General features: G+C 55.5%; 4 protein-coding genes and 1 long non-coding RNA gene across 14 annotated transcripts; 2 read left to right on the plus strand and 3 right to left on the minus strand.

Moving 5' to 3' along the window:
- Window positions 1-2,013: 2,013 nt before the first annotated feature.
- On the minus strand, window positions 2,014-18,382 carry CEP131 (centrosomal protein 131). Of its 3 annotated transcripts, none has more exons than XM_006064183.3 (26): window positions 18,146-18,382; window positions 15,515-15,703; window positions 14,650-14,759; window positions 14,075-14,189; window positions 13,649-13,776; window positions 13,311-13,427; window positions 12,652-12,807; window positions 11,286-11,403; window positions 10,815-10,931; window positions 10,464-10,614; window positions 9,846-9,940; window positions 9,216-9,398; window positions 8,673-8,849; window positions 8,469-8,594; window positions 8,234-8,359; window positions 7,063-7,179; window positions 6,533-6,635; window positions 5,632-5,833; window positions 5,181-5,288; window positions 4,976-5,093; window positions 4,591-4,665; window positions 3,559-3,701; window positions 3,305-3,482; window positions 3,021-3,217; window positions 2,245-2,305; window positions 2,014-2,166 (listed from the first exon to the last, which is right to left on the minus strand). In XM_006064183.3, the coding sequence occupies exons 2-26, from the start codon at window positions 15,686-15,688 to the stop codon at window positions 2,092-2,094; spliced, it is 3,270 nt and encodes a 1,089-aa protein (XP_006064245.1). In that variant the 5' UTR covers window positions 15,689-15,703; window positions 18,146-18,382; the 3' UTR covers window positions 2,014-2,091. The 3 variants fall into 3 exon arrangements, with proteins under 3 accessions (XP_006064245.1, XP_025135465.1, XP_025135466.1); XM_025279680.2 differs by having other exon boundaries at window positions 18,018-18,293; XM_025279681.2 differs by lacking the exons at window positions 2,014-2,166; window positions 2,245-2,305; window positions 3,021-3,217; window positions 3,305-3,482; window positions 3,559-3,701 and adding an exon at window positions 3,708-3,900 and having other exon boundaries at window positions 18,018-18,150.
- A 6,589-nt stretch (window positions 18,383-24,971) lies between these two features.
- TEPSIN (TEPSIN adaptor related protein complex 4 accessory protein) lies at window positions 24,972-36,297 on the minus strand. Of its 5 annotated transcripts, none has more exons than XM_006064185.3 (13): window positions 36,011-36,297; window positions 34,235-34,307; window positions 33,817-33,908; window positions 33,552-33,645; window positions 31,118-31,185; window positions 30,887-30,965; window positions 30,693-30,764; window positions 29,679-29,882; window positions 28,547-28,724; window positions 28,308-28,421; window positions 28,104-28,182; window positions 27,781-27,915; window positions 24,972-26,830 (listed from the first exon to the last, which is right to left on the minus strand). In XM_006064185.3, exons 1-13 carry the CDS (start codon window positions 36,116-36,118, stop codon window positions 26,270-26,272), a joined length of 1,857 nt encoding a protein of 618 aa, XP_006064247.2. In that variant the 5' UTR covers window positions 36,119-36,297; the 3' UTR covers window positions 24,972-26,269. The 5 variants fall into 5 exon arrangements, with proteins under 5 accessions (XP_006064247.2, XP_044794617.1, XP_044794619.1 ...); XM_044938682.1 differs by having other exon boundaries at window positions 28,308-28,424; XM_044938684.1 differs by lacking the exon at window positions 33,552-33,645 and having other exon boundaries at window positions 28,308-28,424; window positions 33,817-33,906.
- A 44-nt stretch (window positions 36,298-36,341) lies between these two features.
- On the plus strand, window positions 36,342-38,275 carry NDUFAF8 (NADH:ubiquinone oxidoreductase complex assembly factor 8). The gene is made up of 3 exons (XM_006064184.3): window positions 36,342-36,502; window positions 36,666-36,776; window positions 38,029-38,275. The coding sequence occupies exons 1-3, from the start codon at window positions 36,419-36,421 to the stop codon at window positions 38,056-38,058; spliced, it is 225 nt and encodes a 74-aa protein (XP_006064246.1). The 5' UTR covers window positions 36,342-36,418; the 3' UTR covers window positions 38,059-38,275.
- A 2,160-nt stretch (window positions 38,276-40,435) lies between these two features.
- SLC38A10 (solute carrier family 38 member 10) lies at window positions 40,436-81,105 on the minus strand. 4 transcript variants are annotated; one of them, XM_025279687.2, is made up of 16 exons: window positions 80,680-81,105; window positions 77,801-77,918; window positions 72,970-73,015; window positions 72,073-72,166; window positions 71,712-71,855; window positions 70,720-70,844; window positions 68,032-68,134; window positions 67,031-67,213; window positions 64,684-64,795; window positions 63,732-63,838; window positions 52,883-53,039; window positions 47,511-47,678; window positions 46,882-47,334; window positions 46,231-46,350; window positions 43,203-43,373; window positions 40,436-42,566 (listed from the first exon to the last, which is right to left on the minus strand). In XM_025279687.2, exons 1-16 carry the CDS (start codon window positions 80,776-80,778, stop codon window positions 41,521-41,523), a joined length of 3,246 nt encoding a protein of 1,081 aa, XP_025135472.1. In that variant the 5' UTR covers window positions 80,779-81,105; the 3' UTR covers window positions 40,436-41,520. The 4 variants fall into 4 exon arrangements, with proteins under 4 accessions (XP_025135472.1, XP_025135471.1, XP_044794616.1 ...); XM_025279686.2 differs by having other exon boundaries at window positions 43,203-43,370; window positions 52,868-53,039; XM_044938681.1 differs by having other exon boundaries at window positions 43,212-43,373; window positions 52,868-53,039.
- A 13,201-nt stretch (window positions 81,106-94,306) lies between these two features.
- LOC123332370 lies at window positions 94,307-100,246 on the plus strand. The gene is made up of 3 exons (XR_006549161.1): window positions 94,307-94,610; window positions 99,761-99,885; window positions 100,114-100,246. It is a non-coding gene; the product is annotated as an uncharacterized LOC123332370 (long non-coding RNA).
- The last annotated feature ends 37,394 nt before the right edge of the window (window positions 100,247-137,640 follow it).

Raw genomic sequence — 137,640 nt, forward strand, 5'->3', positions numbered from 1 at the left:
AAGATGCTGCTCCTTGGAAGGAAAGTTATGACCAACCTAGATAGTGCATTGAAAAGCAGAGACATTACTTTGCCAACAAAGGTCCATCTAGTCAAGGCTATGGTTTTTCCAGTGGTCATGTATGGATGTGAGAGTTGGACTGTGAAGAAAGCTGAGCTCCAAAGAATTGATGTTTTTGAACTGTGGTGTTGGAGAAGACTCTTGAGAGTCCCTTGGACTGCAAGGAGATCCAACCAGTCCATCCTAAAGGAGATTAGTCCTGGGTGTTCATTGGAACGACTGATGCTAAAGCTGAAACTCCAATACTTTGGCCACCTCATGCGAAGAGTTGACTCATTGGAAAAGACCCTGATGCTGGGAGGGATTGGGGGCAGGAGGAGAAGGGAATGACAGAGGATGAGATGGCTGGATAGCATCACCGACTCGATGGACATGAGTTTGAGTGAACTCCAAGAGTTGGTGATGGACAGGGAGGCCTGGCGTGCTGCGATTCATGGGGTTGCAAAGAGTCGGACACGACTGAGTGACTGAACTGAACTGAACTAAAGAGGTGAGAGAGTGTAAGATGCAGAAATTGGTACAGAAGGGCACCCAGCCTGTTCTCTGAACAGAAAAATGAATGGATGGATGAACAAACAAATGAACAGATGAATGAAAAGCTGTAAATCAGAATGCGGGGAGTCAGGCACCATCTTCCTCATAGGAAAGCCACCACTGTCCGTTTCCTGGCTGCTTCTCTGGCTGTCAAGAAAGCCAGCCCCCTGTCCCACCAACTCTCTCTGAAAGCCACCCCCAAGTGTCTGTCTTCCCTTGTGCTGAAAACCTCGCTTGCAAAAATACTGTAGTTTAGTAATTTACAGCTGTCTCCCCCTAGCAACTCCCAATAACAGCTTCAGCTAAAACTACATTTTGGGGGAGGATTAGAGGACCCAAAAGTATGTCAGAACAGGCTGATTCTCCCAGAGCTGGTCCCTGCCCAGTCCCCAGGGCCCCCAGCATGGAGACCAGCAAGCAGCCAGCTCCCTCTGCCTGTGTGGCCGCTTGTTGGGGAGGGGGCAGGCCCAGCATCTGAAGCCAGGAAGGGCCGGGCCCAGGGCGGCCCTGCTCTTTCACGGCTGCATCTGGCTCCAGCCCCAGGTTCTGCGAGCAATCAGCTCTGGCACGAAGTAAGGAAGCAGCCGTCCTGTGCAGATGAGGAAACTGGGGCCCCGACACCCCAAGGCAGAGACAGGGGTGCCAGGAGGGCCCTCAGGTCAATGCTCCTGTGAGCTCCTTCAGGCCCGTGGGGAGTCTGGCTCTGCCCTTGTGGCTGTCAAGACTGAGAGTGACTGCTGCCAGGACCCATGCCAGTGAGAGCCCAACCCCCAGGACCTTCTGAGAGTGCAGGAGGGGCACCACCTCCACCAGGGCCAGCCCCTGCAACCCCACAAGTGCCAGCTCTCGCCAGTGGCCTGGTCTAGCGCCCTCGGCCAGGGCAGTTGCAGTGACAGAGTGCCTGGCAGGAGGGAGGGGGAGGTGAGTCCCCAGAGGAGCCTCCCTTTTGCTGCCCTCTAGCCCCCTTGCCCAGCCCTTCCAGGATAGGTCTCTACCCTTCTCAGGGCAAGGCTGGTTCAGGGCTCCAGGCTGTCACACCTCCAGGGAGTGTCCTGACTGGGGGAAGGAAGGACAGGGCCTCAGGGAGGCTGGCTGGTTTTCTAGCCATGAAAGCAAGAACAGCAGCCTGTGCGAGGGTTGGGGAGGGGCTCAGAGTGCCTTCCCTATGGGTGGGGGATGCAGCAAGGGGGCACAAGTGTCACAGGGCCCGTCCAGGCCCCGGCCGGAACAGCGGGCCATTCCCTCTGCTTGGGTCGAGGGCCCGAGCTGGGGAACTGCAGGGCCAGGCAGGAAACGTCGGGGTGGGGGCACAGATCGAGAGCAAAGCTGGGCTGGGTATCCCACACCTGGCCTCGAGGAGCCTCCATCCCCACCACTCCAGGCCCCAGACCAGGAGAGACGAGTCAGGGTCACGCAAAGTATTAAAAGACACCTCTTTACTGTTCCCACACAGCCTCAGTGTCCCGCAGGGTAGCCGCAGCCTGTGGCAGCCGGTGGTCACTTGGCACTCGGAAATGGCCGCCTGCACTGCTCCAGCAGCTCCTCCAGGTGGTCAGCCCGCTTCATCGCAGCCTGCAGCACCCGGTGCGCCCTGGTCAGGCCAGGGCCACCCCGCCCCACCCCTCAGGCAGGCCCGCCGCGGGGACCCACCTGGTGCTGCTTCCGGAGGCTGCTCACAGCCTCCTCCTTCTTTGCCAGGGCCATCTTCACCCTGCGGGGGAGCGCATGGGGTGCTTCAGTGCAGTGGCCGAGCCAGACCCCCAGGCCAGCCTGTAGCTGAGCGCGCCAGGGTGGGTGGTGGGAGGTCTCCACCCCCGCCCCACTCCCACCAAAGACCAGGAGGAGCCACTGTCCGTTCCGGCCCATCCCAGTCCTGCTGACTGGGCACTGCGCAGCCTGGAGGAGCTGACAACAGATCTGTGACCCCACAGCTGACCCCACGTGAAGCCACGCCCTTTGGGAAGGGCTCCCTGCTGAGAGGAGGCCAGGAAGCCTCCACCACATGCCTGCCTCAAAGAGCACCCATGGAGCAGGGGTGAGAGACCAGAGACCTGGGAAGGACTAAGGGATCGCTGGTGGGGAGGGGAGGAGGGGGTCAGCCTATTTGCACAGCACCCACTCCACCCGGTCCCAAGGGGCCAAGGGCCAGGGAGCTCCTCTCTGGACACCCATAGGTGGGGCACCTGCCCTGGTTTGGGATGGCCGGCTTCCTCCCAGGCCCTGGGGCCAGCATCACACAGAGAGGACAACCGAGCCTCAAGCAGGGAGCCCCTGGCTGCGGCTGATGGACGCATTCCGCATCAGCGGGAAGGAGGGAGTGCAGCCGTTCACCGTCCTTGGCCCAGCATCCTCTTTGGAGCCACAGGGTCCTGCCTGCCTTCCCCAGCCCTGTGCTCCCCAGGACCCCTGTCAACCCAGGAGCCCACCTCCCATGAACCTCCTCCAGCTCCGCTTGCTTCTCCCGTGTGAGCTGCTCCAGCTCCAGCCGCTGATGGGCCCGCAGCTCAGCCAGCTCGGCCTTGATCTGCCGGTTCTCCTCCTCGGATGTCGCCAGCCGGTCGGCGAACTCCTGGCGAAGGACCTGGGCAAGGCTGCTGCGCTCACCAGTCAGCTGCTCATTCACCTGAGGGACATGGGGGACGACAGGGACAGTGTGAGTGGATGGCGGGGGCTGGGGGCCAGGGCTCAGGTGCCTGATCCACCTGCTCACCGCCTTCACGTCCACCAGCTCCTTTTCCTTCTGTCGAACCAGGCCCTGCAGACGCACGTTCTCCCCTTCGGCCTCCCCGAGGCGCCCCTTTAGTTCCGCACACCGCTCCTGGAGCTTCCGCTCCGACTGCTCCAGCTCTGAGAGCTCCGCCTCATACTTATCCCGGAGGCGCTTGACCCTGTTGGGAGAAGCTGGGTCAGGGGCAGCCCTGTGGCCCATCTCTGGGCCTTGCTCTGGGCTTCTTGGGGCCTCACCGGTTCTCCGCGGCCCGTTCGCTCTCCTCCCTGGCCTGTGTCATGTCAGCCTCCAGCCGGTGGATAACCAGCTCAATCTCCTTGTCCCGGCCTTTCCGGATCTCCTCCTTTAGCTCCCGTTCTCGGTTCAGCAACCATGCTTCCTGCAGGGGAGGCACAGGGGGCCTGGGGGAGCTGGCTGAGGGTGGCGGAGGATGCTGAGGACCTCACCTGTCCTCAGGGGTGAGGGCCATGCCCTGTGATCAGGACCCGGCATGGGACCCAGCAGGGGCCTGAGTGGGAACCGTCAGCACAGCCTAGTTCTTCTCCCACTCAGAGACCGTGTCTTCTGCCAAACTGATCCTGATAAAAGAAGGGACCTCATCTGGCTGCTGAGGGCAGGGTGGGGCACCCACGTGGCCGGGGGCCCCCACCCGGGAATGAGAGCGTCAATGGGGCAGCCTCTTGGAAGGCGACCTGGAAATCCCATCTAGCTGAACACACCACACCCTCTGACTCAGCCAAGTCTGGGAACGTATCCCACATACACGAGAACCCCTCCATGCGTGGCTGTGGGAAGGGGACAGGGTGGTCACTGGGCCACACTCAGGCTTTGTCCCCTAGCTGATGGCTCGTGTGGCCCCTGTGTGCCTCTCCACCACCACCTCCTTTTAGGACAGGAGAGCATGGTGCCACAGCCTATCTGGACATTGGCATGAGAAAATAAGGGGAGACCTGCTCTCAAGTGGGCCCCTCACACTGGTTGCGGGTCAGCCTGTCAACTTTCAGAACAGTCACCTGGGCAAGGGGAGGGTGAGGAACATCCACCACCATCCTCTGGGGTCCACTCCAGCCCCCCAGTCTCTCCCATGCCCAGCTAGAAGTTCACTCAATTATGGCCAGAATCACACCGCCAACCCCAGGCAGCCAGAACCCATACCTGCCCAAGGGTATGGCCCCACCGATGTAGGGCCTACAGGCCTGCTTTGAGTCTGGGCAGGAGGGGAGAGGGAAGGAAGCCCCCACCCTGTCCCGGCCTCACCCGCCTCCCACCTCCTTCTTGGCGGAGTTGGCTTCCCACATCTGTCTCTCCACCTCCAGCTGGTCCTTCAGGGCTTTCAGTTCCATCTGGGGGCAGGCGACAGTGTGACAGCAGCCTTGCCTGGCCGCTCCCCACCCAGAGCTGGGTCTGCCAGGGCCTGGATGGGCCTGAGGTCAAGCTGAGGGTTTGTGGGGAGCTGGCTGGGGAGATCCCTAGTGTGAAACCAGGTTCGGCACAGTGCTTCAAGCAGCTGCTACCCTGGCAGGTGGGACGCTGGTCCCGGCGGTTGCCCTCCTCCACCCCTGGTGGGTGCTTTCCTGCTAGGCAGGCCCAGAGGGATGCGGAGGGGCTGGGGGCGGGGCCTGGTCCGGGGGCGGGGGCGGGGGCGGGGCTGACCTGGTGCCTGCGCTCCTGCTCCTCTTTCCCCTTCTCAAACTCGGCCCTCAGGGCCCGGCCCCCTGCCGAGCTGCTCTCCTCTAGCTGCCGCCTCAGCTCATCCAGCTCTGCCCGCTGCCTGCAGGTGAGCAGGGGTCAGTTCTGGGAGGCTAGATGCGGCTGGGCAGGGCCGGGATGGGCAGGGCTAGGCCCCGCCCCGCAGTACCTGGCGGCCTGCTGGCCCAGCCGCTCCTTCTCCTCCGCAACCTCGTTGTAGAGCCGCCGTCGCTGCTGCTGCAGGGCCCGCTGCTCCTGCTCCAGGTGCTGCTCGAAGCTGTGGACGCAGGACTCATTGGCAGGGGTCGGGGGTGGGGCGGACACAGGAGCACCTCACACCACAGGGGCCCAGGGCAGGCGCAGCCAGGAAAAACTCAGAACCCAGCAGTGGCCCCCGCGCCGTCCATCCCAGCCGCCCCCCAGAGCGCATCCTAGGAACTGAACTGCCCAGTACAGCTACAGCTGTCCTGCCCCTCGGTGTCCTGCACTAACTGCCCCGCCCCCCGCCCCAGATTTCTCTGACCCTGGAGGGAGGCCGCCAGGGAGCAGGTGCTGTTCACTCTGGGAGTCTGTGCACACACCAGGCCTCGCTCCCCCACCAGTGTCCCTGGGACCCCCACCGCTGCTGGGCTCGCTCCCACTCCTGCCGGCCCAGCGCCTCCTTCTCCCGCTCCAGGTGCTCGCGGAGCTCCTCCGCCTGCCGGCCGTAGTGCTGTGCCGCGCGCTCCTCTGCCTGCAGCAGCTCTGTCGCATGCAGACCCTTGAGCTTCTTTACCTCCTGCTTGTGCTTTGCGATCAGCTTCTGGATCTCAGGCTCCAGGCCTGGGGGTTGGAGGGAGTACTATGCTGCGGGACCTCTGTCCACCACTGCACTGCAGGGGCCCCGCCCCGCGCCCGCCTGAACTGTGTGGGACCACTGACCTCTGCCCACTGGGACACCAGGGCTGCGGACCAGCCAGAAGACCCCCTCCAGGGGCTCCAGCCCAAAGCACAACTGAGCCCACCAATGCCCACAGCGCCACTCCCTGCCCACCGCACTGAGGCTCCCCCCTTGGTGCTCTGGCCTACAGAGTCTCCCTGGAAGAAGGGGTCACTGCAGAGGAGGGTGTCGTGGGCAGGAGGGCCAGGGGTGGGCAGGCACAGTTGGGGCTGTCCCACCAGTCCTTTGAGGGTTCTATGAGTGGGAGACAAGCAGCCATCCTCCCCCGACCCAGACCACCCCCCCACCCCACCCCACCCGACTCACTCCCCTGGAAGCTGGAGGAGGCAAGAAGACCCATCAAAGGGAGCCCAGGCCCCCAACCTGGACGGGGCCCTGTGTCAGGATGCTGGTCTGTGGCCAAGCTCGTGTGCCACCAGCCTCCCCTGCTCCTCCCAGCCTCAAACCAGTGGGGCCCATCCCTGGGTCTCACTGCTTCCTAGGAAGTCTCTGTGCCACATGTGCGACTGGACCTACTGTCCTTACTCGAGACCCCATGACTGTCCCGCCCATGTGGTGGCTCCCAGCACGACGGCCCCTACCTTTGACCGTGATCTCCTTGATCTTCCGGGTTTTCTCATTGATCCACTTCTCTCTGCGGACTTTCTCCGTGGCGCTCATGAGTTCTTTGAGTTTCTTAATCTCCTATCAACAAGGAAACAGGAGTCAACAGAGGAGCTGTAGGAAGCGGGAGGATGCAAAGACACCCTGCTCCCGGCTGCCCATGGGTTTCAGGAGGCAGCCTTTCAACAGTGACCGTGGACAAAGCAGGAGGCACCAGGGACTGCAGTCCTTGTCTGATGAAAGCTGGGAGGAGTTAGTGGGGTCCCTCTGACCAAAGACCAGCGCTGTGGTAGGTCCCCGGTCACCACCTCTGAACTATACCTCCTTACCTGTGACACAGGAGGAGTCTCCAAAGTCCCTCAGCCCCCACCCCAGGGTCGGCCACTTGCCAAGCTTTGGGAAAGCAGCTCGGAGGCCAAGGAATGAGGTGCCGGGGGCCGCCTGTCCTGGGGTCCCTCCCACAGGGCCTCCAGGCCTGGGCCAGGTGGTGGGAGGGCAAAGGGCTCACCAGCTCATGCTGCTCCTGCAGCTGGGCCTCCCTGTCCTTGCGCCTCTGGTCCCCCAGCTTCAGCTCAGCCACCAGGGCCTCGCACTTCTCTCCCAGAGCCTTCTTGTCTTCGATCAGCTGCGACCAGGGGTGGAGGTGAGGCTGCTGCCCTGTGAGGCCAGGAGGCCCAGCCTCCCCTCACCCAGGAGGCCCGCACACCAAATCCTGAGCCTTGCTTTGCCCCCTGCTCTGAGGGAGGATCCTGAGTCCTGGGGAGCACACACGTGGACAAGGGCGACAGCTGCCCAAGCCTCGATCCCCTGGGACCTGGCTGGTGTCAGCAGCGCTCGGACAGTGACAGTGCCTTGGCTACAAGGCCCCGACTATGGCCACACCAGGAGCTTTCTGGAACGGGGGTCATTCTGTCAACCCCGTCACCTGGCCTGTGGAGAAGGGCCTGCCCACTGCCTGCCAAGATGTCTCCACGAAGCCCCCAGGACAGCACCCAGCCTCGTTGAGGACTCCAGGCAGACCCCTGATTTGCCGACACCTATGGCCGCCAAGCAGAGTGTAGCTAATGGTCACCGGAGGCCACTTGGTTCCTCTGGGCTCTGTCGTCTCTCCACAGACCCCTCACACAGAGTTTTCCTCAGAAAAGGACCCGACGGGAGCTCAGCTGAGCACAGGGTGGGCGTGAAGCTTCCACCACCGTCAGGGGAGCTCTGGCTGCCCCGCCAGCCCCCACAGACGAGGGGTGGCCTCCCCAGGAGAGTCCAAATGCACAAGAAAGTTCAGAGTCTGTCCTGCTGGGTGTGTCCCCAGGCCCCCAGAGGACCAACTGGTCCTGACTGACCCCACAGGGCTGGACCCCACCTTGGACGTTCTCTGCCCACCCGCTTCTGCTGCCTGCCCACCATGCTGGGTCAAGGAGCATGGCCATGTGTCGGGGGAGGGTTATGGCCGTGGGGAGCATCACTGGGGGGGCGGGGGGGCAGCACTGTGGGGCTGGTGTGTGTTGGACCAGCCCTGGTCTCCACAGAGGGAGCTGCTGTCTGTTTCTACAGAGAGAGAAGGAGGCCCACAGGGGAGGCCTGTGGGTCCAGAAATTTCCACCAAGCCTAAGCTGGTCTGGAACCCAGTCCCGTCCTCCTCCTGACCACCGTGCTGAGCCCCGCCTCCCAGGCAGTGCCACCTGGTCGATGAAGGACAGGTGCCGCTGTATGGTGGCCTCGTAGTGCTCCTTCTGCTGCCGCAGCTGCCGGCCCAGCTCCCTCTCCGTCTCTTTGACCCGCCGGAAGGTGAGGTCTCGCTGCTGTGCCTGTAGCGGGTGCGGGAGAAGAGACGGAGGCGAGGCCCTCAAGGGTCAGGCCAGGGGCTTGCTCCGGCTGGGGCCCTGGGGACAGATGCAGTGCTGATGGGGACGTTACCAGCGCCCTCTGCAGCAGCACCATCGCCTGCTTCTTCTCCTCCACCTCCAGCTGCAGTCGCATCACTGATGTGCTGACCTCAGACGCAGGCTCCAGGCGCCCCAGCCCCTCCTCCGGCATGGGCCCCTGCGAACGTGGCTGTGTCAGGCAGGCCATGGTCACCCGCTAATGGCCTGCTGTCGCCCCCGGAGACCCCTTCCACACCTGAGGGGCTGAGGCTGGCCGGCCCTGCCCAGACTTCTCCATCTCATCCAGGAAGTTCATGATGCTCTGCAGCTTGGCCTCTGAAAGCAGGGTCCCATCCTCAGGGGGGCCAGCAGCTGCACTCAGCTTCCCAAATTTCTCCAGGTTGTCCGCTGTCAGGGAGCTGGCATCGTCCTCCTGCGTAGGAGGGGTGCAGTGTTAGGGGCCGTTTGGACAGTTGAGGACTCTGGGTCGGCCTTCCAGAAGCTGCTCAGGGTCCCCTGGGGTAGAGGAAGGCCTGGTTTGGAGGGAGAGCCTCTCAAGCTCCCCAGACCCTGGCAGGGGGTACCACTGGCAGAGAGGCAGTACTCACCCCACTTCCACCCCTGGGTTCTTCTGAGGGTCCTAACACTTAGTGAGCCCTGGGATAACTGGGGAGATTCAATCAGGTCCCATCTGGCCCTCGTTAGCATCCTTACTAGAGCAGAGAGGAGCCTGGTGGACTTCCCTGGCCCCCAAAGCACCCCTGGGACCTGAATGGGCAGTGCCAGGGCCCGTGGTCACCTCGTCAGTCCAGGCATATTTGTCCTTGTGGTAGGCCCGGGGGCAGGGCAGCGGTTCAGGTTCCTGCTCCAGCAGCTTCAGCGTGTCCAGCAGCTCGTCCAGGGTTGCCTTTGACTTGGCCCTGCTCCCAGCTCGGCCCATGCCCTCCAGGCCCTCACCAGGCACGTCCTGGAGGCTGGCATCCTGCAGTAGATGGGCCGTTAGAGGCAGAGACCACCAGAGAACAGAAGGGTGAAGCTTTCTCCACGTGAGCACGTGCCTGCCCAGCCATGTGGACTAAACTCGACCTGCCCCGCCCCACCTCCAGGAAAACAAAAAGGGTGGCTTGGTGGGAGGGGTCTCCAGAGGCTGGAGGCTTTGGCGAATGCCTAACCTGAGCTTCCAGCTCTTTTCTATGGGCCTGTAGTGGTGCCACCCCAGCATCCATGAATACCCAGAGAGATTCCAGAGCAGCCATTGAGACCCCAGCCTTCTGCTGGATTGACAAGACCCATCCTGGGTGGCCTTTCCTGGTGTGAGTGACCCCACAGCCAGGGAGGGGCAGCAAAGGGGTAGGTGCCAACCACCCCGGCACCGATGCACCCCAGAGCCGAAGGCAGGCAGGCAGGGTGGGAAGGGCTGTGCTGAGACCTGAGGCTTGTCCTCTGAGAGCTGCCGGGCCTCTGGGGACGAGCCGAGGGCAGGCTGGCCGGCGTCCTCCAAGCCTGCGGTGTGGAAGCTGGCCCCTGCACAACAGAACACAGCGTCAGCCCACCAGGGGGCTGCAGACGTGGAGGAGCCCTTGGGAAGAAGCCAGGCACGGGGGAGGCAGGCCTGGGACAGCACACGCCACGGTGGACCTCATGGAGCAGTGGGGACACTAGGGAGCCCTGACCTTCTGGAGTGAGAGGTCACAGAGTTGGTGCAGCTGCTCTGAAAGGACCCTGTGTCCAGGTCCAGAGTAACTGGGACAGGAGTGGAGGAGCAGGGCCTGGTGTCTGCTGAGAGCAGTGCCCCTCATTCATGAGTGGAAGCTGCCAATGGGGCAGTGGCATAGGGCACCAAGAGACGTTGGCAGAGGCTGTACCTTCTTAGCCAGGAGCCTCCCTGAGGGAGAGGGATGGGGAAGGATGGGGAGGTCTGCGCAGGGGGCATCTGCTTTTAGGGATAACTCCGGGGGGAGTCACCATATCGGGGTGCCCACACACAGAGCCGGAGGCAGTGGCAGGTGGGTGGCAGGGCAGCCTCTGGGCTCTCAGCCCTGCTCACCAGTGTTATTGGCCTTGCGGGTCTGCTGAGTGGTGCTCCCCGGCCTCATGGCTGGCTCCTGGGTGGGCTGGGGCTTCTCCGTCTCCCCCATCCCCTTCAGCGGCCCAAGGTCAGCATTGCCTGATTTCTGGGCTCGCTTCTGCTGCAGTTCCTGTCGTGGGGAGCCCCTGTGAGCAGCTGGGGCCAGGGGAAAGGGCCAGCCCTCATCCTCCCCGAATCACACTGCCCAAGGCCCCGTGCCCAGGGACTGGGGGAAGGCGGCAGCGGGGCCCCCAGGAGCACAAGTGGTCTTGGCACAGAGGGTCCTCCCTCAGTGCCAGGCTCCCCACGTGGCTCAGGCCACCCCCTCACTTGGATGGCTGCCCTCCGGGCCTGGCGCGCCTTCTCCTCCCTGGCCTTCCTCCTAGCTGCCTCTTTCTGTTGGTGTTGGTCCAGGAGGGACCCCTCTCCCAGCCGCTGCCGCTGCCCCTGCAGAAGCCAAGCCACAGTGGGTTTGACTGGAGAGATGGGGTGGCCCCATCCTGCCATTTCCCTGCCCCACAGAGGACAAGCCCCCCTCTCTCAGGTGGTCAGCGGCTCCTGCAGATGGAAAATGGCTTTGCCTCCCAGCCAGAAACCCACCCCACGTTTCAGCAGGGGTGACCCGGCACCCAGGTCCTGTGACCGAGCAATTTGGGAGGGAGGAAGCTGACCCCCTAGATGAAGTGGACTCACGGGGCAATTCTAGGTTCAAGCCCACTGGTCAGAAACCCTGCCGTACACAGCAGGACCCCTGGGATTCACGCCCACCCCTCGGGGTGTGGCTCTCACACCCACACTGACCTCTCGCTTGGATGCCAGCAGGCGCTCCAGGCGGGCAGCTCCGGCTCGGCGCCGTTGCACCTGGTGTCGGTACCAGCGCTGGATGGTGACAGCGGCCTGGTTCACCTGGTGGATGAACCTGCCAGACAGCGGGGTCAGGATGGAGGCGGCTGAGTCACAGCCTCCCTCCCCGGGTCTCCAGGAGGCCCGGCGGGCAGAGAAGCGGCGGCGCACGCAGCCCTTCTTCAAGTGCCAGCGTTCCTCAGGGAAATGGAAAAGCTCATCCCCACAGACTATTCATGATCAATAGAAACCGAAAGGAACCCAGAGGCCCACCACCACCTGTGGGCGAACGCTGTGTGCTCCTCACGGTGACACTGCTCAGAGACAAAGAGCAGCAATTCAGAGGCCCTGCAGGCTGAGCACGGGGGCCACAGGCCGGGGCTCCAGGCATGGCCCACCGGGGAAAGCAAACTAGAGGGGACAGGCTGGTGTGGCCAGGGTCTTGGCCAGGAGGGGCTGGGTGAGGGTGCGTGAGGGGATCCTGGGGTAGGGGGTGATGTCGTTCCGACTACACATGCATTGAGTTCATAAACCTGCGCCCTAAGAGGGGCATCCTGTTGCATGTACATTTTACTCAGTAAAGCAGGTTAAACCCAAAGCCTTCATCTGGGTTCTCGGGACCCCTTGTCGATTCACTTGGCAAAGGTGCTAATGGACCATACAGGATGTGAGCGGTCACCGGCCGTGGGACATGCACCCAGAGGGGTGTCCCAGTGGGGACACCCGGGCCCTGCCCAGCTCCTCCCGCTCACCCATTTCCAGGGCCCGGTTCTGAGCTCTGTTGGGACAGCCGTGATGACTGCTCAGCCAGGTGAGGTTCCCAGAGCCCAGGCTCTGACCAAGCATGTCACAGACCTGCAGCCACAGCAGAAGATCCCACTGCGCCCACATCCCGCCCTCCCTGGGGGCCAGATTCCAGGGGCAGCCCCATCAGTGTTCTGACCTTTGCAGTTTTTTATCTTCCTTCTGTTTAATGTTTTTTTACTTGGCAGTTTACTGAAGTGATTATATACTTATAAAACTTACCCATTTGGAATATACAATTCAATGATTTTTAGTAAATTTAGAGAGCTGTATGACCACTGGCATGATCCAGTTCTAGAATGTTTCCACTGATCCTTAAAAGACCCCCTCTGCACTCCTCTGGCCCCAGCCAGCCACTGCTCTACTTTCTGATTCTGCAGATCTGCTTTTGTTGATGCTTTGTATAAAGAGAACTGTACAACATGTGGTCTTTTCAGCCTGCATCATCTTAAAACAATTCTTGAGTGGACATTTCTCTCCCTGGCACCTCAGGCCTCCTCCCAGCCCCGGGGGTGGTCACCTCTCAGCCTCCTCCTCGGTCACCTCCTTCCGTCTGAGCAGGCCGGTGGTACCCCCCGAGTTATTCTGGACCACGTGGTTGCTGCGGGCCACATTCTTCTGCGGCTTCCCGAGGCTGCTGCCCTCGCCCTCATCCGTGGCTGCCTTGATGATGTTGCTGACCGGGAGGGGGAGAAAGATTCACGGCCGCCTAACACGGCCCCCTCTCCTGGCTCCCGGGGGACGGCTCTGTCTGTGGCTCGGGGAGCCGCCTTAGCCTTGTCCCAGGGCCTGAGGACCCCAGGAGCAGGTGAGGTCCTGTTCTGACATGCTGGTCATCCTCAGGGTCACCTACTCCCCCACCAGGGCCCATCTGGTGGCACCCAGGGTTAAAGGGCTCCATACTTAAAACAGCAGGATCCCAGAGCTGGATGGTGACTCAACACCCATAGGCCGTCCCTGACCTGAGCATGCTATGCACTGGACATGAGGGTGAGGGACTAGGGGTGGGGCTGCTCTGCTCAGCCTGCTCAAGGTCCTGCTTGGCTTTGGTCTCAGATGGGGACAGGGGACTTGGGGGGCAGCTGTGGTTTGCTCAGTGGAACCCCAGATCAAGATGAGCCTGGGCTTGCCTGTGCAGCCCAGGTCATGGACTGCGGGAGGCTACAGCCAGGGCCTTACTTGAGGGAGGGAGCCGTGTGGTTGGAGCTCTTGGGGGGCGGTGGCACCTTTTCTGAGGGGGTGTAGTGGTTGTGCACCATGGTGGTGACGCAGTTGCCCACGGCACCCTTGTTGCTCCTGCCGGGAGAGATGGGGGTGGGGGTGGCTTCAGGCTCTGGAAAGGACCCCCGATTCACGCAGTTGGTGACAGGGCTCACTTGTGGCACTGTCCCAGTGTCCCTGCCGGGCCCCCTCCACGGCCACCATGCCCAAAGGTGGGGCCCTTCTCAGGACCCAGGGAAGCTCCATCAGGCTGTTCGGCCAAGTGGAACCCAGGTGTGAGGGTGCAGCCAATGCACCTGTTGTTGGCGGTGAAGTTGGGGGCCAGGGGCACCGTGCACTCTCTCCTCCTCGGGCCCACTGGCACGTCGAGGGCTCCAGGACTCTGGGCATCGGATGGCAAGGTAAAGGCCCTGGGCCGGTCGTCCTGTCGGTGCACACAGGCAACAGTCCATCACCCCGCTGCACGCGCCTCTGACATGGGGCCCCTGCCCTGCCCCCACTGCCTCACCCACACATGGGGAGCTGTGAGATGACCCAGGGGCTGGGACGGTCTTTGCTCCTCCTCACACTGACCACTGTGGTCAAAGCCGGCTAACTAACACTGATGCCCCCTGCCCCCCACCAGCCCATCCTGCAGGGCAGTGAGAACAAAGTCGGAACCAGGCGTCAGCCCCAATGAAACAGCCTGACGGCCTGTCGACTCAGCTCAGCTGCAGCCTCACCAGCACATTCCACGTGGCTCCCTTCTCACTGGAGGCTTTGCTCAGACTGGCTGGCCTTTTTCTCCCACTGGGGCTGCCCTCGAAGAGAGTCAGGAAGTCTGGGGGCTCTGCCGGCCTGAGTCACAGAGAGGATGGCAAGCAAGGTCAGTCACAGGGCCTGGAGAGCCCGGCTCCAGGAATCCAGATGGGAACTCGTCTTACAAGGGGACAGGAGGGGCCAGGTCACTGATGGGATCTCCTACTCCCAAGCTTGCGGCATGAAATATCACTTCTCAGCCCCGCTCTGACAACCACGCCTGGAAGAGACGCTTGCACCCTGTCCTGTGGCCACCATGATAGCCCCAGGGAAAGTGCAACAAAGACAAGGGAGAGGAGCAGGCGGGTGGTGGGGGGTGGGGGGCGGGCAGCCTTGAGATTCACATCTCTGCGCAGGAAATGACAGGCCAAGACTCATCCTGCCTGCCTTGCCCCGCGCTGGCCCCCCTGTCCAGCCGGCGCTCACGCCGGTGAGGCTGGGAGAAGGACTAACCGAGGCAGGAGAGCAGGACAGGAGTACCTGGGGGGTCAGAGGTTACCTGAGGGGGCTGGGCCATGCCTGGTTGGCTTGTGGCTGGTTGACCTGCGTGGCGCTGTTAGATCTGCGAAGGTTGTTAATGGCCCGGGAGCCTCCGGGCCCTGGGTTCTCCTGCAAAAAGGAGGGGAAGCAACTGACCGTGTGGCTGAGGTTTCAGACCCTTGCGAGTCCACTCAGGGCCAGGCCAGGCTTGGACCCAGATTGAGTGAGAGGCTCTCCTGGGTCACACGTAGATAGATGAGCAGGGGGAACAGGTGACAGGTGGGTGGGGGAACACCGTGGGGGCCCTGGGTTTGCCCGGCTGAGGCGGGGCAGGTCCCCGGCCTCTCATGTGAAATGGGAGCGCCTCACCCCTGGCAGGTGGAAGGTCCAAGGGGAGGCACGTGACGCCTGCCCAGGCACCGCAGCAAAGGCTACCCTCCTCCTCATCACCTTCTCACCAATGAGCCTGGCCGTCCACTCCCCATGGCAGCTCTCGTCCCAGAGTTCCTGCTGCCGTCCGGCTACCCACCTGCCACCGACTGCCTGCCCTGCACGGTATGTCCAAGGCCACCAGGAGCTCCTCCTTCCCCACACATCAATCTCACAGAGGAATCACACACTGGAACAGGAGGGATGGAGGACTTGGTGCTGGCAGGATCTAGGCTCTATGTGGGGCCAGGTGACCCTAGCAGCGACCTCTTGGTGAGTCAGCTCCCTAGTCTATAAGCCAGAGTCCTTCCTACCCCCGGATAGCCCCAGGGATAATGGGATAATGGACATGAAGGTGCCTGCTGAGGTGTGCAGCTTACCCAGGAGTCAGACGCCACCCCAAGACAGGGGGCCCTGAATAGCCCCCAGACCTGACACCCAGCTCTAATACTCACCAGCATCTTCCTCCTTGGCTCATTGCCCGTGACCACGGAGATGGAGCGAGTGATGGGCTTGGTGGCGGAAGCACTATTGGGGCGCCGGTTCATGGGTGGAGGGAGGCCTGTCAGACTCAAGTCCACGCCTTCCAGGCTGCCCTCGGGGCCGCTGAGGGCCCTGGAGCCTTTCATGGTGGACAGGTGGCCCTGAGAAGAGAATAAGGGCAGTGAGCAGGCGTCCTCCGAGGGACCAGGTGGTGCGCATGCCCTCTCCAGCTCGGCCGTAAGGGCCTAGGGCCGAGGGTCCGAGTCTGCATGCCACTCAGCTCCCCAGAGGCCTGCCGTGCCCAGCACCCTTGTTGCTCGGTGGCTGTCTCCTTATCAGGAGCAGAAGCAAGTGGCAGAGCAGGATGCTGAGCATTAACAGCAAAAGGAGGTTTTCTGGGGTCAAGATGACCCTCCCTGGAAGGGCACTGCAGGGGGTGACCCTGGGCTGCTGAAAGTCATAGGTGTGAGCCCTCATCCCGTGACAGGTACTCTACCTGCCTGGGCCCCATATTCCTCATCTATAAAATGGGCCTTCAAAAGTGCCTCCTCACAGGTATCATGAGGTTCAGACAAGGCGGCCATGAGGCTGGCCTGTGGTGAGCACCCCACAGGCGATATTCAAACTGGGATTTGTTAAAGCCCTTTAACTTATCTGGCCATGGAACTCTCCCTCTGTCTCCTTAGAACCATCCAGAATACCCACGAGCTCCTGGGAGGCAGCATCTACTCTCGTGTTGAGGTTCCCCTCCTTCCCTCCTAGGGTGGCACTTTCACAGTGTACATTGCTGGCCCTTCCCCATCCGACTGCTCAGCCCTGGGCCTCTTCCCTCTATCCTAGGGGACAGCCTCTGGCCTCCTGGCGTCAAACACCATCTCTGCATGGCCGGTTCCCACAGGCATACCTCTCACCACCCGCTTATCCCCTAGTTCCCAGCTTAGCTGACCATGGAGTACATGGCACCTCAGACCCAAACAGACTCCTGACTGCCACCTCCAGCTGCCCCTCCCCAGTGGGTGTTTTCTGAAACTGGCTCAGACCAAAGATTCAAGTCTCATCCTGACCTCTTCCGCCTCTCACCTCCGTCCCCACCCCCTCAGGCACCTAGCCGGTGCCCCTTTCCCGTCAGTCCCTTCCCTCCACAACCCCCATCTGAGCCTCCATCTCCTCAAACTGAAAAACTACGGCAACTCCTCCTCTGGCCCTGCCTGACCAGCCTAGCCTCTCCCCACAAGGCATCCTTAGCTGATCTTTCTGAGCCAGGTCTCACATCAGGGTGGGAGGACACTCCGGCAGGAGGAATAAAGTCACCAGACCTGGACTGAGAACAACGCCCCTCAGACCTGACCCTGCTTTCTGTGACCTCCTCACTGCCTCCCTTTCACTCCTTCGATCTGCTTGAGACCCTTCCCTGGGATGTCCCGAGGCACCCCCGCCTCCCAGCTCAGAGGACTGCCCGTCCCTGTCACTCCTCACTCCCTCATCCTGCTTCACTTGTCTCCCTTGGCCACCTGCCCACACAGGTTGGTCTGTGCACTGCCTGATGCCCTCGTAAGAATGTAAGGTCCACGAGGGTGGGGACCCTGCAACCCCAGAATCTGGCATGTGGCACGTGCTCAGGTAACCAGAGGGGATGAGCTGGCACCAGGAGGGACCAGAAAGGAATGAGCATGGCCCTCCATGGCATAGAGGACTCTGGTGGGCCAGCGGGCACACACCATCGTCACCCAGGGTCAGCACTGCAGCCTCCTTCAGCCCCAACACCCACAGCAGAGGCTTTGGCCCCTACTCTCCAGAGTGAAGGCAGAGGCTGTCCCTGCCACTCACTAGGCCAGTGTCCTTGGGTATGTGTTTCCGGTAGTGTGAGTGAAATTTAACACCCTCCTCTCTTCCAGGCACCAGCCACACCCAGCCTAACTGGGCCCACTCGAGGGTCTGGCACCCTTGAGCAGCAAGGAGTGTGGGGGGCTCTGGGATGGTAAACAAAACCTCTCCATGGAACCCTCCAGACTAGACCTCATCTTGCATACAGAGGTGTCCCTCCCAGGGTCTGAAGGTGGTGTCCAGAGCCTCCACCTGGACCTCTCAGGATAAGCTGTCCCAGAACCCCAGGAAGCTTCCCTGCAGGCAACTCCCCATGTCCCTGGGGTTTGGCTCAAGGCAGGGAGATCATCCTCCCAGGAAGGCGGTAGGAGCTCACGGGCCCTGGGGCATGAGCCCCTCCTCACCTGTGTGGGGGCGCTGAGGGGCTCTTACCTGCTGCATCTTCCCCCTCGTCTGGGTACCCTAAACTGCACGAGAACCCCCCTCACCTACATGGACCCCTTCACCTGTGTGAGTGCCAGGCCCCCTCAACTGCGCTGGCCTCCCCACCTAGGCGGGCCCAGGACCACCTCACCGGCGCGGGGACGCCCTCACTGGCACGAGCCCCCTCTCACTGGCACGAGGCCCACTCACCGGCACGTTCCACCTCACCTGCACAGCCCGGGATGCCCCTCCCTGCGCGGGCCAGGATCCCCTCATCTGCGTGGGCCAGCCCTTGTGCGCCGGTCCTGGAGATTCTTCACCTGCGGGGGCCACCCCAACTGCACAGGGACCCTCACCTGCGTGAGTCGGGCCTGGAACTCGGGGCCTGAACGACCGAACGGTGAGGGATGCGCGGGGCCCTCCAAGTGGAGACACGGGGAGCCTAGGCTTCGGGCCGACGACCTCGGGACCTCGCGCCCTCGCGCCCCCAGGCCCCGGCGCTGACTACGAGGCCCAGTGACAATGAAGCGGTCGGGAGAGCGGCGGCAGCTAGCAACCAAACAGCCTGGCACCTCCTCCCCGTCCGTCACGGAGGCCCGCCTTTCCTGCCCGCGCCCCTTCTGGATTGGCTCTCCGGCCGCCCACTCCGGACGTCCCGGGAGTTCATTGGGTGGTTCGGCTGTCCTTCGAGAAGTTCAACCGTGGGAGGAGCCGCAGGGAGCTGGGGTGGTGCCTGTGGTGGCGGCGGGCTGCCGATTGGATATGTCCGCGGGAGGCGGGGCCTCGGCTGTGGTGGGGCGGGCCCTAGGCGGAGCCTCTGAGGAGGGGTGGGCGAGGAGGAGAAGGACGGCGCGTGGGAAGGGCCGTGGAGCGCGCAGGGTAGCTCCGCGCTTCTTACCGTGGGCCCAGCCAGCCTTCCGTGCTCCCACTCAGTCCCAGGCCGCGTCGTCCCCCTAGCTCCCATGCCGTCCCGCGGATCCCACGCGGTCCCTGGGCTCTCGCGCGGTACCCGAGCTCCCTCCTTGCCCAGACTCGTCTGGACACCTGGGTCCAGTTACCCTCTGAAAACTCCGTTTTGGGGTCTGGACCCGCGAGTCCCAGGAAGGCCCGCCTGTCAATAGGGGCCCTTCCTCGGGCGACCCTGACACCTACCCTCACCCTTAATGCCTGCTCCCCTCCTTACACCCAAGACCGCGCGGTGGCGGCCTTGTCTTTTTTTTTTTTTTTCCCTGTTCTTCTCCTGTCTTGACAGTACCATCCTCCCCTCCACCGCCTTTTTTTTTTTTTTTTTTTTGCCTCCTTCTCCGAAGTTTTAATCCCCCACCTCCACTCCCCACCGCTCGCCCCCCACCGCCTGGAGGTTGTTTCCTATCGTTTCTCACGTCCAGACCACTGTCCCCCCTGGCAGTTCAGTTCAGTTCAGTTCAGTCATTCAGTCGTGTCCGACTCTTTGCGACCCCATGAATCGCAGCACGCCAGGCCTCCCTGTCCATCACCAACTGCTGGAGTTCACTGAGACTCACATCCATCGAGTCAGTGATGCCATCCAGCCATCTCATCCTCTGTCGTCCCCTTCTCCTCCTGCCCCCAATCCCTCCCATCATCAGAGTCTTTTCCAATGAGTCAACTCTTTGCATGAGGTGGCCTAAGTACTGGAGTTTCAGCTTTAGCATCATTCCTTCCAAAGAAATTCCAAGGCTGATCTCCTTCAGAATGGACTGGTTGGATCTCCTTGCAGTTCAAGGGACCCTCAGGAGTCTTCTCCAACACCACAGTTCAAAAGCATCAATTCTTCGGTGCTCAGCCTTCTTCACAGTCCAACTCTCACACCCATACATGACCACAGGAAAAACCATAGCCTTAACTAGACGGACCCTTGTTGGCAAAGTAATGTCTCTGCTTTTGAATATGCTATCTAGGTTGGTCATAACTTTCCTTCCAAGGAGTAAGCGTCTTTTAATTTCATGGCTGCAGTCACCATCTGCAGTGATTTTGGAGCCCAGAAAAATAAAGTCTGATACTGTTTCCACTGTTTCCCCATCTATTTCCCATGAAATGATGGGACCAGATGCCATGATCTTCGTTTTCTGAATGTTGAGCTTTAAGCCAACTTTTTCCCTCTCCACTTTTACTTTTATCAAGAGGCTTTTTAGTTCCTCTTCACTTTCTGCCATAAGGGTGGTGTCATCTGCATATCTGAGGTTATTGATATTTCTCCCGGCAATCTTGATTCCAGCTTGTGTTTCTTCCAGTCCAGCGTTTCTCATGATGTACTCCGCATATAAGTTAAACAAGCAGGGTGACAATATACAGCCTTGACGTACTCCTTTTCCTATTTGGAACCAGTCTGTTGTCCCGCTGGCAGGAACTCCTCTTTGGCATCCTGCGTGTTTCCTACCTGCACTGTGCGTCCTTCCCAGTGCACAGGTGGACCTGGCACACCCAGCTCAGCGCTACCCGGTAGCCACGCTACGCCCCCAATCTGTGATCCCTTCACCAGGAAAGCCCCCTCTCTTCCATGAAGCTTCTGGTGTCACGAACATTTTCCCCTTCAAAATAACAAATAGCACATTGCTCATTTTTGTCCCATTCTTATAAATCAAATACTCTTTTTACTTCAAAAAATTCTAATTTATATCAATAAAAATCATATTTTGGGGTGTACAGCTGAGTTTTGACGACACAGAGAGCTGTTTAGGTTTCCCTGGTGGCTCAGATGGTAAAGAATCCCCCTGCAATGCGGGAGACCTGGGTTCAATCCCAGGGAAGATCCCTGGAGGAGGAAATGGCAACTTGTATTCTTGCCTGGAGAATCCCCACGGACAGAGGAGCCTGGTCGTCTACAGTCCATGCGGTCGCTGAGTTGGAATTGACTGAGCAACTAAGCACACACACAGAGAGCTGTTTTACCACCACAAACAAGGCACAGAACATCCTCTCCCCTCCCCAAACCATGGGCTGCCTTTTTGTAGCCAAATCCTCCCCACCCCTTGTCCCAGTCACCTCCAACCTGTCGTCTGTCAGTCTATCACTATGGTTTTGCCTTTTCCAGAGTCTTGGAAATGCAGTCCTGTGGTGTGTACCATTTTGAGTCCGGTTTCCTTCACTTAGTCACATGAGCCTTCCCTATTCCTCTTTTGTTCATTGCTAACTAGTATTCCACTGTGTGGGTGAACCATCCTTTATTACGCAGCAACCCAAGGACTTAAGGGTTGTTTCGGGTTTGGGGCAATTATGAATGGAACTGTTGTAAACATTCACTTTTAAACATTTGTATGAACTTAAGTTTTCATGTCACTTGGGTAAATACTTAGGAGGGGACTGCTGAATTGTATGGTAGGTAGGTAGGTGTTTAACTTTCTAAGATACTGCCAAACTTTTCCCGAAGGCAATGCATCTTTTTGTTAATGCTGCATTCTTACCAGCAGCCTGTGAATTCCGTTTGATCCCCCTTGGCCTCACACTTGGTATTACTGGATTTTTAAATTATTTTTAATATAAATATTAATGGGTGTCAGGACTTCCCTGGTGGTCCAATGGTTAAGAATCCTCTTTGCAATGAAGGGGACACAGGTTTGATCCCTAGTCAAGGAAGATCCCACAGGCCTTGGAGCCAACTAAATCCACACACTGCATCAAAAGATCTTGACACAATGAAGAGACCGAATGCTGCAACTAAAATATTCTTAAAAAATACTAAAATAGGTGTATAGTGGTATTCCGCATGGTCTTCAACAGCATTTCCCTAACAATGTTGAGAAACTGTGTGCTTCTCTGTCCGATACCCATATACCTCCTTTGGCAAAGTGTCCATCCACATCTTTCACCCACTTTGTACACTGGGGGTTGTCTTATCATTGAGTTTGGAGTGTTCCTTATATGTTCTTGATATAAATCCTTCCCAAGAGTTGTGATGTGCAAACATCTTCTCCAGTCTGTGGCTTGTCTTTTTGTTCTCATGTCATTCAAAGTAAAGTTCTTCAACTTTGATGATGCCTAGTTTTTTCTATTACAGTTTGTGCTTTTCTCTCTCATAGAAGCCTTTGCCTAATCCAAGGACTGGAGAAGAGAATGGCAACCCACTCCAGTGTTCTTGCCTGGAGAATCCCAGGGACGGGGGAGCCTGGTGGGCTGCCGTCTATGGGGTTGCACAGAGTTGGATACGACTGAAGCGACTTAGCAGTAGCAGCAATCCAAGGACAGAAAATTTTCTGCTAGGTTTTCTTCTGGAAGTTTAACTTCTAGGGTTATGGCTCACTTTAAATACTGTGTAAGATACGAGAAGGGGCCAAGGTTCATTCTTTTCTTCCAGTTGTTTCAATACTATGTGTTGGAAGTCTATCCTTTCTCCACTGAATTACCTTGACACCCGTGGAAAACCACCTGCCCATAGCCCTGTGGCTCTGTTTCTGAATTGTCTGTACTGGCCCACTGATCTGTGTCTAAACTTCCACGCACCCCAGTGCTGACTAGTGCTTCTGGACAGCGTTTTCAAAGTAGGTGCTGTGAGCCCTCTGTGTGCTTTTTCAAAACCTCCTTAGCTATTCTAATTGCTTTGACTTTCATTGTAGCTTTTAGGATCAGTTTGTTTCTATTTACCAAAAAAATAAAATAAAATAAAATCAAGATGGGAATTATGTTAAATCTGTAGATCAATTTGGGAAAAATTGACATCTTAACAGTAAAATTTTCCAATCTATAGTGTTTCTCTCCATTTATGTAGGTCTTCATTGATTTCTTTCATCAGTCTTTTGTGTTTTTCAGCATACAGATCCTATATATATATATATATATATATATATATATATACACTTAGATTTATAGCTAATTATTTCAGGTTTTGGATGCTATCATAAAGTATCTATGTTTGGCCACACTGGGTCTTCGTTGCTGCGTGTGGGCTCTCTCTAGTTGTGGCGGGCAGGGGGTACTCCTCCTTGCATCCTCATGGCGGTGGCTCCGCTTGTTGCGAGCACAGGCTCTAGACGCATGGGCTTTAGCTGCTGTGGCATCGGGCCCTAGAGCACGGGCTCAGTAGTTGTGGCACAGGGGCTTAGTTGCTCCACGGCATGTGGAATCCTCCCATACCAGGGACGTCCCAATAACAGATTTTAAAATGTAAATGTCCAATCATGTATCATTCGTATATGAAAATACAATTCAGTTTTACCCAACAGCCTGTGTTCTTGCCAAACTATTAGTCATAGGATTTTTTTTGTGGAATCTATGTGATTTTCGACATAAATAATCATGCTTTCTGTGGTTAACAGTTTTATTTCTTCCTTTCCTTTGTATTTGTCTTTTCCCTCATTGTTTCACTGAAGTGGCTGGTGCTTCCAGGACAATGCTAAACAAAAGTGGTGAGCGTGGACATTCCCGTCTTGTTCCCAATCTTGGAGGGAAATCATTCAGCCTTTTGACATTAAGTATGGTGTTGCAAAGAGTTGGACACGACTGAACCAACTGTGTACACACACAAGCACCCAGTCCATCCCCTTTACTGGGTGAGAGAAATTGTTATATTTCTAGTTTGGTGAGTTTTTTTTTAAATCATGAATGTTGAAATTTATCTCTTGCTTTTTTCTGTGTAAAATGATAATGTGATTTGTTCTTCTTTAGTGTGTTAATATAGTGAATTGCACTGATTTTCAGATGTTGGACCAGCCTTCCATCCCCAGGAAAAACTCCACTTATTGTGATGTATTATTACTTTTTGTATACTGCTGGATCTGTTTTGCTAATAGTCTGTTGAGGACTTTTTCTTTTTTTTAATCTATGTTCATGAAGGAGATTGGTCTGTAGTTCTCCAAATCAAGTGCACATGGAACATTCACCAAGATAGACTATATCCTGGGCCACTAAACAAACTTAAGCAAAAGCCTGAAATCTTTATAATGAAAGTCTTATATGCTCTCTTACAATATAAAAATTAAAGTACTAATAAAAAACACATTTTAAAATAATCCATCAGGACTTCCCTGGTGGTCCAGGGGTTAAGACTCCGCATTTCCACTGCAGGGGGCATGGGTTTGATCCCTAGTCCAGGAGGTTTCACATTCTGCCTGGTGCTGTGCCCCCCAATAAAAGTCAGACAAAACGGAAGTCTTATGGGAATTTAGAAAATGTTTTGAACTGAATAAGTACTAAAATGTTATCAAAGTTCATAGGATGTAGCTGAAAGTGTCTAGAGGAAAATGTATAGCATTAAAAATGTTTCCATTAGGACTTCCCTGGTGGTACAGTGGATAAGAAACTGCCTGCCAATGCAGGGGACATGGGTGTGATCCCTAATCTGGGAAGATTCCACATGCCACGGAGCAACTAAGCCCATGAATCACAACTACTAGCCTGCGCTCTAGTGCCCGCAAACCGCCGCTCCTGTGCCCACAAGCTGCAGCCACTGACGCTGGTGTGCCGAGAGCCTGTGCTCCACCACAAAAGAGGCCACCCCAATGAGAGGCCCGTGAGCTGCGATGGAGAGCAGCTCCCACGCTCCGCCACTAGAGAAGGCCTGCACGCAGCAAGGAAGACCTGCTGCAACCAAAAATAAAATAAAAAAATTTAAATGCTTATATTAAAAAAGAAAAAAGTCTTAAATCAATAAGCTTTCACCTTTAAAAAGCTAGAAAAAGAAAAAAAATCCACAGCAGGAAGAATGAAATAGTAAAGAGCAGAAATCAATAAAATAGTAAACATAAAATCAGTAAGAAATATAAAACCAAAAGTTAGTTCTTTGAAATGGTCAATAATATCAATAAACTTCTAATCAGACTAACCAAGAAAGGGGGAAAAAAAAAACATTAATATCAGAAATGAAAGGTGGGACACTACAGAAATTGGAAGAACAAAGAAAGTAGGCTGAAAAAACTATAGCCATATTCGCAACGGACCAATTCCTTGAAAGACACAAATTACTGAAACTCACGAGGAACTAGATAACCCAAATAGTCCTTAAATCTACTTAAGAAATTGAATTTTGTAGTTAGAAACTTTGCAATTAAGAAAATTACAGGACAAGATAGTTCCATTGGGGAGTCCTTCCAAACATTTAAGGAAGAATTGATACCTATCCCTGCTTTCAGAAGGCTCTACCTGTGCCCCTTAGGGGCTCGGCCCCTGTGCCATTTCTCTCCTCTCTCACTCACAGACGCAGATAGAAAATGAAAAGGCGATCAGTGCAGCTTCCGGTGAACAGCAGGGTTTATGTGGGAAGTGTGACCCCAGGCCATCCCCAGTTCTCCCCAGAGCGACCACAGCCCTAGCCCTGAGGTGGTTGTGCAGTCTGCAGGCAGAGGTCACGGCAGGGGGTGCTGACACGGGCCACACAGGGACCTGATGCTGCCCTAACCCTACCCAGCCCCCAATCCTGATGGACAAGAAGGCAGGAGGCTGCTTAGGACTCCCCCCTCCCCCAGAGGGAAGGATCTGAGCTCAAAAACAAAGACCCAAGCAGTGGTTCCAAATCGACCTTGTTTCTGAGGGCCAGGAAGGCAGGGGTTTCCCCAGAGGACCCCAAGGTCAGTGCATGCAAGGCTCCGTGCCTGCCTGCCTGCTGCTATTCAAGTCCAATTCAAGTCCAAATGGCCAGTCTCTGGCCAAGGAGACAGCAGGGTTGGGGCAGGGGAATGACTGAGGCGGCCCTAGGATCCTCCTCACAGGATTGTCGCCTGGAAACAGCAGAAGCTTGGCTGGAAGCTGGGCCTGGGCTCAGCCTGCAGATGGGTCCTCTCCGTCTTCCCCTGGTGCCCTTCTCTGTGTGCCCATAGGACCCCAGGGACTTGGGCCAGTTCCAAGGGGTGTGTGGTCTCCAAGCTCAGTCACCAGGTCTCCTCTCCCATGAGCTCCCCTCCAGTGCCCTCTGGGCAGGCCACGTCATGTTGTCTGCCCCACTGCCCTCCCTTCGTCCCTCTGGCAGATGGGAGAAGCATCCCGCCAAAGCAGATGGCCATGAGGCGGGAGATCCAGCACCCCAGGGCCCACCGGCTGCCAGGCTTAGCTCGTGCTCGGCTCCTCTTTCTGAGCCTGCCTTGCCCTCCCTGCAAGTCCTGCAGGGTGCTCGGGGGTGCTGCTCCTGGGCCACCAAACCCAGGGGGCAGGCTGTAAGCAGGGGGTCCTGCCTCCCAGCAGAAAAACAGGGAACCCACCTTAGAGGCAAAGTTGGGGAGCAGCTCCCATGGGCACCTCATTACCGCAGTGGTGGTCTGGCTCTGACTGGTGCGTGGACTTCTAAAATATCACCTGGGTTTTACTGGTGGCCATTCTCACCCCTGGGTGGGCCGTCCACTCTTAAGCTTGCCTGGCTGGGTGGCTGCCCACACCCAAGGCCTCAGTGGGTGAGGGGAAGAGGCCAGGGGAGGGCAAGGCCGACCACAGAAAGGGGCATTGGGGGCTGTGGGCATAGGGGACAGCACAAAGTCACAGGGTCCTGGGAGTCACGGGCCAGGGAGCACATAGACTGCATGTGGCCCAGGCAGACAAGATCATGAGTTTAAGAATGCGAAAGCTGATGGCTCAGAGCCAGAAGGCTCTTTTGCTGCCAGCCTCTGTGACAACGTCCAGGGAGCCTGGTGGGCTGGGAGGGGCTCCTCTGCAGCAGTCCCAGCCCCCACCAGGCGAGGACAGGCCACCAGTTCCATGCCAGCAAATAAGGAGCTGCAGCTATGACTGGGGCCCAGGCCGATCTCTGGCCCTCCCTTTGGGGTGTCCATGCAGAGTGGGCCCTGCTCAGATGCAACCCCCTGGTCTGTGGAACCTGCAAGCCCGGTCTCAGCCTCCCTGGCAGCCCCAGGGACTGGAAGGGGGCAGCTGTCCAGTGACGTTGGGGGCACAGGGCTGGGCTGCAGCCCTGATGGGGGTGTGCTGCCCTTGGGCAAAAACAGAGCTGAACTCAGAGGCTGAAGGAAGGCCGGGCCCCCGGTGAAAGGCAGGGTGTCAGTCAACAGGTCTGATGGGTCCACATGGGCAGCTGCAGGGCCAGGCTCAGCTGGGGGCCTCCGGGCAGGGGGCCACTGTCGGCAGGAGGCTTCAAAGTGTCTCAGGATCTGAACGAGGGAAGAGGGGAACTGGTGAGGGCTCTTACGCTCCTCTAGGAATCACAGAGGACACGGTGCTCCTGGGTCCCCTCCTCAATGTCGTTGGCCAGAGCACGGGGCAGGACCATTGGCTGCTCACAACAATTTTGTCATCCCCCGGCAGTAGCGCTGCTGCTCTCCACCAGCTGTCACACAAACAGATGCTTCCCCCCACATCAAGCTGCTGCGTGGCCTGCCAGAGTAGAAGAGCGCCCCCTCCCGGTCAAGTGCCACACAAGCACCTGACACACGCAGAGGAACAGATGTGGCCGAAGCACCAACTCCCACCCAAGTGTCATCCCTGATAACTGGCCTCCTGGGTCCTTCTCAGGTTTTAGAAACACCGTGATGAGCCCACGACGTGTTCTGTGTGTGGCAGGTTCACAAGTGCTTTGACGAAGGGCGCTTTAGAGACAGGTGACTAAGGATCTCAATTTTCAGCTGCTATACAGAAAACTGGAAGCTGAGGGAGGCCAACAGCAGGCCCCCAGAGAAGACTGCAGGTGGCCTCCCCACATTCATCAGTGGGAGGAGGACTCAGACAAACTATTCTGCTTTCCCAGAGTGGGGCATATGAGAGCAGAGCTTAGACCCATGACAGAGTACAGGAAGAGAACCATCCAAGCAGTCAAGGAGGGCTTCCCACAGGAGGACGGCTTCCTGGAGGAGACAGCCACAACGGAGAAGGCACTGCCCAAAAGGAAGATCTGCTGGGCAGGTCAGGGAAACCCGGGGAAGGTTGGGGAAACCTGGGGGTCCTATGTATGGGAAGAGGCCAGGCCACCAACTGCAGTTCTAAGGGCATGACTTGTGCCAGCCGCAGGAGCGGGAGGGGGTGTGTCTAAGGAAGGCGGCGGGGGAGGGCGTGGGACTGCTGGGGTGTCCTGCACCCCTTCCTTTGGGCCTTGGAGGCTGCTCACCTTGGTGGCCTTGTTGGTCACGGGTCCGGGGCTGCCTGCACTGAGCTCCTGCAGCCGAGGCCGGGTGAGGAGCAGGACTCGCTCCTGGGAGAGCAGGTCGGTGCACCCGAGGGAGGCGATGGCACCCAGGGCTCTCTGCAGGATGGGTGGGCTTGATGTCAGCTGGTTCCCCCTCCAAGGGAGGTCTGTGTGGCCAGCTCCCTCCCTCCCTCCTCTCGGCCCTCAGCAGACAATCGACCGGACAATCGACTGGGTGTCCTGTGCTCACTCTCCCCACTCCCCGTGCCCGGCACACCCCCAGCCCCGCCCACTCCCCTCCTCACCATCTGAACATGCTCACTGGTGGCAGCCAGGTGGCGGATGAGCAGCTCCAGCACAGCCTCACAGTTGAGGAGGCCACACCTGCAGGAAGGGGGCACCGCGCAACAGGGCTGGGGCCATGGGGCCAGGGGTGTGTGTGCAGAGCCAGGGCGAGGGATGGGGGTGGGGTGCGGGGGTGAGGGGGCCTGGAACGGGTCAGGGCTCACTCTTTGACGAAGTGCTGCACCTCCTCTCGGCTCAGGAAGGTGTGCTGCCCCTGGGTCACAGTCCGGACCAGGCTCAGCTCCTGCTGGCAGTCACTCAGGGTCACAGCCTCCACCCTGCCGGGTACACACGGGTTGGAACAAAGGGTGGGCTTCCTCACGCCAGGAGGGGTGAGCCCCCTCCAGGTCACCTCTCGCCCATCAGGGTAGGGAGGGACGGGTGCCCTGGGGTGCTGGATCACCTTTCTGCCAGGTCACTAGGTGCCCGGCTGGCCCCCGAGGGGCTGTCGCTGCCTGACCGACTACCCGAGTCCGAGGCCTTGCCCAGATCATCGTTCTCCTGGGAAGAATCCTGAGAGCTGGGACTGCTGTCCAGCTCATCCCAGCCGCCTCCAGCCTGCCCAGGCTGGTGTCTCGCTGCTGGAAGAAACACCGACTGAAGGTCAGACCCTTGGGGGCCTCAGATTGTCCCCACGTCCATCTCCCCAGGAGCCCTGGATGGGGAGACCAGGGAAGAGCCTATGGGCTGGGTCCTGGGATGTGAACACGTAGCTGCCTGGGTTCCAGCTCCGGGAAACACCACCCGAGAGGAAATGGGGCAGAACAGGGCACACCCTCACTCAGGGCTAGGGTGGGGGATCCGCACGGGACACGCCTGCCCAGAAAGCAGAGGAAGCAGCGTCAGGCACCAGACGCCAGGGCAGTGGAGACAGCGCCCAGCACAGCAGCTCTCAAGTCCTGGCGAGCGCTGACATCCTTCCTCCGAGCCAGGCAAATGGGACAGCGCTTCTGGGAGAGGCAGAGGTGGAGGCGAGGGTGCGGGCAGCCGTCGCTCCCTCCTGTATCACAGCACACCACTAGAACACACACGGCATGGAGCCTGTCCCCTGCGGAGGGCTTCCCTGTTGTCCCTGGGCCCTGACGGGCTACAAAGCTGCTCGAAGGCACCGGGTGAACACACAAGAGCTGGGGATGGCTCCTGTCCCAGCTCTAAGCTTCCATATCTGAGCAGCTGGGATCCTGGGCAGACCCCACATCTCGTGGGGCTGTAATACCCGAGCTCCCACCCGGAGGAGACTGACAGAGAACACTGGACGTGGGAAGTCGAGGCACGGTTGCCCTATGCGCACCACCGCAGAGGCTGCAGGGATTCGAGTCTTGTGGGCGGCTGGCTCTGCAAGCTTGTCACGTGCTGGCTCTGGGAGGTGTCGCGGGACCGGCAGGATGGGGCTCCTGCCCCCTGCCCCCACCACGAGTGCGCTGCTTTCTTCCTCCTCCCTCGTCTGCTCCCGCCCAGCCACAGCAGGTGACTGGAAGCCCAGGGCCCCAGGGAGGGGGAAGCCAGCACCCCAAGGGAGGAGTCCAACTCGATACCTCGGGCTCCTGGGCTGGCCGCAGGGAGAGAGCTCCCGGAGGCGTGGGTGCCGAGGCTGGTTGAAGGTGTCACGGCCGGCTGGTAGGCGTCACCCCGCAGAAGGGACCTCTGGCAGCTGGGGCTCTCAGGCCCAGGGCGCACGGCGCTGGCCACCACCTCTGCGGCTTTCTGGATGGTGGACAGGAAGGCTTCGCCCGCAGAGCCTGCAGCAGAGAGAGGGGAGACGGCACAGCCCCCTCAGTCCCACCCTGTGTTCCCAGGATGAGGTGCCCACGGCTGCTCCTCACCCAGGACCCAAGAGGCTGGGACACAAGACGCAGTCACAGAGCAGAGGCCCTATGGAGGAACAGGGCCCTCCCAGAAGCTTCTGCGGTGAATTCACTTCAATGCATCTGGGCCCCATGGAGCTTGGATGAGCGGCAGCTCACAGCAAAGCTGTACCACTCGCCCTCCTGGGTCCCCACCTCAGAGTAGGGGGCCACCTAAGGTGGTTGTCCAGAGAACCACAATATCCCTGGCCACTTAAGGAGTGCTTACATCCAGTGCTGGGGGCTTTCCCACAGAGTGCCCCATGGAGAGTGAACTGGCGGTCACCCCCAGGTTAGGAACAGGTGGGCTCTAAGGCTGACCCACTTTAGGAATCACAAGTGCTGGGGAACTAGGAGCCATGGCTGGAGTGCTCAGCATATCAGCTGGACCCGGCCCAGAGCCCATAAGAGGCTCGCGTGGCCCTGGGGGGCTTCATGCTCTCCCGGCAAGCAGGGCTGGCACCGCGCCAGCTCCAAGTCACCTCTGTCACAGACAGGACCACCGCCCTCCGCGCTCGGCTCCCTAAAGGAGCCGAGGGCTGATGGCCCAAGTGTGGGGCTGGCCGTCAGCCTGGCTTCTCACCAGCCAGGTAAGGAGAGCCGACTGCACCTCCCCAGCCGCCCCGGGGCGGGACAGAAGTCAGTGGGGGCACACAGGCCCCACCCGCCCCTCACCCTCAGCCGGGCCCCTGCCCCGCAGCTCACCTGTGTGAGCCCGCTCCTTGCTGTAGCCGAAGCCCTGCAGGGCGCTCTGGGGCCTGGACTGGGAGCCCATGCCTGCGGGGAGGCCCACGTCAGCAGCAGCGGGGACCTGACCCTCAACCCCGGACATTTGCGGGAGGAGAGGCTTCAGGCCCGCCCAGAGTAACCTGGTGACAGGGCTGGGCGTACTCGCGTACCTGCCGGACGCAGGGTCCTGGGAGGCTGGGAGGGAGGCGGAGGTGACAAGGCGTCGGAGTACAAGGCAGCCCCCAAGTCCTAGACGAGGCAGAGGGCACTCAGCGCAGCACGCCCACGGTCCCCTCACCCTTCCTTCTCCCCTGAGGGCCACTCAGGGGCTCTGTCCTGCAGACAGAGGGGGCAGGGCACTGGGCAGGGAGAGCAGGGAGTGACCTGGGTCCTGGGCTCACCTGGGCAGCCGCCCGCACCTTCTGGTACAAGCTGTTCCCGTGGAGAGGATCCGGGGGCCCCGCGAAAACTGCGCGACAGATGGGAGCAGAGTTGAGCTGGGTGATGCCGACCACCCAGCCTCAAAGCCCACACCCGACGCAGGCGGTGAGCCTTGGCCTTTTCTGGCCCTCCTTGAAGCCCCCAGTTCAGGCCCCTCAACCAAGTGCCTCGGGGCTTCCTAAAGCACAGATGCACCACCGCCCCAGGCCTGCGGTGGCTGTGCCTTCACGGCCCCTCGGCACCCCTTGGCCCACACCCCCCACACCCAGAGCCGTGAGGCTGCAACTCAACCTCCAGAACACCAGGGCCACTCCCCGGCCCAAGGCTGCCCCTCACCGCAGCCTCTGCAACAGCAGCCTCGCTGCCTCCCCTCAACACCATCTCCACCCAGAGGCGACCGGAGGAGGCTCTCGATGCAAGGATTGAACCCAGGTCTCCCACAGTGCAGGCAGATTCTTAACCAGCTAAGCCACCAGGGAAGCCCAAGAATACTGGAATGGGTAGCCTATCCCTTCTCCAGTGGATCTTCCCAACCCAGGAATTGAACCAGGGTCTCCATTGCAGGTGGATTCTTTACCAACTGAGCTATCAGGGAAGCCCGAGGAGGCTCTAGTCCAGCTGAAGAGCTTCCAAGGGCCTGATCATAACGCAGGTTCCTTATCACAGCCTGAAAGGACTCCTGCTCATAAAGCTCCAGCTGTGGCCCATCAGATAAGCTTGTGTGCACTAAGTCCCTTCAGTTGTGTCTGACTGCGACCCCATGGACTACAGCCCAGCAGGCTCCTCTGTCCGTGGAATTTTTCAGGCAAGAATACTGGAGTGGGTTGCCATGCCCTCCTCCAGGAGATCTTCCCAACCCAGGGATCAAACCCGTGTCTCCAGCGTCTCCTGCATTGGCAGGCGGGTTCTTTACCACCAGCACCACCTGTCTGACTCTCTGCAATGCTATGGACCATGGCCTGCCAGGCTTCTCTGTTCATGGGATTCTCCAGACAAGAATACTGGGCGGGTTGCCATTTCCTTCTCCAACCTGGGAAGCTTATGTCTCATTAAACCTCGCTGGCTCCTCCTGCCTTAGGGTGCTGAGACCAGCCAGGGCAGGGTACCTCCCCGCCGTCCTGCCACAGCTCCCACCCTCCCTGTGGGAGTCACAGGGACCCCTGCCGGGCCCCCAAAGTTGGGCCAACCTCTGTGTGCCCTCCACCCCCGCCTCCTGGATCAGTTCCTCTCACAGCCCCGTCTATCTGGGCACTCGTCCTCTGGGGACAGTGCTCAGAGCTTGAGAGATGTTGGTGCTAATACAGAACCACAGTCAGCTGTCCCCCTCTGCTTTCTCTGCCCTCTCCGGAGACCAGGATAGAGGTGAGGCCCAGCACTGGCCACAACCATGTGAGCCGTGCAGCAGGACAGGCCCATTCTGACCCTTCAGCTGGTGAAAATGAACCAGCCATGCTGCTTCAGTGCACAAACTCCAGGGAGCTGGGCTGTGATGAGTGCGCCCCCAGCCCCCTGGGCGCCTCTAGGCATCTGCCAAGTAAGGGTCTGTGCCCCCTCCAAGGCCACTCCCTGTCTCCAAGGCGCCTGCATGGACCCCAGGGCCCACAGGCAGCCCAGCCCTAGCCTGGCCTCAGCGTGCCTGCAGTAAAGGGAAGACAGTGGATTTGGGGTGCGGTGGCAGGGGTGGGGGATGAGTCCAAGCACCTGGTGGGTGCAGCACACTAAAGAGTCTCCAATAAGCAAGCGGTGGCCGGAGGACTCAGTCTCCTCCGTGGCACTGCCCTCTCGGGGACAGCTTGGCGGGGTGGGTTCTGGCCTGAAGGCCAAGGCCTTCCTATTCATTTCTCCCCACCCAAGGAGAAGACCTCAGGCCACGTCCCCCCACCAGTTCTTGTTAACAAGAGACTCATGAACACCTCTGGCCTGGGGGCAGGTGAGGACGGCAGGTGAGGGACCCCAGACCCACCTGTCACCTGGATCCCCACAGGCCAGGGCCCCACCTCTCACTACAGCCTCACTAGTCCCGTCCCCCACCCTCCCAGCCCTTCTGAGAATGGAGGGCTTCCTAGGGTCTGGAGGGGCAGCCCTGGGAGGAAGAGGGAACCCAAGGTAGGGACGGACAGGAAAGGTCCAGGCCGCAAAGGCCCAGCAGAGCTCACGGACAGACACCAGCCATTCCACACAATTTGCTGGCCTGGCCTGGCTGGGAGGAGGGGAGAAGCTGACACAGAGGGGAAGGAAGGGAGGAGCTGGCAGTGAAGGACAGTGTGGACGGAGCACAGAGTGGGGAGTATGGGTATGGGGCAGGGAGGCAGGGGCTCGGGTTGAGGGATCTGGCCGAGACCTGCCCTGGCCACCTTCCTCCCCACGCCTCCAGTGGGCAGTGCTGGCCAGTACCCGCAGCTTCCTGGATGAAGGCAGGGTTGCGCTTCAGGATGAGCAGAAAGGAAGAGGAGCCGTGACCACACAGGTGCAGCAGGATCTTCAGCACCTGGGGCAGCAGGGATGGGGGGGTGGGCAGAGCTGGGTCCACAGAAGGGTGCCCCACCCGACACAGCCCCCCATGCCCCCAGCTCATCCCTCCCCTCCAGCCTCACCACCAGGGGTAGGACGGGGCCCTGACCTAACCCCCGGGCAGGCATCTGGAGCCACTTGGACTCACCTTGAGCTTCACGCGGCCAGAGCCGCTGTGCAGACGGTTCAGCAAGTACTCCAGGAGACACTGGCTGCTGCCCAGGGATTCGTGGGAGATCTCTGGGAGGCGCTCGGTTAGGGAAGGGGCGAGCTAACCCTGGGCCACACAATGCCCTGGCCAGGGAGAGAAGCCGGGCCTTCTTGCCATCAAACTCCTCAGTGTGGCCCCCTCCACCACAGACACCCACCCCAGACCCTGGTTTCAGGAACACCCGGCTTCTAGGGTCTAAGCCTCAAGTCATCAGTAAGGTGACTTTCAGAGCCCACACACCTAGCTGCTATGGGAAAGGAGCCAGGGCCCCCTCAGGGTAGGAGAAGCCCAGGACCCTGGGAGATGAGGTAGGAGAGGCTACAGGGCCCCCAGATGTATCCACAAGGAAGGATACTGGCAATCTCCTCAAACAGGTAGCCCGGACACGGGACATCATCATCCGACGTTCCCTTCAGGAGAATCGGGAGCTGAAAGGGAGCGAGAGCCCAGCCCACAGTGAGTGGCAACAGGAGCCCTCATTCCTGGGGATCCCAGTTTCCACACAACTTATAGTTGGCGTGCCACAGGGTCAGGGGACCCAAAGAGAGCAATGCTCCCACTGGCCACAGAGAGCCTGCAGAAGCCTCCCTTCTGGAGGCTAGGATGAACGCCTGGGAAGAGGAAATGGGTGGTGGTCTCCATGGTGACAGGCCCTAAAGGTCACGATTCAGCATGGCCCCCCAGGCCCCTACGCCTACAGCCACACAACTTAAAAGCCCCTTTAGCATAGCAACTTATAGACTGGCAAAAAAAAAAAAAGACTCCTCGGGTGAGCCCCTGTGACACAATCATTCACCCTGACAGACCTACAGCGCCACTTCCAAGAAGGGATCCCACAGAAAAAACTCAAAACAAGAACCGACTCAGCTGTGTGTCTCACGCTTATCTGTCAGCACAAAAGTGTTTACACTGAGTTGACTCAGCACAAAGATGTACAATTTCTAGGGATAAAAACCAGAAACACCCATTCCACCTCAGGGCACATCTGGGGGGTATGAGCCTCAGTGTAGACAGGACAGGAGACCTCAGGTGCAGTCTCTGAGGTGCTGGCCACAGACACCGTTGGCCTGAATGTTCCAAGAGGCTGCTTATGCTATTTGTCCACCAAGACCCAGAGGGAAGCTGGAAAGGTCTGCAGGACCTTGGCATGTTCGGCACATACCAAAACCTCTGCTCAAAGAGAACTGACAGGTCTCTCGGCAGCATGAGGGTGAACCCAGCACCCCCCTCACTCCCAGTGCCTGCCTGCGGAAGCTCATAGTGCCAGAATTCACTGTTCATTCTGGTCTATTTCAGGTGACAGACCCCAACCTCCCTTTCTTGACCCTGGACTTTGGGCTGGTTCAGGCTCACTTCAGGAGCATTTTCTACAATTAGGAACCCAGACCTCCTACAACCTGGGAGAGTCTTTCTCAAGGACCTGAAGGCCACTCCTTGAAATGTAACCACCAGGAGGGACAGGGTCTGTCCCCCAGTTCCCACTGTACGATGGGCTCTTAGCTTCTGTAACCACCAGTTGTCAGCACAGCAGCCGTATCCCCCCAAAACCGCCCAAACGCCTGCCATTTTTCACTTGAACTCCACCCTTCTGTCCTGTCCTGAAAACGCCCAGTCCTCTCCGCACAGTTTGAACTGGAATTCAGGGCTTCCCCCACTGGACCACTTAATAAAAGGTTTTCTGCCGCTCCTCGAATCAGCGTCTGGTTATCTCGGCCAGAGTTCGGGGGATCAGTTTCTTTTTCTGAAAAGCTACTTTAAGCTGGGTAAGAAAACAGAAAAACTTGGATTTTGTTCAAGGGGGTCTCACTCTTCCCAGTGGACCCGACACAGGGGTGGCCTGACCTGCCGCCCCCCAAGGCTGTGGGGTTCCCCAGCCTCGGGAGGGGCCGAAGGGTAGGATTTGAGGTGAAGAGTGTTCTGGGATGTTGAAGCGGCCGGAAGACAGGGAAAGAGGCGAGAGGAGAGGTGGGAGGGGACAGAGGGGGACGAAGGGGACGCCAAGCCTGGCAGAAGCAGGAGGGCGCGGGGATCCCGCGGGGGAGGTGCGCAGCCAGGGAGGCGGTCGGCCTGGGCCGGGGGCGAGGCCAGGAGGCGGCGCGTGGTGGGACCGCGGCCGCCAGCACTCACTCACCCGGTGCAGAAAGCTCAGGCGGTCCCGCAGCGGCGGCGTGGCCGCCATGGTGCCGGCCACCTTCCGGCCCCGCCCCGCTTCCGCCAGGCCCGGGCCCCCGCCAATCATTGCGTGAGTCTGACCCCGCGGGCCAATTACTCGAGTGAGGAGGGCCTTGAGGCCGACTTCGGGGAACAATTTGCGCGTGAACGAATACAAAGTCCAAGGACAGCGACCGACAACGAGCCAACTGCAGGGCTCTGGGAGACTGAGAGCGGTTCCGGAGAGGCAGAGGTGAGGGCTAAGCCTGACCAAGTGACAAAGCGCAAGAAAGGTTGTGGGCGGAAGTGCCTGCCTATCAGGCTGTTGGGCGCCGGAAGAGGCCGGACCTAAGATGGCGGCGCCCACAGGTGCCGGGAAGAGCCTCTCATGTCGGGGAACGGAGCTGTGTGGGGTCGCGTGCGAAGCCGCCTCCGCGCCTTCCCCGAGTGTCTAGCTGCCTGTGGGGCCGAGGTGCGCAGTCGTCAGGCGGGGCAGGAAGGGCCGCGCGGGGCAGGGTGCGGGCTGGCGGGGGGCGGGTAGTGGTGACCCGGGAGCGGCGGCGGCGGGGTCAGCCCCGGGTAATCAGCGGGCGCGAGGACTGTGGCGACCCTCGTCCGTCTCCATCCGCCCCCAGGCCGCGGCCTACGGCAGGTGCGTGCAGGCGTCCACGGCCCCGGGCGGCTGCTTGAAGAAGGATCTGTGCGCTCAGGAGTTCGAGGCTTTGCGGAGCTGCTTCGCTGCTGCGGTAAGTGAACGCCGGCCTCGCCCGGGGGTGGAACCCTAGGGGGCGGGGACCCACGTTACCCGCTCGGGAAACGGGCTTCCTTTTCTTCTGGGTTCGATGTTGGGCTCCAACAGGTGCTTCAACGGGGCACAGCCCCACACCAGCCGGCGCGACCCCCGCCGCCACGGAGGCTGCCTGTAATGAGGCTAGCACAAGGTTTTGAGGGGTGCCCAAGATGTCAAGGTCCTGGGTTCCCTCGACTCGGTGGGTCTGGGGTGGGCCACGATGCCCAGTCAGTTCTATTCACCAGAGCTGCTGGTGCTGAGTACTGGACCTGAGAGGGGGCAGTTGGGTCAGCTCACCAGAATTTAGGGAATCCGAGGCAGTTTCCCTATGTTCCAGCATGGAGAAGGCATGGGCCATACTTCATTTCCCGGAGGGCTCAAAGAACCCCTTGCACCTTCCTAGCAATCATTGTGGCTGGGATATGCGGCTTCCGCCCTTGTCACCAATCTCTGATCTGACATGTTTCATCCAAGATGCACGTGTCACTTGGACTTGCTTCCTGGCTCTTGGCAGCTTCCCTGCTTTACTCAGAGCACTCCCTCAGGGAGGTACAAACCTTCATCCTGTGGTCAGTGGTTGGAAGGATTCACATGTAAAATAAAGATCACACACTCCTGGCCAAACCAGGCTTTTCCCTACCGCCTGTGGTTCTTAGTCAGGATCACAGGTATCTGATCCTCTCTGATTCCTTACGCTCCTTTGCCTCTGTCATGTTGTCCTGCCCCCAGGAGCGCGTGGCTGCCTCTCCTGCTGTTTTCCATTGAGGGCAACCTAACCACAGGCCCCAGGCACTGGAAGTTCAGGACAGGGAACCTGGGGGTTTCTCATTTAAAGACAAGCCATTTTGTCTACTCTGCCTGCACCCTGAGGCTCTGTGGGGGTGCATGAGGAGGCAGGAGGGGAGCCCGTCTCTGGGCAAGTGTTTCAGCATCTCTGATCTAGAGATTCCTTTATTGAAGGGGGAGGACTAAATGGTACTCATTGGTGGCACAGTGCCAGGCAGGGGTGGGAGAGGCCACAGAGCACGTTGAGCCCAGCCCCAGGCTCCCCAGTGCCCCAACCAGCCTGGCCCCATGCTGCATACTCGTGGCCAAGCTCTTTGTCATTTATTTGCCAGGAGGTGGCTTCTGGTGTGGTAGTTTTCTTAACTTTGAAACCATGTCTAACTTGAAAGCAACCCATTCAGACACAGCCCTCTATCTTCCAGGCCAAGAAGACCCTGACAGGAGGCCGTTAGGAAGGACTACAAGCTCCAATCCACGTCCCTGGGCGCCTGGCACTCATGGCCTCAAGGAGCAAGCGTCCAAAACCTCGAAAGCTCTTGGGGCTAAAAGGACTGGAAACACATTAGGCGCGCATGAGCAGAGAATGGGTTTTCCAGCCTTGCACACCTAAGGATTTGGGGAGAATAAGATGCAGTGAACCCACAGTAAAGATCAGATCAGATACTGTAAGATTTGTTTTGTCATCTGCAGAATGAGTGCATGGGCTATGAACAAGCAGCCTTGCGAGTCTCATTCTTTAAAGAATTCTCACCAAAGGCATGTCATCTGAGTCTGGCGAAGCATCTAGAAGTAACTACCAGGTTACAGCACAGACCAGAGAGAAAACAGTGACACCGTGAAGGACAGGTCCGAGCTGTAGGAACCTGATACTGATGGGTTTTTTTTTCTGACTTAGAAAAAAAGGTGGGGGTTGCTCTTCCAGACAAAGGGGTGAAGAACCCAGGGAGGGTCCAGTTTTAGGAACCCGGTGCCTGTGAGACTTGCTCCACGGGGTTGCCCCACCCTCCCTTCCACAGCCTCTGGAGTCTGAGCCCAGGTCCATCCTGGCCAGGCTTCTGCCCACTCTGGTCCCACCCCTCATCCTGAGCTTCAGTAAGGCCGCAGCAGCACACGTGCTGGAGCTCCAGGGAAACCCAGCGGGACGCAGGAAGATTTCAGCATCCTGAGTGCTGCCTTCTGGGCATGTCATCCCAGAGCGTCCTTCCCCAGGGTGTGGAGGTCACATTGTCCTTTGGCTCCACCCAGGCCCTGCTGTCCCAGAGCACCCATGCCCTGAGGCCTGGAGCTGTTCCCTCTTATAAAGGCTCCTCCACTTCCCCCACAAAGTGCTGAAACCCCTTATCTCTGAGCTATCATCCCAGTGAAATGCAGTTCCCAGGGCAGCCTTGGAGGGGAGCCATATGCCGTTCAAGGTTTTTTAGGACTGTTAAAAGACTGGCTAGCTGGGCAGTCATGTTTCACCGTCACCACTGGATTTCAGGACTAGACATCACTGAAATGACCCCCATCCCAGCCAGGGGCGATGGCCCCTCAGATTGGCTGAGGGCAGGAGGGAGGAGTGGGCCAGGGAAACAGGCTTGCTGAGAATGCCACCCCTTCCCTGTCTGCCGAAGCAGCATGCACACCCAGCAGGTGCCTCCTGCCTGAGGATGGCCTCTTTCTGACCCTTTGTGCTCTCTGCACTTTGGCAGCCTGCTGGCTAGAGCTTCTGGCATCTCTGCTGTGCACAGGCGCTCTGGTTGCTTCTAGAACTGTCCCACCCAGTGCTCCTAACATCCTTTCAGATTCCAGTTCACGGGGGCAGATGAGGCCACCAGCCACATCTCAGGTCCAGGGCTGCGGACGTGATCCACTGGCTGGGCCAGGCCGCTCACCACACTGAAGTCAGCTCACGAACCTCCCTGGCTCCCCTCCCCAAACTCAACCTGTCTTCAAAACTGTGTTTATGGGAGGGAATTCAACGGAGTTGTGTCAGGATGCAGGAAAAATGGTTCCTGCTGCTGCTTCAGCTGTGTCACCAGGAGGCAGGCACCCCGTGTGGCTCTGTACGCACCTGTTTCGGCCTCAGCCTCGGGGCTCAGCTACACCACGAGAGGCCATACCCAGCCTCGGCCTTGGTTTCTTCCCACCCCAGGCTGGGCTTGGGGGCCCCATTCCAGAACGGGAGTACAGACAGGGTCCTGTCCCAGTCACCTAGGCCAGCCAGGCCTCGTGTCTGCCAAGTGTATCTGCCAACATAGAGGGTCACTCCTGGTGGCCCGGTGTGCTGCACTGGCCACATCTACCGGCCAGGGGACCCAGCTGGAGGGGTAGCCTGTGGTCAGAAAGCAAAGCACTGGCTCCCAGCCCTCCTGGCTCCCTGCAGTACTGGTCATGGTGACCCCACCCAGAGGTCTGCCCAGATCTTTCCCAAAGGAGAGGACGGGAGGGGAGGGGAGCGGAGAACCCGGAGGAGAGGACAGCACTGACTGGGACCGAGGACCCCAAGCGCCCGGAGGTGCGGGAACGGCGGGCGACGGCAGAGGCTGCACTGCTGCTCTCAAGGCCGCAGCACCTGCTCTGAGGAGGAAGTTATCTTTGCAGAAACTGAGAGGATAGAACGCTGGGTCAAGGTGAGAGATTCAGGTAAACAGGGCTGGATGTGCAATCCCACCCCAAAACCACAAACGGTGTTCCAACCCGGGGGAAACTTCCAGCCGGTACAGTTTGCTTGGAATTGTTTTTAGTTAAGAATGGAGGGCGGGAAGCACTGAGACCCGGACGCCTTTCACTGAGTTCCCCTCCGTGTGAGCAGTGCCCGGGGTTCGTGGGGAATCAGCTTGGCTTCCAGAGGATTCCACTCCTTTTATTATTCATTTTGAGGCTTCAAGATAACATAGAAATCACAGTCAACGATAAAACCATTTCAAAAGGCACAGGGGAGAGGTGAGCCAAGACCAAGGCTGAAGCTGTCACGTGGCCTGGGCAGCCCTGGCTAGCGATCAGTGAGTGGCTCCCCACCATGGACCCCTTGGGGCAGGGTCTGGAGCGGCCCCTGCCCCCAGAGGGGAACGAGGCACATACAGCCCAAAGCACAAAGCAGATGAAGGCCCCAGGCTCTTGAGGGCACAGCCCAGCATGTCAGGTCACCTGCTGACCAGCCCGGCTCGGGGGTGACCACTGGCCTTTCTGCACCTTAAAACAAAGTACAACAAAAAACACCACAAAAGCCCTCCCAAAAGATGACTCCCATGGGTGCAAACCCAGGGGAGATGCTGCCCTGGAAGAAGTGAGAAGCGGTGAGAAGTGAGGCCGTGCACCCCTCCCCACTGGGCCTCGAACCCAGGTTTCATGGTCACGGTTTTGGTCTGTGGCATGGGAGCCTTTGGGTGATTCACCTCGGCACCAACCAGACAGCAGTGGTCTGTTTTACTTTTTAAATCTCACAACCACTCAATTGGGAGACCGAAGTATGCAGAGCAGAGCACCAGGGCGGAGGCGGCTGGACCCACAGGCCTGTCCAGCCTCTCAGTCTTGACGCAGCATTTGCTGTGAGACGGGGTGAAGGCAGAAGCATTTACTCAGGCTTTGTACTGACAGTCACAGAGAACATCAATAAGGAATTAAAGTTTGGGGTAACACCTGTCTCTCATGGCAGCCGGGGAGCCAGGGCTGCAGTCAGCACTCAGAGCCCCAACATCGCCACCTGAACCCCAGTGGCTCCCACAGCCACAGAGGTGGCAAGTCGCGTTTCCTGGTCTCAGGGAGTGGCTGTTTCTCCTCAAGGCTGCAGGAAAGGAGCTGAATCATGAGTCAGCCTGGAAGTGGCCACAGCTGCAGAACCATCACTCCACCCTGGGCCTGACTTCTGGGGCTTGGCACCCACCGTGGTCCAGGTTCACCAGCTGACCGGAGCACCCTGGCCTTAGTGGGGCTCAGGGCTCCTCCAGGGCCCCAGGCAGCTGTTTGATCTGGCGGCCAGGGACCACCCGCAGGGCGCCCCCAGCGGCCTGGTGCAGCTGGGTCTCCAGGGCACTGCGGAGGTCATTGACCTGCACGTCGGGCAGTGAGTTGAAGCTGATGATGACCCCGTCCTTCGGGGCCAGCCCTGCGTCTGCCAGAGGAGCTACATCCCGCCGTCTCCTCCGAAGGTCGGAGCCGGCCTGGACTTTCAAGTCCCGGTTGGGTTTGGCGTTGTCCGGCTTCTGATCTCCAGGTATGGCGGGTTTGGGCCCGAGCTCAGGGTCTGGCCTCTGCTCAGGCTCCTGGCCAGCGGTGTTCTCCCAGGGAGCAGGCATGTGCTCCCTGCCAGGGGCCTCCTTCCTCATCTCCAAATGACCACCCTGCTGCCCGCCCTGTCCTCCAGCAGGGTCGGCCCGGTGTTCTGGCTGATGTAACACAACCTGGGCCTGGGGGGCGGCTACCCCCAACCTGCCTCCAGGTGCCCGGTCTCGGCTCACTTGCTGGGACTTTACCTGAGGGGCCCCAATCGCTGCCCCCACCCCCAGCACATCTGCCTCCTGAGTGTCCGCACCAGCAGCTGCTGCCTCCTTCCCAGGTTTCTTCTTCTCATGGGCGCCTCCACCAAAAACATCCCGACTCTGCCCGGGGACATCCCCAGCCCCATGCTGCTCTGGGCTCCCGGGCACCCTGGCAGGCTCCAGCACAGGGAGCCGCTCTTGCACGCCCGCACCCTTAGCCTCAGGCACAGCGCCCTGCCGGCCTTCCCTTGGCTCAGCCAGAGCTGCCCAGGGCTGCGAGTCAGCACCGCCGGGAGGTGCAGCTGGGGCTCTGCCCGCTGCTCCCTCAGGTTCCTCCACGGAGCGCTGGCTGTGCCCCTGGGGAGGAGCGGCGGGACGCCCAGGAGCGCCGGGCAGGACTTCCACAGGCTGCGGCGGGGGACGCTCCGCCATCCCCGCATCATGGACCTCCTGCTCCTTACCTCTGGGTGCGGCCACCCCCAGCTCAGGCTGCACGTCCACTGCAAATGAAGTCAGGTACCCGTTTAGCCACAGAGATGAGCAGGAGCTACCGACGCAGTGATTAAATGAAGCCAGCTTACCGGCAATCAAGGAATACAAACACCTGCTTAAATTCGCCCAGCAGGACTCTAGACCACAGAGCCACAGATCCAACGGGGATGGGGGGCGGGGGGAGGCGGTAGGGCAGGCGACTCTGGCTTTCACGAATTAAGGGACAACCCCTGTGCTTCCCTGGTGGCTCAGTGGTAAAGAATCTGCCAATGCAGGAGACATGGGTTTGATCCCTGATCTAGGAAGAGCCCATGTGACGTGGAACAACTAAGCCCATCCACCACAAGTACTGAGCCTGTGCTCTTGAGCTCAGGACCACAACGACTGAGCCCAAGTTCCGCAACTACTGCCTAGAGCCTGTGCTCTGCAACGAGAGAAGCCAGCATGCCACAGTGGGAGAGTGGCCCTGGCTCTCTGCAGCTAGAGAAAAGCCCATGCGGCAAAGGCCCAGCACAGCCAAAAATACATACATACATAAACAAGCACAATTCTTTTTTAAAAGTGACAACCCCTCTTCCCTGAGCAGGTGCAGCAACCACCCCTGGCCTGCCCGGCCCCTCTCCCCCTCCCTCCCCCGGACTTGCCGTCCTCGCCTTCCTGGCCGTCCTGCCTCTGCTGGTGGATCTCCTTATGCTGCTCTTCGATCACCGCGAGCAGCTTCTCCTGCTGGTCCAGGAGGCGCTTCTGCTGCACCTGCTGTTCCTTGATCACTTGTAATAGTACGGCGTGGTCCAGCATCTCCGCCCGGCCGGCTTCTGGTGCAGAAAACACACGCGGTCAGAGCCTGGGGGCTACAAAGGCGCTTGGCTGGGCTGAGGGCAGTATGATGCATGCAGGGAGGCCAAGGTGGCCTGTGGGCCCCTCCCTTGGACGCCTCCTGGGCACTCCCCTCTACCCGGCTGAGCCAGCACCCACGCACTGTGACCACAAATGACAGTGATCTGGGCTGGTGACTCGAACTATCAACTATTCTAAAAAAGAACACTGGCTTTTTAAGAAAGTTTCCTCCAAGGTGAGAATTTTAAAGACAAACAGAACCATCTTCCCCTTCAGCAGCAACAAGAGCTGGGACCTCAGTGAGAAGGCTGCGCCAGTGCTCCCGCCGGCCCCACCTCCCCCAGGAAGCTGGCTGCAGCTGACAGGGGAGGAGCGCCAGGTGAGCTGGGAGCAGGCCAGCTGCAGCAGGTGTGTGTAGGAAGGGCCCCCACAGACTGTGGACTGAGAAGAGGCCCCAAGGCTGAACACCTTGGGTGTGGAAAGCTCATAACGCACTGCAAGCACGTCAGCACTGGGTCAGCTCTGTAGAGCCAGCAGTCCAGGTTTAAGGAACTTTTATAACACGAGTCTTTAAACAGGAAGCTTTGAAAGATGATGTAACTGTACAGGTTGTCAGATGGAAAAGCTCGAATCCGAAGAAGAGAACATTTGGGAGTGGCGAGAGCTAACACCCCCGAGTGGGGCCCCCATGCTGAGCGCATGCAGGTGTGCTGGCCTGGCCTCCCCAACAGTGACCTGTGACCCCCCAGAACAGGGCAGGGTTGGCCTTCTCCCAGGGACTGCCATGGCTCCCCCCCAGAGGCCAGTGCCCATGAAGAACATGCTGAGGCTAAGCACGTGGAGGATGGGTCCCTTGGCCAGCCCGGGTGATCCAGCCCCCTGCTCTCCACCAGACACACATCCAGACATCCTAAGGTGACCAAGATGCCTGCCTGAGAAAGCCTACATTCTGTGGATCATCTCGGGGCTCCCCCCACCCTCTTTAGACAAGGGATGTGCACAGAGCCATCCCAGAGTTCCAGACCAGCTCCCTTGACCATGACCATGCTGCCAACACCACTTGTCCCCAAGGGAGGGTTCCTAAAGAGCAGGCCCCCTGACTCACTGGCTCCTCAGAGGACTAGCCCTAGCCCAAGGCTGGGGTGGGGGGGAAGTGCACCATGTCCAGCCAGAAGCAACATGGGACAGATGGGAAGCAGAGTGGAGGTGATAAACTGAGCCCTCAGCCCGAGCTCCGTGTACAACTGCTCGGCCCACCAGGACCACAGGGATCAGACTCATGGATGGCATGAGAGCTGCACAGATATTAACACACGTGCAGAGCACATTAATACCAGGCCATGCACATGGCGGAAGTCACATGCAGGACCCGCCCCATCTCTGGGAGTGCCCAGGTGCTTCCAGGCTGCACCTGGCTGTCCTGTGGTGGCGCCCTACGGTGGAGCCCCAGTGGGGTTAAGGGACACCAGGGCATGTGGACTAGAAGCGAGTGGGTTGGGGCATCAAGGGGGACCCCACCTGAGGGGCTGCGGCTGAGCCCAGTTGCAGGACAGACCATGTGTGGATCCCGGGCTCTGACCCCATGCAAGGCGCTACCGGACTCAGTGCTCACACTGTCTGCTGTCTCATCTTTAAACCCCCACAAAAACCTTCACTGTGATGCTCCTCCCGACTCCTACCTGCCACCATCTTTCTGATTTCAGCTGTGCATCCCATTGAGAGGCGTTTGGAGAAAGGCAGAATAGGAAACCATCAAAGTTCTTTCAGAAAAGAAAAAGTCAAAGAATCAAACAAGATTAGGTAACAGATTGTGAGGACCAGGACCAGTAAACAGACTGAAACCAAAGACAGCAACATGCAGAACTCCACGGCATCCGAGCTCCAGGAAACCCAGGACCCTCAGCTCTGCCTTCCTGGCCTCTGCGTGCAGAGGCTCGGCTGGCTTCCCGGGCCTGGTGCTCTGGGACGGCTATCCCGAGGCTGCAGGGCCTTCTGGGAAGCAGCTTGTGGGGCAGCAAGGCATGAGCATCCCATGAACCCACCTGAGTGCTGTACCATGATCCCCACATACAGACCCAGACTCTCAGAGCACACAGTGAAACACCCGGGGGCCGCTCTGTGGACACCGCTAGCAAATAGGGTGACCCCACGGGGGCTCAGCATGGGGACCAAAGAAACCAGAAGAGTGATCACTTGCTGGGAGAGCTGCCACCACCTCCTTTAGTGCAGGGCAGTGCCTGACCAGTTGGGGCTGTGAGGAGGGGGGCATCAAAAGCAGAGAGCCGGAAGCACCCCAAAATGGGCATGAAGGTCTGGAGGAGGATGCAGAGCAAGTTTTGTTCGCTGGAGAGAAAAGATTAAATGAGCTTTCGCTTTGGGACAGTTGCTAGGTCTTCACTGCAGGTGGGTACAAAGGTCCCCACCCGGCCCCAGCTAAGACGGGGCGGGAGCTGCTGCCACGGTGGCAGGGAAGTGCTAAGACAGCAGTGAGCCACCGGCCCCCCCACCCTCGCCAATGCCCCCACACCTGGCCAACTTATTGGAAATATTAACGTGTCTATTTTGAAATGAGATACAAATGGGAATAGAAAGTCACGTGACAGTGACAGGTTTGTTTTTAAAGGGGGAGAAAAGAAGCTAAAAACATTCCTAGGGAAGTGAAAAGGGAGGAGAGAAGGCTGTTAGTTGGCAGGGGAGCTATTTAAGATCCTTCCTCAGCAGGAAACTGGCAAGACAACGGGCCCGTGTCTCCTTCTGGGCCACATTCCGCTTCCAGAAGGAAGCGGCAGTATCTCCAAGCCTTGGGAGGATGCAGGGAGAAAGCAAAGGCCTTACCCTCCAGCTTGCTGCCAGCGTGCTCCCCGCCCTGTCCCTCCTCGGTCCTCTGCTCTCGAGGCTCTGCCTGCGGCGCTGCCCCCGGGCCTGGCTTCTCCTCCAGGAGGGGAGCCTTCCCACCTGCACACAAGGCAGAGACTCAGGAGGCTTGCAGGAAAACTCAGAAGGTGGAGGGGGGACAAGAGGAGGAGGCCGATATTTCCTAAAATCACCCTCCACGTTGGCCCTCCCTCCCTGGTACTGTATATTCAACCTGATGAGTACCAGGGAGGTAATAAAAAAATAATATTTAACATCTCACAGTCTGGTGGCAGGGAGCCAGTGTCAACTACATTCGTCAATTAGCATGCGGGGACCACCATCAGTAGCTCTGAGATGGCACTTAACAAGGAGCTACCCGTCAGGCCCGCGCCGTGCCCCGTGTGCGCCGACACGCAGGAGCAGCCCAGCACCTGGCACTTACGGGTCTGGCGAACAAGTGTGTGACAAATGTCAGAGGAGCTGCCAAGCCCCGACAGCTGCATCAGCGCTGCTACAAACACAAGCTCTCTTGCGAGAAGAGAGGCAGCGCGGCAGAAGGAAGGGTGGTCAGCATCTCCCGCCCCGTCCCCAGCCTCTCCCAGGCCCCACCAGGATGGAGCCTACACCCACCAGGCTCTTTCTTCTCCTCCGGCTTGCCCATGGCCCCCACGGCATGGCCAGGCAGCAAGGCACCATCTGCTCTGGCCCCTGCGCCTGCCACTGGGACGTCCTGCCCCTCGGGGAGCACTGCCTGGGGCCCTTGATGCACGCCCCTGTCGCCCAGCCCCAGGTCCTCCTTCACAGGCTCAATGGCTGGCTGACCATTTTCTTCTGGAACCTTCTGAGAATCTTTGGGAAGACTGCCCGCTGCCTCCAAAGCCTGGTCCTGTCTGGGTCTCTCTCGTCCTGAATCCAGCAGGGGTGGTACCATTTGACCCTTGCCCCCCAGGGCCCTTTCATCCATGTGTTTGGATGGCCGCTCCTTCTCCAGTCCTTCTTGGTCTTGACCTTCATCCACTACCACCTCGTCATGAGGCACAGGGGGTTCGTGACGGTGGGCCTCGCCCAGAGGTACCGCAACTCCTGGAAGGAGACGGACAATGCTGGGGAGCTGGGGTGGGGGGTGACTCAGCCTTCCCTCCCAGGGCAGCTTTCCCTCTTCAGGTCTGTGAACCAACCAACCACGTGACTGATGTCCAGCTGAGGTCCCGCCCCCGTGAACACCGCCCCCCACACCCCCACCCAGGCAGTCGCAGCACCTTGACCGGGGCGATCCAGCTGTGCTGCCTCCTGCTTCTCCTTGGCGTCTTCCCTTGGGGGCACATTCACGGGGCCCTTAATCTGGGCTTGCTCCATCTCATCTTTCTCATTTGGCAGCTTCGGCTTATCTCGGCCGTCCTCAGCCACGTCCACAATTGGATTCTGGCCTGTAAGCACGGCACAGATAATTGAGCGGTGTTTCCACATGGCTACACCGCCAATCAGCACGGCAACTGGGCGGTTTTCCCTGGATTGTAATCACATTTCCCAGGCGAATGGCAGAGCCTAAGCAGTTATATTTTTTTTCCTGTTCAATCATTAGCAGCTAAGTAGCACAGAAAACTGTCATTTTTCATGTGTATTCATAACAAAAATATGTCAAAATGCAATTTATACCTAACTGGGTGCAGAAGAGCGACACCCTGCATAAAGCGGCCATCACCACCAGGTGGCAGCACGAGCCTGCCATTGGAGGCCTGGGAACTCTAAGCGCCCAGCATCATCCCTCCCCGGGACAGTCACCCTCCCTGAGCCCAACCAGCCCTTGCTGCAGGCCAAGGGGAAAGGGGAGGAGAAAAATGCTTAAGGAAAACGCCTATGGGAGGTTGATTTGCAATTCTGTCAACTTCTAGCTGCAGAAGTGAAAATTCCTATCCAAAGGAAGGTGAAAAAGAGGCACAGCCCACAAAGCTGGCCTCATGCACACGCCTGTATCCCATGGGCCTCCTCATCCTCCCAGAAGCCCAACAGTTCAGTCACGGCGGGCCCTCGGGGAGAGGGCCACGAGGGTGGCCCAAATGGAGCCCCTTAGGAAACTCTCTCCATGAACAAAACCACTCTCTACCTATTAGGCAAAAGTGGCAGAAACTAAAAAACTATCTGGGGGGGAAAAAAAGATTTAAAAAGTCATTTCATCCCAGAGGCCCGAAGCAACCGCTTTCCGCCTTCAGGGCACAAGCTGCCTGCAAGAGGGGAGGCAGAATGCCCCGCAGTCGTGGGACCCCAAAGCGGCTCTGGGGGGATTCACGACAATCCTGTTCAGGCGGGCTTGCTCCCTCCCCCAGAGGAGGAGGAGGGACCTGGGCTGACCTGCCATGCTCGCCGGGGGCACCTGCAGCAGCTGAGGCTTAGTGCCCAAAGCAAAGTAGAGGGGGGACGGCGCTGGGCAGGAGCGGGACGCAGGGCTCCACAATTCAATCAAGCGACTGATTCGCGTGAGTGTGTGGTGTCTGCTCCACACCATGGTAACACCCCTGTCCCCAGCCCCCAGAGGCCCCTGGGGGTCAAAATCAAGAGGTGCTGTCCAGTGGAAGACCGTTAAGACGGGGCCAGGAAGGGAAGGAAAACCACAACAAAACAAAGCATATCTCCATCATGTTGTAGGACCAACTCAAAATCTATCCATCACCAGGCAAAGGAATGACCGGGGGCTCGGGTGAGCAAGGGGCATGAGTCCACAACGTGGCCACCCTGCCCACAGCAGCCGGGCCTGGGGCACTTCGCAGCTGTCCTCGGCAATGGACACAGTGCTTTCTAAAACAAACCAGAGCTCCTCGTGGGGACAGTTTGCCAGCAATGCCTCTGGGCCACAGTAAAACTAACACCAAACTTCCTAATTAGCAACTGAAGAACAGCCTGCATTCACCCAGGGTGGTCACCCCAGGGAAGGATGAAGGCCAAGCAGGGGCTTGGCCTGTTTCACCTTCCAGACGTAGCAGTGAATCAGAGGGAGTGGCCAGCAGAGGGCGCCCTGGCCTGGCGGGGCCTCCTCTCAGCCTCAACTTTGTGGCCTCCACTCCCCAAAGTGGGCACCACGCAGGGAAACTCCATGTCTGCCTCAGTACTGCTGGGCAGGGAGCTTTCTAACCTGCCTGGCCCCATCCACACTCAGACCCTCCTGATGGTGCTTCTACCAGGAGCTCCGGGAAGACTGTTAGCCAATAGTCACACGTCTAGTGTGGACACCAGGTGGTTCTGTGACTGGCTCAGAGAGACACAGGACCCAAGTTGAGTTCAGCCACTCAGTCGCACGCAACTCTTTGTGACCCCATGGACTGCTGGACAGTAGGCCTCCCTGTTCATCACCAACTCCCAGAGTTTACTCAAACTCGTGACCATCAAGTCGGTGACACCATCCAACCATCCCGTCCTCTGTCATCCCTTCTCCTCCTGCCTTCAATCTTTCCCAGCAACAGGGTCTTTTCAAATGAGTCGGTTCTTTGCATCAGGTGGCCAAAGTATTGGAGTTTCAGCTTCAGCATCAGTCCTTCCAATGAATATTCAGGACTGATTTCCTTTAGGATGGACTGGTTGGATCTCTTTGCAGCCCAAGAGACTCTCAAGAGTCTTCTCCAACACCAGAGTTCAAAAGCATCAATTCTTCAGTGCTCAGACAGACAACCACAGATCTGAAACCTGGGAACGTGCGGCCGTTTTTGGGTGTGACATCCAGAACAGGCCTGTCCACGGCAACGAGAATCTGCCTTCGAGACTACTTCCACCTCGGAAGACAGGGTCAGGGCCAGGGGCTCCTCTTCCTTGACTCTCCCCTGCAGGACCCCATTCTGAGTCTGGAGGCATCTCTCTGTATCCTGTGATCAGTGAAGATGGAAGCAGTCCTCTGACTGCCAAGCACAAAAGTAAAGTGTCTCTTAAAATCACACCAGAGTTCCACAAATGCAATCCCTGTTGACTGGAAGTAAACCCCAAATTCAGGAGATGCAAGGGACCCCAGGGCCATGCAGAGAGCCGGAGCAGCCACCAACAGTCCTTTAAAAAGGCCCGGTGCTGCTTCTAAGTACCTTTCCTGACAACCTCCAAAGTGCCTGCCTCACTGCTGCCGTGAGGAAGTCTACTTGGGAACCCCTGCTCTTCTTGACTTAGGCAGCAAGGGAAACCCTGTCTAGCACGCTCTATTGGATGTGCAGGAATCCCAATGGGTCCCTAGACCCAAAGCCCCAGATGGGTGGCTGGGGGGGCCCCGTCTGGCTCACTCGTCACACTCTCCTGCAGATGGGTACGTCTGCCCACACGCAGCAGGTAAAGGGGTCATGGGCCAGTCCCTCGGGGCTGGACATGGCAGGCAGCGCCCCTCCCTCCCGAGGAGTCCTTCCAGATTCGGCTGCAGCTGGCATGGTCATCTTAGCACCGATGAGATGAGCTCACAGCCGCATCTGACACACAGGCAGAAAAACTGAGAAGTCACGCGGCACAATGGTGTTAACTGCTCCTTCTCAGCGGGGCACAGGGAAAGCTGCGGCGGGGACCAAGGAGGGAGGCAGCCCTGCAGCCGGGCCTCCCCATGGGCACGCTGGCATCGGTCGCAGGCGGTCGGACGCTTTCCTGCCCGCATGCACCAGCGCCCGGCACAGCAGCACAAGGGACGCATCCTCAGAAGAGAAATTTAGGAAGGAGATGGGGGAGGGCAAGCTCCCACTCAGGCCTGTGACCACCCTCTGCCAGCTGTGTCCCCGCACCAACATGCTGCTGCCCACAGGCCCCGTCCCGGCCCTTCCCATTCTTTCCCACCCAGCGGAAGCAGGGCCAGGTCCCTGCTGGGGGACGGACAAGCTGTACGAGGTGTGTGGCCAAGGCGGCTCCTGACACCGAGAGAAGCCGTGGGCTGGGAGGGAAAGGAAGAAACGGGATGAGGCCACAGTCAGAGGAGGAGCTGAAGAGCATGACAGACTCCAAACCCACTCACCAGACCCGCGAGGGAGCTGCCAGCCTCACGGTTAAGTGGTCTCCTAGCCTTTCCGGAAGGCCTGCCCACCTCTTCTGTCCACACCAGGCGTGTCACAGGCCCCGTGCTTGCCGGGAGCGCCAGGCTGGGGGTGGCCAGGCCCATGTGTCCCCAGGAGGGCAGGACTCCCCCAGTCCGAAGCCCAGCTCGGGCTCTGGGGAGTTAGTACTGTTCTGGCCTCTTCAACATCAAAGAGACCAATAAACCTGCCTCACACGCTGATGGGCGGACGGCTGCGGGGCACGCGGCCCAGGCCCCACGGGCCCAGCTCCGCTTCAACGAGGCAACCCATCAATGACGGGGAGGCCGGGGGCGAGAAACACGGAGACTTGAGTTAAACAAACGGCATGTGGTTCCGAGAGGGGCCGTGTGTTTGTTACAGACTCGTGGAAGAAATGGAAACCAGATGTGGCCGCGGCGGCTCCAGGTGAGCCCGGGACCCGCCTCCACGACAGGATGCAGCTGCTCGCGCCGGCAGCGGGCTGGAGGCCGCCCAGCACCGTGGGGACAGGCAGCCCAGTGCCGGCTGCGTCAGCTGATGCCGAGAAGCCCACTACCGGGCGGGCCGGCAGCCAGCTGAGACGGGAAACCAGTGTCCGAGTCGCATTTTGCTGGGGGTGTCCCCAAAGCACTGGGGCCAGGACCCCCGGGGGTGAGGGACCCAGTGGGGCTGCTAACAAGGGTGGAGGGGCGCCATCTCCCTCCCTCCTCCAGGAAGCTTCTTTCCGTCCAAGTTACTGAATCCGTGCAACCACTGTGGCGATGCCCAAGCTGTTTCTGACCACTCCAATTAATACTTCTGCTGAGTACCGTTATCCCCAGGGGTCCTCCCTGCTGGGGACTCCCAAAGGGGGCGTCTTCTCGCTGGCCCTCACCATCCGAGGAGGGCAGAAGAGAGCATGCCCCATTACTCTGGGCTCAGGGCTCCCCCAAAAGAGCCCCAGGAGAGACTGTTCTCCTGCAGGAAGTTGGTGTGGGGCGCTGTAACTGCAGGGGCTCTCTGAGCATAGACAGGTAAGTCTGGAACAGAGAGGGCAACACGTCCGAGAGGCCCGAGCCTCCAACCACAGGCGGCCCAGCCCCGCAAGCACCTCCCTGGACACACCTGCCTCCCTGGACAGCCCTTGGGAGCTTTCCTTCTGTCACTCACAGTAGGCGGGGAGACCAGTACTCCCACCTGGGCTTACTGGGCGTCACCACCCTCAGGGACCTGGAATCCACCAGCAGCCAGCACTGCCGCCCCCGTGGGGAAGGCCGGCAGACCGCAGGGAACAGAGCTGAGGGGCATCGCTGATTCGGTCCAGGAAAATCGGACTTACAATGTACATCCTTACAACAGGCAAACGTTGAGTGACACCTGCAAGCTCACTTACCTGCTGGTGCTCTGAATGGGGGTGGGGGAGGCGTTGAGACCTCTGCCCTGCTGTCCAGCCTGTCCCCGCACGCAGGCGGCACATGGAGGCGGCTGCATACAGCAGCCCCCAGGAGCCCCCCCGCCCCCTCCATCGCCCGGATAGGCCGGAGGCAGCTGGGCATGTGAGACAGCTGGAAAGTGAGGACTGCATCCCCATGACCCACGGTGAAGCCGAGAAGGCTGCGGGCCTGTGTGCATACCTGGGAGCCACGTACCTGGGAGCTGGGCCGCTTCTACCTTCACTGCGCCCTCGGCCTCTTCAAGCCTGCCACCCTCGGCCTCCTTTGCCAAGTCCATGGGGGTCTCCTGGCTCACGGACAGGGTGGTGTGCGTGCTGATCACTAGGATGCCCAGGCCGACCCAGAGCACCACCTGGATGAGACAAATACCCCGAGAGCTAAAGGAGTCACGCAGTCCCAGGGCCCCTGCCCTTCTTGTGCGTGGGGTACAGCCCGTAGAGGCCCCAACCACACTGACCACTGGTCACTAACTCATCAATGTGACAGCATCGTGGGCCACATCCGCAGGAGCCACTCCGGCAATGGGGCTGGGGGGCGGGGCAGGGCGTTGAGGGAGCCTGAAGGCAGCAGGGGGCATGAGTGTGACAGGAAGGGGCCTGCTGGCCAGAGAGACTCCGGCCCACCAGCCAGGCAGCCTGGAGAGCCTGGCAGCCATGTATGCCCACACTTACTGCTGCAGAGATTGGGCCCCTTGATGGTTTTCACCAGAAGAGCAAGAATCTCGAGGCCTCGACCCAACTTAAAGTGGGCTCTTGCTTATCCCACCCCCTCACCCAGAAGAGGGCCCAGGCCACTGGGTGCCCAGCTACCAATGAATAGTCCCAACATCACCCATCAGGCTGGACATGCCTGCCGCTGCAGGGCACAGATGGGACGGCTGTGAGGAGGCTCCTCGCCCCCTCTGGCGGTCTGTGCCCATCGGTGCTACCCAGCAAGCTGAGCTGGATGCGCTGCTGCTCACCAAGAGGCCCTGTCCCCACCCCGTCCCTCCTGTGATGGCCCCGAGGCTGATCGTAAGTGCTGCCCTCAGCGCCTCAGGACAGGAACCCCTCGTGCTGTGACACCGTCTGCCCTGGAGCCCCGGCACACGCGGGGCCCACCGACGCTCTCCGCGTGACTTCTGCTGTCATGGCAGTGGGCGCAGCTCGTTCTGCCCTTCCTGGCCTGGCCCACCTGGCTCTCCCTGGGGAGCAGTAACTCCTGCTTCCTCGGAGAAGAGCCACGAGGCAGCCTGCCCGAAGAGCCAGGGGACCCCACCACCCACCTCCACGCACTCTCAGAGCCAGAACTCAAATCTTTCCTGAAAGGCACGTTGACTCCTTAAAAAAATATCAGTTCAAAAGAACTGGCGAGACTTTCCCAGGCTCAACACAACTGCAGAAGAAAGATTTTTGACAGGAAGAAAGGCCCTGCGCTCCTGAAGGTGGATGCCAACCAACGTGGAGAACCTCAGAAAGTCTGTTTTCTCTACAGTCGCTCTGGAAACACTGAGCTGGTCTGGGGCTCACAGAGGCAAAATGCTGGCCATGCTCCAGGGTCCGCGATGCTTCAGAGAGGCCCGGTCAGTGCCGTGGACTCAAAGGGCCCCTCCGGTACTGACCACCAGCCGGCCTCAGTCAGGTGTGCATGAGGATGTTGTGGGGTTTGAGCCCCTGGTGTCTGAGCAGCACTGAAACACTGAGCATAGCATGGGGTCAGGGCTCCTGACTCCTGTCCCCCACTTCAGATAATTTTCTTGATAACATGTGGATGCTAGCTTCAGCTGTGAGTTCAAAGAGTAGCATGTTATACCCGCTCACCACAAAGGGAAGGTTCGAGAAGCAACAGCGGACACCACCAAAGTAGTTTTTTAAAAATAAAAAAGAAACTTTAAATCCCTTGCATCTTGTATTTCTCTAGCTGACGGCTGAGAAACAACAAAAAGAACTTCATGTCCCGCCTTGGACCCGTGGCACCGACAGGACGAGGGCACCGAGCGAGCACCCAGCTGAAGCACTCAGATGACCGGAGGGGCTCTGCCTGCGAGGCTGGCCAGAGCCGGAGGGGCGCTCTGGCACAGCCCCCAGGACAGAGCCAGGTGAGCCTGGGCTTCACCAACAGAAGCCCGTCCCCTCCAGGCCCTGATCTGGGCGGCTCCTAAAATGGTTTTGACACAGAGATGAAGACAGCTGGTTGGTCGTTTCTGTGATGGGTTATTTTTACGGGGACATCACTGAACATTCCACGGGAGACTGACAAGCCAAAGGCAACATTTCATCCATGGCTTTGAATGATTTATTTCAACCCTAGGCTTTCTGGCCTTAAAGAAACAAATCGCACACAAAATAAAAAACGTTAACTCCATCAATGCTGGGAGACAGCAAGCTTAAAAAGGCCAAGAGAGTGTCAACTTAAGTTCAACTTACCAAGAAGAGCCTGCACGGAGCCAGGAAGTGCTGCATGGCGCCACACACACACCTGTCTCTGCCTCCGGCCCAGACAACTCATGACCCCACCAGCAAAGTGTGTTTCCTGTCTCCACCTTGTCCATGAAGACACCCACCTGTGCTCCCCCACCCAGCAGCCGTCTCCACCCTACCCTTTGCTGGGAACCCCCTCATCCCGACACACCTGGCATTTGAGCTGCCCAGGGTTCTGTAGGGCACTCGCCAGCCGACCACTGTCTTAAGCATGAGCAGCCCGCTGGCCCCAGCAGAGCGGTTGTAACGATCCCAGCTCTCCACTCTAACCCTTTCTTTTAAAGAAACGCCGCAGGTCCATGAAAACCCCCCCAGGCAGGGAGCCAAACCACCCCAGCTTGAAGAGAGCAGAGGATTAATGCCAGGCCGGCATCAGTGAGGACGTGGGAGGGCCACGCCTGAGCTGAGGGAATCGAGGTCCATGGGCGGTGCTGCTGCAGGGACCAGATCGCAGTCCGCCAGCAGGCACGTGTTGGGAGGTGACAGTCTGCAGGAACACGGCCCCCATGGCAGATGCTCCAGGTGGGCTGGACTTTGTTTCGTCGCTAAGTCATATCTGCCTCTTTTGTGACCCTGTGTACTGTAGACTGCCAGGCTCCTCTGTCCATGGGATTTCCCAGGCAAGAATACTGAAGTGGTTGCCATTTCCTCCTTCAGGGGATCTTCCCCATTCAGGGATCAAACCTGGGTCTCCTGCATTGCAGGGGGATTCTTTACCTCTGAGCCACCAGTGAAGCCCTTTGGGCCCAACTTTGCAAAGGGCATAGGTGTTGCCCAAGCCCCTGGGGCAGCCATGACAAGTATGCGCTGACCACAGACCCCCAGCCCCACCGAAGGCCTGAGGCATCCGGGAGGCCCCAAGGTCACAAGAGGCCAGAACTCGCGGGTCGCCGCTCTGCCATAAAGTGTGGAAGGCTGAGGGCCACACGTATGTGAACAGGGATGACCACCCATCTCCCAAAAGTTCTGCAAGAAAGAGATGCTGCTCCCAGAAGACGGGTCCACAGCCGAGGTCTGCACCACGCCAACCAGCCGTGATGGAATGACATAGTGGAAGCCAGCAGGGGTACCGGGCTGCCACGGCCTCAGGACAGGGACAGGAGGGGCTCGTGCCTGCAAAACCCATCTTTCAGGTACAACTTCTGCAAGTCCAAGAGCTGCTTCCAAATGGGACAAGACTGGTGAGCGAACCCGGTGCACTAGACATCTGATCACGCAGCCCTGACTTCGGTTCTTCTTAACCAGTTACAGAGCCGCCAGGAGGAGAAATGCAAATACATCCTGACGTCTCAGCCGCGGTATTTATGACAAAACCACGGACTTGGCCTGGGGACCATGGGCGACACCCAAGGGCCCCCAGTCTGCTGGGATCCCCAACTCAGAACAAGAGAGAGGCACCGACCCAGAGTGAAGGTGTCCCCCTTCACTGCTCACACCTGAGACTGAGTATGTACAAGTTCAAACGCAGCTCACACCTCGAGGCAGGGGCTCCGGAGTCTACCGCGTGCGCCCCGTTCCAGGTCTTCAGTGCAGTGTGATCAGGGCATGGCAGGCACCCCAGCCCTGAGGCGGAGGCGTCACATTCTGGGTGAGGTCCCAGTGGGCATTTACATCCCTGTCTCAGGAGCACAGTGACGCCTCCGGACCCTCCCGTGGAGGCTGGTGCAGCTCTGGCTCAGGGCTCCACTGCCTCCCAGCAGCCACCCTGCTCCCCCCGCTGCTCCCCCCGCTGGCTCCCGGCCACAGTGTCAATTCCGCGTGGCAAACCCACCCCTCTAACTCAGCCCCACTGAAGAGCTTCTCCAAGTTCTTGAATTTTCAACATGAAGGATGAACTGGTGATGACAGGTAAGGTTTCTTTTCACCTAGCTGAGGACCCATAGTGTTTCCACGGCCACTGCTTATGCTTCTGAGGATGTTTCTCAGAACACTCTTTGGTGCCTTTCTCCAGCACAGCTACGATGGGCCCATAACCTGCGCCCCCCCACCTTCCCTGCCTCTTCTGGAGAGCCAGGGCCAGGAACAAGCACCTCAGTGCCGGCAACACTCAGGCAAGTGGGGCAAGTGGACTCGGGCTGACACCAGGTCTGTGCCATCCAGGAAAGCAGCAGCCAGGCTCCCGGGAGAGCAGGGATGCACCCCAAGCGGGTGCCCTCCAGGCCTGAGGTCTGTGCACCAGACTCCAGTTACATTTCTGAGTGTGCCCCTTGCAAAGCTCATTTTTCTCAAAACAGAAGTAAAAGAGCAACACATACAAACAGTATGCCCCAGTCAGATGGTCCACCCCAGGATGGACCCACAATGCACTTCACCAGAACACCAAGTCCAGTGGGGAAACCTACCATCTTCTCTGCACATGGTCAGAAAGCAGTTAATATGATGCAATGTGCTTTCCAGTTTTAACAATCCATATTAAAACAGGCACAGAGAGATGCCGCTTTAACGTGATTCTAAGTGTGTTCACATCTACAGAAACATGGGGGCGTTTGAATGCGCATGTTCATTTCTGTACATGAAGCCAAAGCCAGCATTACATGTGACGATTCAACACTACAAGCTGTCCCAGCTCAGCTGGGAAGACAATGAGCTGGCCCCTCACCCCCCAGTGCCACGGAGAGAGGCAAAAGACGACATAGACGAGAAACAACCAGAAAGGGGAGGTGAAATTACCAAGAGAGGCCGTAAGGTCAGTGGGTAAAACATCAATAAATGAGAATCTACAGCCTCCCTATGTGCAAACAGTTGGAAAAGCCAGAGGAAAGGGAGGTCCCAGTACCCCTGGCACACGTAGCAGACAGAAGCTGGTCCAGCAGATGGAGACGGGGAAGGTGGGCTGAGAGCAGCCGTGACAACTGAACGCCACACCCCATTATCACACTGGGAGGCTCACAAATACACTCCGCAGAATAGCCGGAGTATCAAGGGAATGATTCTTCCTAAATTTATCTACAGCTTCAATGAATTCCAAGTAGACCAAAACCAAAAAGGTGGACTTGTTTTTGTTAAGAGTCAGATCAGCTGATTGGAACATTCACATAGAAAGTAAACAGGGAGTTCCCTGGTGGCCTAGTAGTTAGGATTCTGGGTTTTCACTGCCATGACCTGAGTTCAATTTCTGGTTAGGAAACTGAGATCCCGCAAGCCATGTGGCGCAGCCAAAAAAAAAGAAAGTCATCAAGAACAACCAGAAACATCATTAATGAAAGAAGAGAGATTAGATTTAAAACATTTTCAGAGCCACACGACAAGGCAAGGGAGTACCATCGCAAGGCTGGGTAATTACAACAGTACGGATGGCTACATCACTGGACAGAACAGGCAGGAAACTAAAATACAAGTCCCAAACAAGCCCAAATACATACAGGAGTTTAATACACAGAAGCAGTAGCATTTCATACCAGTGACGGACTCACAGCGTTCGGACAACTAGGCAGTCATCTAGAAAAAACTGAGGCTGCCTACTTTGCTTCTTACACCAAAAGAGAATACAGATGAGGCAAAGATTAAATGGGGGACTTCCCTGGTGGTCCAGGGGTAACGACTCTACCCTTCCACTACAGGGGGCACAGGTTCAATCCCTGGTCTGGCAACTAAGATCCCACGTGCCATGTGGCACAGAAAAAAAAAAAAAGTAAAAGATTTAAATGGAAAAATGAAGTTCTGGAATTACTACAGGAACTGATGAAAAAATTCCTTAAAATAACACCGGCATAGGAGGGTCATTTTAATAATGACTTTTTTCTCTCCTAATAAGAGTCTGATAGACTAAAACACTGGGACTTCACAAACTGGGGAAAACATTTGCCATTTGGCAGGTAATGAACTAACTGCCTCATATTATAAGGAGTTCCTAAAAGTCACTAAAATCTTCAATTGAAGGCATGGGTGAACCGCTTCGGCGGCTGAGACTTGAGGAGGGAGAATCCAGAGAACAGAGACGAGCACCACCCACCAGGGCAGGCTTTTCCTGGCCAGCAGTGCTGGGCACCAGGACAGCAGAGCAGGAGCCTGGAGCCGGCAAACACACGGGGCAAGCCCCAGGCTCCCCACAGCCAGAACTGGATCCTGTAGAAGAGGAACCCTCCAGGAGGCACCCACGTTCTGTGAGCAGCTCTCCCCGAGGCACGTGCCAGCCACCAGCTGCGCCGAGTCGTGCAGAGATCAGCTGCCAAGAGGATGAAAGCTAAGCAGAGAATTTAGCAACCTGCGGGTGATCGAGCTGAGACTCAGGAAGGGCTACACCCTAGGAGTCAGGGCAAACCTGACATAGATTGCTCCCAAGTGGACACAGGCCTCCTGCCCGTCCTCTGTCTGCTGGACACAGGACATCGTCATCCAGGGACGATTTCTCACACCCACCTCCATGAACTACCAAGCACACCAGGGGATGGGACCAGGCCCCAGAAAACCAAGAGGGTGCAAAGGACCAAAATAAACAAACATCAACTATCCGAAAAACAGAAATCATGTCTTGTAATGTTTAAAATACACGTAAAATTAAAACACATAAAAACAATAGCACTGAAGGCCAAAGACAAAGATAAATGGAGTTAAAATATTGTTGGATGGTTACTTCATCTGGGAATTAGTAAAAGAAAAACAACTAATTTATGGTCAACTCTAATAAACCAAGGATTCATATTAAACTGCCTCGTATAACCACTAGCAGAACAGAAATGTACAACACCAGCTAAGAGAATAGAGAACAAATACTTTAAAATGCTTGATTTATCCAAAAGGCAGCGAGAAAGAAAGAAACAGAAAAAAGAACAGATGGGACAAATAAAAAACAGTGCGACGGAAGCTTTAATCCCCACCCCCCAAATTGGTATTAACTGTAAATAGTCTTAAACACTCCTATTAACAGATTGGATCAAGACAAAACAAAAGCAAACTATATGCTCTTACCCAAGACATAACCTTAAATATAAAGGTACAGAGACATCAAATGAGAAAGGATAACAGAAACGATATTGTGCAACTACAAACCCAGAACGAACCCGGATTAGCTACACTGTATCAGACAAGGCTGCTTTAAGGAGAAAAGCGTCTCCAAAGACAAAAAGGGACATTTCATCCAGAAAAGGGTCAGGTTAATAAGATACAACCATCTGAAAACTGTAAGCTCCTAGTAACATAGCTTCAGGACAAAAAGCAAAACTTGATAGAACTAAAAGATACACGAACCTTTAAGTGATTCAAATGGAAACCGTCACACCTTTCTCATAACTGACACACAAGGAGATTAAAACATCAGTAAGAATACACGAAAATCTAAAAAAATAACAGTTAGCAAACTCAACCCAACCACACATGGGATGCGCTCTGCACCAACAACTGCAGACGGCCAGACAGCTGAACATCCATCGGAGTCAACCACCTGCTGGACCCCAGCATACGTCTGAGGACTGAAGTTCTTCAGCTCGGTTCTCTAACCACACTGGAACTGTGTGAAATCAATCAAAAAGAGTACTAGGAAATCCCCCAAAGTTTGGAAATCTAGAGAGACCACTGGTGGAAATCAGATGGAGTCCCCAGAGGGCTGCAGACGGAGGGAGTTCCGATAAGGAAAGGTCTGAGACCTGCCTCAAGAGACACAGGGCAGTCAAGAGCAAGGCTGGTTACCTAATATGGAGGACCAGTGAAAAATAAAGACGTGGGGTCTTTGATCCAAAAATCAGGTAAACAGTACCATTAAAAGTACTAAGATGTTTTCCCTTTTTTCTGTGGTTTCTCTCCCAACTTATTACAGTGTTTTTTGTTTGTTACTTAATGCTGTTCTAGGAAAAATTAAAATTTTAGTGTTTAAATAAATAAGCCACTGGTGAAAGGAGAAATAAGGATGGAAATTAGGAAAAGCCGCAAAGTGAATGATGATGTCAATCTTCAATCGACAGTTTGATGCAACCCCAGTCAAACACCAACAGCTGAGAAGCCACTTCTAAAACTGAGTTGGGGGACTTCCCTGGCAGCCCAGTGGTTAAAGACTCCTGGCTTCCACTGCAGGGATCATGGGTTCAATCCCTGGTTGGGGAATTAAGATCCCACGTGTTTCATGGTGCAGCCAAAAAAAATTGAGTTGGAAATGCAAAGGACTAATAATAGGTAAAACCACCCTAAAGAAGAATAAAGCTGCCAGCATCAAGACTCATTACAAGCTTCAGCAATCAACACAGGCAGCTCTAGTGTGGGAGAGATGGACAGACCAGTGACGGGAGTTCCCACTCTCACACGTACACAGGGGACTGACCACAATGGTGCTGGGGCAAAAGGGTGCTGCTCAACTGGACAGCCACCCAGAACATGACCCCTGACCCCTGCCACACACCAGGCACTCCAGATGGGCATGGATCTAAATGTGAAAGAGAAAATAAAAAGCTTCTACAATATGACAGAGTACACTGTCTTCAGGACCTGGGGATAAGCAAAAATTTCTTAAATAGTACATCAAAAGCACACAGCAAGGGACTTCCCTGGTGATCCAGTGGCTAAGATTCTGTGCTATTACAGAAGGCCCAGGTTTGATCCCTGGTCAGGAAACAAGACCAGGTACAGTCAAATTAAAAAAAAAAATTTTTTTTTAAAGCACAAAGCAAAAGAAAAACTCAAAAAACTGAACTACACTCAAATTAAGAATATCTGCTGATCAGAAGAAAGTGAGAAGGCGGCCAAGAGTCACAGAAAACATTTGTAATATACATGTCTGAAAAAAGTCTTGTATCTCAAATCTTTAACAAACCTCCACAAATCAATAAGAAAAAGACAACTCATAGATAAAAAATGGGCAAGACTTGAAAGGCACAAAAGAAGAAACCCACACAGCTAACAAGAGCATGAAAAGATGTTCAATGTCATCAGTCACCTGAAAATCACAAATTAAAACCCAAATGAGGTACTGCTATATATCCAGAGGAAGGGGTAGAGACTGAAAAAGGGACCATAAATGTCAACGTAACTAAAATTCCAATATGGTGCCCAAGGACCACTTTGGAAAACTGGGTAAAGTCTGGAAAAATCTACCAAAACTGGACAGACATAACCCCGGGACCCAACAATTCCACACCTAAGAGAATTGCCAACCAAAGTGCACACGGGCTGCACCAGAAGAAAAAGGCGGAGCAGCCCACCCAGGACACTCAGCTCTGGGTGACCACAGACTCCTACGTGGAGAAGCATATGGCAGGGAGGATGGGCAGACCACCCCTGGCTGCCCAGCCAGTAACTTGGGAACTCAGGCGTGAAGCTAAGGAAGGAGGCCAGACACTCAACAATACTTCCTGTGAGGCTCCATTTTTACTAACTTGAAAGGCAGGCAAAATTATTCCAAAACATAAGAAGACAGGCAGTAATCTCTGTGGAGGAAAGACTAGGGCACCCCAGGGAAGCTTCGAGTGCTGGAATATTTTGTATCTGCCCTTGACGTGGTTCTGTGACTGTGTTCACTTAGCCACACCCTCTGGTGCCTCAGATGGAAAACAATCTGCCTGCAATCTGAGAGACCTGGGTTCGACCCCTGGGTTGGGAAGATCCCCTGGAAGAGGAAATAGCTACCCACTCCAGTATTCTTGCCTGGAGAGTTCCATGGACAGAGGAGCCTGGCGGGCTACAGTCCATGGGGTCCTGAAGAGTCAGACATGACTGAGCAACTAACACTCACATTTTTCATTTCACTTAGCCCACATATATCAAGCTGTATGTGAGGTTTATGTGCTTTGCCTTACGTATACTATGTTCCCAAAGAATTTACCAAAAGCTCAACAACTCCATAAAAGGTGAGCAAAAAGCACAGACAGTTCATGGAAAGAGAAATGCCCACCTTCACTCCAGGGAAGCCAAGACTTGCCATCACCCTCAGGCCAATGGAGAGGAGAGGCTGAGCTCAGCTGCGGAGCTACAGCGCCGACCTGCACATGGGTCCTTGAGGAGAAGCTCCTGCTCTCTGATACAGGGATCCCAGACCCAGGTAGCTTCCTACAGAACTTTCTCAAATGTATAGAAATGCTCGTGTACACACGTATTCACTGTGGCTTTGTCCATAATAGTGAAAGCCTGGAGAGGCAACACCAACAAGACAGTCCCCAAGGACTTTCCTGGTGGTCCAGCAGTTAAGACTCCACACTCCCAATGCAGGGAAGCCTGGCTTTGGTCCCTGGTCTCGGAACTGGATCGTGCACGCTGCAACTAAAGATCCCACATGTCAGATAACTAAGACCCGGGTCAGCCTAATAAATTAAAAAAAAAAAACCCACAGTCCCTAGCAAGACAGTTGCGGGTGACCTCAGCAGAGGATGGAGTCAGGGTCGTGGAACACAAGAGGCACACAGGGATAATCCAGTCACCAGACAGGCAGGGAAAAGCTGTTCAGTACTTAACACTCAGATAAGCCTGGCTCAGTTCGGCGGCCCTGGGGTGTACCTGGGGTGTAAGGCTGCTCACCGCGGCGTAGACCCACGTCTCCCAGACCTGTGGGACCATGATCCTTTTGTGTAAGGAATACAACTAGTTCAAGCAGCCATCAGAGAACATGCCCTCCTGCTCTGCCCGACCCAGCCCCGCCAGGAGTGGGGTGAGAACGCCACGCGCACCTGGGAGGAAAGTGAGTTCTTGTGGATCTTCTTGTAGATCAGCGTCGGGCAGATGAAGCAGATGAGGCTTCCCATGGTGGCGCCTGTGAGGCCCAGGATCGTCTCCACTGGCGAGAGAGCAACAGGGAGGGGTGAGCTTCCAGCGAGCAGGGTGAGGAGCTGTCTTCCCACGAGGACCCTTCTGCACGTGCTGCTGGACAGCAGCGAGGAGCAGGGCACAGCCTGCTGTGCTCACAAAGAGAGCAGGGCTGTCCACCCTGATACCGTGATGAAGGGCTGCGTGGGGCCAGGGCCTCAGGAGAGCCCTCCCTCTCTGAACCTCGGCTTCCCCACCAGCGAGGTGAGCTTAACAGCGCCGCCTGCCCCACACGGGGCCCACATCGCTGCTCGGGCTCCTTGTAGTGTCCGGGCACCCAGCGGGGGTCGCCGGGCCAGCTCATCTTACATCACCCCACCTTGTGCCCAGCGAGTGACCCAGCAGAGCCTGTCCTGGTTTGTGGGGAAGCCAGGAGTGTGGGGGCCTCGGGGTTGCTGCCTGGAGGGCATGTGGGGCCCACTGGATGTCTGAGGATAATAAGCTTTATCTGTGCTGGAGCAGGGCCCTGCCCTTTTCCCTCAGTGACGTGTCAACAAAATCAGGAGTCGGAAGTAAGGAAGGAACTGCTTGGTAACCGCTAACTTGCACATTAGGCCTGGACCCCACAGTGCAGCTCTACCCATGTGTTTGTGGTCCCATCAAGCGGCAGCGTTTTCTCCCTAGCCTTTCTCAGGGCGTCAAAGAAAAGAGCACCCGAGTCTCTGGACCTGTTTTTTTGACCAGAGAGGACGGTGGCAAGACTCTGAGTGTCTTGGTTGAACACCGAAGAGGCAGGGGCGCACAACAGCAGGACGGGTCGGGGAGGGCGAGGTAAGCCGGTGGGAGGCCGGTCACTGGAGCAGCCCCCCGCCTTACCGTTTGGGATCATCATTCCACCGACCATGGTTCCGAACACAACCGAGAGGGTGAGGGCTTTAAACCGCAGGGGCGGCATGTAGCCTCCAGCGGCAAAGGTCCCGTCTTTTTGCTATATGAAAGAAAATAAAAACAAGATTTAGAAATGACCGATTTCCTCTCTACTCTCCTGTAAGCACATCCCTAAAGGGCTCTGCCAACACCCCAGGCGGGTCGGCCTGTGAGGTGGTGGGTGAGCGCTCCCAGCACAGGCAGCTGTGCCTGAATGTGACCCTGCAACCAGAAGCTTGGAGCCCCAGAAGGCCCAGGCTGCTCCTCACAGCAGCTATGGGGGTAACTTCATTCTGAGAAACTTGGAACAAATCCTTCCGTCCTCCCTTTAGAGCAGTGCTGTGACAGAGATTTTTAAAAGCGCCGCATAGCACAGGAGGCAGAACACAGCCCCACTCACAGTAACATGCAGCAGTTTCAGGGTGTGGTGGGCCCCCCATGTGCACAGACATGCTCAGCTTTGCCATCCTTGCCTCCAGCAGGTGAGTCCAGGAAGAAGACAAGGGGAGAAGTCACAACATGCTACAGTCAAGCCCAAGAGACCATCTCCGGCTCAGCCTCTGCACCCAAAGGCACAGAGGCACCAGAAGCATCTCATCAGGCTGTGGTGGGAGGTAATGGGAGAGAAGCTTCTAGAACAGCACTGTGCACACAGAGGAGGGGCCGACCGTGATTACTGTTGCTGGGCTAGGAAAACACCACTCAAGTGAAGCTTCAACCCTTCTCGAGCTACAGTTTGGAGGCACCCAACATCCAGAATTGACTTGCAACGGTGGCTTTCTCAGAACAGTAGAGAGGGAGGGTGTTAGGTCTACACCTTCTGGCTCAGCATCCTGCAGAAATTTCCCAAGGAAACACTCTAAGAGAAGAAACAAGCAGCTACGTGCACCAAGGGGTCACAGGAGTTATCTGTGAAAGGTCAAGGGTGACCAGGAGACGTCAAGCAACGACTAGGAGGTGAGAGCAAGGGCGCAGTGACACTGGGGGTTTCTATGGATACACGTGAACTGGAGACAGGAGAAAATGCAGCGAGAGGAAATCTGCAGAGATGCACACAGACGCTGAGGGGAGCAGAAGGTCATTCGTGTGAGGATGGAGACATGCAGGTAAGCTTTCCACTCGAGTTAACATTGCCTTTGTCACCGGTACTAATTTTCTAATTTTAAAAATGATAAAAATGGGTTACATACAGAGACACAAATGCTTCTCAGATATGAAGCACACATGTGCATCAAACGAGGACCCCAGGGCTCCATGAGCTAGCCTGCTGTGCCCCCAAGGGGACAGAGCCTCGCGTGGTGTCCAGGCGCCTGGATACCCAACAAGGGCAGGGGTCAGGCAGCCAGCTTTTCGGGGCGGGGGCTCTGCCTCAAGGTGCTGGCCTTGGTGGCAGAATCCGAGGGACGCTGACTTGACCACATGCCAGCCTCTAGACCACAAGCCTGGTTCCAGCTGTCCTAAGTAGCCACCTTCCCTGCCTGCCTGCTGGACTCTCCCCTCCCCGCCTCTGTGGCCTAAGCAGTTCAACTGACCATCAGGAGTCCTGGCTGACGCCATAGACCAGGCTCAAGGACTTGGGCAGGAACACAAGAACCACCACAGAGAGACGGGGCCAATCCCATGCCCTTGCCCTGGGGCATGAGCTACCACACCTGTACCACCTGTTGTCATCTGGGCAGCAGTTAGCGGGGGAGTCTGGGTTCCAACTGTACATTTGAAAACTGCTCACGCAGGACTACATGGAGCCAGCCTACACATACGACAGCAGATGAAACAGCCTCTCTCAGGGCTCAGATGTCTTCTGTCAAACTGTTAAAACTTTCTGTTACATGAACCTAAAGAGAACAGTAGCCTGACCCCAGCACCGATCGGCCCACCTGGCCGGCCATTATACACGCCTGTCAGTCAAGCCAGCTCTCATGAGTTCCCACCTGCTCCTCTCCCGTGGGTTCATGCTGCAGCAAGCCCCTGATTTCCCACTACTCCTCCAACGAGGGACAGCAGGGCAGTCACAGGACATGGGCCTAAGCTGCTTGGACGCTGAGCCTGACTCCACGTCTCCTTCAGGAATCAACCTGGCTGATCCGGCACTCTTTTCTCCAAAGTTGGTTGGTTTAAAAAAAAAATCCCTATTAAAAGATTCCATTTTAACTGGATTTTTTTACTAGAAAAAGCTCTGCCTGCTACTGCCCAGAAAAATAAGGAACTAGCAAAAGCCACTGGAGGACAATGTAACTGAGGCCAGGACAGGGAGGATTCTGGGCAGAACGCCATCCGAGGGCCCTGAGCACCTTACCTGCTGCTCGAAGAGCAGAGTATTCAAGGCCTGTCTGCACGGCAGGATCATCATGGGGAAGCCCACGGCCACGGACATCATGAAGCCCACACGGATCATCTCTGTCACCAGGTTGGAGGGGAAATGCATGAGCACATTGCCCTCAGTGGCCTCGGTGAAGCTCACGTAGCCGAAGAAGCCCACCTGCAGGGGGACCAACAGCAGGGGATGTGTGGTGGGAGAGGCACACCCTCTCTGGAATGGCCTCGAACCTTGTCACGAGCAGCTGAAGCAGGACCAAGGCCCACCAGCTCCTGACTCATACAAGTCCTCTCTGATGAGCAGAGGCAGAAGCCCTGAAGGTGAGAGTCCCACATGGCTTCTCCCTGCTTGGACAGCGAGGCACCAAGAGAACGGAGCTGCCTGCTTGGAAAGTGAGCAGAGGCATGCCCCACAAGCCCCACAGAGGGGCTGGATTTAACGTGGCTCAAAACCCAAACCTGGGAACCGAGGGGTAAACTGCTGTCCCCACGGGCTGAATGGACAACAATCTGATGGACCATTCGGAAAAACCGACAAGAGTGGCGGAACCACAGGGTTCAGGAGAACAAGTCAGACTCTCAATGAATTTATAACTCTATCTGACATGTAAAAAAACAATGAAGAGAATTAAGAAGACTGGAGGGGAACATCTACTGAAACATGAACTGTATCTGCATCTACGGGCTGGAACTTGTGATTTTCTTTCTCTGCTATTTCTTGAATTTCTCACTGCTGCACCACCTTTCTAGAGTGAGTCAGCAGAGGTCGTGCGGAGGCTCCAGGCCCTGGGTTGAGGTGCCCACGCTCCTCCGGGGATGGGGACACCAACACCACCTGGAGAGTCAGATCCCTGCCAGCCCTAGTGCTGAGTGGAGGGGCAGAGCTGCCCTTCGGCCGCCGGGATGGGAAGAAGCAAGGACAGGGCGGTACTGGGGACTGGAGGGGCTGGGGGAGGGGAAGGGGCATGAAAGGGCTCTTACCATGACGTAGAAGGTGGTGACCACGTTGAGGGAGGAGGCAAAGATGGAGCTCATGGTTTTCACTGATGGCTCATCCAGGCTGTCGTACGTGGGCAGGACCTGGCTGTAAAAATAACGAGCGACTTCGCGGAGCCGATTCGCCTCTCCCAGGCCCCCAGCCGAGTCTCCAGCACCTGCCTTCCCATGACGCCGGCCGCCACCAGCGCCGAGGCTGGGCTCACACAATACTACGACGGCACTCGGCGCGTTCCCCGCGTGCACTCTCTGTAAACATTTCAGAAGTGCCACAGGATGAAAGGCCGTTTGTTCCACTGCAGCAGGAGCGTGACCGCTCCGGGGAGCTCCGGGCTGGGCTAAGCAGCCCGTGTTTACAGGGGAAGCAGGAAGCGGTTCAGAGCGTCGCTGTCAAAAGAATGGAAAGTTAAACAAACAAGCCGGGCCGCCTGCCCATCTCAGCGCCTCAGTGAGGGGCTCAGAGCCGGCATGGACCCAGCTCTGGGACGGAAGAGCGGCTGCAGCCCCACGGCCCAGGGCCAGCAGGGCAGCACTGCGGGGTGAGGGATGGATGCGTCCAAGTGGGCTCTCTGCAAACGGCAGGCAGGGAGCCGGCACCTGTGAGAGGTCAGCCACACGGAGGCAGACAGGGAGGGGCGGGTGCCCTGTGCAGCCCTGAGAGGAGACAGCAGGGTGACGCTGTGCTGAGGGCTCAGGCGTGGCACCCAGGGAGCCGGGGCCAGCGGTCACGCCACATGGGAGGCCGGGAGGGGGCGCAGCAGGATGTTAAGTGAAAAGCACGACAGTCAGCGCAGCCAAACCCCAAAACCAACTTAAAAAAAAGTAAAAGAAGAACAAAGAGGACCCGCTAATGTTACTAACAGCAAATGACAAGGACGGGGGGGGCCTGGCTGGCAGAAGCGGGCACCGTCCCTGGCCCTGCACACTGCCCCACTGGCCACTGCTGGTGGGCAAGAGTCACCGTGGACAGCTGTCCCCACCTCCGTGCTACAGAGGGGGCAGTCCGCGGCCACGGGCACATACACCCATGCAGACTAGGGAGGTGGCAGAGGACCTGCAGGGGGACTGCCCAGCTCCTAGGGTCAGGGTCAGGGCCAGGGCCACACCAGGGAGCCCCAGCACCAGATCTCAGGACAGGGGCATCCCCATCACACACGGGGAGAAGTCCCTGGCAGGAGCCACTGAGGAGAGGGGCTGTGCCCACATGTGGGGATGGATGGGTGTGGCAAGGCTGTGGTGCTCGCCTTCCTCAATCCTGCCTGTGGCACCCGCAGAGCACCTGCTCATCTTACCGAGCAGCCCGTGACTCAGTTTACCTGAGTCAGAGGTGTCCACCTGCCCCCGCACAGCCTGGGCCTCCACACGCTCCCTGCTCTCTCTGAGGTGCGCTGGGGGCCTGCTGGCGCTATGCCACCCTGTACTTGTCTCCCTCGAAGTCAGACCAGGGAGGGCCACACACTGATGGCCCAGCGGAGGCCCAGTCCATCCAGGGTGGGGAGACCAGCCACGCAGCGGGGCCCATGGCCACCTGGCAAGGGCAGCAGGGCTCCCAGCCTATGCACTTCAGGGCCAGATGTGCGGGGAAGAGCCCCAGCTCTGGACCTCTCGGCTCCACTCCCCAGGGGATGTGGGCACATCCCCAGGCCCCGTGCCCTCCGTGAGCGGCAGACAGAATGTGAGCTCACAACCCGCCCCCCTCAGGAACCCATAACTCAACCGGAGAACCAAGCCCAAGAGACCCACTTGATGACAGAGCAGCCCCCACCGGAAAGCCAGACCAAAGCACAGGAGAAAAGGACAATCGGTAACTAGGTACACGGCAAAAGCATATAGCTTCTGTCACCAGCTCTAACAGGGACGCTAAACAGCAAGAGCGGAGTGTGCTCTGGCGGAAACCGAGCTGCCAAGTGAGATGAGAAGTGGGAAACGACGATTTGGATCTCGCGTGTGGGTGTAAACACAAGTCTCATCTGTCACGTTAGTTTACAACTGGCACGGTTCATGCCCGTGGAGCTGCGGGGAGCTGCTCTGCCAGACCCCCACCACCGATGGTCCTTTCCTGTCCCGGCCAGACTTACGCCTCTTTTGAGCAAGGTTACCACCCAACCTGGCATGGATCGTAGGCTCCTGTCATTTGGTGGAGAAGGTAAGGCTGCTGGAATTATGGAAATCACTGCTCTGCATTTACACAGCCCCAAGTGCCAGAGCGCACGCCTGCTCAACCACACACACGTGTGCGCGCACGCAGGCACACACACACGCGTGCCTCTGAAAGCATCCCAGCAGCAGTCTGAAGTCAATGTTTGTGCAATTCCCTCTTAAATATTCTCACACGAATAGCTAAATTCTGGCAAAACGCTCGGGACTCTGTGAGTCAGATGGTTCGGGGCTGTGCTGTGTTCCCCACAGCCAACTCTGCTCGTGGGGGATTTGGCAAACTGGGCGTTGTCGCCAACAGTGCCGGCAACACATCTCAGGAACAAAGTCAATTTCTCTTCTGGTAAACACAGAACTCCCGCCCTGAACCCGGAGCAGGGAGAGGCCAAGGTGAAGAACACCTTACTCCTCGTGTCCTGGATCATCCACTGAAGGAAATGGTGCTTCCCGCTACCAGGATGGCAGCCTCCCCCTGTAACACTCACCCCCAGGGCCCCGGGAGCAGGTGGTACTTACGACTGGCAGGCAAAGGACATGCCAAAGATGGGGATGCAGCGGAAGACGCCTTCCCAGCGAACATAGCTGACCCTCTGCAGCCACTGCCCACCAAAGAGGCCGTGCTTGAAGGAGGAGAGCACGATCTGCGAGGAGAAGGAAGTGGAGCTCGGCACAGGGCAGCACACACAGGCGGGACTCGGGCCAGGGCCAGGCAGGGCACCAAGGCGGCCGGCACCACAGTGCAGGCCCCGCACAGTGCAGCCTGGTGCCACCGGCCAGAGGGGCTGGGGGAGCCGGAGGGGCTGGGAGTGGTGTGTGGCCCCGGGGTTTCGGCTCTCTGCTGTGCCACCAGCTGGCCAGGTGCTACCCAGAGGAGCTGTGGGGCTTCCTGGCACCAGGGGCGGCTGCCCATCCAGGGCTGCAGATGGTAAGCAATGAGGCCCACCTGCTGTGCCCACCCCAGTCGCCTCCAGGTCAGGACAGTCCCCCAAGCTGGCAGGTCCTTGCCAGTCCTGCGCAGACATAATTTAAAAGACAGACCCATCAAGGACAGGGCTGCCAGGAGAAGCAGAGGAAGGGTCACTGGGCTGACCCTCAGAGCCGAGGGGCACTGGAGACACCACCCGGGGCTCGGTCTTCTAAGGAGAGCCCACTGCACAGACTCTCCCATTCTGCTCCCACCGGAGTGGTCAGGGGCTCAGGCCTGGGGGCTCCCAAGGGGTGCCCTGAGTATCAACTCCAGACTGCACCCCCTGCCCCCTCAAGAGTCAGTGATAAACACTCGTTAGACAACAACTGCTCTTACCCCTTGTGACAAAAGGCTGGCCTCCTGACTCTTGGCCACAAAGCCCACATAAAAGGTCTTCCGTGAACTGGGGAGCATCACACTTTCACTCCCTGCCTCAGAGCGCTCCCCTCCCCTGCGGCCTCATCTGGCCACCAGGCTCCTGTGGCGGATTCTACGTCACATTCCCGTCAACCTCAGCAGCAGCTGGCGGCCCGACACTCACCACGAACATGAACACGGTGTAGAAGATGAGGGCCATGGCGCTGAAGGACTGGATGGAGGCCATCATGTTCCTCTGCAGGCTGAGCGGGAGCACAATGCACAGGGACACCGCGAAGAGCAGCAGCATGCGGAAGGTGCCCGTGACCTGGGCAGAGTACCAGGCGTTGGCCCAGGGACGGCCCGGGCTTCCCACCCCGAGCCCCGGGACTGACTGGGGCCCAGCGCACTTCGCCTCTTGGTGTGCTGGTCTCAGAGCCCCTCCCACCGCTCCCCGTCCAAGATGTGGACTGAAACAGTCCCCGGGCTGCCACGCAAGCAGCTGTGAGGTTTCCGACATACCACACACCTGCAGATGTCCTCACCTGAAACCCAAACAGCCGAGCAAAGAAGTTGGACCCCAGGTCGCCAATCACAACGTAGAAGGCAATGCATGTTCCCAGCATCAGCCCAATCATGCTGCAAGAAAGGCAGGCAAGCTTGAGAGCTGAGCACCGGAGGTCCCAGACGCACCCGCATTCCCCTGGCCGCTGAACACGTAACAACCCAAGGGAGGGGTCAAACGGGAGACACGGTGTCAACATTCAACAGTTTTCAGGGTTTGGCTGCGGAGTTTGCTATTTTACTCAGAATGAATATTGGGCAACACTAAACTTTTCTTTATGTGGTATTACATTTTTCTCTCAGCAGGAGGTTCTAAAAGTTCTTTCAGGTGGTACAAAAATGCACTGTGATGTTAAGACAAGTTAAAAGAACAATCAACTGCTTCAGAAAAGGGTTATTCTTTTCAGTTTGCAATTCCCTAATTTAGAAGCCTAAAAGTGCAATTTCTCAGCCATTTTTTTTTCATCTCATAAAATTTTACTCCAAAGGGAGAATATGACACTTTCAGTTTAATGCCACCTTTATGCAACTGTGTTCGGGGCAAGGGGCAGGATGGGGGCAGGCATCTGATTTCAGGAACAGAACCCAGAGATGAAGTACAACTGAGGGAGCACCCCCATCGCTGTGCTCGGGTTTTCCATTTTCATATTTTTCTTAGTAAGACTTAAATAAGGCTTTTAGGCTTGACACTAATCATTTTAAGGGTACAATAAATTAAACTTTCAACTATTTAGTAAGTAACACTTCAGAGAAATATTTTAAGCTATGGACCAATCCACGTCTGAAACATCCGGCTCCCTGTGTAACAACCCTCCTGTTTCTCTTTGGGCACAAGTGAAAGACAGAGAGAATTACCCCCAATAGAACGGCGCACCTACCTGGTCTCCACCAGCATCTTCCCTGCTTTCCCGTAGGCGTGCAATGCTAGTGCAGGGAGGGAAAAAGAGAATGAGTGCTCAGTCTAAAGTGAGAGAAGCACATCAGTAAAAATATTACCAGTAAAAGTTGTGAAAGGCAATCTGACAAAAACCTGTGGGTCTGGAGTTCTATGGGTATAAGGGGATACTTGAAAATTTTGGTCCCGTGCTTTTTTCAGATCTACCTTCAACAAATAAGAATCACCGAAAATAAGAACAAAACTAGGGTGGGTCACTTTTCACACTCACACATCCACAAAGAAAAGGAAAGAAAAAAGAAAAGAAAAACGGTCCCAGGGAAGCAGCGGTTTCCCTCTGGGCAAGCTAGGCTGCCAATAAGGAGGCCGAGGGAGGCCTGCCTGGGTCAGGGGCTGCCCGGGACAGGGTGGGGGGTGCCCAGGGAGGGCGGTCAGCCCAGTCCCAGCACATCTGGTTTTCCCAGTCATAACAAAGGGACCTGGCTAAGGGCCTTCATGTTCACTCTGTGGTTTTAGCAGAAAATCTCGAGCAAGGTACTTTGGGACACCAGGGGACAAGTGCACGCAAGCCTGGAGGAGCCCCTCTGCCTGTCCTTCCTGACAGTGGAGCCGTTTCCAGCAGAGGAGAGATTAAGAGCTGACTCAGCAGGCCCCTCCCTGGACCTCACAGAGGCCGGGAACCCCTGCAACCCAGCCCCGTGGTGAGCCGGACGAGGACCGAGAGAAGCTCTGATCCCCCAGGAGCAAGCAGGAGGGGGCGCGTGACAGCACAGCCCTCTCCCTCACACGGGCAGAGCAGGAGACCAGAGAGCAGGGAACACGCAGGCCGCCTGACGTGAACGAGGCCAAAAAACAATCCTTTACTTTCAAGCTACTCAGGAAAAAGCACAGCACTGCCAAAAGCCAGTGAACACGGAACCTCTGGGCTACGCGGCCACGGGCAGGCGGCCTTGGGAAGCAAACCGGGGGTCATTCCAGCCTCCGGGCTTGTCCAACTACCACACAGACACGAGCACCTCAGGGTCCTCTAAGACACACAGTCCAGTGCCCCTAATGTGAAGGCGGCTGGGGCCCAGCCATCCCATTCCTTTCCTTCTCCAAAAGGAAGCTGAGCATCTACAGCATATTCTAAGTGCTCAGAGCACCCTGCCAGAGAGAGTTCCAGAACACACCCGCGTTCTGGACAAAGGCAACTAAAGTTGCTCTAGGAAGCCAGAGAAAAGTCATGAGGCGGCACCTTTTCACCCAGAAAGACTCGACCGGTTCCCAGAAGTACGATCCTAGTGTGGCTGCCCCCGAGGCGCTGCCTGTGCTGAGAAGGCCTGTGGTTCCCACCCGGCTCTCAGCCGGGACAGCCCCACACACACCCCACACACTGTTCCAAGTGTCCGGCCCTCAGCCTCTTGCCTGGCAAGCCAGAGACTGCCCTCCCGCCCCTCTGGGCCGGAACCACAGCACCAGATCCGCCCCACGAGGCTGGGTGGCATCTGCTGGATGTTTCCAAGAAGGCAGGTCCCTTCCCCACACTCCTGGGTTGGCCCTCCCCTCTCCACCTGCGGCAGGTTCGCTGCAGCTCATGGGCTGGGCCCCGCGGGGACCCGGAGCTGGCACTTCTGCCAGGTGTGCAGCCGGGAGCGCTGTCAGGAGGGGCTCCCCAGTCTCCCCAGAGAGGCTGGCTCAGGGCTTTCTCCTGGGGCCACAGCCGGGCCCACGGCTCTGTGGCCGCTGGGCATGCAGAAGTGACTCTCAGGCCACCTTGTAGAACTTGGGACCCCAGCCCCACCCCACACTCTCTGCCCACAGTCCACAGCCTCCACTTATTGGGCAGAGAGGGGGAAGCACACACCAAACTGTGCTATTCACGCGGAGGGCGGTGACCTCAACCCAGCCCTCCCCAGAGCCAGCCACCTGACTCCCGCTGCCATCTGCCTGGGAGGTATGATGACCATTTGCTGGATAAACAAGGGGTGGGGAATGCAGAGAATCCTGGGTGTCAGAAAGGATGGTTTTATGACCCTCATTTCCCAAGCCAAGTATCCACAGGTGCAGGTCACACAACTTGGGACAGGCAGGGAGGGATAGGCCCTCTGCAGGCCCCACCCAGCCATGATCGGGCAGCAGGCTGACCAGGGCCACAGAAACCTGGGCAGACAGACGACAGGACCACAGACGCGGTGCCAGAGCAGCTGCTGCACACGGCTGAGTGCTACTAGGCGGCAGCAAGGCCTGGTCACCTCTGCAGGCAGGGCCCGGGTCAGAGTGGCCTCATGGGGCCATGACTTCTAGGGACAGCTGACTATCTGGTATAGCTGTATATCTTCTGAAAATGGGGTTTGAAAAGTCTACTTGAAAGTCAGCCACACAAGGCAAAGGAACAGCAGATAAAAAGTAGATAAAACTCACAGAACTGGGTCTACAAGCAGCAAACAGAACAGCACAAAACACACACACAAAACACCAACAGAAAACACAAGACACATCAGGGCAGTATTTCCCCAGACTGGCAAAGTTCATTCTCCAGTGATGCCTACGCACAGGCCAGGACAGGGAGGGCAGCCCTGTGGTCACTTCCAGGGATGAACCAAACTGAGAAATGTCGCAGACTCAAACCTGAAAAAACCACCCACCCGTTCTTGGAGCGCGGACGGCTTAAAAAGGTTATCTGTTGAGGACGCCTCTGCCATTCAGCAGCTTCCACACCCTGCACTGCACTGTCTCCAGGCCTGTCCGTTTCCGCCCCCCCCCCCCCCCCCACCCCCAGCTGTCTGATGCCCACGGGCCCAGCAGACATGTGGTGCTGAGGGCTCCGCGGACAGAGGCCATCTGTCCGGGGCCTGCAGGACTGGCATGCAGTGGGCTCTCTCCTCCCAGGCCACCCTCTCTGGCAGCAGCACAAGCTCTGGGCCAGGAGAAGGAGGAGGACAGAAGACCTACAAGCAGTGGAAATGGCCCAGGAGGTGTGGGAGAATTGCTGGTCCACAGGGTTCCAGAGACTCCCATCTCGTCCTGTGTAGGGCTCCTTTCCAAGTGGGGGGGGGTCTCTCCATGTCAGAGATGGTGCCAAGATGGAGCCAGGACAAAGGGCAGCTGATGCTGCAGGCTGGGCCTGGGGGGACTGTGGGAGGTCACACAAATGCACCATCTTGTTTGGTACCAAAGGCGTAATCAGAGACCACAGGTGGTTTCAGATCTTTTTTGCTTCTGGGTAGTCAGAACTGGGCTGCAGCCACCACAAGCAGGTAAAGGTAGGAGCCCCAGCCAACCACGCAGGCAGGTGTCCACAGGTGGTTTTCTTCCATCTTTCACACCTCGTCAAACCGGTCTGCCTTCTCAAGGACTTTCTAAGAATGTTCAGATGGACAGCTGTCAAAAACCACAGCCTCCCCAGTCCAGGGTCACTCACCCTCTTTCAGGGCACAGCCAAGCATTTGGTGGGAACCCTGAGCAAGGAGAAAGAGTCACCCCAAAAGCCACAGCCTCGCAGAGGGAGGAAGGGACCTGCCCTGGTGCACATATCATCCCAAGTAGAACTGGGTCTCATGGGAGCGAGTCACATTTAGCCACTATATTTCACTTCCCCACGTGACTCCAACAGCAATGAAAGAGTCTGACAGCACCACTCTTATCAGAACGGAGAGAGAAGGAAGCAGTCCTTCAGTTTTGAGGTCAGAACAAATGTGAGTATCTCGGTGCCAATGCAAAGTAGGCAGACTGGAAGGAAACCAGAGGTCACGCTGCCAAAAGCCCACGCGTGGGGCTCACAGGTGTTTTTATTTTCTTTGGCCCTGGGAACCCTGCACACCGTTTCCTCTCGGCACCTCCTCCCTGCTGTGAGAGCTGGGAGCCGAGGGCCCACTGGGGCCTCTGCAAGCGGACCCAGCATCCGGGCCACACACCAGCTGGATGGTCAGGGGGTCCCAGCCAGAGGATGGGAGTCTTCCCCAGACATGCATAGGGCAGCCTCTGAGACCACGTGTACTGGAATTTTAACACCCACACCACATATCCCCAGAATGCAACATGGAGTCGAAAGGTCCGAGGTGGCGGAGAGAATGTAGCCTTTGCACACCAGCCTGAGGCGGGCGGGAGAGTGGGGGCCCTGCCCTCAGAGACAGGCTGCCCAGGAAATAGATCAAACTGAAACCAGGTGGAAAGCACAGCCTTCTTTGCCTCAGCTGAAATCAAAGGAAGAAAGAACTAGAGGAAACGAGACTGCAACCAACAGCAACCGGACTTAGAGGATGCCAAGGAGGAGCTGATGACTTGCTGCCGCTACAAGCCTGAGCCCAAGGACAGGCTGCCCATGGCATTCAAAGTGGAGACGTGCAGCAATATCTGGGTCAGGCAGCTCGGAAGGAAGGCTCTGGGGCCGCAGGCATAGGAGCAGAAGCTGCCAAGGCTGCCTGAACCGGGAGGGGCCTCTCTGTGTGGATGTGCATAAAGAGAAGGCAGGAGGACAAGCATTAACTCAATTTTAAAACGTGTTGACGTTAACAGCTTTGTTTTTTTTAACTGCATTAAATTTTAAAATAAGAAAAGAAACTGCTGCTCAAAGGACTCTTTAAGAATAAAGTAGAATAAAGAATAAAGCACTGGTGGTCCAGTGGTTAAGAGTCTATGCTTCCAGTGCATGGAGTGTGGGTTCGATCCCTGGTCAGGGAAATAATATCCCTCATGCTGTGCGGCATGACCAAAAAAAAGAATAAAGTGCAAGAAAAGTACTTAAAAGACTAAAGCCCACACCCCCAGATGCTGCACTTTTTAAGAAGGTGCTGAGAAAGGTCCCGCCCCTCTCAGGGAGGCAATGCACTCACCCAGGCCAGCGTAAGTCCTCCGCTTGCTCAGGCTGGCAGCTTTCACCAGGAACATGCAGGACTGGTGTGTCATCCAAGAACAGAAGGCCAAGAGCAAGGCCCCCAGGACAATGCCACACTGGAGTGTTGGGACAAAAGAAAGATGTTAACAGAACAAATGCGGTCGCAAAGAGTCGGACACAACTGAGCGACTGAACTGAACAAAATAAAACTACCCAGCATCGTTATCTCACACGCTGAACACAGGTGAATAGCACAAGCGATGACCAAAAGCCCTCCCCTTGGCCCCCGCTCCCTAGACTTGAGGCCCCAGCTCTACTTTGTTCCCACGCCAATGGGTAACAGTTCCTGGATGGAGTGGTCAACACGTTCTGTCCAGGGACATAAAGCGTATACATGTCCCCAAAAGAGCACCAGGGACCCCGTTTCCTTCCCAGAGTCTCAAGGAATGGTGAGGGGTTGCCAGTCTCCCCAGTTCCCTGCAGACACCCTACAGCAAACCACCTTCCAGCCACTTGGATCAACAGCTATGAGTGATAAACACATTCTGGAAGGAAGAGATTAAAAATGACATTTACGCCTTTCTTATAAGTTAAACAGACACTCACCATCTGACCAGCAATTGCACTCCTAGGTATTTACCCAAAAGAAATGAAAACATGTGTTCATGCACAAACCTGCATGCCAATGTTTACAGCAGGTTTATCTGTAATCCAAAAACTGAAAAAACAACCAACTGTCCTACTAGCATCTAGCAGAGTGGAATACACACACAGCCCACCAGCCAGCTCTCCTGCGCGCGGGTCACCACCCCACAGGACAGGTCCATGTGGTCAAACCCCATGCATGTGTTCCTAACTGCTCCAAACAGGAAACACCACGCCTGCCTAGCAAAGGTTAAAAAACAGATAAATTGAGCAATGGTAGCCAGACACCTACAACATGATGCATTCACATACAGGTAAAACCTGGCAACACTGACCAGTGGGGTCTGGGGGTGGGAGGGCGACCCTCAGTAAGGAGGCAGGGGTGGGGGTGCTGGCAATGCTGTGTTCCTCAATCTGGGAGCTGGCTACATGTCTTTGTTAATATTATGAAAATCCATCAAGAGTACACCTAAAATGTGTTCACTTTTCTGTATGCATGTTACACTTTAATAAATTGCTAATTTTTTCAGAAAAGTACCCCAAATTATTAAAACCAAACAAACAAAAAATGCAAACAAAAACTTTTAAGTGACCTGGCTACCAATAAATACACACATCTCCAAATTGCCTCTTGGCCTCACATGGTGTTCTTGCCAACGGGCTTCTCAGAGAAGACGCTGAGTCTGAGTGATGAGTGACAGCATGTCCTAACTTGGCCAGGCCCTCGGGGCAGGGCAAACCACTTCCAGGTCTTTGCCTGCAAGAGGGCACCCACCGATCAGCTCTCCCCCGACAACTCAGCCTGGCCCATTTTTAAATGCTCTGGCAGGGGACTCACGCCCAGCACACAGTAAGACACTCAAATCTGAATCACCAGAGCCCTGCCACAGTGGCACTTGGCAGAGAGGAGTCAAGGAAGGCAGCACTGCATTTACAGACTCAGAACCAGCCAACTACACATCCCAGGATGCAATTCTGTGCCAGTTAAGTTGCAATGCACGCTGGGACACGTAGTCTTTCCAATACCCAGAGGTGGCTGGCCCACGCTGGGATTCACAAGCCAAGACACAGATGTTGCTTCTTGAAGCCGCCAGCGTGGCCTTCTACATAGCCCTGAAGTCTCCATCCTCCCACCAACATGCTCATCAACCAAGTCAGAACAACCACTCACACGGGAACGCTAAATGCATTTTCCTTTTGCTATTTTTATCCAAAAGATGCTAAATGTGAAAAGTGCAGTGTTACTCTAAAATTAAATGCTGATGCTGATTTTCAGTTCCAAAATATCCATCTTATTTATTTTCATTTTTCCACCTATTTGGTTTCATCATGTAAGACTGGTCTTCGAGGCCTTGTTGGCCACCTGTCCTTCTCTGGTGTCCCTCTCCTCCTCCATCCTCAAGCAACCTAGCTAGAAGACAGCTCCTGCCCCAAGAGGCAGAGGTAACAGTATCTCCAGCATGGCACACAGTAAGCTAAGAAGTTCATTTTTGGGAAAGAAGTTACCCAATTTGATAATTCTATCACCTCCCTTTTCTACCATACCAAATGCCTATTTATTTGTGAATTAAACAGAAGCCAAATGAACCCACACCTCAAAAATGGTGAGTTTCTTTCATGAGGTATTTAATGCTGGGATGACACCAATTTTTTAATATTTTGGATTCTTTCAATCAAGGTAACATTTGCATATGGTGAAATGCACAAATTTTAAGCACACAATCTGGAGTAATCACCTTGTAACCAACACCCCACTAGTTACAAGGCCTGGGGGTTTGACTGATGTGCTTCTGAATACATGTGCAGTCAGGTCAGAGTTTTCAGAAATAATAAAGAAAAATAACACTGAAATCTATTGGTCACTTTCCATTTTTGAAAGATCATATTACTTTGCTATATTTGCACTTCGATCTGAAATTATTAATTGTTCTTAAGCTTCTCCTTGAGAAAAGAGGATAAGATGGTTGGATGGCATCACCTACTCGATGAACATGAGTTTGAGCAAGCTCCGGGAGTTGGTGATGGGCAGGGAAGCCTGGTGTGCTGCAGTCCATGGGGTCGCAAAGAGTCGGACAGGACTGAGCGACTGAAGCTTTTCGTCGAGGGAATTCCCTCAATTTCTCTTGCAGCCACGGGGCGGGCGAGCTGCAGGGCCGCCTCCCCAAGTCCTAGTTCCCGTGAGGGGGTGAGCCCGGGGCGGCGAGGGGGGTGACCACTGCCTGCTGGACTCACCTGTTTGAAGCAGAAGGGCATGGTGAGGACACTGACCCCTACTATGCTGTTCACTATGTTCGTGATCAGCCCCCAGTTGGAGGCGGCGGCCGCAGTCATAGCGCGGGGTCTAGAGGCCCGGGAGCCCCACCCAGTTCAAGGCGCCGGGACGACGGTGGGGCGTGAGACCCTGAGGGAGACGGGTGGCTGGCTGCCTGGAGGAGGCGGCCTCTTGGGAAGGCGGCAGGGGCAGTCAACCTCCAGACCCCGCCAGACCCCACGGCCGCCTCATGTCTTCCTCCCCCGCTGGTTCTCGCCGGCCACCTCCGTGTCCCCACGCATAGACCCGGAAGAATTGCGGGGTGCCAGCCAGGAACACCTCAGCCCGGCTTCGCAGCCACCCTGACACACACTTCCTCCTTCCGCGGGCTCCTCTGCCCGGAAGTGACGGAGAATAGGCGGTGCTCAGGCAGAGCTCTTACGGAGAGAGGCGGACCTAGTGGGGCGGGGCTTGGTGGGAAGCAAACCAATGAGAGGTGGGCTGGGTCTGTGGGGCGGGACCTGTGGGCGGGGCCCGGTGTCTGAGCACCTGTTCCAGCGCCCAGCTAATAATCCTCCTGAGGACCTGGTATCCTGAGCCCTTTCTTTCAGGACCTGGAGCACAAGGAACTCGCCACAGCTCTACATTGTCACATACATACGGTATCATCAGTTGGGCTAATCTGGTGAATACAATGGAATCACATTGTGGTTTTTATTTTTTATCTTTAATATTTATTTATTGGGCTGCATGGGATCTTAGATGCAGAATCTTCAGTTGTGGCATGCTAACTCTTAGTTTCGGAGAAGGCAATGGCACCCCACTCCAGTACTCTTGCCTGGAAAATCCCATGGACGGAGGGGCCTGGTGGGCTGCAGTCCATGGGGTCGCTAGGAGTCGGACACGACTAAGCGACTTCACTTTCACTTTTCACTTTCATGCATTGGAGAAGGAAATGGCAACCCACTCCAGTGTTCTTGCCTGGAGAATCCCAGGGACGGGGGAGCCTGTTGGGCTGCCGTCTATGGGGTCACACAGAGTCGGACACGACTGAAGCGACTTAGCAGCAGCAGCGGCAGCAACTCTATAGTTTTGGCGTGTGGGATCTAGCTCCCTGACCAGGGATAGAGCCCAAGTCCCCTGCATTGGGAGTGAAGAGTCTTAGCCTCTGGACCACCAGGGAAGTTCCTCACTGTGGTTTTTAATTTGTTCCCCCAGTTACAAATGAGGTAAATTATCTACTCCTATTTTTATTGTCCGTTCATATTTCTTCTCAAAATGCTTATTCATTTTTGCCCATTTTTCTAATTAGCTATTTGATCTCATGAATTTTGCATTCTTTCAATGTGCTTGATAACTAACCCTGTGTCCCTCAATTGGGGTTTTTCTGATGCCTCCTCGTTGTATTAGTTTTTCATAGCTAGAGTAACAAATCACCACAAATTTAGCAGCTTAACCAACAGAAACCTGTTCTTATGGTTCTGTGGGTCAGAAGTCCAGAATGCATCTCACTGGACTGAAATCAAGATGTGAGCAGGTCACCCCCTTTATGGAAGTTCTCGGGGAGATTCCATTTCCCACTCATTGGGTAGTTGGCAGAATTCAATTCGTTTGGGTGGTAGGACCAAGGCCCCCATTGTCTTGCAAACTGAAAACTGAGGCCTCTTCTCAGTTTCTAGAAGCCATGTTCCCTGGCTGATGGCCCCCTTCCTCCAACTTCGAAGTCAGCAACAACGGAGAAGGGGTCAACTCCCTCTCACTTCACATATCTGACCCAGCCAGGAAAAGTTTTCCAATTTTAAGTATTCATGTGATTAGATTGAGTCCATCCGGATAATCCAGGATAATCTCCCCATCTCAAGGTCTGTAACCTTAATCACAGCTGCAAAATCCCTTTTGGCATGTAAGGTAACATATTCACAGGTTCCCTGGATTAAGGGGTGCACGTCTTTGTGGGGAGCCAGTAGTCTGCCTACCCACACTCATGGTGAAATTCAAGTTACATTTCTTTGGCACAAATATCGTGGATGTGCTGCTATGTTTCCACTGAATCCTATCAGATGCCCTACGATTTTGATTTGTCCCATTACTGGCTATATTCTCTCTGATTGCTTGATTAGATAGTTATGTCTTTCTCCTTAGTAAATAATGAGTGGTTTGTGGGGAGGTACTTTGAAACTAAATGTCCTGGTCCTTGTCAAACTTGCAACCTATGACTATATCGACAGCACTGTGGACTCCTGGTTTCCAGTTGTATTCAGAAGGTTATCATCCATTATTATCACAAGCTATTTTGTGCCGATTTCCTAGACTTGGACAGCGAGAGCCCCTTCAGCTGGCCCCTTTGTCCTGTGCTGGGTCCCTGTCATTCTCTGAGCACTTCCTTGCTTTCTTGCATGATAAGGTGTTCCAAGCTCATCCTGTACTTTTCAAGACTCAATCCTTTCTCCAAGAACTCCAAGGAGTCCTTTCAGTGGAGACTAGTCATAGAGACCAAGATCTGGGCCCTGATCCTGGCCACTGTTCCTCAATGGGCAGAACTAGAAGACACGTGTGTGTACCACACTCACATCTAGATGTCTTCCTAGGTCCATGTACATATTGAAAGTCACATGTTCACAGCAGTATCTCCAAACACTGCTGGCGGTCCAGGGCCACAGTCTTCATCCTGATATTCTCCCCTTCGATACTTGTAATGCCTGAGTTGATGCTCTCCACCTCACTTAGGCTCCCATACCCTCCCCTGGGCTGCCCCACCCCCATCCCAGACTCCCTCTCCACCCAACTCTGGTTCTGAGTGTTCCCCCACCGGCAATTCCCACTGGCACAGACACTCACCTCACCTTGCACCACCTAAAGGTCTTAGGACTGATGTGTAAAGCAGAGAGTCAGGGTCATGGCCATTTCGGAACCTGCTCCCCTTCCATTCTCACTACCCACATGTGAGTTCAATCAGCAGAGCTAATGTGACGCCGCTGTTCCATGGGAGCCTTCTGAAGCACAAAGGCTGTGTGATCCTGGGCATGTTAAAGAACCTCTCTGAGCGCCCATTATTGGGGCATCCATCACTGAAGAGGCAGCAACTTTCCATTTGGTTGCTGGAGGTGACAGCCATGGGCACCATCTGGGGAAGGAGGCAGACAGGGCTGGACTAGGGTCCCACTTCTGGATGCTGGCAACTCAAGACTTCAGACAGAGGGGGATGTTGACCCCACCTAGCACACCTGTATTAAGGTGACAGATCCTGCTTCTCCCACATAGGTGCCTGCTTTACCAAGAGGGAACCCCTCTACCACCCCTTCCCCTTCCCTCCCTCTCCCCCACCTCAACCCTCACCAAAGACATTCAGGGACCCAGCCTGGGTTAAATCTACCCAACAGTTGTGGCTGCTTTAGAGAAGGGCTCCTGGAGAAGGTGGCCTGGGCCCGGGAGGCAGCTGTGGGCAGAGCCAGAGCTGTGGCACTGGCTGGGACCTGGCTACCAGAACACTGGGTCAATCCTCAGTGTTTTCAGTTGTTAAATGGGGCTGATGACCCTGCTCTGCGAGTCTCCGTGAGGTCACAGGTGCAATCCCTTCTCTCCTGGAGAGCATCATTGTTTTTTTTTAGCAATCTTCTGCTTTTTCAGGGCTTCCCAGGTGCGTGCGTGCTTGCCAAGTCACCTCAGTTGTGTCCAACTTTTAGTGACCCTGTGGACTGTGGCCTACCAGGCTCTTCTGTCCATGGGATTCTCCAGGCACGAATACTGGAGTGGGTTGCCATGCCCTCTTCCAAGGGGCTTTCTAGGTGTGGCTAGTGGTAAAGAACCCGCCTGCCAATGCAGAAGACCTGGGTTCAACCCCTGGGCCAGGAAGATCCCCTGGAGAAGGAAATGGCAACCCACTCCAGTATTCTTGCTGGGATATTCCCACAGACAGGAGTCTGGCAGGCTACAGTCCATGGGGTCCAAAGAGTCAGACAGGACTGAAGCGACTGAGCATACACACAGCTTTTCCATCAGTCTCCAGTTTCCAAACTGGAGGCATGATGGGGGCCAGGATGGTCCCTCAGAAATGAACACTGGGGGGCTCTGGGCAGTTGGGACGAGATGGCATCAGGGACCCTGCCTGGTATGGAGCCTGAGATTTCATCATCCCAGCAAGCAGGACTTAAATGCTGACTCTAGCCCAGCGGCTGAACTGTCCAGAAGGCCATTTCCATACCCCTCTCTGGCTGGATCCTCACTCTTTCAGGCTGTCTTGAGTAGGAGCAGAGCCTGGGGGCTGTCCTGAGCCCAGGGAGGTGGCCAAGGGAAAGAAGAGGGAACCCAGGCCTGATGGCCCTGAGTCCCTGCACGCTCCCCCCGCTGTTTATATAACCCCAGAGCCATAAAACTGACACAGTTCTAGCAGACAGGACTGGATCTTACTTAGCATCCACTGGGCGGGGCGCCATCGGATCATGTGCTGCGGAGGAATCCACCAAACCCCAACACCACCCCCCAACTGCCAGGCTGCCTCCTCAGAGGAAGGGGGTCATGCAAAAACTACGCAGAAGGACCAGCTTCACAGGGAGATTCGGGGCTGCACCCACCCCCTACACACACACACACACACACACACACACGGCCCTGACCTTGGTTTTCTGGGTACGGGCAGTCAGGCCTTAATGAAGTGTAAGGGGAGAGAGGGTCAGCCCTGGTGTTTTCCAAAGTGCGCTTACTCCATCCACATTATACTCCCCTTTGTGGTGGGGGAGGGGAGAACATGAGGAGGGGGAGGTGGGGCTGGGGCTGGCCCCACTGTGGTCTGGAGGAAGATTATGTCCCCTTGTCCTCTGTCGGGGCCCCCCCAAGTTGGAGATGCCTGGGGAGCTGCCCAGGTGCAAGGGAGCTTTCCTGGGGCTGAAAGGGGGAGCTGGCTGGGCCACCCATTGTCCCCCACTGAATGGGCCCAGCTCTGAGAGTCCGTCCTTGGCCTCAGCCCCTAAAGCCAGGGACCAAGGGTTTTTCCAGCAGCTCAAGCCACTGGTGACCCCTGGGCTGTTGGCTCAGGTTCTGGGAGGAGGGCTGGGGGCCAGGTGCCCAGGAGAAGAAGGCAGGAGAGTAGCTGCTGTTGGGCACCTAGGCTGGGTGGGCCTGGAAGATCCTAGGGGGCCCAGCAGGGTCTTTCAGGAGTTTTAACACCACTTCCCTCTGCTTCAGGGGCCTCTCTCTTGAGCAGGGACAGCTCTAAGACCCTCTGTTGGGAAAACCACAGACTAACTATCCAATCCTCCAGGGGCCCCCCGACTCAGGCCCCAAATTCCCAGAGACTAGGCAAGCTAGAAGCCTGGAAAGCAGAGGCCAGACCAGCTGACCCAGCCTTGAGGGAGACCAGAAGCCAGCTGGGCCAAGAGTGGACCAGGCCTCCCCCACCCCAGGTGGCTCTGGGACCCAGGCGGGGGCTTCCCAGGGAGGCCCACCCTCCAGTCTTTCCTGGAAAGTAGGAAGCCAGAATGGGGTGCTGGGAGAGGCACCTACATTTTCTCCCAGCCAGCTGCCTGGCCCAGGTGCCCTCCCTTCGTCCTCCCCAGGGGACCCCCCTGGGCCAACCCATCCCAGGATGCCTGGTGGGGAGGGAGAGAGCCAAGAGGTGTTTTCTACAAGGAACTGAGAAACAGCCATCAGCAGAGCTGCCTCTCAATGCCCCACCAGTGAGGGCCTGCCACTGCGCAAGCCCAGGGCCACTGCTGCCAAGGCCACCCTCACCTTCTCTCCTTGCAAGTTTAAGGTGAATGTGGGGCCACCCCAGATTCACATGTGCATTCCTAACCCCTGTCCCTCAGCATGTGGGGCGCCCTGATCCATTATAACTGGTGTCCTTATAAAAACGGGGAATTTGGGCACAAGCACCCACATGGAGCGAACACCTGTGAACACTGGCAGAGATTGGTATGACTCATCTACAAGCCAAGGAACGCCGGGAGCCACCGTCAGCACCGGGAGCTGTGAGAGGAACATGAAGCAGATTCTCTCTGAGAAAGAACCGACCATACTGACACCCTGATATCAGGCTTCTGGCCCCAGAATTGGGAGAGGATACATTTCTGTTAAATCTATAAGAACTTTATTCCATCAGCCCCAGGACATGAATGTCACCATACTGCGCTTTCCAGACACTCTCAGGTTTCAGGACCCTCAGTGTCCACACGCCACAGCCCCTGCCACAGCCTCGCCTGCTCCATCTGACATGCTCATCTTTCCCCTCCTTGACCACTGGTCCCCTGGTGCCCTTTGCCACTGCTTCTCCCAAGCCTTGGCCCTGTCTCTTCTTGCATCTGGACACCCCTTGATGCAAGAGCTGACTATGACCTCCTTCACCACACCACCTAATTTGCAGCACTCACCCTAGAGAACCACAGGATTTGGAGCCATTAAAGTGTGTGCCCAGGTGAAATTCCTGCCTAATTCCTGCAGGTAGAGAGGGTCCATGGGACATCCTCCCTGGCCCAGGTCATCAGATTGTATCTGTTCCAACCCTTCTCACAGGGCAAATTCTGGACTTCTTGCTAGAGGCAGTCAATGGCAATCCCTAACTATTGCCCTCCCCATTTTACAGAAGGGAGAACTGAGGCTCAGAGAGGTGAGGTGATTTGCTCAAGACCATGTGACTCCTAAGTTACATGGCCTGGACCCAGGTCATAGTGGCTCCATAACTCCTTGTACTCAGGGCCACTGGCCTCTGCCCACTGAGCCAAGCTGAGGGAGGCAGCATCTTCTAGCTGGTGGTCAAGTCCAGCACCGTGCTGTGGGGCTGGCTCCTGGGGACGCTTTTGGCCACATTAGGGGAGAAAGGACACAAGGAACACAATTGCACCACTCCAGACCTACCCCCAAGCTCACCTGCACACCAGCTTTGGGGCCTCATGTGGCCTCTGCAGACCTGTTTCCCACCAAGGCCTCCCTTGTCCCTGGTCCGACAGGGGAGCCCTTGACCGGGTCCTATCCAGCAACCAGGAACGGGAAGTGTGTCTCCATAGGGAAAGCCTTCTGTGCAGCCAGGGTGAGCTGGAAGGACAGTATGACCTTTGTGATGTCCCTGGTCTCAGGCAAAAGCTGCAGATTATCATCTTGGCCACCAGGAGAAAACTCCCCCTGAATCTCATTATCATCTTGTAATTAGAGGGGGTGGTTGAGAATTCAACAAGATGGAAAACCTGCTTTCATCTACTTTTTTTTTTTTTTACCCTTTTCTAAAAATTCCAGACACGAGGCGAGAGCTGCCTGGGCCCACAGGTGCGGCATCACACGTCCAGACACAAGGAGCCGCGTGCACAGGCCCCAGGCCCCCTCCCCGCAGCCCCTCCAGGGCAAGTGCGTTCCCCACCTTGGTCCCTGGGAACTTTGCAAGTGATTTCTCTTCTGTTGGGGTTGGAGGCAGATCTGGGGGTGCAGGAAAGGCAAGGTCGTGTCTAAGTTCATTCTCCTGAAGCACCAAGCAGGTTAAGAGCTGGCACTTGATTCCAGTAGCTCTGGAGCCTTAACCAGCAAACCATGTGTTCCCCTGCCTGCCCTGAGCCTCCATCCTCCCTAAGCAGGGATGCCAAGCTGTCCCATGGCCACTGTTCGCTCAGCCTCAGTCTGGTAGGCTGGGGACAAAGTCAGGCTGAGACCCCAGCATGCACTCAGCCCACCCTCCTCCTTGCACCATGGATCCTCTGTGCGTCAGGCCAGTGAGGCACACGAGGCCTCACCCCCGCTCCCCAGGCTGCATCTCAGGAGTGGGGACAAAGGGTAGGATGTTCTGGCTGCAGATGTACGAGCCCCAGGCTTGCCAGGGTGAGAGGACTCAGAGGCTTTGTGAGCCAGTAGGAAACTGCCATTTCATGCTCCAGAAAAGGGAAGGCCAGTAGTGGTGGCCGAAGCCTAGCAAATGCACCCTTCAGGGGCAGGGAAGGGCCTGGGAGACCTGCCGGCCTTCCTCTTCAGCCCCTTCTGCATTTGGCCTCCCAGGCCATAAAAGCAGGGAGATCTCCCAGGGATCAAACCCCTTCCAGGACAGCGGCCCTAGGATCAAAAATGTCACTTCTCTCCCCTAAAAGGTGTGCCCCAAACAGGGCTTGCCCAGGCAACACAGAGCCTGGGGTCCCCACTCAGGCTCCAGGGAAGGCTGTGACCCAGGGGGTGGGAGGTGACACGGGAAAGTCAAGTGGCCCCCTTCAAGTGAGGGAAGTCCCTTGCCCTCATCATTAGAACACTGAGCTCCTCCAGGTGGCCCCAGCGGACCTGGAGGGATACATTTCTGACTTCTCTTTGCTGGGTTGGGGGACAGAACTGGAATGGTAGGAGGTGAGAGAGACACAGCTGGGAGTCCCGGGGCACAGTTGGGCGGTATCCAGCTCCCTCATCGAACAGCTGCAGCCCCCCAGGCTCCCTGCGCCCGTGGCTGCCCTGCAGTCGGCAGGACAGTGGGCTGTGGGGCGGGATGCAGGAATGTGACATGCCCGGGCGTGGGGCTAGGCTTCTGAGAGCTTCCCCAGCTGTGCGGAGGCCCCGGCAGATGGAGCCTGGGTAATCAGAGCCAGTGACAGCCGAGGGCTGATGGAGACAAGGCAGGTGGAGGTTCTAGGATGGGCCCTCCTGGGAAGCCAGGCCCCTCCACTCAGGCAGAGGGCCAGAGCTGGGGGTGGGTGCAGAGCGCAGCCTTCATGGACACAGGGGTCCGGGGCAGTGGCGGGAAGGGCAGAGGGCAGTGGATTTGTCTGGGCCCTCCGGATCCACGCCCAGGCTTTGTCTAATCCTCAGCACCCCCCGTGTGATAAGGAGCAGTTTCTGCTCCCACAGGAGCTGGGGGACCCCCACCTGGCCCTCAGCTGGAGTAGACTCAGTGTTCAACTCTCCTTCAGAGGAGCTGTGGCTGCTGGCAGGGCTGTAGGCCCCAGGCAACGTTCAAATCCCTTCCCCATCTTCCAGCCAGTGGGCTGGGCATCTTCATCTAGCCTCGGTTTCCTCACCTGAAATATACTGTTACACACACAAACACACACACACACACCTCTCCACGGCCACATAAGTTAATTATGTATTAGCAGCTCAGTCGTATCTGACTCTTTGCGACCCCATGGACTGTAGCCCACAAGTCTCCTCTGTCCATTGGATTTTCCAGGCAAGAATACTGGAGTGGGTTGCCATTCCTTTCTACAGGGGATCTTCCTGACCCAGGGATCAAACCTAGATCCCCTGCACTGCAGGCAGATTCTTTATTCTCTGAGCCACCAGGGAAGCCCCAGTTAAATCACAGAGGTCCACATAGGGCCTGGTCCACAACAGGAGCTCCAGTCCCCTTCCTCCAGCACTGCCCACCCGTTCCTCTGGAAGCAGCCACGGCGGGCCCTGCTGCCATCTCTGCAGGAAAAAGGCCAGCCTCTGATTGTGGGCACTTGGCAGCTCACAGGACCTCGGCCCCAGGGACGGGAGGGCAGTCAGCACACCTGCTGTGTCAGGTGCCATGGAGGAGGAGCGGGTCCTGCGTGTGGGAAGCAGCAGGTGAGCATGGGAGGTGGGCACCGTCACCGCCAGCTGGTGTTGGTACTGTTGCTTAGGTGCCCAAACACAGGCAGGGTTTTCAGGTAACAGAGGAGCTAATGAAATCCCAGGCTAGAGGGTGCTGAGCCCCAAGCTTGGCACCTGTTGCAAGTCCAGGGCCCATCAGAGACTGGCACTGATGACAAGGGCCACTAGGCTCAGATTCCAGCCGGGCTCCTCCAGCTGTCCCTACACTACTGAGGGGCGTGACCTCTTCCCTCGGTGCAGGGCGGGCAGTCGGACTGGCAGAGTACAGCTCCTGGAGGGTTCACTCTGAGCCGCACAGCCTTCCATCACACGTCGCCCCAGCTCCCAGCCTGTCCAGGCTCCACACAGACAACTCTCTTGTGCTCCACATCCCTGGGGCTGGAGGCAGCCAAGCTGGGGAGAGTGGAGGGGGCAAGTAGGGGTGAGGTCCAAGCAGGCAAGAAGCCCCTGGCCCCATTCCATCCTCCAGTCCCCTGGGAAGGTAGTCACAGGACAGACCCGCAGCATGCTTCCCCCACCCTTCCTGAGGTCCCCTAGCCCCCAGCAGGGATCTTGAAAGGACCCCTTTGTGTGGTGAGCTCCTCTCTGGGGCCTGGGCCATAAGATCACCTCAATTCCCAGCTGACAGGAACTGAAGTCACCCATGTTCAAGGCTATGGTGGGGGGAGTTACCCCAGAGGGCCAGACCTTCCTAACACTGTACCCCCAACCCCCAGGGAAGAGTGAGCCCCCTCTATGATCTGTAGGCCCTGCTACATAACCTGTGAGGCCCGGTTAAAAGAGAGTGTGGGGCCTGCTCAAAAGTCGGGGGAAATTCCACGAACGGTAGGAAAGTATAAACCTTTTCCCTTTCTTCCATGGTCTCTCCATTTGACCTGGTGTTTTTTTTTATTTGTTATTTAATGTCACTCTCAGTAAAGAAAAATTTAAATCGTTAGCACGCATTTTACATTCATCTTTATAACAGGTGATGCCCGTTTGAAACACAAACATAGGCAGAATCCCTGAAATCACGCAACTCATATTTTACAGCTGGTACCTGCTCTCGTTTTCTATTGTCACAAACACAGTACAGACAGACCACAAAACTAACTCCACTGTTTTTATTTCACTTCCTGCTGTGCCTGATGGGGGAAGGGCGGGAAGAGGGGCCTTATCCCCACTTTCCTTCCACATCATCATTTCCAGCGGGACTGTTGGGCTGATACTGGAGGGAGCACCAGGAAGAAAGGACGGGATGGATTCCTTGGTCGGTGGTCACGCCTCCCCCCTTCCCAAATGGTCTGGGAATGAGGCCCGTCACCTCAGCTCTGCAGCTGTGGCTCACTTCCTGCCTGGCTCCCAGCCCCCTACCCTTGTCTCCAGCCTCCTGGAGCCACCCACCTTTCCTGGCCTCTGCCCAGCAGGCCCTTCCTCACTACCCATCTTGAAACTCCATAGACTCCTCCTCCTGGAAGCCTGCCAGGCCCTCTCCTTCCCCTAAGTGGGCTCATGTCCCCAGACCCCCCTGGATTTACATGCCGTCTCTTCTACCAAATGGGAACTAACGCAAGCTCTCATGTACCGTTGTGGCCCTGGTACTTGGTACCAGGCCTGGAATACTGTGAGTGCTCCTCACAAGAAAGTGGCTTGCTGGAGGGGGAATAGTTAGATAAAGGGTGGATGCGCGGATGAATGGACACTTGGATGGGTGGGTTGCTGAACAAGTAAACGAATAAGTGGACGATGGGTAGATGGGTGGATGAATCGGGGGAGTTGGTCGATTGGTGAGTGAGTGACAGATGAATGAGTAAATGTACATGTGACGGATGGATAAAAGGATGGGTTGGTGGGCACAATCTGGACTACAGTCCTCTCTGGGAGGAGCCTCAAGTCCCAACCCTATTAGTTTCACCGTGGCGGGTCTTAAATCAGCCAAATGCTTTCAGTCAGTTTTTGGAGACAAAAACCAGCACTGGTCTCACCATTAAACAGGATAAGGTTGGAAGGATAATGGGATCTCACAGCTGAAACAGGTCGCTGGAAAGTGGAGCCGGGAAACTGGGCCTCCTGGGGAGGCAAGAAGTGGGAAGAATGTTACCCATCTTTGGGTGGGCAGGTGACTTGTTCAGGGGTCAAGCTCCAGAGCCAGGGAGAGTCTGCTGGTCAAGATCTGGGTCACACACTACCTGGTCCTGGCTACCAGAGAAAGGGTGCCCAGTGTCTGGGCTTCCTGTGGGGGCAGAGACCACACGGGCTGGGGGTCCTTCCTCAGCAAGAATCACGCGTGGCCCCTGCTAGTCTCGAGGGAGAGCCCACAGCTCAGGAGCGGGGTCCACTGGGAGGCCGTCCGCTCATGCTGGCCTCCCAGTATGCCGTCTTTGCATCTCCCCACTTTGGGGACCCCTAGTGGGCAAGGCAGGACCCCCTCTCTTCTTCAAGATGCCCACATAGACCTGGGCTTAAGGTTCTTGACCCACTTACTTGTATGATCACAGTCAAGTGGTTGTGGGCCCCTGGGGGCCAGCTGGCAGTGTGTTGGGGGTGAGCCCCGGGCATCAGTGGGAACAGGAGGGCAGCGTCCAGCCTGTATGTTAGCCATGGTCACCTCGGTTAGCACCTGGAGCACGTGACGAAATCACATAGAACCCAAGGGCCATATGGAGGAAGATGCCTCAATCCCAGGTTCCCAGACTCCTCCTGGGGAGGGATGGGGGGGTGGCACCTGGCAGAGGAGGGGGCGGGGCAGGAGCCAAGAGCTGTTTGCACTCGGAATGTCCATTAACATTCTTCTAAACAGGCTGTGTCATTTTATAAAAGACTGAGAACTTGTCAATGTACACAAAAGATTTTTGTTATTTCAGAAGGCGGCTGCTAAAAAATCCTCCAACTGCCGCCTCCCCCAGAGGAAACCAGGGGAGAGGCCCCCATCTCCCCTTGTCACCATGCATGCTGAGACACCAGGGAAGAGCTCAGTTTGAGAAACAGAAGTCAACTTAACGTGTAAAGAGCACAGTTACCCCAACCGTCCCTCCCTTCCAAACCCAGAAGTGCTGCTAAGGGATACAGCCCTCCTGTCCAAGTCCAGATGCGGGTCCCCATCCTTCTCCCCAGGATGCCACTCCCCACACTGCAGGTGGTAGGAGGCTGATGGGGGGGCAGCCCCTCTGCCAGGCAATTTGAAGTGCCCCGAGACCATTCCCCTCCCAGGAAACGCTGCTTGGGGCCCTCTGGCCAGAGTCAGAGGTGAACTCAGGCTGGGTCAGTCCCAGTACCCAGGAGGAGCCGACTGTGGGGTCCCCCGGGGAGGAGCACGGGGGGCCTGGACACTTGGACAGGCTCAGCCCTGCAGAGCACGGGACTGAGCCGGCTTGTGAGCAAAGACCAGGTAAGGACATAAATCAACCACCGGATCACATTTCCTGCTCTGAAAGGTCCTGTAAAACACGGGAGAAAATTGACCTGTCAGGGGGATAGATGGGCAGTGATAGTGGCCGCCAGCTGGGGGCCAGATCCCCCTCCACCCTCAGGATCCCACCTGCGCCGGGTTCCCCCTCGAACGCCCCCAACCCGGCCCTGCCAAGGGTTGGGTGCCATGGCCTGAGCAGCCCTGGAGCAGAAGTCAGCTGGAGAGGGAGGGGGGAGGAGGTGCGTCTATAAGGCTCCCCTGGGGGGATCTGGCTCCTCACCACCCCCAACACACACACACACACACCCACACACACACACACACCCGCACCCGCACGGCCTGACAGCTAAGCCCAGCTGCCTGAACCGGCAGGCTATAAAACGGATGGAGACCAGAGATGGTGTCAGCAGACAGCTAGAGTACCTTTTAAAAAATGTAATCTCTTTTTATTTCCCTTCCCCCGGCCCCCTCCTCCCTCCGTACCCGTAACCTCCCGGTCACCCCTCTCCCTTCCTGCGGACTGGCAGTGACCTTGGAGCCTGGACCTTGGCGTGGGGCCGCAGGAGCCCTCAAGGACGCCCTCTTCACCTTGAGGAGCTTTCTGTGCTGGCAAGAGCACGCCGGCCAGCCAGCAGGTGGGGGTGGGGGGAGCAAGCTGGGCTCCAAGGTCACCCCGCCACCTGCAACTCCAGCAGCCCTGAGCGATGCAGGACGTGGGCCCCTGCGGCTGCCAGCTCAAGGGGAAGGGCAGGAGCCCGTCTGCCGTCTGCTCATGCGGGGGGCACTCTGGCCTCCTCCACACACCAGCCTGTAGCCACTGGTCTCAGGCAGTCCTTGTACGGCTCCTGGGGCCTCCCATTCTCGCTAGTCCTGAGCCACTGCTCTGGCCCACAGGACTGGGGAGAAGACAGCAGGAGAACCACACACGTCCTTCTGCAACAAGGTGCAGAAAAAGGTACAAACATCCCCATCCTCTGGGAGCTAAGGGTCCAGGTGAGCACCAGCCTTCAAGGATCTCTGGAAGGCGCTGGGGTGTTGGGAGGTGGGATGGGCACAGAGACCTGAAGGCCAGGAAGCAGGTCAGGGTGCCAGGGATGGGCATGCCCAAGCAAGGTGGCAACACAGGCCGAGGATCAGGGGCCAGGCCTCCTGTGGGAGACTGTCGCCTAGGGCACAGACCTCTACACAGTACGTTCCACTGTCAGTCCCCCCAGCAGACTGACTGCCCTGGTGGATGTGCTTTTGGGGGCAGGATGGAAAGGGGGCACAGGGATGCAAAGAGACCCAGAGACAGACAGACAGGAAGGAGAGACCAGGAGGACGAAGGCTGGCCAGAGCAGAGGGCAGAGGCGAACGGCTGTGTGCTGAGCAGAGCAAGGCAGAAACCATCCCAGCCCCATCCTGGTCCCGGGCTGCCGGGGAAGTCAATAATCTGATGTCATTTTCCAGGGTCTCAGCTGGGCCAGAGGCTCCAGGGGGCTTGGGCTCTCAACTTGAGACTTGTAGCAGCCGACTCTCCCTCCAGCAGAGAACAGGGGAGGAGGCCCCTGAATTCAGGCCTCACTCTAAGCACTGCCCCAGGGTCCCCGCTGGCCCCCTAGGCACAGGTGGCCCTGGGGAGTATCCTGAGTGTGGCCCAGCCCAGGCCCTTGGGTCTGACCCTGACCGACTGGCCAAAGGCTCCTGTGTCCCCGTGCCCTTCTCCTTCATCCCCTCTGGAACAATGACTCTTTTAGCGCGTGGGCAAGAGGCCACTGGCTGGCAGAGGCAAGCCTGGCTGGGGTCCCGGGGGCTGGCCCTGTGGCCTGTCAGTGAGCAGGCGGATGACTGATAAGGCAGGAGAGAGAGTAAGAAGATACCGGCCAGTCCCTAGGAAGGTGGGGTCCCCTGGTCCCCTAGATCCCTGGGATGGCAGACACCTGGAGGTTGGAAGGCAGCTAAGGGGGGCGGGACTCAGCTGCTCCCTCTGAGCTACACTCCATTCTCAAGATTTGGGGGACTGAGAGGGGGTCCCTGAAGGTCAGGAGGGTTGGTGAGCCTGAGGGGCCTGGTGTAGTAGTAAAAAGGCAAAAGCTGGGGAGCACTGGTGCAGGGCAGAGCTGTGGGAGGGGGTGTGCCCTCTTTGCAAGACCCTCCCCAGCACCCAGGCGGTCCATCACTCGCCAGCCCTCTCCTCACTTCCCCAGGCTGAGGCTCCGGCTCCCTGCCACTGCCCAGCTCTCCTCTTGCTGGCCTCTGCGCTTCCAGCTACCTTCCCAGCCTTGTGTCTCCCTCTCCTGGGATCTCCCAGGCTTGCTGTGGCCCCAGCCATTGCACCTACTCTCCCACCCTCGGATTCCTTCCTGCTATTGCTGAAGACCCAAGATCACACCCTTGGGGCTTCCCAGGTGGTTCGGTGGTAAAGAATCTGCCTGCCAATGCAGGAGACGCAGGAGATGAGGGTTCGATCCCCGGGTCAGGAAGATCTCCTGGAGAAGGAAATGGCAACCCACCCCAGTATTCTTGCCTGGAAAATCCTATGGACAGAGGAGCCTGGCTGGCGGCAGTGCATGGGGTCGCAAAGAGTCGGACACGACTGAGAGACTGAACACAAAAGATCATATCCTGAATGGAGGTGGTGATCCATTTCCAAGCAGCCTCACCCATCACTTGCACACACACTCCAAGGTCTGGGAGCAAGTGCCTCAGGCTCCCAAGGACATGGGGGCAGGCAGTGGAAGTTGGCATGGATCCTGTCCATGGATAGTATGTGCACGCACATACTCACACCAGTGTGCACACACTGGTATCCACGCACGTGGCCCTTTCCCACCCACCCTGTCAGTCTCTGGCTCCAGGCTCTTGAAGGGGATGAGAGTCCCAGGGAGTGAGGGCTTGTCTCCCAGCTGCAACAGGCACAGCAAGGTTGGAGTGCTGGTGGGGTGATGAAGGTTATGAGAGGGTAAAGTTCGTGCACACACCCCAAGGTGCCATCTTCCCCTTAGGTCACCCTGCGATGGCCCCTCTCCAGGCCGGGGGGAACTCCCTGACTCATCTCTGTTCCTCCCACAGTCCTTGGGAACCTCTGAGGACCCCTCTGTACAGCCTGCCCAGGTTGGCCCTCTCTTCAGCTTGTCCTGGGTCCACTAGGACCTAGGTTGGTCTGCCACAGGGCAGAGAGGGGTTAATTCTCTTTGTTTGTTTGTTTTTTAATCTGTATTGTGGTTTCACTCTTCACTGTGCCAGCCCTGGAAGTGGGGGGCCCTGGCTGTGCCTTAGGGTTGCCCTCCCCACCCCCCATCCCTTGCTCAGCCTGAGCCTCTACCCGATTATCTGTCCACCACTGACTGGTTTTATATTTTCTGGCCAGTGACCTGGCCCAGTGACCCTGGACATCCTGCCCAGCAGCAGCCTGTCTGACTGCCCCTCGGGTCCCACCCCTTCCTCCTCCTCTTCCTCGTCCCGCCTGAAATCCTCCATATTAAGTGCTGGGTCCCGGGTGGCCCAGACACACAGGCTTATGTAGGACAGGCTCCGGCTCCCCGGGGGTGACAGATTCAGAAAAGCAGGTTACAGCCAGCGAGCCTCAGGGCCCGCACGTTCTTAAGAAGCATCAGGAAACGCGAGTGGGCACTGTCAGGCCTCCAGGGCCTCGCCTGCATCTCGGGGGCAGCTGGAAGGCGGTAGCTAAGTAAACAATTGCCAATGTCATTTAGGATCCTCGCATGTGGGGGCTCTGGGCCTGCAAAGGGCTGCAGAAAGAGCAGGCATCAAATATATTTCCATTTAGGCCCCCATTTTGCTGGCATGGTTTCTTTTAATACACTTAATTTTTCCATGTCTTCGAAAAATTGTTTCTTAAAAAAGAAAAAAATTAAGTTTCTTAACTCTAATGAGATAAAGAGAAAATTCACGAAGCCAAGGAGAGGTTAGGTGCTCACATCTGGATTGGCATGTGCTGGGCCACCCACCGTCCAGAGTGGGGCTTACAGAGCCGTGAATCATTTGGGAATAAAAATTCAAGAGGGGGACGTGCACTGGGGACCTTGGAGCTGGGGAGCCCAGCTGCCCCCGCTGAGTGTGTCGAGCTCTGTGGTTCCTCTTCATTATCTTTCAGGGCTCCCTCCCCGAGAGACTCGACTTGACCACCCGGGTTCCCCTGCCTGTTCACACCTGAGCCCAGGCCCCCAGGCTAGCCGGGAAGGACCGCGGCTCCCTTCTCCCGAACACACCTCTCTCTCCCACAAAATAATTTAATGCAACTTAATGGCTTGAAGTTGATGTAAAAATTACAGGCGTGTGAGGGTGGGGTGGGGTGGGGGCCTCGTAAGAAATCCTTTTGAAAATATAATTGAGTTAATGGAGCCATAACTGTGTCTCATTTTGGGGGGGTAATTGGCCTGCTTTTTGTCACTCTGTCCATTTACATACTCCTGTTTTCTTTTAGCTATTGATTTTTTTCTTTATAAAGTGGGCCACTTTACTGCAATTTTTAAAGCCCCAGTGATGAATAAAAACCTCATCTTCCCACTCATTAAGACACAGGAATTAGCCAGGCTCAGGGCCCCACCAGTCAATTTGCGTAACAATCCTGAGCTGCTGTGTTTCGGTTGGGGCCCAGGGGTTGCTTGCTAATGGCAAGGGATTCAAAGGCAGCAAGAGGGGCTGAGTCAGTTTCCGGAAGGTGGGTCTTGGGTGAGGGGCCTGGAGGACTGAAGGGATCTCCTAAGCCCTGATCTAAGGGTGCCCCTTTCGCCTCTCCCCTTCTGGTTTTCTTCCCCGGCTGCCCACAGCCTCGGGCCCCTCCCTTGACCTGCACCTGCCTTCTTGTGACTGTAATTCAGAGCCCCCACCTACCTGCCTTTGACTTTGGATCAAGGTCACACACACAGACCAAGGTCACCTGTCCTTTAGAATATATATACATACATGTATTCATATATATATATACATATATATATTTAAAGTCTTTATTGAATTTGTTACAATATTGTTTCATGTTTTGGTTTTTTGGCTGCAAGGCATGTGGGATCTTAGCTCCCAGATCAGGGATCGAACTTGCATCCCCTGCATTGGAAGGCAAAGTCTTAACCACTGGACCACCAGGGATATCCTCTGGAATATGTTTTTTAAATTACAGAACCCATGAGTGTTAGTCACTCAGTCGTGTCCGACTCTTTGCAACCCCACAGACTATAGCCTGTCAGGTTCCCCTGTCCATGGACTTTTCCAGGCAAGAATACTGGAGTGGATTGCCTTCTCCAGCACAAAACCCATACACGCACAGAATAAAGGAGGCCAATGAGTTCCAAGCGCAAAGGGTTACAAAGAGAAAGTAGTATCTTCCAGAGCCTCAGTCTCCAGAGGCAACGTCTGTGGACTGCCCCATGCCTCCTGCAACTTGATTATTTGATCTCACTCAATGTCTTGGGCATCTTGCCTGTTGGCCCTAGTAAACCCACCGGTCATTTTTCCTGTCTTCCCAGTACTCCCTTGCCTGTCTATACTGTGGTGTGTCCCAGTCTGAGGGGGCATGGGATCCCAGGATGTGGCAATGTCAGTGCTAACGCCAGAATGGTCCCAGGGAAACTGAGACGTTAGGATGGGTCAGCTTCCATGTATCCGGCCAGCAGCTACTGTTGGATATTTCAGTCGCTGCTAGTTTCTCAACCTGACAAAGGACATCTCTGTTCACATATCTTTGTGCCCTTATGCACATGTGTCTAGAAGATAAAATTCCTCGAAGAGAAACTGCTAGGTGAAAAGCATGCATATTTCAAATTTTGATTGCTATTGCCAAACCACTGGGCAAGTGTGTGCCAATAGACACACTTGCAGTAAGTGGGAAAGCTCACGCTTCCCTCTGTCCTTGATAAAGCTGGAGACAATCAACTGTTTAGGCCTCTGTCATTTGATAGGTGACAAATAGTGTCTGGTAGGATTTTTTTAGAAATCGGCTATAAGACTTAGATAACAATAAAAGCGCTAACTTTAAGCGTCCAGTTTGATGAGCTTTGACAAATCGGTACAGTTGTGTAACCACCCCCAAAGTCAAGATGCAGAACATCCCTAGCAGCCCTGGGAAAGTTCCTTCAGGCCCCTGATCAATCCTCATCTCCCGCCCAGCCTTGGGCCACCATGACCCGCTCTTTCTGTCCCTGTAGAATAGTTTTGCCTTTTCTAGGATTTCGCATAAATGGAACCATGTGAAACGCACCCGTCGTTTTGCTCAGCAAACCACTCTGAGATTCCTCCAGACCGTTGTCACGTGTGTCCTGTGCGCTGCCAGGTAGGGCCCACTGCCTGGGGGCCGCGTCTGCACCATTCACCTGTGGCTTAGACACTTGGGCCGGTCCGGTTTAGTGTATTAATGAGCCAGGCTGCTGTGAACACTCAAGTACAAGTGTGTGAACGTGTTTCAACTCCTGGGCAAACACCTGAGTGCAGAACTCGGTCACAGGGCAAGTGGACAAGACCTTTCCTGACCCGTCTCCTATTTCCTGACCCCTATCCCCAGGCTGCCCTGCTTTCCATTCCCCCAGGCAGAGCAAGAGGCCTTCCGCATCCTCTCCAGCATCCGACGCCGACTGCAGTCCCATGGGGAGGTGTGCAGTGGCATCTCTTTGTGGCTGTAACTTGCTATTTCCCGGGTCAGTTCTGCTGTGTTTGGCATTTGTTAATAACGATGTTTTTTATTGTGGAGAAATTTCAAACATTTTGTGTAATACATTTCTCTTTCTGTTTGTGGTTTTGGAGTTTTGTCACAGTTTCCTTTTATACCCCAAGCGTGATGGCTTCAGCCCCCAGAAATGGTTCCCTCAGGGTGACCCTCCTTATTTTTAGGGGTTTCCAAAGCAATGGAACCTATACCCAGGTTCACAAACTCCCCATCTCCCCAAAACCAAGCCTGCCTTGGGTCCTCACCTAGAACAACAGGGTTTGACCAGGGACACAGGCACACAACCACCGGCCGTAGTCCTTACTGTACTGAGCAGAGACCCTCAGGCAGGAAGACTCTGAGAAGCCCCTGCCTGGTGCGAACAAGGGCTGAGTAGGACAGGGTCAGAGGCCACTCCCTGGCCCTCATGCCCGCTCTGCAATCCTGTCCCAGGGAGGGCTCTGGTCCGCATGGGACCGGAGGCTGGGAGAACAGAGGGCCAGTGTCCCTGTGCCAGGCCTCCCAGGATGGATGGAGGAGGCTGCAGTGGTGGGTGGGGGTGTGTGTGTGTGTGTGTGTGTGTGTGTGAAGGAGCAGGTATGCAGGGAAGCAGAAACCTGGCTTTCCATGCCCTGTGCCCTGGTTGGGGCCCACTCACCAGCTCCTGGGCTGGCCAGGTCACCTCACAGACACCAGACACACCTGACGTTTCAGCCCCTGGACCTGTATTCCCATCTGTTTTGTGTCATAAGTTAAGAGTCACTGGGAAGCATGAAGCCACCCCAGGCTGGAGCAGAGGCCGTGCAGACAGCCTCAGGTCCAGGGAAGGAACAACACGGGCTGAAGTGGGAAAGTGAGCCGAACTCCAGGAAAATCCCATTTGGAAACATTTCCAAGTGTTCAGAAAGCATTAGATTCATTGCAACTGCTAACGATCTTTATTCACATTAAACTGGAAACCCCACAGACTCTGATCCTGTTGCAGAAAGCAAGTCCTCCCCTTAATTCAGTTCTCTGGTGTGGGGGCTACGGCACCCCCATTTCAACACAGGTCCCAGACAAAGATGCAAGCAGGAACGGGAAGTGGTCGGACCTCTAGCAGGCTGTCTGAGGGCTGGGGAGACTGAGAAGTGGAGCCCCAGAGACATTTGCCCGTCCACCTGGGGCGGCCCTGCCACCAGCCTGGCTCCACCCCAACCCCAGAGGCTGTCCCAGAATGCTTTGGGCCAGGACTATTGCCTGAAGTGTGGCCTGAACTTCCCCAGAACAGCGGGAGACACCACACCTCCACTCCACCCCCCACCTCCCACTCTGCACAAGTCCCCAGACTCACAAGGGTTTGGGGTAACATCTGAGTTGAAACATCTGCAGACACCAGCCCTACTACATGGCCCTGTCCAGGCATGCATGTGCGCTTGCTAAGTTACTGCAGTCGTGTCCAACTCTTTGTGACCCCAGGGACTGTATAGCCCGCCAGCCTCTTCTGTCCATGGGATTCTCCAGGCAAGAATACTGGAGTGGGTTGCCCTGCCCTCCTCCAGGGGATCTTCCCAACCCAGGGATAGAACCTGTGTCTCCTGTGGCTCCTGCATTGTGGGCAGATTCTTTAATGCTGAGCCACCGGGGAAGCCCCCTGCTCCGGGGTGCTGCTGGCTGTTTGGGAGGTGGGCAGGTTCTTGGGTCCCACTCTGCTCCCATGTGCTTGGGCCTTGTCAGCCACCCATTTCCTGAGCCTGAGCCTAGCCCCAGGGGCCCCCTTGAAGCCCCTTACCCCTCAAATGGTGGGCCCTGAGCCCTCAGCATTTCCCAGGAGGGTGGGTAAGGAACATGCTCCCCTCAACATGAGAGATATAACCTGGCATCCAGGCCTCTCTGCCCATGGTGTGGGGCAAGAGGGGTAGTCAGGACAAGAGATTCCCCCACCCAGCAGCTGGGCAGACCTGGCCTTGGGTTCTGTTCCTGGATCATGCAGTCTGGAGGGTGCTAACTGTTTGTGGGGGCATGGGGGTGCTCAGAGCACTTCTTTGCGGGGTAGGAAAGGGATGCACTGAGATAATGTTGAGGGGAATGGGGTGGCCTTGCAGCCTAGAAGTCCCACTCCGGGTCCCCCAGGCACCGCCCCCCCCACCAGACCTGGGGAATCTCCCAGCAACTGTTTTCTGGAACAACTAGAGGCTGTGGTCAGCAGGAGGCCAGTGGGGAGAGCCCTGGTAGGGCTGAGAATGGGAGGCCCTGCCCCCAGTAGGAGGGCCCCCTCCCCCTTGCCTTGTGCCCCAGGGCCCCAGGAAGGCTGGGGTGGCCCAGCCAGCCCGGGAGCCGCAAAGGGCATGGAGAGTGCAGCACTGGGGCGAGCCGCCAGCAGGGCCAAGACAATGTGGTTTCAATCTAATTGTCCCAAAATATTGTTACAACACAAACCACGTGCCATCCACTCACCTGCAACTAATCAGCGGCAAAGCTACCGAATAAATCGGTTCCACACCCGTGGGGCCGGGCAGCCCAGCGCGTGAACCCAGGCACCCAGGCCAAGGCTGCCGCCGCCAGGGCCTGCTTCCTGTGGCGGGTGAGAACCGTCAAGGGGCTCCTCCTCTCTCTGTGACCCCCAACACACTCTGGAGGGTGAAGCTGGAAGGCCCAGGCCCTCCTATCACGCCAGTTCAGGTCTCAGAATATCAACAAGGAGCTGGGGTTAAAGCCAGGTCAGTCAAGGTCTTACCAGGGTCGGAGGGCCCAGCAAGTCCCCAACTTCCTGTCTCCACCCTGACCATCCCATCTCGAGACCGGGGCCTTGGGGACTTCACTCCTCTGGGAAATACTGGCAGGCCCATCGCAATGACACAACTGCCTCCTAAGGCACTGAGGCCTTTTGGTAAATATGATTGAGAGATTTCTGCAGCACCCATGGGACCGAAGGACCCTCTCCATTTAGCTGGCCAGGAAACCCAAGCTCACAGAGGACCCCTGATGTGCCAGGGCCCACAGCCGGTGGGCTGGGGCACCGGCACCCTCGCTTTGTTCTTCCTGAGATCCTCGCTCCCAGCTGACTCTTTGCACACTGCCAGCCAGTTGGACTGGACGCAAGCCCTCTGGAACGGGCCTGGGCCCTGAACACCATGGACGGGACAAAGTGCTGGAGTAGCAGGCAGCTCTGACCCCTTCCCGGAGCCTGGAAGGCCCCCAGGGCAGCCCTTGAGCCCAGCCTTGAGGGCAAACAGTGTGTCCAAGGGCAGGAAAGATGGCGCAAGAGTGAGCTCCAGGAACCCACCCTCAGTGGGGTATTGCAGGGGAGGCTGGCAAAGACTTTCTTTCCAAATAAGGTCACAGTCATGGGTTTCAGGTAGGCGTATCTTTTTTTCTCAGAGGCGGGGGTTGTTACCATTTGACCCCTGACACAGTGAGAGCCTCACCCCTATCTACCCTTGAGAGCGCAGTCTGTACTAGTTACCATGTAAATAAGGATTTGCCCACATTCATTTTCACATCATTTCTGGGATGCGATGTTATTATCCTACTTTACAGGTAAGAAAAATGAGGCTCAGAGATGTTAAGCAGCCTCCCGGAAGTGGCACAGCTTGGAAACAGTGGAGCCCATTCTAACAACACCTGGGCTCTTCCTACAGGACACTGTGCTCTCTTATAGAATAAAGCCTGAAAAATGGCAATAAGGCCTCGTGACAGCCAAACACGCACCGAAATGCCGCTTAAGGAGGAGCACCACCACGCACCATCATGAGCCGCCGGCTCCTGCTCACGTGGGGAGATGACTGACTGTTCCTTGCACATCTCGTGGGTGACTCCATGTAGAATCAGCGGCTCACAGAGGTCACAAGTATTCCCAATGCCACACAGCCGGCAGCTGCAGAAGTAGTCTTAACTCAGGTGCACACTGAGCCTAGCAGCAGGGAGGCAGGGGATCCCCCCCCCAGGACAGGTTTTCCCGGCAGCAGGGGGCGGGGAGGGGAGCACTGGTAGAGAGGATACTGCCCCTCGAAACCAGGCATAGAGGATGGCGGCATCAACCCCGGCTCCTGGCAGCTCCTCCTGCAATGGGTGCAGGATGTGAGAACCCCACACAAGATCCCCACAGATCCCCACACCACATATGTGCCAATGGTATCAACTTCTCCCCCACCCATCTTTGGATAAGAAGCAAAGTAGACAGAATTGCTGTTTATCTCCTGTTAAGCTGGGCGTCTAGTCAAGGCTATGGTTTTTCCTGTGGTCATGTATGGAGGTGAGAGTTGGACTGTGAAGAAGGCTGAGCGCCGAAGAATTGATGCTTTTGAACTGTGGTGTTGGAGAAGGCTCTTGAGAGTCCCTTGGACTGCAAGGAGATCCAACCAGTCCATTCTGAAGGAGATCAGCCCTGGGATTTCTTTGGAAGGAATGATGCTAAAGCTGAAACTCCAGTACTTTGGCCACCTCATGCGAAGAGTTGACTCATTGGAAAAGACTCTGATGCTGGGAGGGATTGGGGGCAGGAGGAGAAGGGGACAACAGAGGATGAGATGGCTGGATGGCATCACTGACTCGATGGATGTGAGTCTGAGTGAACCCTGGGAATTGGTGATGGACAGGGAGGCCTGGCGTGCTGCAATTCATGGGGTCGCAAAGAGTCGGACACGACTGAGTGACTGAACTGAACTGAAGCTGGGCCTATCTGGCAGGGGAGCAGCCAAGGAGGTGGACTCTGACCCTCAGAGAGACAGGGAGGCCCCAGGGGGCCCCCTACATGTCTCTCTCTGGGCCCCTCCCCTAACAAAATATTTTTATTGTGGAAAAATACCTATAACATAAAAGCAGCTATTTTAAGTATTCTTTTAAAGTGCGCAATTCAGTGCCTTTAGCTACATTCACCATGCTGTGCAGCCATCGCAACTATCAAATTCTAAAACTTTCATCATCCCAAACAGAAAATCTACTCATTAAGCAATAACTCCCCTTTCCTCCCTCCCGCAGCCCCTGGTAACCTCTAATCTACTTTCTGTAGGAAAGTAGCCCATTCTTTCTGGCCCATTCTAAGAACCTCATATGTGTGCATGCATGCTAAGCCTCTTCAGTTGTGTCTGACTCTTTGCGACCCTATGGACTATGGCCCGCCAGGCTCCTCTGTCTATGGAGATTCTCCAGGCAAGAATACTGGAGTGGGCTGCCACACTCTCCACCAGGGGATCTTCCTGACCCAGGGATCGAAACTGCGTCTCATGTCTCCTGCTTTGGCTGGCGGGTTCTATACCACTAACGCCACCTGGGAAGCCCAAGAACCCATATAAGTGGGGTCAAACAATATTTGTCCTTTTTGTCTGAATACTTAGCATAATGTCTTCAATTACCCATGTTGTAGCATGTATGGCACCCCACTCCAGTACTCTTGCCTGGAAAATCCCATGGATGGAGGAGCCTGGTGGGCTGCAGTCCATGGGGTCGCGAAGAGTCAGACACGACTGAGCGACTTCACTTTCACTTTTCACTTTCATGCATTGGAGAAGGAAATGGCAACCCACTCCAGTGCTCTTGCCTGGAGAATCCCAGGGACACGAGAGCCTGGTGGGCCGCTGTCTCTGGGGTTGCACAGAGTTGGACACGACTGAAGCGACTTAGCAGCAGCAGCATGTATCAGAACTCCTTTCCTTTTTATTCCTCTGCATGGACAGAGCACATTTTGTTTACCCTTCATCTGTCAGTAGACACTTGGATTGCTTCCACCTTTCAGCTGCTCTGAAAGCCAGCGTGCAAATGGCACTACTGCATCATGTGGTGATTCTTTTCCTTTCAACCACGCTGCACAGCTTGCAGGATCTTAGTTCCCCAACCCAGGATCGAAGCTGTGCCCCCTGCAGTGGACCCACGGATCCCTAACCACTGGACCACCAGGTGATTCTATGTTTGGAGAACCGACAGATACCCCTTCCTTTTTCAACTCAGATTTTAATCTTTCACAGGAAAAGATTTTGTCTCCATTCCCTCCCCAGAGCCAGAGGGGAATGTGTGAGGGTGAGAAGTGCCCAGGGAGCTGCTGCAGTGGGTGAGGAGGCCTAGAAAGCTGTATGGCCAGGACCCAAACCAACAGAGGGACCCCGGCAGCCTGGGCCCTGCAGGTTGCAGCTCTGAGTCTCAGCTCTGAAACTCTGGGGCTGCTGCAGGGCCTGAGTGGGTGGTTCCATCGCTGGGTGCCTTGCTTTCCTTGTCTGTCAAAGATGGATAGAACGACACCTACCTCTTAAGAGACTCTGAGCAAGGAGGCAGGTACAGTGTGCAGACCAGCATTAGTGTGTCGGAAGCACTCAGGAATATCAGCCCTCAGTGCCCACAGCCTTACTCTGGGGGAGACAGGCCAAGGTGGGCTGTCCTAGCCCACCCTGCACCTGGCCCATATCTCAAGGACCCTATCAGCTCATCTCCTCCCTCCAAACTGTTCCCGAGGGCCCCAGGGCAGGGACTGAGCTCACAGCCCCCTGGAAGGAAGACCTACCAGCTGCCTGGAGGAGGGACCTCGGGGGCAATGTCGTGAGCAGAGGAGACGGGGCCTCCTCTGTCCTCCGCTACCTGCCTGGCATTAGGGCTGGGGTCAGGGGTTGGGGGAGCTGCATGCCATGTAGGTTCTCTCCAGTAGGGGGCGATCTCTGCATTTCTGCCTCTCCCTTGCTTTTCCTGAGGGGTTGCAGTGACCCTTTCCTGGTCCAGTGATGGACAGCTGGCGGTGACCTGGGGCAGGCCCTGGGGGGCCTGGCCACATGGGGCTCTCATAGCTGCAGGGTTCTCAAGGGCTGAGGCCTGCCCGGGGGGAGGCCCCTGGAATGGAGGGGCTTGGAGATGCAGCCCAAAGAGATGAGCCCAAGGGAGGTATGGTCAGGTGTGAGACCGACTGGGTCTCCCTTGGGGTGTCCCTGGCCTTTCACACTGTTCCTAATGGAGAGGGGACTCCAGGCTGCCTGCAGAGGCTGCTTCTAGGGTCCAGGCCTGTTGAAGACAGGGTTGAGGGGGCTCTGGACTGGACTCAAAGCCACAGTCTCCATGCTCTGGGGCTGCCCTGGGGAAACCCCCTTCCCAGATCGTCTCAGCTGCAGCCGGACCCCCTCTGGCTCTGCAGCTTCCAAAGGAAGGGTCGGCCTTCCCCCAGGCCGGTTGTGCCTGACTTGATCCACAGATGGTCCCAAGAAACTTTTCGAAACGTGTGATTTCTTTTAGCGTCTGTCAGAAGAAACAAAATCAACAGATCAAGCCCGCGATTTCACAGATCTTAACGATGCCTGGGACAAGATCAGGTAAAAAAGGAGCCGTGAAATTTCAGAACTGGGTTAAATAAGCAATGGGATGGGGTCTGGGGATGGTCAGGCCCAGACTGACTCAGGTTTGGGAGGTCCACCTTTCCCACCACGCAGAGGCCTGGGCAGCCCTCGGCTCCTGGCCCAGCTAGAGAAGGGAGGGAGATGCTAGGCTGGGCGGAAGGGGGCCCCCGCCACCCCACCCCACCACTGCCCCAGGCCCAGTGAGGATGCTCCCAGCCTGGCTCCTTCCCGCAGGTTTTTCCCGTCTGGTAGGAGCCCTGGCAGGCAGGCCGGCAGTCTGGGCGGGGACTCGTGGCTGGCCGGGGCCCATGTGCCCTGCACCCTGCCTCGGGGTGAAGTGAGAAACCTGACCAGGTTCCAGCACAGATGGGAAACCCCACCCCAGGGCCCGCGGCGGGACAGGTGTGGCTGGGCGTCGGGCTCCCTCCCACACCCACACAGGCCTTGGGCCAGGGCGTCTGAGCCTGGTTTGGCAACGTCCCCGCACTGACACAGCAGCTGCCACTCCCCAGGCCTGGAACCCAAGATCCAGGCCGTTTTCCGGGCAAGCTCAGCTCAGGAGCGCTGTCCTGGGCAGGGGAACACCTGCTCTGGTGGCAGGGCTGAGGAACTGGGGTGCCCAGGAATGGATGTCAAGTGAGGGATGGGAGGACGTTGGTCCCGACCAGGAAGAAGGCCGAGGAGGGGGAGGCGTGTGTGGACAGTCATGGCCACATCTACAGGCAGGCCCAGCAGAATCAGGGCCTGGGGCAGCCACCAGCCTGGAGCTGCGCAGAGACTGCAATGTGAACTCTGGGGCCAAGGCCCACCCCCTCACCTGCCCTGGGAAGGCTTTCTGAGTGGCTCAACCTCAGGCTGAGCAGGGGCTGCAGAGGGTGAGTGAGCTGGACTCAGAGCCCCAGCCTCGTCCTCGTCCTCGTCCTCCCCCTGGTCCTCTCCACAAGGACCCTCAGCTACCTCCTGGGGGCAGAGATCTCATTCACACATAGGAAAGCAAGTCAAAAGCAGGCCCCTGGCCTCCACGTAGCCCTGGGGAGGCTGAGCAGAATTCTGCAGGCTGATCACAATCCCGAGAAGCAGGAGAAGGGAAGGCCAGGATCTAATGAGCAAAGGTGACGAGGAGACTCTGCCACACAGTGGGCCTGAGGACAGTGCAGAAGGCCCAGGCTGCCCGAGCCACAGCTGGCTCACTGCACCCGCCTCTCAGGGACGAACCCTTGTCCCCAGTGGCACAGGCCTGGAGCTGCGGAGCACAGGGGACAGCCGCGGTTCTGGGGGATCCAAGTCAGCCTAACAAGCCTGTTTCCTCTTCTGGGGATTGCACTTTGCCATCTTGAGATGCCACGTGCACGAGTCAGTAACACACACGGCCCAGTGCAGGACCCAGAGCAAGGCCCTCTGGGCAGGGCTCCCTCCATCTCCTCCTGGAGGCGTGTGTGTGCCTGCATGGGTCTGCAGGTCTCCACTGTGGGAATGTCCCCAAGTCTGTGTGCAGCAGGGGCTTGGACTGGCCACACCCAGCTCCCTTTTCCCTTGCTGGGGCTTTGGTCTCGGTGTTTAAGTGCCTTACACCTCAACTTTCTCATCTGAGAAATGGGATCATTTTCAACACCTTTCTCACAGCATTATTGTGAGGGTCAGACGAGGCCACGTTCTAGAGGTCTATACATAGTGAAGGTTAAATCAGTGGCAGCCGCTGTGTCCCTTCCCCCGAGTTTTACTCTCCCTTAGCCTCAGTTTCCTTATTTAAAAACGGGTTAAAAACAGCAAACTCCCAGTGGCCACCGGGCCCCAGTATGTCAGTGTTTGAGATGGGACTTGGCGACAGTTTCCTCTTCCAACACCTTCCTGTGAGCCCCAGGAGTCTCTGTGTCTCAGGGTGCAAGGACAGGAGCCCAGGGAGATTCAAGAGCTCCTTCTAGGAGCGTCTGAGCAAACAGACCCCATGCCCTCCCTGCCTGGACACAAACAGTGTACACGCCAGCACAGCGCTGGGCTGGGCTCGGCTCTCGCCTGTCCTCTCTGGGCACCTCCCAAGGTCCCCAGGGCAAGGCAACAGTGGGGTGGGGTCTCAGGGAAGCACCGGGGGTCTGGCCTCTCCAAACCTCAGAAGATATCTTTTTTTAAGTGTATATAAATAAAATATATTTGTGTATATTGACTCTTTTTTTTTTAACAGCTCTGTTTAAAGCAATACTGTTGCATTTGCTCGCTCTCTCTCCCTTTATACAAAACTGCTGAACTATTTGGGAGCCACTTGCAGACACTGCGACACTCCAGCCCTAAATACTTCAGCATCTCAACTCCAGGAAGGGCTTTCTAACTTCATCCTGCCCTGGAAACGTAGTCAGCACAATCTCTCAGATCCTATGCGGCCCGTGTGCAAAATGCCCCGCTTCTCTCTGAAACCCTTCAGAGGTGAATCCCATACCAGGCTTTTTTTTTTTTTTTTTAACATGGACCATTTTGAAGCATCCAGAGCAGTTGTTCTGCTAAATGTCTTCCAATTTGGGTTTCCTTTATTCTTCCCTTGTGACTCAACTCAGGTTAAGCATCCTGGACAAAAGCATCTCATAGGTGACACCGTGAACCACCTGGAGGAAACTGAGGCTCAGAGATGGAGTGGCAGGATCATCACTGCCAGGCCTGGCCGCTCACCTGCTGCTGCGGGGGCTCCAGTGGGTGCTGTCCGCCACCTGCAGGTCTGGATGGCAAGGCTTCCCCTTGCAGCAGCAGCTGTCTGCTCAAGGATCTCTCTCTTTTGAGGACTGGGGGCTCCTTGAGGTGGCACCTGCCTTTTGCTTCACCTCTGAGTTGGCCAGGAGCCAGCAGGGAGCAGAGAGGATGCAGGATGGCTGGCAGCAAAGGGTGGGGTCCCCAAGGAGCTTGTCATGGGTGTCCCCAGGGTGCTGAATCTCAGACCAAGACATGTGTGGGGCTCAAGCCAGATCTTGGAGGACTGTGGGCAGAGCGGAGCCAGGAAAAGTCCAGACTAGAATCAGCACATCTTTTTCCTAAGAAGAGACTCAAGAAGCATGCAAAGGGCCCAGGATGAGGCCCCTGGGATATAGGGTGGGCCTGCCATCTAGCTGGGACCAGCCTGTGTTCCTCCCCTGTAGCTCCCAGTGTCCAGAAAGGAGGTGAGGGCAGGGATTGTATCACCAGTTTTCCAAGGTCTTCTCTAATGAGGGCAGAATCCCAAAGGTGACCTGTGTGGCTGAAAAGAGGAGGGAGCCCTGTCAGCTTGGTCTAGGGGGTCTGAGGCCTCTGTGGCGCCTTCACAGCACTGTCTCTGCTGCTACTGCTGCTGCTAAGTCCCTTCAGTCGTGTCTGACTCTGTGCAACCCCATAGACGGCAGCCCAACAGGCTCCCCTGTCCCTGGGATTCTCCAGGCAAGAATACTGGAGTGGGTTGCCATTTCCTTCTCCAATGCATGAAAGTGAAAAGTGAAAGTGAAGTCGCTCAGTCATGTCTGACTCTTAGCCACCCCATGGACTGCAGCCTACCAGGCTCCTCCATCCATGGGATTTTCCAGGCAAGAGTACTGGAGTGGGGTGCCATGGCCTTCTCCGGCACTGTCTCTAAAGTGGTCCAAGTGTCTGGGCCACCACAACTTGAGACAGCCAGCACCCCTCCACTTTCATGCTTTTGCTCAGCACCCTGGTGATGTTCTCAGGACCAGGGACCATGCCAGGACAGCTGGATCAGCAACATATCCTTAAGTCCGTGGAAACTTATCCTCAGCTTTCTTGAGGCCAGGACACCATTACCTGCAGGGACCAGGCCAGATGCACTGAAGCCTCCAGTCATGCTGGCAGTGGGGAGGAGAGGAGAGGAGGGCACTCATATCAGAGCCGAATGGCCAAAGGGCTGTCAGTCGCTCAGTCACGTCTGACTCTTTTGTGCCCCATGGACTGTAGCCTGCCAGGCTCCTCTGTCCATGGAATTCTCCAGGGAAGAATACTGGAGTGGGTAGCCATTCCCTTTTCCAGGGGATCTTCCCAGCCCAGGGATCGAACCCAGGTCTCCTGCACCGCAGGCAGATTCACCATCTGAGCCACCAGGGAATGGCCAAAGGGTCGCTGCAAAACTTAGAGAGCAAACAACAGGTCTGACGTGACTTCACCAGAGCTGGAATGCCGGAGCTGGAGACTATCTGTGCTTCAAAGGGCTACATTCCCATAAGGGTGCAAAGAAGCATCAGACTAGTGAGTCCGATGCTGATGTCACCCAGGCACCCAGCAAGGCTCCGCTGGATGGGGGCTGGTCAGTGTGAACAGGGAGAGCTGGTCAGTGTGAAGAGGGAGATAAGGTCCCAGAGGGGAGGTACCCCCTTTTCTAGGGATGTCCTCAAAGTGGAGCCTCCCCCTCCCCACCCCATCCCCCCTTTCCCCTCCCCCATGGCCCTGGCTGGCTCCAGGCCCCAGAGCTGTGTGGTGAGGCATGAGCGCCTTGCCCTCAGAAGCTGCTTAGCCCGGGAAGCTGGGTCAGCTGTCTGGCTCTGGGCCACAGGCATGGGCTCAGGTGGGGGTGGGTGGGGGGCACCATTAGGTGCCCTGCTGGGCTGACGACTTTAATTAATCTGCAATATGTCCTGTCTTGGACAAAGGCAGGCTTCCCAGGCAGACAGGCCTGGTTCAAATCCTGCTGTGTGCCCTTAGGCACACAGTGAGCCTCTCTGGGCCTCTTCATCTTTAATGTGCTACGGCTGTCCAGTGACAACAGAGCCAGCTTCTTTCTCTTCCTTCTCCTCTTCTTCCTCCCCCATGTCCCTGCTGCCTTGGGACAAAGTTATTTGGCAGTCCCCATAGGGTGCCCGTGGCAGGCAGTGTGGGGCCAGCCCAAGCCCACCAACCCCAAGGAGAGGTCTACACCTGCCAGATGGGTAGAAAGGCCCTGACCAGCTGTGGCAGTCAGCCTGGACAAGTGGGACTTACCCCCTTCTCCTCCTCTCATCGCTCCCTTTATCTACACTATCCTCTCCTTAATCACATCCCAGTTCCTCCAGCTTCATTTTGGTCCCATTTCACCAGCCTGGAGATGCTAGGGTGGTGTGGTCATAAATGGGGGTAGACTGCATCCCAGGCCCCTCTATATGCCCCTGCCCTTGTCAAGGAGAGGGTCTTTCTTTTGTCCCTTGTGAGCTTGGTCACTGCAGGGAAGACGCCAAGTGGCCTTCTCAACCCTCCCCACCTCATCTTTCTCCCTAGGGGTTTGCTCTCTCTGATTCTCCAAAGAAAATTTCTGGGTGGAGCCAGTGAAGTCAGCTCTGCCACCAACAGGCTGTGGATGCTGAAAAGGCCAAGGAAATCATCTTTGTGCCTGGTGAAACATTATCATCCATCCATCCATCCATCATTCATTCATCCAACAAAACATTTCTCGTGTGAAGAGTCCCCTGTCCTGCCTGCCTCATATCACTGACTGCAGCCTGTCCAGGCTTCCTGGGCAGTAGCTGGGCTGCCTGAGCCAGAATCATCCGGGGTACATGCTGGTCATGCCCACACTTCTCAGGCCACTGTCCAGCACAGGCTTTCGCTGAGGGCCCCAAGAAGCCCTCACTGTGGTGAAGTGGTATTGAGGACCCAGCCATCGGGCACTGTTTCCTCGCTGCTCCCAGGGATGCAAAGTCCTGAGCAGAGGGCTGTTTTGTCCAAGCACTGATTCTCCACCCAGCTCCAACAGGATGAGGCCCAGAGCTCTACAATGAGAGCGATGGGGACTGTGCCTCTTTACAGGACAGGAGTCCTGGGAGCAAGGTTCCCAAGCATAAGGCACCCTCTGCCTTAGGTGGACCAGCAAGACCTCGGTCATCTTCAAAAGAAGAGCTCTAAAATGGAGGAGGCGGCTGTGTTGCCACTTGCAGGCCCCATGGCCATTCTCTCCTCTCTCTCCTTTCAGGGCCCCTTCCCCCCACAGGTCTCCAAGTATACAGTCAGGATTCCCCTTCTCACACCTCTGCTGTGTAAGAGAACCCAGCTGGAAGCACCCCCGTGGACTCCGTGGGGCCCAGGTTACATGGCAAGAGACTCGGGTGGGAGTGTAGAGGGGGCTCAAACCCTCCCCAAACACCCTCCCCGCTGCCAGCACTGCACCCAGCACTGGGGCTGCAAAACTTAAATTGCGTAAGGGACCCCCCAGCCCCAGCAGATATCATTCATGCTAGTGGTTTTCAGCCCGTGCCCCCCGCACCCCACCAGCCTTCACCCAGGCCCCCTCCTCCCAGCTGGCATGATTAGCAATGACTGTATCATTGGGAAAATTATTAATTTCTATCCATCAAGTTTACTTCTGGGAAAGTTTGCCAATTAACTCGGCAGGCCAAGGTGCCCAGAATAAAAGGAAGAGGGAGGCAGAGGCCTGGGACAATCCTTGCGGGGCGGGGGTGGAGTCCATGAGCCTTAGGAGTCTGGAGGGGAAGAAGGAATTAGGAGGCTGCTCCCCAGCCCCCAGGCACCCACCCGTGGGAGTGAGCAGCAGAAGGGGCCAAGGCTGCCTCTCTCCTGGTCTTCCTGGCTGTGTGCTAAAATTGGGGTGTGTGTGTGTGTGTGTGCGCGTGTGCACACACGCATATTGGGGGTGGGGAGGTTGACAAGCTGGGCTGGGAACCCTGGCTTTGACAGTGTTCGCAACAAAGTCACTCATCTAACACTGGGTCTGAATGGCAGAGGCCCATGGCCCAGGATCCCATGACCACCAAGGATGGAGTGGGTTTCAAGCTTTCCGATGTTCTGCACAACAGTCCCCAGTCATGGTCCTTCCTATACTTTCTTTCCTGGTTTTTTCATCTGAAGCCAGGGCCCTCCACCTTCAAGGCCAACTTCCAAACTCTCCCGCAGGTGTCCTCACCTCTCAAGTGTCCGCTGCGGTCTGTGGCTGGGCTCGGAATGTTGCTGTCATAATCCTGGGTTCTCTTAAGTGCCTGAGGTCTGTCTGTGGGTGGGGGGTGAAGGGGTGCAGAAGGAAACCAGGGAGACACACCTACAGAGAGTGTCTGGGCCCTCAGGCCTTGGCAGTGCATATGGTGTCTGGGTTAGGCACACAGCACTGGGACAGGACAGCCGGACCCTCCAGAGGCTGTGGAAACAGACATCTGACCCACTCATAAGGCTAGGGAAAGGGGGACAGAGCCATAGCTACACTCCTGACACAAGGAGCCTCCAAAGGCAACAGGCAGGCTACTTCAGGACCTGAGGAACCTGCCCAGCCGCGAGTGGGCCGGCGTGGGGAAGCCTCTGTGTCCAAGATCCCAGGGTCCCAGCGTGCCCAGCACGCTTCTGGATGTTTGGCTCAGGAGTGCTTCCCTGGCCCACTCTGCAGCAGCCAGGGACAGAAGGGCGAGGCCTTGGAGTCAGTTTCCACCGCTTCGTAAAAGGCAGCCCAGAATGTCTAGCTCTCGCCAACCTAAAGCCAGGGCCCACTCCTTCAGTCTCCTCTGTATTTTCTGCTGCTCCAGGTCCCATTTCATCTCAGTCACTCCCTGTCCCTCCAAATGGATGGGCTTCGGCCACAACCCCCTCAGTGATACCAGAGCTGCCCCCACCATAAAACCCCATAACTACTAAGAAACATAAATTAAAATAAATTGCATTTTTAAATTGCAAAATCAGGGCCATTTTATCGTTTTTATTGCATAACAACCATTAATGAACTATAGTCCCTGCCACCTTAATTGCCTGGAGACTAAAGTTCAATTCCTGTCTTCGTGCAGGCTGGGGACACTGCGTCACAGAAGCCACGCACCTGGTGTCACACAAGGGTAAATACATTTATGGGCAGGATGAGGGGCTTCAAGAAAGGTCCTGGGAGCTCTGCAGTGAGGCCCCTCCTGAGTGAGGGGTCAGGTGTTCCTGGGGACCACTGGACATGAAGAGGCCTCTTCCCCTGGACCCCCTCCCCTTTCTATCCAAGGACGAGGGTTGGGGGGGATGCAGGCCCAGGCTGGGCTGTGTAAGAGCCCCCAGCAGCCCCTTCTACTTTTATCCCCACACCTCCAGTGCCAGAGAAGCCCAGTGAGGCTGGTACAGGGAGACCCAGACCAGCCACACACACTGCAACACCTGCTGGCCAGCCTGGCTTTCCCCAGCCCCTCCTGGGCTCGACCTCCGCCATTTTTCTGGGCTTCTTGCCCCAGCAGGGGAGGTGGCCAGGAGGGTCAGAGTTCCCCTCTGCTTTCCAACCCAGGTAGAGGGAGTCCCTAGGAGTGAAGCTGGAATTGGGGTCATGTGTATAGTTAGCAGCCAGAGTTACATTGCCCCCCGCACCTCCTCCTGGGTCAGACAGGTGGGCCCCCGACTGCTGCTGCCCGCTTGAAGCCGAGGTTCAGCCCTAAGGGTGGGGGAGCAGCATCAGGGAACAGGACTTCATGACCAGCACAGAGAGTGCAGAGGCCAGCAGGGGACTGATGGCCCAGGGAGGGGCCAGACTCCCTCCCCAGCCCCTTCATCCCATCCCCCAGGGCCCAGGCCCATTAATCTTTAACTGCCTCTGGTCTAAAGCTGACCCCCAAAGCAAACAGGGATAGGATTCCAGGGGACAGGACACCCCTCCTCCCCGCCCCCACTGAAGGGGGCGGTGCTGGAACGCTCTACTTCTTGTCCCTACCCCCACGGATGCTGGAGGAGACTACTCCCCAGTTCAAGGAGCTGTGACCTCTCCCAGGAGTGATGGGGGCAAGGGCAGGACCCCAAGGTAGATTTGGGAGTCAGACTCGAGGTAGACTTGAGAGGTTCTGAAGACCGAGGAGGGGGCTGGGGCCAGAGTAGGGGAATTGGTTCCCACTCCCCACAGAAGTCTCCTTAGCATCCTGAGGGCAGAAGCGTCCCAGGAGAAAACAGGGGAGGGGGCACTTCCTCCAGAAATCCGCCAGTCTATTGTTACGCTTTCTGAGACCAGGGAATTTTTCCAGGAGGTTGCGACAACCAAAAATAATAATAATAACGCCCCTCCCCCAGCAGTAGGAATTCTGGAACTAACAAACAAAACAAAACAAAACAAAACAGCTGCTGCCGCTATCAGGCCGAGGAAAAAACAAGGTCAGACGCTGCGGAGATTTAATTTAAGGCGCGCACCCACAGCCCGCCAGCCACGCACCGGAACGCAGGGTGCGGGGTTCCCGGCCGCGAGGACGCCACGTGGAGCGCCCGGGGGCCCTTCAGGCCCCGGGAACACGGGCTCGCGCCTGGCTCCCCCGTTGGAGGCTGGGTCTCGGGTCAGAAATCGACCTGGTAAAGGATGGACCGCTCTCAGGGTTGCCTTCCGCCCCCGATCCTCGGGGAGGGGGTGGGGGCTAAATCTGGGCTAAAACCACCCAGTAAATGGGGGAGGGGGGAGAAAGAGGAGGAGAAGGGGACGACGCGGTCGGGAGAATAGAGCCCGATCGTAATGAGAAGTGACAGCAGAATGGGCCGCGGGCGCTGGCGGGCCAGGCCCGGGCAGGGCCACCGAGTCCCCCATCCCCCCACGGTCCTTCGCCAGCCGGGCGGGCCGCGCCGGTCTCCGCCGCCGGGAGCGACTGTCAACTGCTGGGGGCGGAGGGGGCGGCCTCCGGGATCTGCACTGAGGCGGGGGTTTGGCGGGCCCTGGACAGTCCTGCGCGTGATGCCCACTCCCCACGGGACAAGGCGGGTCCCGGAGCCAGCCCCTGCGGTCGCCCTAGGCCAGCCCTTGTGGTCGAGGCAGGCGCGGAGCGGGCCCAGCGGGAGTGCAGTTGTTTTGCACAAAGTAGCGTGAGACTGTTCCATTCCCGGTGTCCCGCCGCGGGCTCTGCCAGGGGAACGCGCACCTGGCTTTCCAAGGGGCGCTTTCTCCATCCCACCAGCGCTGTCGGGGGAGGCTGTCCGGTGCCGGGGCAAGCGGAGGCTTCGGCCCTCCGCGGGAGCTCCGAGGGCCCCAAGACTGTGGTGCCTGGGCCGGCATTTCGACTTTTACAAGGACTTCGAGGAGCGGGGCCCCAATCCTTTCCGGGTAAATGGCACCGCGTGCGCGCCACCAGCGAGGCCCGCCGGCTGGCTGGCCCTCACGGGGGCGATGAAGCCGGCTGCTTCGCGGAGCCCCCGGCCGGGTCGCGAGTGGCTTTTCCCTGACCGCCCCCTCCCGAGTGTGAGTTCCTGTCTCACCCTCAGAAATCAACAAATAATTCTCGGGATTCCCCAAACTGGGGAACCGAGGGTGATGAAGAAGGATGGAGAACGAAGGGGACAGGGTCGAACCCGTTGTTTTTTTACTTTAAAAATTATATATTTTATGTCACAATCGCTTTTCCTTAAGACCACAAACATCCAATTTGGCTTGGCGTAATAAAATCAGCCGGAGCTCCCTTAAACGGAGCCATTCTGGTGAATTAAGTTGTGAAATCTAATCTATTATATCCATAAAGGAGAATGCTTTCATTGTAAATTCAGGTTATAAAGAAACTATACCTGGGCCGCCAGCTCTCCTTTCGGATTTGCTACTCGAAGCCTTATCAAATTACTTCAGAATGTTGGGCTACCCTCTCCATATCTCATGGCAATAGAAATTAAACGTTGCAACATTTCTTATAACACTATGAAAAGGTCAAAAACTGGCACAAGGGGGTATAGTTTAAAAAAAAAAAAAGACCCCCCCCCCCTTCCCCGCATTGGAAAGCTCGGTTACTATTTTCCCAATTAATTCAAGTTTTTAAAACTATCTAAACGGGCTTCTTTCACATTCTCTCCCACCCAGGCTGGTCGGGGGCACAGCTCCCGGGTGGATCGCACGTGGGCCCCAAGACCTCGGATGCTGGGACCTCTGGAGAAGGGTGCAGAGACCTCCAGACTCAGCTGAACCCGCATCAGCGGTCCCCACTCACAGCAGGCACACCTGAGCCAGGGAGGGGGTCCTTGGAAGCCAGGCTTGCTCTCCCGACCTTGGTGCCTAGTGCACAGGCCAGGATGCCACTTGTCTCAGCAGTGGACCCACCAGACAAAGGAGTCGCTAGTGAGGGGTTAACGGCCCCCCAACACATGCCATTTTTTGTCCTCCCCATCACACCCCTCCTAAAGCAGTTCAGGTAGGGGAATACAGCACCCTTGTAATATTTGTTAGCAAAATGGGTGAGGGTCTTGGGCCCTGGTCACTCGCTGGCCAGACCACCCCTTTCCCCTTCCACACCTTCATCCATTTCTGAGAACTCTGAGCCAGGCAGAAATTAAGGCCCCTGAGGGCTCTCTGAGAAGGAGATCGGTAAGTTCCCAAATTCCCAGGGAACCAGAGGACACAGCTTTTGTCAGGCCCGTGAAGATTTATGAGGCTCCATCAGAGTGTCGGCCAGGCCTCACTGAGGCCGCCAGCCAGCGTGCCCCGTCTAATCTTTGATTTCCATCTAATTATTTTTTTCCTGCCACTTTCAACTCAGAGTCCGGAGTGGCGAACAAAGGGAAGAAGATGGGGGATGGGGCCGCCAGACAGTGGAGTGGGGTCGGTTCCGGATCCCTCAGGACCGTGGAGCAGGGGGGAACCCCTCAATGCCCCAGGCTCCCAGGAGGGCAGATGAGGGTGACTACTGGAGCTGGGACCATGGGGGGACTTGCTCTCTGGCTAGGGTCACCCCTAGTCGCTGGGCCAGAGTTAGTGGGAGTAGGGTTCTGAACCCCAAGCAATCCGCAGGGAAACTACAGGGAAATGCTTCAAGGGAAGAATACCTGTTCACGATCGCAGGAAGAAAAAAAATACTTTCCCCTAAATTGCAATTAAGAGTGCTATGGAGGGGTTCCACAGGTCCAGTACACCCAGCCAGAGGCCACAGAGAAGGCAGGAGGCCGGATTTTTCTTCCCGAACGGAAAAATGCCTGCCCAAGCCGGTAAGAAAAAGTGAAGTTCGCATTTTTCATGTTAAAAGAAAAAAATCCAAATGGAAAATGATTTTAGTGGTCACCACCCATAAGTCAACTAAAAACAGGCATAATTAGAGTGTGGGGAATCCAGGGGACCATAAATCTTCGATGCCTTTTCCACTGGAATCGGGAGCCTTTTATGGCTTGTTGAGTTTTAAGTATTTCGAGAGAAGTGTGGTCCCGGGCTTTGGTGGATGCGGGTCTATGTCGGGAGCGCCACGCCGGGCGAGCGGGGACGGGCCCCGCCGGGACACCGCGAACCTCTCGGTTCTTCCGGGGAAGGTGGAAACTGAATTTGCGTTTTATCCCCAGGAGAGGCCTTTCCCGCCCACCGGGTCCCTCGCTCCCGAGCCCGGTAACCAGGCTTCCCCACAGTGGTGGAGGCTCGAGAGCTGGGTATTGGTACACATGCGGACTCTGGGGCGTTGATTCCTTTTCTTTCCAACCCAAGCTCCGATGGGAATATTCGCTGGTGCGCGAGAACTGGGAGGTTTTTACAGAGGGCCCGATTTGAACCCTTTCACCTGGCCCCTTTGTTCCGACTTATGGCGGGGGTGGGGGTGGGGGCACCGTAGAAAATGACACAAAATAAACCCCTCCCTTTTAACCATCAAATCCCTAATTTTCAGTGTTCCCCTAAAGGGCAAGCAATACGTTTCACTCCATGGGATATTTTTCCCCACCGGGTGGAGACCAAATTGCCAATTTCTCATCGATCTAGCCCTCTTCTTTTCCTGAAACAGTCTCCAAACAAAAATATCCCATATCCAAACATCACCTAAAACTCCATTAATCAGGTAAATGGAAAGAAAGTGAAATGTGCATTCTCTCTCTCAAAGTCTCCCTAAATAAAAGCGCGCCCTTTCCTTCAACTGTCTCCAACCTTCCCCTTTGTTGTAAAGGCTGTCCCATCCTAAGAACTGGGGCGGGGGAAACTAGAGATTCACATTCGGAAGAGTTCTCCCCAGGAAACGATTCTCCTAAGACTTCTTTTGTTTGAAGTGGGCATGGGGGAGGGGAGCGAGTCCGCCCCAGGCCAGCTAAAGGGCCTCCCCAAACCACCAAAAAGCAAAGCCCAAGGGCCTCCCCTAACAAGCAAGTCTGAGACTCGTGTGGCTAACTACTGGACAAGGGGACCTGTCCGCCCAGCGCGGGACCAAGGTCGGGTTTCCCCATCCCGAGTTTCCAGCGATCGTCTCTCAGAACTGAGCGGCCCTGCTTGAAAATTCCTGGGGTTCCAGGGGGTAGGGGTGGGAGAGACTGCACAAAGCCCCATAGCCCCAGCCCCGGGGCCGAGGTAGGGCGCATGGTCTCCTCGGCAAATTAAACGCAACCTAGAAGAAAGGGACAGGCTTTTGCAAAGAGACATTTGCTCCGAGCCCCGAGGTGGAGTAGAGGACAGTCCTCTGACCGAGGCCACAGGCACAGACTAGGCCAGTGTGTACCCTGAGTTCAGCGGCCCTCCCCGAGCCCTGCAGAAAGACACGTGTGCAGCGAAAGGCTCTTACACACCAGCCGGGTTTTTATTCGTTCCCTACCCGGAGTGCGCTCTGGGCGCGCGGGAAAAAAGGAAAACGCACGTACCTGGCGGCGCTCCGAGGGCGGCCTCGCGGGCCCGCCGCTGGCGAGGGGGCCCCCAGAAGCCACTCCCCGCCCGGCCGGTCGCCCCACGGCCCATCCCTCCCTCCCAGGCGACGCACCCCGCCGAGCCAACTCTCCAGGAAGCGCGACGAGCTTCCTGTCCGCGCGCCGGACACGTCTTCCAGCGCCAGGCCCCGCATCTCCTCCCTGCGAGCGGACGAGCAGAGGAACCCCGCGGCCCAGCAGTCCCGGAGAGGGGCTCCGAGGCCAAGGGGCGGCGCGTCCCGCCGCTAGGCTGCGGCTCCGGTTGCACGTCCAGACCTGGGTCCGGGCGCGTCCTTCTCGACCCAGGTTCCCGCTTTCCCACGTTCGCGGCCGAGCTACCGGAGACGGTCGCGGAACCCTCGGGGAAGACGAGGAGGCAGCGGCGGCCGCGGTCCGCGCAGGAGCCCCGGGGCGGGAGGGGTGCTGCGCGGAGGGGCGGGCGGGTTCCCGCCGCCCCGCGCCCTGCGGCCTCCGCCCTCCAGGAGCGCTCGGCCCCGCCCCCGCGGAGGGGCTCCGCCCCCGCCTCCACCCGGCATTGGAGTCCTCCCCCTCGAACACCCCCGCTTTCCCGCTCCTCGCCTTAAACCCCTCGCCTCTACCCCCCGCCCCCGACCTCGAGCCCCCCTGTCCTCCCCTCCCAGTGCGGCTCCGCGCCCCCGCCCCTCGCTGCTTCCCCCACATCCTCGTTCTTCCACCCCTCCCCCACTCGCTGTCCTCCCGCCGCGCCCTCCCCTGCTCAGTCTGCGCCTCCGCCCCCGCCTGTGCGGGTGTTCCCCGGGTTCCGGCCCCAGCTCTCTTTCTCCCCTCTCCTCTGGCCCCCTCCACGCCTTCCCCATCCTGTTCCCGGCCCAATCGCCGCCCGCCGCCGCCGCTCCCTTTGTCTAAGCCGCGACCGCCGGCCAATGGGATCTCGCGGAGACGCGGGCGGCGCGCGTCTGAGCCAATGGGCTGGCCCGGTGGGTCGAGGAGGAAGGCGCCGCAGACCCCGAGTCCTGCGCTGCAGGACCGCGTCGGGCAGGCCTGCGCCGGGGCCCAAGCGGAGCTTCGAAAACGGCTGACTCGCCGCCCAAGGCCCCCGCGCTTTCTACCTCCGAATCCGCTCTCCGGAAAAATGCCCTGGAGTGCGGAGGGGGTGAGGGTGACACCGCTTGGCGGCTCCGGAGCGAGGGGTCCCAGGGGATTTGCTTAAGAACCGCCCATGGCTTTCTGCCCCGGGGTATATCTCTCCGGAGACTTGAAATGCAGCACTCCGGAAGGGAAAGAGAGGATGCCCTGAGAGCGTCCCGGGGCCCCGGAGTGGGGCGCTACTCAAGGGCTTCGCCACCCGGAACTGTCCACTGGGATAGGGTTGGGGCCCAGGAGCCAGTCCTGGCCTCACTTCTTGCCTGGCGTCTGTCTCAGGGTCACCGGAAATGAGGGGTGGCCCTAGTCTTCCCGGGCTGGGTCATACTGAAGGGAGGAAAGACGCCGCCCAGGGACTCTGAGATATGGACCCTCCACGGCTGGGGCTGCAGATCTGCTGCTCTTTGCACTCTGCTCAGAGGTGGGGTTCTTCCCAGCTTACGGGTGGAGGAGGGGGTCACAGCCAGGGCCTCTGCCTGTGTCCTCACCTGAGCCCTATGGGGATGAGCATAGTTCTGACCCTTTAATTACTTCCCTGTTGCCGCCCCAGAAAGGAGGAAGGTAATCCCAAATTACTAGTTCCCATCTTTTCGTAAAAAGCAGGTTGGCTTGCTTTTAGAGAAGTTGAGCCCAGTGCAGTCCTGCACCTTCTTTGAAAGCACCAGAAAGACAGGAGAAGGAAACCCAACCTGTGGTCCCAGGCCTCAGGAAGGGTGCTTTCTAAACTTTTCTTGGTCTCCAAGTAAGTAAGTAAAGTGTTAGTCGCTCAGTCGTGCGTGACTCTGCGATCCCATGGACTGCAGCCCACCAGGCTCCTCTCTCCATGAGATTTTCCAAGCAAGAATATTGGAGTGAGTTGCCATTTCCTTCTCCATGGCATCTTCCCAACCCAGGGATCAAACATGGGTCTCCTGCACTGCAGGCAGATTGTTTACCAACTGAGCTACAAGGGAAGCCCTTGGATTCCAAACCTCTGTTCAAATTTTGATGACAAATAAGAGGAGAAACTGGAGCAAAAGAGCTGGGAGTGATTCTGCTTGAAAACACTGGACATAGAGGTGGGGAAGGGACTTCTTTTCAGGATCTTGTCGGTCCAGGGGTGAGCTGAACCTTGTGTGTGGGTAAGATGCAATGACAGAGGGACCTGCCCTGTCACAGATGTCCTGGGACATGCTGTGTTTGGCCTGAGAATTGTCAGTGTCCACATCACTGGGCTGCTGCCACCAAAGTTACGGTCCAATTCCCTATTGCTAAAGCCATTAGTCAGTGACCATCAAGGCACCACCTTGGGGTTCTCCCAGTGACCTCTAAGGCACCACCTTGGGGTTCCTCCCTCCAGGGGTCATGGGGATCCTGAACTAGGCCTCAGGAGGCCAGGAGCAGCCAGGTGGAAGCAGACAGCCCCTTCCAGCAGTCTGTCCTGGTCCAGACCCAGGTCCTGTAACCGGCGGACCCATCGCAGGTCCTTGGAAATTCTGCTCCCAGGGATTAAGCATCCAAGGCTTGAGAACTGGACTGGTTTAGATGCCTCAAAGAGATTAAAAATCAAGTTGATGGTCCAGATGCTTCCTAACAGTCTGTACTCTGCCCTCAATGCCTAGAAATGACAGAAAAATGAAAAAACTCACTATAACCAGGAGAACAGGAAGGGTTCCCTTGAAGTGCAGATATCCCAAGAAATCCTAGGAGTGGTGGGTGGTTGCCCTGCCTCCAGGGAAGAAACTGCTGGCAGTTGATGGGTGGGTTTGAGGCAGCAGCTGAAGGGCCCTGAGGTACTGTCAGGGTGATGCACAGGGGTATCTGGGACCAGCCCCACCCCAGCTGTGATAAGCAGCAGGCAGTAGACGGGGGAAATCACATTAATGAACAATGCCTAGAAGAGCAGAGAACCACATGTCCCCAGAACAGTCACTGATGCCCCCAGAAGCTGGTCAGACCCACAAACACAATTTCAAGGCCAGTAACCACTTGTTGACGGACAAACAGGAAATGAAGAGCAAGCCACAAATGAAGGACTTCCCACGAGGTGGGGCTGAGATTGCAGCTGTCCACCCCCGGCCCCCTTCCTCCCAAATTCCTTCGCATGTGCTAATGGGACACCACTGGTCGAAGGAGGGTGAGGGAGCCCTGGAGCAGTCCTGAACCCACCCACATCCACTCTCAGAGCCGTGAGTGTGAGCATCAGTGACTGTTGTTTAAGACACAGAAGCTTTGGAGTGGTTTGTTATGCAGCATTGTTGTGGCAACAGCTGACTAATACGCCCAGTCTAACTAGTGCAGAAATGGGCACCCAGGGAGCTGGTGTGACAAAACTCTAAAATATGCGGTGTTAGCTGAGTGGCTGGCTTGTGGATGGTAGGGAAATGAATATGGTGAGCTGGAAATAATAACATGCTTGCCTTGTTATGCCAGGGCTAAACATTTGGGAAAACCGGGGAGGTGATAGGAAACAGCCAGGGGAAATGTAAATGGGGAAAAGTATTTTAAAGACATTTCCGAAAATCAAGTCAATGTCTTAGGACATAAAAAAGTTTGGATGCCAAAACTACTTGATAGGTGGGCTGAGAAGTAGAGTGGACACATCGAAGTGATGAACTAGTGAGCTGGAAGGTCAAACTGTGGAATTCTCCAGAACACAGAGTCAGAGACCAAAAGTTATAATGTAGGAAGGAAACGTTAAGAAATGGGACATGAGCCCAGTTCTCTGCATTCAGTTATTGTAAAGGAATTCCGAAGGACAGAGAGAAGAAGGAAAGGAATGCTTCGGGAAAGAATACGCGGGAGCAGCCTTGGGCTGAAGGGGACACAGGAGGACACTTTAGAACACAGAGGAGAGAGGGATCAAAGAAAAGCTCCCAGTGGGGGAAAAAAAAAAACACATTACCTCCGAAAAAAAAGAAAAGGATAAGCCTGACATGAGACAGCTGCGAGTTCCAAACAATGGAGGGGCACCTTCACATTTTGGAGGGAAAGTGATTTGAGCCTATAATTCTCGACCAGGCCTAACAGCCATTCAGTTAGGAGGGAAAATAAACACTTTTTTGGGTCGTGCCAAGTGTTAGGAGAGTTTATTTCCAACAAATACCATCCAAAATAATTACTAGCTCAGATACTCTAGCAAAACGAAAAATGAACCCGAGAGGAAGACATGGGCTCCAGGAGCCAGTGAAACTATTTTTATCAGGGGACGAAGCCTGGAAAATACTCTCAGCAGTCTGGGAGGAGAATCCAAATGATCTCATTCTGGGCAATGGAAGGGAGAGGATGGGGTGAAATAAAACTGAAAAGTGGTGTATCTTGTTCATGGGGACAGACACGGATGGGGAGAGCTAAATTCAAATATGCATGTTAAAGATTTTCAACTACTAGGTAAATAGAAATATAAAATAAAACTTCCAAACCATAAGAAGAATTAGAAGGAAGACATTTTGACTTACCTAACAAGAGTAGGAAATGGGGAGAAACTTGCAAAACCTGAAACCAGGTCACAGGAATAGGTTTAAGTATATCAATAATCACAATAAGTGCTAATAAGTTAAAGAAATGAAGATAGAAACACTTGGGATAGATTAAAATTTGTTATCTTGAGGGTGCTATCAATGAAGCTGACCTGCAACAATGACTGGTCTGGGCCAGAGGCGCCTGATCTTGACTCATGGATGGTAGATGAGGGGCGCTGGGGTCCATGGCCTTGGATGGAACCACATTATCACACCTTTCCTTTATTTGATCTCCAACTACAGTTTGACATTTCTTTCATGAATCCTGGCTCAACTGAAATGACAATTATTTTCAAATCATGCTGCAATGATTCCAGGTATCTTGAAGTACTGTTTCTATCATCAGTACATCAAAATTTGGGTAGTTATTTAATCTGTTATGAGGAAGCACAAATATCACAAATTTTTGTGATATAGTAATACATTATATACGAGACATACACAAGTCATATAAAGACTTTGATGATTATTTTATCACATCGTTTCTCTATGGCTCAGTGGGTATAGAATCCACCTGCAATGTAGGAGATTCCGGAAGATACCCTGGAGGAGGAAACAGCAACCTACTCCAGTATTCTTGTCTGAAAAATCCCATGGTCAGATGAGCCAGGCGGACTACAGTCCACAGGGTCGCAAAGAGTCGGACACAACTGAACACACACACATGCACACGTGTACAAGACATGTCAAATTAACTTTGATTATGGTCTTATCACATGGTTTCCTTTATAACCCCATGCATTTTATGTATTTAAAAAACTTATTCTATGGGGGCTTCCCTGGTGGTCCAGTGGTTAAGAATCCAACTTCCAATGCAGGGTTGATCCCTGGTCCGGGAAGATCCTACATGCCATGAGGCAATAAAGCCCGTGCGCTACAACTACTTGTGTATGTTACAAATAGCTGAGGAAAGAAGAGAAGCTAAAGGCAAAGGAGAAAAGGAAAGATACACCCATTTGAATGCAGAGTTCCAGAGAATAGTAAGGAGAGATAAGAAAGCCTTCCTCGGTGATCAAGGCAAAGAAATAGAGGAAAACAATAGAATGGGAAAGACTAGAGATCTCTTCAAGAAAATTAGAGATACCAAGGGAACATTTCATGTGAAGTTCAGCACAATAAAGGATAGAAATGGTATGGACCTAACAGAAGCAGAAGATATTAAGAAGAGGTGGCAACAATACACAGAAGAACTACACAAAAAAGCTCTTCATGACCCAGATAACCACGATGGTGTGATCAGTCACCTAGAGCCAGACATCCTGGAATGTGAAGTCAAGTGGGCCTTAGGAAGCATCACTATGAACAGAGCTAGTGGAGGTGATGGAATTCCAGTTGAGCTACTTCAAATCCTAAAAGATGATGCTGTGAAAGTACTGCACTCAATATGCCAGCAAATTTGGAAAACTCAGCAGTGGCCACAGGACTGGAAAAGGTCAGTTTTCATTCCAATCCCAAAGAAAGACAATGCCAAAGAATGCTCAAACCACCGCACATTCGCACTCATCTCACATGCTAGCAAAGTAATGCTCAAAATTCTCCAAGCCAGGCTTCAACTGTATGTGAACCATGAACCTCCAAATGTTCAAGCTGGATTTAGAAAAGGCAGAGGAACCAGAGATCAAATTGCCAACATCCGCTGGATCATCAAAAAAGCAAGAGAGTTCCAGAAGAACATCTACTTCTGCTTTATTGACTACACCAAAGCCTTTGACTGTGTGGATCACAATAAACTGTGGAAAATTCTTCAAGAGATGGGAATACCTGACCACCTCACCTGCCTCCTGAGAAATCTGTATGCAGGTCAGGAAGCAACAGTTAGAACTGGACATGGAACAACAGACTGGTTCCAAATCAGGAAAGGAGTATGTCAAGGCTGTATATTGTCACCCTGCTTGTTTAACTTATATGCAGAGTACATCATGAGAAACGCTGGGCTGGAAGAAGCACAAGCTGGAATCAAGACTGCCGGGAGAAATATCAATAATCTCAGATATGCAGATGACACCACCCTTATCACAGAAAGCGAAGAAGAACTAAAGAGCCTGTTGATGAAAGTGAAAGTGGAGAGTGAAACAGTTGGCTTAAAACTCAACATTCAGAAAACCAAGATCATGGCATCTGATCCCATCACTTCATTGCAAATAGATGGTGAAACAATGGAAACAGTGACAGACTTTATTTTGGGGGGCTTCAAAATCACTGCAGATGATTACTGCAGCCATGAAATTAAAAGACACTTGCTCCTTGAAAGAAAAGCTATGACCAATCTAGACAGCATATTAAAAAGCAGAGACATTACTTTGCCAACAAAGGTCTGTCTAGTCAAAGCTAGGTTTTTTTCCAGTAGTCATATATGAATGTGATTGTTGGACCATAAAGAAAGCTGAATGCCAAAGAATTGATATTTTTGAACTGTGGTGTTGGGAGAAGACCCTTGAGAGTCCCTTGGACTGCAAGGAGATCTAACCAGTCCATCCTAAAGGAAATCAGTCCTGAATATTCATTGGAAGGACTGATACTGAAGCTGAAACTCCAATACTTTGGCCACCTGATGCGAAGAACTGACTCATTGGAAAAGACCCTGATGCTGGGAAAGATTGAAGGCAGGAGGAGAAAGGGGACGACAGAGGATGAGATGGTTAGATGGTTTCACCGACTCGATGGACATGAGTTTGGGTAAGCTCCAAGAGCTGGTGCTGGACAGGGAAGCCTGGCATGCTGCAGTCCATGGGGTGGCAAAGAGTCAGAGACGACTGAGCGACTGAACTGAACTGAGCCCACGTGCAGCACCTACTGAAGCCTGAGCCCCTAGGGCCTGTGCACTGCCACAGGCGAATTCACCACAATGAGAAGCCCACGCACTGCAACTAGAGAGTCAACACTGTTCTCCAAAATCAGAGAAAGCCCGTGCACAGCAACAAAGACCCAGCTCAGACAAAAAATAAATATTCAAAAAAGCCCTTACTCTAAGTAGGGGTCCACAGACTTCAATAGGTGCCAAAAGGGGCCCAGGCTGCTGACCCAGAGCCAAGTTGGGTGGGCAGGGGGCACAGTGCATGCAAGGGGACGTATGCTGGGACTCCAGGACAAGCTCCTGGTTTTCACACACACTGCAGGAGGAGATGCCCTGGGGCTTTCCTAGATGCTGTCTGTCTGGGCAGGAAGCCTGCAACTCCAGGCACCTCACCCAGACTGAGAGCAGAACCAATGCCCCCCAACCTTCCTGAGCTGGGGCAAGGCCCTGGTTCTGAGAGACAGTGTTGGATTCTGAGTCACACTTGCCCACCTCTGTCCTGCAGAAACATTCAACTCCATTATTGTCGATTCCAGTTTGAGGCAGAGCTTCTGCTACCTGCACACGGATGTGAAAGAAAACACCACAGAGAAAGGGGGAAAGGTGATACCAGGGGAACCTTCTGTTTCTTTGCCTGGGTGTTGATTGCACCAGTGTGTTCAATATTCCAGACTCCATAGGGCTACACGTTTAACGTGGGTGCATTTTTACTTATGTGTATGCTGTACTTCAACACAATCAGTGCAGCAGTGTGACAGTTCTGAATGTCATTGCATTGTATACTTTAAAATGATTACAATGATAAATTTCATACATTTATTTTACCTCAAAAAAAGCAAATAAAAGGGACTTCCGTGGTGGTCCAGTGGCTAAGACTCCACTCTCCCAGTACAGTGGGTCTAGGTTTGATCCTTGGTCAGAGAACTAGATCCTGCATGCCACAACTGAAGATCCTACTTGCTGCAACTGAGACCTGGTGCGGCCAAATAAAATGTACATATATATAGGACTTCCCCGTGGCTCAAACGGTAAAGAATAGTCTGCAGTGCAGGAGACCAGGGTTCGAGCCCTGGATTGGAAAGATCCTCTGGCAAAGAGAACCGCAATCCACTCCAATATTCTTGCCTGGAGAATCCCATAGACAGAGAAGCCTGGCGGGCTACAGTCCATGGGGTCGCAAACAGTCAGACATAACTGAGCGACTAACACACACACACACACACACACACACACATATATAAGGAATTGTATGCTCGTATATGGAAGGAAAATATATATTCTTCTTTTACATAAAGGAATTCATATGGAATTCATATAGAATTCAGGTAGAAGTTGTTAAAAAAACAAACCAAAAAAGCAAACAAAATTTGTAAGATTACAAAAAGCATGCTATATCAGACAAATGCTAACAAGAGACAAAAAGAACACAAAGCAAAAAATAGTTAAAGAGACAACTCCCCCCAAAACACGCCACTGTTTCTCATTTTTAGCCCCATCACAGAGATTTGTGTCCGTCTGCAGTAGCTGTTTCTGTAGTTTCAGTTGTAGAGACCAGACAACATATAATGAGCGGCACAAACAGAGTTTGTTGGTGGAAGAAGTGCAGAAGGTGGAGTCCACAATTAAGACACAGTTGTTGGAGGAACTCATCAGAGATACCTCGACTGGTTTTTGATGGCATCTGGATTTGTCCTCATGGTTGCAAGATGGCTGCTGTATCTCTGGTTATGTACTGTTTCCAAAAAATGAAGAAGGGGGAAGGGCCAAGGGATAAAGCCTAAACCTTATCTCCACAAATCTTCTCCTTCATTTTTAGGAAGAAAAGCCCTCAGAGATTTCAGTCTGCATCTCCTTGGCCAGGACTAGGTCATAAGGTCACCCTGTGTCTTCCAGGGAGACCAGGGATCTGGGCATTTCCTTTCTTTTAAAAAAAATTATTTTTAGTTTTGGGTGCCCTGGGTCCTTTTGCTGTGCATGGGCTTTTCTCAAGTTGCGGTGAGTGAGGGGCACACTCTAGTTGTGATGTGCAGACTTCACAATACGGTGGCTTCTCTTGTGAAGCACAGGCTCTAGGCACTTGGGTTTCAGTAGTTGCAGCACGCAGGCTGCAACTCCCAGGTTGCGGCTCCCGGGCTCTGGCGCACAGGCTCGGTGGTGGTGGCACACAGGCTTATTTGCTCCGTGGCACGTGGAATCCTCCTGGATCGGTTATCGACCCATGTCTCCTGCATTGGCAGGCAGATTCTTAACCCCTGGACCACTTGGACATTTCCTCTTGATAGAGGAGAAGCAGACAAAAGAGAAAGGCTTGGAGTAGGTGGTGAACATCTTTCTATAGTCTGTCACACCACTTGTGAACTGCTGTGGACCAACCAACATATACCCTCAGAACATATAGAGCAAAAAAATTACAGCATGCCTATATTAACAAATCCACATTTGGTAGAAGACCTTAACACTTCAGTCTCAGAAACTGAGAGACCAAGTAAACAAAAAACAAATAAGATATAGCAGATTCTGAAAGCACAGTTAACAAACTTGATCCAACAGATCTGTATAATAGAACTTTGTGACCAATGAACAGAGACTGTATTATTTTCATACATATGGACCAGTCACAAAAAGTGGACCATTTTGGGGGCCATGGAAATCTAATGGATTATCAGAGCAAAAATCATACAGTTCACATTCTTTGACTGCAATAAAATCATTTAGAAATTAAGAGGAAGGAGATAATATAAAAAATATGCACATTTGTATATTGTCACCCTGCTTATTTAACTTATATGCAGAGTACATCATGAGAAACGCTGGGCTGGAAGAAGCACAAGCTGGAATCAAAATTGCCGGGAGAAATATCAATAACCTCAGATATGCAGATGACACCACCCTTATGGCAGAAAGTGAAGAGGAACTAAAAAATCTCTTGAAAGTGAAAGTGGAGAGTGAAAAAGGTGGCTTAAAGCTCAATATTCAAAAAACGAAGATCATGGCATCCGGTCCCATCACTTCATGGGAAACAGATGGGGAAACAGTGGAAAAATTTATTTTGGGGGGCTCCAAAATCACTGCAGATGGTGACTGCAGCCATGAAATTAAAAGACGCTTACTCCTTGGAAGGAAAGTTATGTCCAACCTAGATAGCATATTCAAAAGCAGAGACATTACTTTGCCAACAAAGGTCCATCTAGTCAAGGCTATGGTTTTTCCTGTGGTCATGTATGGAGGTGAGAGTTGGACTGTGAAGAAGGCTGAGCGCCGAAGAATTGATGCTTTTGAACTGTGGTGTTGGAGAAGGCTCTTGAGAGTCCCTTGGACTGCAAGGAGATCCAACCAGTCCATTCTGAAGGAGATCAGCCCTGGGATTTCTTTGGAAGGAATTATGCTAAAGCTGAAACTCCAGTACTTTGGCCACCTCATGCGAAGAGTAACTTATTGGAAAAGACTCTGATGCTGGGAGGGATTGGGGGCAGGAGGAGAAGGGGACGACAGAGGATGAGATGGCTGGATGGCATCACTGACTCGATGGACGTGAGTCTGAGTGAACTCTGGGAGTTGGTGATGGACAGGGAGGCCTGGCGTGCTGCGATTCATGGGGTCACAAAGAGTCGGACACGACTGAGTGACTGAACTGAACTGAACTGACTGAAGGACACCCTTCTAGGTAACTCTTGGCTAAAGAAGAAAATCAAAACAGAAGTTGTGGGGGGAAAGTAGAAGAAACGAAAACTCTGTATCTGAAAACATATGCAATATCCCAAAGGGAGAATTGAAAATGTATACCCCTTAATATAGGACTTCCCTGATGGCTCAGCAGTAAAGAGTCTGCCTGCAACGCAGGAGCTGCAGGAGACGCGAGTTCAATCCCTGGGTGGGGAAGATCCCCTGGAGGAGGGCATGGCAACCCACTCCAGTATTCTTGCCTGGAGAATCCCATGGACAGAGGAGCCTGGCGGGCTACAGTCCATAGGGTTGCAAAGAGTCAGACATGATTGTAGTGACTTAACACACATGCTCTTCTTAATACACTTATTGGGAAACAAGAAAGATTGAAGAGAAATAAAGCTTTCAACTGGTGACGTTTCTAAAAAAAAAAAAGAAGAACAAATTTCAACATTTTAGTTAGAATGTTTTTGTCTACATTCATAAAGAAAGTTGAAATAGAGGTTTCTTTTCATGCTCCTGCTTTGGATCTGTAGAAGAGTCAGGAAATATCCTGTCTTCTTCTGTGCTTTGGAGGAGTTTATGTGTATGATGATTGTCTGTTTCTTGAGAATTTTTGAAATTTAATTATTTATCTAGGTTGCACCGGGTCTTCGTTGTAGCACGCGGAATCTTTGTTGTGGCTTGAAGGATGTTTAGTTGTGGCACGCGAACTCAGAGTTGGGGCACGAGGGACCTAGTTCCCTGATCAGGGATCGAACCCGGTAGGGCCCCCTGCATTGAGAGCCTGGAATCTTAGCCACTGGACCGCCAGGGAAGTTCCTGTGCCTTGAGCATTTTGGTAGACCTTGCTTTACAACTATCTGGGCCTTGTCACATTTTAATGGATTAATTCATGACTATCTTTCCACGAAAGGTAGTTGTTTCTACTTCTTCTTGAGTCAGTTTTAGCTTTTTACCCCCCTAGAAAATAGTCTAATCTAGATTTCTTTTTATATTGTTGGTGCAGAGGTGTACTTCAGATTATCATAATAATAATAAAAAAAAATCTGGGACTCCCCTGGCAGTCCAGTGGTTAGGATCCATACTTTCACTGCTGAGGGCCCAGGTTCACTCCTTGGGCAAGGAACTAAGGTTCTACAAGCTGTGTGGTGTGGCAAATAATAATCATAATAAAAATAAATAAAACCCTATTTTATCCAATTCTGCATTTGGATTTTTGTTCCCTTTTCTTATTCTGTGCCTGTGTGTGCACATGTGCACCTGTGCTCTTGATTTTTCTTCCCACTAGCTCAAGAGGTGACCTCACTCCATCAATTATATCTTCTCTGCTATATCCTGTCATCTCTTTCTTTCTCAACTGGCTTTTTATCTTCATCATGTAAACATGCTCAGATTTCTCTCATCCTAAAAGTAAACTTCATCATCAGCAACAAACCAGCCAACCAAAAACCCCTCCTCTAATGCTGAATGCCCTTCAGCTGATGCTTTTTCTCTCTCTTCCCGGCAAAACATGTGACAAGACTTGTCTACACCACTGCTTCTGTTTTGTTTCGTTTTCCCAATCCTATGCAGACTAATACTTCTGTAAAATATAATAAAACGAATTAGTAGAAAAATGAAATTAAAACCCCAAAGCCATCCCAAATGCAGGACCTAATTTTTTATTATTGGAATCAACAGACATAAATTACAGTCCGAGTGCTATAAAAGTTGCTAAACGCTCCCTCTCCGTTTCTGTACTTATCTTGACTTGGATGTGACTCACATGGGGCCCTGGTTTGCAGCCGCACATGGAGGGTGCTGCCCATCCAAGGCCACCCACACTCTCTTGAATCCACCACCATCTGGCTTCTGCTTCCGCCCTCCTTGTTCAGGAAAACGTCTCCGAACAAGTCCTGTGGCTTTTCAGCCCTTATCTCCCCAGGCAACGCTCTGATCACCGGGGCTCCCTTTCTTCACGAACCATTCTCTCCAGTCTTCCCATCTTGATGTCCTCCCATGGGTCTTTTTTCCTTCACCCACCCTTTGAAATGTGGTGCCCTGGACCCATTTCTTCTCTCTGCAAACTTTCTCTGGATCAGCACATTGCAGGTTGCAGTTTTGACCGCACCTCTGCACTGAGAACTCCCAAATTTGTACTCTAGCCACTTTCACTACCACCTGGTCCACTGGTCACCCCCACTTGGTTGTTGCCAGCACCTCACGGTCAGCTTGGCTGCATCATTAGAGTTTTTGGCGCTAACTTGGAAGGATGTAGGTTGGCTGATAGATAGGAGGGGAGAGCTGTACACCCAGGATTCCAACAGGACAGGAAGCAAGGATACTCTTGAAATCCAAGTGGCAGGAATCCATGAGTCTTCTGGGTGGGCTTCACCATAGGATATATCATCTCTGTTCCAGCTAGTAGCACTGCATAACAAACAATTCTCAGCTCAGTGGCTGAAACCACCATTTCATGATGCCCACACGTTCTGTGAGTTAGGAATTTGGACTGGGCACAGTGGGGATGGCTTCCATGCTATCTGAGGCCTTGGCTGAGGAAGCAACTAGGTGTGACTTGAAGGGCTTGGGGACTGAAACCATCTGGAAATACCTTCACACATCTGGTGGTTGAGGCTCACTGTAGGCTGTGGCCTGTCCTTATGGCCGGGGCTTCCTCACAGCATGATGGCCTAGGGGTGTCCTACATCCTAGTTCAGGGCTCCAAAGGCTAGTATCCCAAGAGAACCAGATAGAAATAACAAGGCTTTTCTGAATGAGCAAAGGCTGTCTGCCGAGTCAGCCCTGATTTGAGGAGTTGAGGGAACAGAGGTCCATGGAAGGAGTATTCGAGAATTTATGATCATGTTTTTTGTTTTCAAACCAACACATGAGGGAAATGTCCAATTTTCAATCATTGCACAAGAGTCAAAACTCTAGGGAAGGAGAGTCTAACTGCTGAGATTCAGTCTGTGTGTAGAAGGATCCCCAGAAGAGTCCATTTAAAATTCATTTAAAATTTGGTCTATGAATTTTGGGAGAGGGGGTCCAAAAAGCTCCTATAATATGCTCCTTTAGTGAGCCTGATGCAGGTTCCCAGAGGAACCTCACTTTAAGAGACAGGATTTTTTCTTTTTTTTTTTCTTCTTCCAATCCGTGAGTGATCCAGGTCACCACACCAACCCTCATGCAGTACTGGGCAAATGAGTGATTGAGAGGTGGCTCCCAGGACCTGGCTGGGTAGGGTGGACTGATGAACAGCCTATAAGCCAAGGGTCTGTGAGAGTAGAGCAGAGGCGTGAGATGCAAGATGTAGGCCCTGGGCAGAGGGCCGTTGGTCACTGGCTGCTGGCCTTGCTCCCTGGTTGTCCCCTCCTCGCCTTGTGCTATGGGTAAGGTCTCTGGACCCAGTGCCTCCTCACAGGACATTCTCAAATAACATGAGTGCACTGGAGTGGTATGGTGCCTTGTGGCCTAATGGAGGTTGAGGGCTTGAAAAGACAGTATTCTTCTCTGGAGACCCTGAGCTCTTGTGGTTCTGTCTGAGCAGGAACCAGAATCAACTTCGGAAATTGCTGGCACAGAGTCCAGCTCTTTGGTTTTTTTTACTTAAAATTTTTTTTTTGACCATGCTGCACAGTATGTGGGAATCTTAGTTCCTAAACCAGGGATCAACCTGTGCCCTCTGCATTTGAAACTGGGAGTCTTAACCACTGGACCACCAGAGAAATCCCAAGAGTCCAAATCTTTGGCAATTCCAGTCTAGAGGTTCTGGAGGACTGGGAACTGGCCTTTGTTTCTAAGCATTTAAAGTTTTATTTAAGTGTATGCAAATGTATGCAATAAATACAGCAATATATATTTAGCAATTATCTAAAATCACATTATTTTATATAATAGTATATGTAAACAGTATATATACAAACAAAAAATCAGTTAGGATTGTTTTGGGTTAAGCTTTTTATTTTGAAATAATTATAGATTCATATGCAGTTGTCAGAAATAACACACAGAGGGATCCAACATACCCTTCAACCCAGTTTCCTCCCATGGCAACATCTTGCAAAATTATACTATAATATCACAACCAGGATTTTGGCATTGATACCGTCAAGATACAGAACATCCCGTCACCACAAGAATCTCCCAGTTGCCTTTTTATAGCCACGCCCACTCCCTTCTCCCCCCGCCTTAGCCCCCTTCACCATTCTTTCCTCCATTTCTGTAATTTTGTCTTTTCACGAATGTTATGTATGTGGGCTCTACAGAATGTAACCTTTGAGACTGGCTTTTTTCACTCAGCACAATTCCCTAGAGATTCATCCCGGTTGCTATGTGTGTGGACAGCTCTTCCTCTTTATTGCCGAGATGGATTCAGTCCCCAGTGTGGACAGATCAGTTTGTTTAACCATTCACCCCTGGAAGGTCATCTGGGTTGTTTCCCGTGTTTGGCCCTTAAGAATAAAACTGCTCAAGTTCAGGATTTTGTGTGAGCATAAGTCTTTACTCCATGGGATAAAGATCCAGGAATGCAAGTGCAGGATTTAAGGTAGTTGTATATTTAGTTTTTTGTTTTTTAAAGTATATTTATTTATTTGGCTGTGTTGGGTCTTAGTTCCCCTGTGGCATGTGGGATCTTAGTTCCCTGACCAGGGATCAAACCCATATCCCCTGCATTAGCAGGCAGATTCTTAACCACTGGACCACCAGGGAAGTCCCAGTATATTCAGTTTTTAAGGAAACTGCCAGACCATTTTCCAAGGAGGCTGTACATGTCACGTTCCCACCAGTAACGTGTGTGTGTGATGCAACTTCTCGACATCCTCACCACCATTTTCTTTTGTGACTATTTTTTATTTTCGCCATTCTGATAGGTGTGTACCAGTGTCTCAAATGGTTTTAATTTGCATCTCTGACAATGATGTGGTCCATCCCCTCCTGTGCTGTTGCCATCTGTGTGGCCTCCTCAGGGAATGTCTGCTCATGTCTTTTACCCATTTTCTAATTCAATTGTTTGCTTTTTTGCTGCTGAGCTTTAAGAATTCTTTACATATTTTAGATACTAGTCTTTGGTCGGATTTGTGGTTTGCAGGGATCTTCCCCCAGTCTGGAGCTCGTCTTTTCATCCTCTGAACAGGGTGGTTTTGGGGTTTGTTTTCTTTTTTTAAACTTTTAACTTCTGAATAATTTCCAACTTTACAGAAGTTGCTAGAATAGTACAAAGAGTCCCTAGATACTGCTCACCCAGATTCCTTAAGAATTAACATTTTACCACTTTTTCTTATTCTAATTTTTGTTTTTAATTTTCGGAACCATTTGAGAGCAAGTTACAGCCGTGAAGCCTGTTATCCCTTAGTGCTCATCTGCACATTTCCTGAAACAAGCACCTATATAATGATCAAAATCAGGACGTTAATATTGATATGACACTGCCCTTTATCATGGACTTCCCAGGTGGCTCAGTGGTCAAGAATGCATCTGCCATGCAGGAAACCCAAGAGACGCAGGTTCAATCCCTGGGTTGGGAAGATCCACTGGAGGAGGACATGGC

The sequence above is a fragment of the Bubalus bubalis genome, chromosome 3 (assembly GCF_019923935.1).
Source record: "Bubalus bubalis isolate 160015118507 breed Murrah chromosome 3, NDDB_SH_1, whole genome shotgun sequence".
NCBI lineage: Eukaryota > Metazoa > Chordata > Mammalia > Artiodactyla > Bovidae > Bubalus > Bubalus bubalis.

What these genes read in the sequence shown, in the direction of transcription:
- SLC38A10 (XM_025279685.2), bottom strand. Translation starts at nt 80,778, where the DNA reads ATGACTGCGGCCGCCGCCTCCAACTGGGGGCTGATCACGAACATAGTG. An exon ending in CTCTGCTCTTCGAGCAGCAG is followed by an intron (nt 64,796 to 67,030) that starts GTAAGGTGCTCA and finishes TCTTTCATATAG; the next exon opens with CAAAAAGACGGGACCTTTGC. An exon ending in GGAGGAGAAGAAAGAGCCTG is followed by an intron (nt 46,351 to 46,881) that starts GTGGGTGTAGGC and finishes CCTTGTGTGCAG; the next exon opens with GTGGGAAGGCTCCCCTCCTG.
- TEPSIN (XM_044938682.1), bottom strand. Translation starts at nt 36,118, where the DNA reads ATGATTGGCGGGGGCCCGGGCCTGGCGGAAGCGGGGCGGGGCCGGAAG. An exon ending in CAAGGAGCGGGCTCACACAG is followed by an intron (nt 29,883 to 30,692) that starts GTGAGCTGCGGG and finishes TCTCTGCTGCAG; the next exon opens with GCTCTGCGGGCGAAGCCTTC. An exon ending in TGACCAACAAGGCCACCAAG is followed by an intron (nt 26,831 to 27,780) that starts GTGAGCAGCCTC and finishes TCCCTCGTTCAG; the next exon opens with ATCCTGAGACACTTTGAAGC.
- NDUFAF8 (XM_006064184.3), top strand. Translation starts at nt 36,419, where the DNA reads ATGTCGGGGAACGGAGCTGTGTGGGGTCGCGTGCGAAGCCGCCTCCGC. An exon ending in TAGCTGCCTGTGGGGCCGAG is followed by an intron (nt 36,503 to 36,665) that starts GTGCGCAGTCGT and finishes ATCCGCCCCCAG; the next exon opens with GCCGCGGCCTACGGCAGGTG. An exon ending in GGAGCTGCTTCGCTGCTGCG is followed by an intron (nt 36,777 to 38,028) that starts GTAAGTGAACGC and finishes TCTATCTTCCAG; the next exon opens with GCCAAGAAGACCCTGACAGG.
- CEP131 (XM_025279680.2), bottom strand. Translation starts at nt 18,065, where the DNA reads ATGAGGGGATCCTGGCCCGCGCAGGGAGGGGCATCCCGGGCTGTGCAG. An exon ending in TGCTGCTGCAGAGGGCGCTG is followed by an intron (nt 8,360 to 8,468) that starts GTAACGTCCCCA and finishes CACCCGCTACAG; the next exon opens with GCACAGCAGCGAGACCTCAC. An exon ending in CCAACTCCGCCAAGAAGGAG is followed by an intron (nt 3,702 to 4,590) that starts GTGGGAGGCGGG and finishes CCTCCCCTGCAG; the next exon opens with GAAGCATGGTTGCTGAACCG.